Consider the following 144,179-nt stretch of genomic DNA (forward strand, 5'->3'; position numbering starts at 1 on the left):
CTTAAAGAGGAGCTGTATCAATCTTTGGAGAGAAATACAGTGGAGTAGTTGCCCAAATCAACCAATCAGCTTCTACAGTAACTATCATTTATGCAGTACAGTCTATGAAATGACAGCTAGAAGCTGATAGGTTGTTTGGGCCAGTGCCAGATTAAGGTCCACAAGGGCCTGGAGCTGAAATTTATGAAGGGCCTACTGTGTGCCACCGCAAGAGGTGTGTTCAGCACTGCGGTTGGGGGATGTAGTCAAAATACCGACGGACGGGATTCCGTCTGTTGAAATCCCAGCGTCATAATCCCAACCCGGGACTAAACATAGGCGGCTAAATCCCGAAGCCAGCCTACACATCGATGCCAGAATCCTGACATACGACATTCAGATCAAAGGCAAGTGGGGCGCCCTTAGCTGTTATCCACAGGAAGGGGGGTTTAGGGTTAGGTACCACTGGGGGGGTTAGGCACCACTGGGAGGGTTAGGCCCTACTGGTGGGGGGAGTTAGGGTTAGGCACTAAGGGGGACGTTTAGGTTTAGGCACCAAGAGGGGAGGGTTAAGGTTAGGCACTAACTGTCAGGGTGCAAAAAGGGAGGGTTAGGAAGAGAAGGAGGGAGGGTTTGTATACTTACCCGACCCCCGTCGGAAATCTGAGCATCGGGATGCCGCTGTCTGCATTTTGACAACAGGCATCACGACTGCCAGATAATCATACCCAACCCCTGCGGGTGTGACTAGTGATGTGGGGGTATAACTAGCATTGTGGGGGTGTTGTCTGCACAGGGATGTGGCCTGTCCTATATGGTGTGACTAGCCCCTACCTTTAAAAATTTCAATCTCTTTTCCCTTTTCACTTATATCAATAGTGTAAAGCGAGATTCAGCAAAGGAACAACTTCTTGTTAAAATGGCAAATGGTGATGATGTAAACCTGAAAATATCTCTATTAAAGAGCACATGGGTCACTTAGTGATGTCATGAATGTGATATCGCTATCTCTCTCTATATATAAGAATACCTTATCTTATTAATAGTTATAGGGGGGAATTCAATTCAGTGTGATGTAGAATAGCTGCGGGAGGGAGCTCCCGCAGTTATTCAATACACCGCGCTATTTGGGCGGCTAAAGGATTTCTTCTCCCACCCCCCTGGGGATGCGGGAGAAATTTGACAAAAGTGCTGGGCACGCAGCTGTTTGCCGGCTTAGCGCAGTGCTAATAGCCGTGCGCCTGCCACTTTAGTTGGAGAATGTCGGTTACAGCACCTTAACACCCAGGTTAAGTCGCGAGAACCGACATTCTCTGACTTTCCTGCTTCCCGACAAGGCACACAGCGCATTGAATTGAATAGCTGTGGGAGCTCCCTCCCGCTGCTATTCATCATCGCGCTGAATTGAATTCCCCCCATACTGAGGTGTTAGATCTAGAAACCATAGTGAGATCCAAAACAGAGTCACTTGGGGCCTGATTCTGCAGGTACTGCCCCGCTGCAAGAAACGGAAATTTGGCGTCTCAGTATTAATGAAATTGTCAAAAAAAAATAAAATAAAAAAAATAAAATAATAATAAAAAAAATATATTAAAATTGAAATCTTGTCAGTGCCTGTATACCAGTAATCATTGCTCGCAGCAGCCAGTAGGTAACAACATTGTGGGCTTGATCGATTAGCAGAAGCCAGACAGCCAGCAATACTGACACCTCAGGAGGATCAATCACCCCGCCAGGCCCCCTTCACAGAGCAGTGGGTGTGCTCACTGGGCGGACACGGCTGCTTCAGGGATTGGTGGTGTGGTGACACCTATGTGACGTCATACATACAGGCATATCTAGGATTAATGGCGCACAGGGCAAAGAAAAATGATGATGGACCTTGAAATCGATTTTATAAAATATTCTGAATTCTTATGTTGGCACTCTAAAACACACAGGAAACTTCAATTAGGGACAATATTCTGTTATCGTTAATATTTGAAATCAGTGAGATAAAAGACATATTGGTTCACAAACAAAATTAGAATAAAAAACTGTTGGAATAGCTTGTGTGTTTGGGGTTACTTGTCTCAATGATTCATACTTTTATTAAGTTTTATTTTGGCATTGCAAGTTTTTTTTTTTCACAGCTCTCTTTGCAGGACCTTCTATAGAAAGAGGAGGGGGGTAGTTTAAGGTGGGAGATGTCAGCAGGGGTCATGCTTGAAGATGGGTACGGGATCCCAGCGGTCAGAATTCCGACGCTGGTATCCTGAAAGGGTTAGGATACCGACACCTGTCGGTCTGTATCCTCCCCCTCCCTCCACAGTGCCTGAACCTGACCTCCCTGGAATTTGATGCAGTTACTATTCGCCACTGTGAGGTGGCGAATAGCAGAATCCACTTACCTGTATCAGCGTGTGCACGTCCCCCGACGAGTCCCTCCGGCGCTCAGGCTCTGGAGGCTGGTCTGTCATGTGTGCTCCCCAGCAGAGCACAAGAAAGTTTGGAAAAAGAAAAAAATTTTTTTTTTTTTTCTAATCTGTCATGTGGTCTGCAGGGAAACTTAACGCATCTGTAGGCAGAACTGCGCATGCGCTGGTTTTATAGATGTAACAGCGCATGCGCAGCACTGTTTCCAGATGCGATAAGGTAGTGTAGGCAGGGAAAAGTATCTATTTCCCGAAAAGCTGTCATCACAAAAATGACAGCTTTTCGGAATAGATACTTATGGAGAGGTGGAATGATGAATTCCACCTATAATTAGCTAGAACTCCATGAGAGTTCTAAAGATAATTATCTCCAGAGAATTTTAATGTTTAATGAATAGGCCCCTTAGAATGTTATCATCACAAATCTTAACAAAGTACATTATTCTATAGTCATGAAAATCCCACCTTACATCATGATAGGATCATTTTCTTATTATTTCAGTATATTACTCTTGCAGTAGGCTTTAGTACATTGCACTTGTGACAAATGTATTCAGTTGTTTGTTTATTTTTGATTAAATAATTTGTACTCTCGCTTAACTGGTATCCCAACTTATCAGGTTGGGTATGTGCCCAGTCTACAGTGGGTGATCACAGCAATGCATATAAAAGAACTGGGAGCAAAGCCTGGTCACTGGAATTGATTCTTGTCTGAATGGTGAGTTACCTGCCTTGCTTATTATATTACTATAATAGCCACATGATTTGCAGGTAATCCTAACATATCTCCGTCCACATACAGTATCCACTAATATTGGGGAGTCAGGTTAGTGATTTGTTGAATGTTTTGGTGAGGGAATAGAGAGTAAGCATAGAATTAGAAGGTAGTAGCCTATGTATTGTAATCTCAAGAGTAATAGAAATTGGGGTTAGGTATACAGATAATGTTTTCAAAGCTTAACACAGCTAAATACAGCTCCACTTGCATAGTATTGTTGCTATCCAATTATTTAACTTTCCATAGGATTTAACGTGGCTTTATTCTCGCAGCCCCATAGCAGGTAAAAAGTTTTGGAAATCCCTATTTTAAGGTACAAATGTCAGGACTTGGTTCAGAACCCCAGGGACACCCCACATATGATTAATTAGGCACTTGAAAGTTTTTAAGTGTCTTAATTTGTAAAATAATGACATGTTGATTATGGGGTGATATTCTGCAAAATACAGAGTAATGGGTTAAATGATGAGGGACAGGTATATGGGAGTGCTATATTGTTTTCAGGCTTACTGGTGAGAAATACAGGTGTTTTTTTAACAATCTTTTTAAAGTGTCTTAAAATGACACAAAATCAACATACATGCATTATTAAATTATTTTACAGCATTTAATTTGTGAAAAACACTTTTTTTTTAATCTGTTTTCAATGTTCTTACATTTTTAAAAAAAATCAGCCTTTTGACACATTTTTAAGAGTCCCAATTCCTTTGCTTTTGGCCACTAATATACTTCTGTACTGTTATCCAATGTTAGTTTGCACTTTTTTTGGGGTACTGCCCGACCACTTTTTTACAATTGGATTGGGCGGTAAGTGGGAGCGCGCATAGCCGCTCTAAGGGAAATTACAGCACGATAGGTATGTTAACTGAAGCCGCTGTAGACTTAGATTTACTGCGGAATATTGAATATGCCCCATTATAGAGATTTTAGATTTGTATTAATTTTCTGTTTTCTTCTATCTACATTTCCTAAATTTCTTGTTTTCTTTGTGTTTGTTGCAGATCTGAGAGATTTAACATTTTAGACATGAAACTCTTGGTTTTATCTTTGGCGATGTTGTGCCTAACAGGTAGGGGGTACACTATGCAAAATATATTTTCTGTTTTGTTTGGGTGAGGGGCTACAGTGATTATAACTTCCCATTAGCAAAACAATGCATCAACAAAAGCAGCAATAACAGTATCACATACAGTAGTGCAGCTACAGACGTCCTGCCTTTTACAGTATGCCGTATATTTATTATACAATGTAGTATACATAGACTATACAAGGACAGGGTTTCTAAAGTGTATACAGTAATTGTGTGAATATAATTTGTATGGAATATAAAAATAAATACAATATACCAATATGAACTTATAATACACAAGCAATGTCCGTATCAGTAATAACAGTGAGTACTGCTGTCATCAGACCTGTGTTCACAGTAGGTAAGTATTTGTATTTGTGTGACCTGTGTAAAGCACTCAGGCTGCATCCTCAAAACTCCTCAGTGATTTATCCATATAATTTTAATTTAAGGAGTGCATTGCTTCTGCCAGAGCTGGTTTCCCAAATGTAGGTGACCAGAGAGCATTTTCAGCAATCTGTAGCTATAGAATAACTATCAAAGAGACAGAACTTTTGCAAAAAAACATTCTTAAAGCTTGTTTGAGCAGACATGGCTCCTGTTTTGCACTGTGTTACCATTCTTTATCCCTATCATGCAGGTACACATGGCAACCACATTGCCCAGCATGATGAAACACAACCACCTTCACGACCTGGGGTGAAGGACTCGCTGAAAAGTGTCCTCCGTCATTTATTCGTGTTTGGAGCAGAGATAGTTGCAAACTTGGACTCATTAGACAAACAGTAAGATCATTGTGCACCTTTATATCACATTGTTATACACAAGTCACATGCTGACTAAACAAAAAGTCTGATAGGGCTGAAGATCTGCGATACAATACAAAAATGTCCCCTTTTAGTCTGATCATGTACATTAAAATAATATAATTAATTTGATGGTTTATGTATAGCACAACATTGATACGTTATAGTTTGATTTTTATTTTATTTGTACCACATGTATTGTATAATATGATACTTTTGTTTCTAAAACCTTTTTTAAAACCGTTAAACCTTCTCCTAATCTCCTGTTTTTCATCTGGGATCTTCTAGATAGCAGGGTGGCCGAGGAGTCAGATTCTAAAAGCCCAAAAATATCTGTATAAACGTACTTTAAAGAGCAAAGTTTACAAAAGCAATCAAAATGGTTATTTATTTACCTTTTGTGATGCAATTTATTAACTCAATGGGGGGAGGGTCCTCGGGGGAGATGCATCAATCCTTGGGCAAGATAAAGTGGAGAGAGCTTAAGTACCAGTCAATCAGCTCCTGTCACTTTATAGGCCGTTTTTCAAACATGACAGTAGCTGTTTGGTTGGTACTTTATCTCTCTCCTCTTTATCTTTCGCCAAGATTTAATAGATCTCCCTGTGGATTTATGGTAAACTCAGACCTCCTCGCATGCCCCTTACATGCTCCTAAGATGTCTTCATATGCCAACAGACCCCCCAATCCCTTCAGACCTTCCACATGACCTTTACGTGCCCATCATACCTTACCACATTCTTCTTACATGCCTATTAGACAGGTCCACATGTCCACCACATGCCCAACATACTTTGTTCACATGCCTACCAGATAACCTCATATGCTGTCTCATACCTCCCCCATTCATCTTTACAGCTGGAGCCCACAGTGGCCTCCTCCTCTGGTGTGCGGTGTGACCACCTCGTTTCGTGCAGAGGGCGTCACATGATGCTGAAGTCATCTTCTTCAGTCTAATTATCTGCATTATAACAAAGCAGAAAGTAAGTCAGATTGGGAGCGGGTGGCTGGATGGCACTCCACCCCTGCCGCCACCACCTGTTACTAGCACCCAGGGCCGCTGCTTTTGATAGACACATTTACAAGTACAAAGAGCTACAGGTTAACCACCACTCAGGGGCGTATTAAGAGAGAATGGGGCAGTGCGCACTCTCCATCCGGGGTCCCTTCCTCTCTACCCGGCAGCTGGCAGTGCACTGAGCGCAGCAGTAGACTCTGGGCAGCGTGCTGTTTTTGCCAGTGATTCGTACAGTGCTACTACTGCCAATGCAGGACTTGGAGAGGTAAGTATTGAATAAATGGGTGCACCAATTGTAGATACGCCACTGCCTCCACTATTCTATATGACTCTGGTAAATAATTCCAACTTTAAAATTAGAGATGCCAGAAGTTATTCTCACTTGTGCCACTTTCAATCTCGATCCTCCACTTCCTGTTGTCTTTCCCTCCTCATGATTACTGTTTCCTCTAATGTGGGAAATCTGTAAATGATAGTAAATATAATACAGAAATTATAAGTGCATGAAATGTTGGTATAAAAATTTACAATGAATCATTCCCATTTGATCTACTTCTGACCTGGTGAGTCTCTCCTGCTAACTTACAGTATATCTAGGTCAGAGGGATATAAGAGACCAGAGGGACTGCCTAAGTATCCTCTCCTGTGGGATTCAGACTTTCTTCCAATCTCTACAGCTTCTAAACAGTCGCTAAAAACATACCTTTTCATCAGAACCAACGGAGTATCTATAATGGGTTTGCTTTGGCTCACCTCCACTTGCCTGACAAGATACAGGGCGGGATGCATCAATGCTAAAACTGCGGTCAAACCATCAAAAATGCAGTTTTCGGGGGTCTGACAGCAATTTCCATATGCACCAAGCTCGGACTATAGATGGCGTTGCCTAATAGAAGCCTATGGGCTTATTTTTGGAGACTTCCTCGAGAGGGATACAATAGAACCCCTCCCTGGGTCCCCCGTGGCTCGTGCATGTGCTGGCCGATGGCAAATTCATATGCAATGCAGTTGCAAAAATATGCTAATGGTTCCAAAGTTCACCTGAGCATATAGACGCCCACCGCTGCCTACTTATCTACATACAAAGTTTCTTACCTGTGTAAATATTAGAGATGTGCGCCAACCCCCGTGGTTTTGGTATTGGATCTGTATGTCCTTGTATTTTGGATCTGGATCTGGTTTTGGATCTTTATCCTTGGTGTTTTTTGTTTTTGGAAAAAATATAGGACATCTATGAAACATTACCACACAGCAGTGGCAGATAGGATGGCAGTTTAATAAACTATAATAATGTCAGTAAGCAATGCCACAAATCGTGCAAAATGTAAAGAAAAGAGGTGCAAGATGGAATTGTCCCTCCCACCCACTCTTATGTGGGATATTAAAAAGGACATGCACAGTTTAACAAACCAAGCACTTTTGCCACTAGGACTGACACTTTCGTGGCTGAACTCCTTGATTTGTTTGGGCCCCCCACAAAACATTTTTTGGAAGGACTACCTTCAATTATTAAGGAGGAGGTTGATGATGAGAGTGTTGGTGGTGGAGATCGCATGTGCTGGTCCAAACTGCTGGTAGCTGATACTGGACTGCTTGTTATTACTTTACAAATTATTATAATTTTGCTAAACAATTTGCATGAACTCGCTGCAAATGACATAACAGGGAGGTGGTGCCTAGATGGTTAACATCCCTTCCTCTACTAACTTTGGCTTTGCAAATGGAACAGATGCCTTCACAACTGTTGTCAGAATTTAGATTAAAATAATTCCACACCCAAGATGTGGCTTTTCTGGCTTTCTTTTTATAATGAGCAACAACTTCTGCCACTGGTGGCTGATTTACACAAACAACATCCATATCATCAACATCCTCATTAGCGTCAGATAGGACACAAATTTCCCCCTCATCCTTTTTTTGCACTTCCTCCCACTATCATCCCCATTTTCTATTATTTCGACATCTAATACTAGCACAGCCATCATGGCGTCAGTGATCCGCTGGGTGACAGCTGTTATACTTACTTCCTCTATCAAATGACTGTTTAATAGTCGATTGTTTTTTTAAATTACTACTAGTAGTAGTCTTCTTGGCCCCTTTCTGAGATGAAGATCCACCCCCAGCAGCAGCAGGCGTAGCACTCAAAGATCCTTCTGAGGAACCATGGATAGGAGTCAGTTATTCTTATGAAATTGGATGCAGGACTACTTCTGATCACGAATGAGGATGTTGATGATGATGCAGGTGTTGGTGGTGGAGATTGCAGGCACTTGGATCCAGTTAGAAGGGAGGAGCTATGTGACACTGGAATGATTGTTAGATTTTTTTGTCCCGAAAGTTTCAGAATTTGAAATACCCTTTTCAATTTGATGAATGCACTGCAGGTGACGTAACAGGGAGGAGGTTCCTAGATGGTTACGGTCCTTTCCTCTACTCACTGTTACATGGCAACGGTTACAAATGGCTTGTCAAAGGTTGTCTGGATTTGGGTGGAAATAAGTGGATATTTTGGTCCTTTGCCCAGGCATGGCAACAATGGGATTTTTCCCACCATGGGCAACAACTGTTGCCTGAATTACAGTTTTTACACAAACATCCTCACCATCAACCATCATCCTTGTTATCGCCAACTACGTAAATATCCTCCTCATCCTCCAGATGCAATTCCGCAGAAGCATCCTCGATTTCTAAGTCAGCATGTTGACTTGTGGTGCTCATCCCCACATTTGCAGAGGGCACACAAATGGTAGAAGGATCCTCTTCAAGTACAGTATTAGAAAGGTCAGGCTCAAACATGGCCACCGCAGACACACTTGGGGCCTCATTCAGAGGCGGTCGGAGGATGCAAGCGGTCGCTCAGAAACTGGGCGGCCACTTGCATCCTGACTGCCCGCCTCTGTTGCGGTCATTAGGCTGTGCGGTCGTTAGAGGTCAACAGCTCTAACGACTGCTCCGGTGATGGTCGCGATGGTCAGAGACCATCGCGACCATCGGGGCTTACGACGAGACCCTAGGGTAGGGTCTCCCTTGTCGTAAGCCCCGGAGAGCTTCTGGCTCTGTCTGAGCTGGAAGCTCTCCACTGACATCACTAGTGATGTCAGTGGGGCCGCCCCCAAACGGTAGGCGTTCCCATGGGAACGCCTCCGTTTGGGCTGCCACCCCCCCGGCCCACCTTCCAAACGGGGCGAGCTATCAACATCGACAGCTCGCCCCCTTTGGATCGAGACCCGCTACGACCGGCGCTGTCCGTCGTAGCGGGTCTCACGCATGCGCACGCTCTGTGGGGGGCCATAGTCCCGGTCCGAGCGCATCGGCGCTAACAACCAGGTCTGAATGACCCCCTTGGACTCTCCTCGGGGATCTGTGACTTTTCGGAGACAATTGTAATTTTTTATGTACCTCTCCTACAAGCAGAATGGCTTAAATAATCTCAACTAGAACCACCAGACATAAATAAAAGCCAAGGCCTTATCCTTTCCTTGCCACTTCGTGTAGTGAATGGTATAAGGCCAATTTTTTGTTTCTCTAAAGCTGACCTAGCTTTAGATTTTTTAATCTTTTAACAGGGTAAAAGGTGATTTTACATGGCCTGACTTAAGCCATGGGGCATCGGCCTTCATAGATGACGTTGACGGCCTTGCATCGTCATCATGACTGCTGCCGGCAGCTACAAGACTGGTATGTTGATCCTGCTCTCCTGTCATGTGACTGTCCTCCATACTCACTTCTGTCTTACAGCAGTGTCACCAAGCAATTATAGCGCAGCTAACGCACACAACTACACAAAAAAAAATATTTTTAAAACTGGGGAAGAGCACCCCTGAACGAGGCAGCAGCCTCTTGATAAACAACACAGGCAGCACTCCTGCACAGCTACATTGGTTATAAGTGTGGCTAATGTGCGCACACATAGAAAAAAACACTTTTTAATTTTTTTGCACTTGGGGGGAGAGCACCCCTGTACGAGGCAGCAGCCCCTTGATGAACGACACAGGCAGCACTCCTCTGCAGCTACATTGCTAATAAGTGTGGGTAAAGCGCAGGGCCGGATTAAGGTCTGTGGGGGCCCCTGGGCAACAAATGTGTTCGGGCCCCTATCAATAAAATTTATATATATATATACACACACACACACACACACACATCGGCCTGCCTGATGTGTGTGTATGTGTATATATATATATATATATATATATATATATACATACACAGATACACATATAAACATTATTGCTTACTTCAGAGGCAGCAGGCCAGCAGCAGCAGAAGGGGTGGAGCCAAATGTCAGAAGGGGGCAGATCCTAATCGCAGGCTGCTGCATGCGGCTGCGATAAAAGGAAAAAAAATAAGTTCATTTTGGGGAAGAGACTGACCGGGTACAGTATGGGGGGGCCCCTATGTGTGGGGTCCCCTTTGATGTTATTGCATTAGATATGCCTAATGTTTGTAAACACTCCCTAACTTCTATGTGAAAGCCTGGATCTTCAGTGACGTTCCCTAGGGCCATGGGGAATGCTGGGAAGTGGGTGTAGTCTTGTGTACAGTATGTGGATAGTTTGCAAATGGCTGAATAAAGAGCATAGCAGTTGTAACCCATGCATCAGTGTCCATATGACTGCATATATATTAGGGGTGAGCGGGTTCGGATTTCTGAAATCCGAACCCCCCCGAGCCCCCCCGATCCGAGTCAGGCTCGACTTTTCCCGCCTGACTCGGATCTGAAATCGAGGCAAAACGTCATCATCCCGCCTTCCGAGTCTCGCGGGTTTTGGATCCTATATAAGGTACCCGCGTCGGCGCCATTTTCTCACTCGGCTGTGGACAGTGAAGAGGGAGGGTGGGAGTTAGGGCTGTGTAGTGTAGTGTAGTGCTGCTGTTGTCCACTACTTCAAAGTCCATAGGGGCTGGCTGTGTTGTGCTGTGCTGCTGTTGTTAATAGGGGCTGTGTCCACTACTTCAAAGTCCATAGGGGCTGGCTGGACTGTGCTGTGCAGTCAGTTCTCCATAGGGGCTGTGTCCACTCCAAAGTCCTGTGCAGTGTCCCAGTCCTAAAGGGGTGCTGTAGTGTTGTCCAGGGGGTGCTCTGTCCATCAGGGGTGCTCCCCCCAAGTGCTAAAAAAATAATATATTTTCTGTGTTTGTGAATTGTGTGCGCAGTAGCCGCACGTGCATCAACAAAGTAGTGCCAAGCGTGCGCCTGTGTCATAAGTAAAGGGCCGGCTGGCTTGACCGTTAAGGGTGCTGTAACCCCCGAAAGTACACTCCAGTCCAAACCAAAAAAAAAATTAGTTTCTGTGTTTGTGAATTGTGTGCGCAGTAGCCGCACGTGCATCAACAAAGTAGTGCCAAGCGTGCGCCTGTGTCATAAGTAAAGGGCCGGCTGGCTTGACCGTTAAGGGTGCTGTAACCCCCGAAAGTACACTCCAGTCCAAACCAAAAAAAAAATTATTTTCTGTGTTTGTGAATTGTGTGCGCAGTAGCCGCACGTGCATCAACAAAGTAGTGCCAAGCGTGCGCCTGTGTCATAAGTAAAGGGCCGGCTGGCTTGACCGTTAAGGGTGCTGTAACCCCCGAAAGTACACTCCAGTCCAAACCCCAAAAAAAATTATTTTCTGTGTTTGTGAGTTGTGTGCGCAGTAGCCGCACGTGCATCAACAAAGTAGTGCCAAGCGTGCGCCTGTGTCATAAGTAAAGGGCCGGCTGGCTTGACCGTTAAAGGGTGCTGTAACCCCCGAAAGTACACTCCAGTCCAAACCAAAAAAAAATTATTTTCTGTGTTTGTGAATTGTGTGCGCAGTAGCCGCACGTGCATCAACAAAGTAGTGCCAAGCGTGCGCCTGTGTCATAAGTAAAGGGCCGGCTGGCTTGACCGTTAAAGGGTGCTGTAACCCCCGAAAGTACACTCCAGACCAAACCAAAAAAAAATTATTTTCTGTGTTTGTGAATTGTGTTCGCAGTAGCCGCACGTGCATCAACAAAGTAGTGCCAAGCGTGCGCCTGTATCATAAGTAAAGGGCCGGCTGGCTTGACCGTTAAAGGGTGCTGTAACCCCCGAAAGTACACTCCAGTCCAAACCAAAAAAAAATTATTTTCTGTGTTTGTGAATTGTGTGCGCAGTAGCCGCACGTGCATCAACAAAGTAGTGCCAAGCGTGCGCCTGTGTCATAAGTAAAGGGCCGGCTGGCTTGACCGTTAAAGGGTGCTGTAACCCCCGAAAGTACACTCCAGTCCAAACCAAAAAAAAATTATTTTCTGTGTTTGTGAATTGTGTTCGCAGTAGCCGCACGTGCATCAACAAAGTAGTGCCAAGCGTGCGCCTGTGTCATAAGTAAAGGGCCGGCTGGCTTGACCGTTAAAGGGTGCTGTAACCCCCGAAAGTACACTCCAGTCCAAACCAAAAAAAAAATTATTTTCTGTGTTTAGCCGCACGTATATATCAAATCGATATAATATAAATGGAGGACCAAACTTTCTCCGATAAAAATAAAATAGAGAAAGATCAAGAACCACTTCCTCCTAGTGCTGAAGCTGCTGCCACTAGTCATGACATAGACGATAACATGCCATCAACGTCGTCTGCCAAGGCCGATGCCCAATGTCATAGTATAGGGCACATACAATCCCAAATGGCAAAGTTCAGGAAAATGACCTTGAAAAAGACATTTAAATCAGCTGAAGAGAAACGTAAACTTGCCAATATGCCATTTACGACACGGAGTGGCAAGGAACGGCTAAGGTCGATCCCTAGTATGTTCATGACTAGTGGTTCAGCTTCACATGACGATGGAAGCCCTCCTCCCACTAAAAAAATCAAAAGAGTTAAGCTGGCAAAAGCACAGCGAAGAACTGTGCTTTCTAAGAAGATATCACAAATCCCCAAGGAGAGTCCAAGTGTGGTGGTGGTTGCGATGCCTGACCTTCCCAGCACTGGACGGGAAGAGGTGGCTCTTTCCACCATTTGCACGCCCCCTGCAAGTGCTGAAAGGAGCACCCACAGTCCACTTGCTGATATGCAAATTGAAGATGTCACTGTTGAAGTACAACAGGATGAGGATACTGGTGTAGCTGGCGCTGAGGAGGAAGTTGGCGAGGAGGATTCTGATGGTGATGTGGTTTGTTTAAATCAGGCTCCGGGGGAGACAGTTGTTGTCCGTGGGATGAAAAAGCCCATCACGGTCATGCCTGGGCAGAAGACCAAACATTCCACCTCTTTGGTCTGGCAATATTTCTATCCAAATCCGGACAACTGTCTTGCCATATGTACCATATGTAAAGGTGAAATAAGTAGGGGTAGGGACGTCAACCACCTAGGAACATCCTCCCTTATACGGCACCTGCAGCGCGTTCATAAAAAGTTACTGTCAAGTTCAGAAACTTTGGCTAAGACCGTAAGCAGTCCAGGGACACCTAAATCCCGTTGTCCTGTTGTATCCAAGCGCCTGCAAACCACACCGTCAACTCCCTCCTCGTCAATTTCCTCCTTAGTCAGGATCGGAAGTAGTCCTGCAGGCCATGTCACTGGCATGACTGACTCTCCTATCCGGGATTCCTCTGGAGGATCCTGCATTGCTACGCCTACTGCTGCCGCTGCTGCTGTTGCTGCTGCTGGGAGTCGTTCATCATCCCAGAGAGGAAGTAGGAACACCACTACTTTTACTAAACAATTGACCCTCCAACAGTCCTTAGCGAGGAGGATGAAGTACGACAGCAGTCATCCTGAAGCAAAACGTATAACTGAGGCCTGGACTGCTATGTTGGTGTTAGACGTGCGTCCGGTATCCGCCATTAGTGCAGTGGGATTTAGACAATTGATGGAGGTAGTGTGTCCCCGGTTCCAAATCCCGTCTAGATTCCACTTCACTAGGCAGGCGATACCGAGACTGTACAGAAACGTCAGAAAGTGTCCTCAGTGTCCTGAAAAATGCCGTTGTACACAATGTCCACTTAACCACGGACATGTGGACAAGTGGAACAGGGCAGACTAAGGACTATATGACTGTGACAGCCCACTGGGTAGATGTATCACCTTACGCAGCAACAGCAGCAGCGTCACCAGTAGCAGCATCTCAGAAACGCCAGCTCGTTACAAGGCAGGCTACGCTGTGTATCACCGGTTTCAGTAAGAGGCACACCGCCGACAACCTCTTAGAGAAACTGAGGGAAATCATCGCCCAGTGGCTTACCCCACTTAGACTCTCCTGGGGATTTGTGATATCTGACAACGCCACCAATATTGTGCGGGCATTATATCTGGGCAAATTCCAGCACGTCCCATGTTTTGCTCACACAATAAACTTGGTGGTGCAGAATTTTCTGAAAAGCGACAGGGGCATGCAGGAGACGCTTTGGGTGGCCCAAAAAATTTCTGGCCACTTTCGCCATTCAGCGACTGCGTGCCGAAGACTGGAGCGCCAGCAAACACTCTTGAACCTGCCCCGCCATCACCTGAAGCAAGAGGTTGTGACGTGGTGGAACTCAACCCTCTATATGCTTCAGAGGATGGAGGAGCAGCAAAAGGCCATACACGCCTATACATCCACCTATGACATAGGCAAAGGAGGGGGTATGCACCTGACTCAAGCGCAGTGGAGAATGATTTCCGTGTTGTGCAAGGTTCTCCAGCCCTTCGAACTTGCCACACGTGAAGTCAGTTCAGACACAGCCAGCTTGAGTCAGGTCATTCCCCTCATCAGGCTTTTGCAGAAGCAGCTGGAGAAAGTGAAGGAGGAGCTAAGACGGAGCGATTCCGCTCGGCATGTGGGACTTGTGGATGAAGCCCTTCATTCGCTTTGCCAGGATTCCAGGGTGGTCAATCTGTTGAAATCAGACCACTACATTTTGGCCACCGTGCTTGATCCTAGGTTTAAAGCCTATGTGGTGTCTCTCTTTCTGGCCGACACAAGCCTGCAGAGGTGCAAAGACCTGCTGGTGAACACACTGTCAGCTGAAGCGGAACGTGACACGTCAACAGCTCCTTCTTCATTTTCTCCCGCAACTGGGGCTGCCAGGAAAAAACTTAGGTATCCTAAGCAACCCGCTGGCGGTGATGCAGGGCAGGCAGGACCAAGTTTGGACATCTGGTCCGGACTGAAGGACCTGGCAACAATTTCTGACATGTCTACTGTCACTGCATATGATACTGTCACCATTGACAGAATGGTGGAGGATTACATCGGTGACAGCATCCAAGTAGGCATGTCAGACAGTCCATACCTGTACTGGCAGGAAAAAGAGGCAATTTGGAGGCCCCTGTACAAGCTGGCTCTATTTTACCTGAGTTGCCCCCCCTCCAGTGTGTACTCCGAAAGAGTGTTTAGTGCAGCCGGGAACCTTGTCAGCGAAAGGCGTAGGAGGTTGCTTCCACAGAATGTGGAGAAGATGATGTTCATCAAAATGAATTATCAGCTCTTCCAGGGAGACCAGCCTCCAGAAGGTACAGAGGGACCTGTGGTGGTGGATTCAAGTGGGGACGAGTTAATACTTTGTGAGGATGAGGATGTACACACTGAAGAGGGTGAGGAATCGGTGGATGAGGAGGATGAGGATGACATCTTGCCTCCGTAGAGCCAGTTTGTGCAGGGACACATTAATTGCCAGCTTGTTTTGTGGGGGCCCAAATGAACCAATCATTTCAGCCACAGTTGTGTGGCAGACCCTGGCGCTGAAATGATTGATTTGTTAAAGTGTGCATGTCCTGTTTATACAACATAAGGGTGGGTGGGAGGGCCCAAGGACAATTCCATCTTGCACTTCTTTTTTTTCTTTGCATTATGTACAGTTTGGGGCCTAGTTTTTCTAACTGCCATCATGTCTGCCACTGCAGTGTCACTCCTAGATGGGTCACGTGTTTGTGCCGCCCACTCGTGTCGCTTAGCATAGTCATCCAGCTACCTCGGTGCAACCTTTTGGACATAAAAACACTATTGTGAGGTGTTCAGAATAGACTGGAAATGAGTGGAAATTAAGGTTATTGATGTTAATAATAGCATAGGAGCAGAGAAACCAACAAATTCTGTGATTTTAGCTGTTTTTATGCTTTTTTTAAAAAAAATACAGATCCAAAACACAAAACCCAGAACCCAAAACACGGAAGGGTGGTTTTGGCAAAACCAATCCAGATCCAAAACACGAAGAAAGATCCAGATCCAAAACCAAAACACGAAAAGTGGCCGGTGCACACCCCTAATATATATACACAAGCATGCAAACAAAACATGGTGTCAGAAGAAGTGTAAATGGACTCTGCTAGTGCTTAGAGTGTGAGATGATCCTGTAAAAGTCTGCAAATCTGTGATACTCTGTGTGTGAAAAACTCTGCCTTTTGCTCTTGTCACATCAAACTGTGAGTAGCAATTGAAAAGCTGTTTTCTCCAATAGGCATGCAAATGTCTGGTAACTTGTCTGAAAGATTTAAACAAAGGTTTAAAATGTACCTTTCTGCATGTGGAGCAGATAATGAGTGGATGTGGTCACATGAACAAGAAGAAAGTTGGCAAAAACTGAAACAGACCATTACAGAGCAACTGGTACTAAGATTCTTTGATCCTGCAAAAAGAATAAGAATTTAAGCAGATGCTTCTCAATTTGGCCTAGGATCTGTATTGTTACAAGAACATGCAGATACATGGTAACCTGTAATCTATACATCTAGAGCGTTGACAAGTGCTGAAATAAGATATGCTCAGATAGAAAAAGAACTTCTAGCAATCACTTATGCATGTGAGAGATTTCATCAATTTGTGTATGGTCAAGCGTTTACAGTAGAAACTGACCACAAGCCATTGGTAGCTATCATGACTAAATCGTCGCATGACTGACCCATGAGAATTCAGCGAATGCTTATAAGACTACACAAATATGATGTACAATTGCTGTACTGTCCCAGTAAATACATGTACATTGCTGACACACTTTCTCGTGCTTTGGACAAAAGTAAAGGTTCCGGAAGTCTGATGGACAAAGAGATAGAAGCATATGTGGATTTGATTGTCGCTTCTCTCTGTGTTTCTTGCAAGACCAGAACAGATTAGAAAAGAAACAGAGACAGATGACACAATGAAAGTGTTAAAAGACATCATTCTGAAAGGATGGCCAGCAGAAAAAAAATGCTTGTCCGCTGTCAATTCATGATTATTGGATGTACGCCAGTGACCTTACTGTTGTCAATGACATCATTTACAAAGGCAATAGGTTTGTCATACCTGCACGACTAAGAAAATCTATGCTGTGCAAGATACATGAAGGCCACTTAGGAGAAGAAAAATGTAAGCGGAGGGCACGTGACGTGATGTATTTGCCAAGAATGAACCAAGACATAGCACAGACAACAGCTACATGTGAGTTATGTCTTCTGTATAGACCAAAGCAACAAGTCGAGCCACTGAGTCCTCATGCAGTGCCAGAGAGACCATACCAGAAGGTAAGTCTAGATTTGTTTGATTGTAATGGGAAGACGTACATTGTCGTGACTGATTATTATTCTAATTATCCTGAGGTGAAGACACTACATACAACTACTAGTAAAGCTATAATCAATTGCATGAATTCAATCTTTGCCAGGCATGGTGTTCCTATGGAGGTGTTCACTGACAATGGTCCTCAGTTTTCCTGTGCTGAATTTAAACAATTTGCTGATGATTGGGAATTTGTCCATACTACATCAAGTCCCCACTATCCACGGTCAAATGGATTGGTGGAAAGTTCAGTAAAAACTGTAAAGAGTCTCATGAAAAAAGCACAAGAAGGTATAGAAGATTTCTACAAAAGTCTCTTAATCTACCGCAGTACACGTCTGCAGAATGGATTCTCTCCAGTACAAATGTTGATGGGAAGGAGAATTAGAGCAAATATTCCAATACATGATGAACTGCTTAAAATGCATAGTTCAACATTAGTCAGACTAAGTAAGGAACGACAACAGGTGAAACAAAAACTGTTCCATGATAGACGAGCAAAAAAGCTCTGATATTAGGCCGGTTGACCAAGTCTGTCTCAGAGACTATGAGAAAGACATTTGGATGCAGAAAGGTACTGTGCAAGCACAACTAGCTCCAAGATCTTATACTATACACACAGACCATGGAACAGAAGTAAGAAGAAATCAGGTGGATTTAAGATCTCAGCCTAACCAACATGAAGACAAAATGACTGAAGAATATCCTTCATCTGACATGTATGATAATCTGGATAACGGTGAACAAACCATGATTCAAGAAAGGTCCAACATGGTTGATGAAACACACTGTGTATGAAAAATCCAAAAGAGAAATTTGCAGACCTGAGAGACTTATTGAAACATGTTAGATGATATTCTTAACATATTACATTGTTGCACTGAAGGACACATGGCTTATCTTTAAAGAAATGATGATGTGATGTTATTGCATTAGATATGCCTAATGTTTGTAGACACTCCCTAACTTGTATGTGAAAGCCTGGATCTTCAGTGACGGTCCCTAGGACCATGGGGAATTCTGGGAAGTGGGTGTAGTCTTGTGTAAAGTATGTGGATAGTTTGCAAATGGCTGAATAATCAAGCATAGCAGTTGTAACCCATGCATCAGTGTCCATATGAATGCATATACAAGCATGCAAACAAAACAGCCCCAGGATGACCACCCCTGTCGCCCTCCCTATAATCTGGCCTTGGTAATGGGTGCACACACACTGGGGGTGAAGAGCACCCCTGATGGACAGAGCACCCCTGATGGACAGAGCTCCCCCTGGACAACACAGCAGCACCCCGTATGGACTGCAGTGACAGAGGAGCCACTGAAGCCCCCTCTTCTAACTGCAGCTCAGCTCCTAGTATAGAGTAACACAGCCCTTATGGACAACAGGCACAGCCCAGCACAGCAGCCAGCCCTAGTATATGGATGGACGAGTGGACAACAGCCAGCCAGTCCCTATGCAGTATGGACATTTAGCAGCCAGCCCCTGACAAGTGACAACAGTAGCCAGCCCCTATGCACACACAGCAACAGCACAGTGATCACTACCCCCTCCTTCCTCTTCACTCTCCACAGCCAGAATGAAAATTGCGGCGATCACGGGACCTTTTATATAATCCAAAACCCATGAGAATCCGACAGCGGGATGATGACCTTTTGCCTCGTTTTGAGATCTGAGTCAGACAGGAAAACCCGAGCCGACTCAGATCTCTGATCGCTAAGTTCGGGTGGGTTGGGATCTCTGAGATCCGAAATCACTTATCTCTAGTAAATATTGGTGACATCAAAGCACATCCAGCAGCCCTCTTGCCCTTGCTGAAGATCTGACCAGCTGCAAACCTTGCATCTCTTCTGACATGCAGAGGGCCCTTATGCTGCGTGTGCAATGGCAATGGCATATTTTATACACACCCATGAAACGGCGTTCAAACATAGACACGCCTGCGTTTTGCTGACCACCTCCCTGTTATCACATCCAAATGCTGACAGCCTCTCACTCACTTTGCGATGGACTTCTGTGTGCATCTGTAATCGCAATGTCATTGCTATGCACATGCGCAATGGCAAACAATCACTCGATCAGCGCAAAAATTGCTTCCATTTCTGAACCACGTCCCCAATCTGCATCCTACCAGTTTGTTGGTTTGTTACGCTTTGATGTTCAAGGTGCCATTAGCCTGGAGGTGAACCACTCTGGAGCCCTGCTGTTGCATCATGACATACCTGTAACCCGACATGTCCACAGGAGCCTGGTTTTGGAGGTTAAGCTTTAGGGGACAGACCCATTTGAGAAAAAGAAACTGGGACTTGTCTCCACAACCAGAGAAGAGGTCACCAAATATGTGTTGCCAGCAGAAGCCTGGGGAGGGGTTTTAAAGACTGGTCGGAGGAAGCCATAAGCTGGGAGGTGGGGAAAGGCTGCAACAGTTATACTGAGTGAGTGACAATCGGGGCTGGAGGGGGCAGAATAAACCTGGTACTTTGTGAGTGTGGGTCCTATCCATCACCCCCTGAGGTCACGTATGCGCAAAGTTGTCGGGGAGGCCGTGAGGAGTCTTCGCATTCCCAGAACTCCTACCCATAGAAAGTTTTTGGAGTTTGCTGAATATCATGTGGTCCTTTTCGGACCATTTCCAAATGGTTAACGGGCCATTTAACATTTCATGATAGGCCCCTGTGGAAGAGACAATAAGACAAATATAGTGACCGCTACATATTGCAGATGCACAAAGGCTTCTTCTACTCCTTATACCAGTGGTTCTCAAACTCAGTCCACAGGACCCCACACAGGTCACATTTCGCAAGTCACCCAGCAGGTGCACAGGTGTAATCATTACTCACTGACACATTTTAAAAGATCCACTGGTGAGCTAATTATTTCACCTGTGATTCTATGAGGAGACATTAGAAAACATGCACTGTTTGGGGTCCTGAGGACCAAGTTTGAGAACCTGTGTTTTATACCCTTCAGCAAATAATCATGGTGCTATATAAGTGCGGGATCATTCATTGCAGTCGATAGATGCCTTTACTGTACACATGTGCTCTGCAAGATTTATGTTGGTATTAGGTATAAAGGGATGGTGCATAAAGCAGGGGTGTTTCTAAAGAGGAGGGGGCCCGTGTGCAGTCTCTGTCACGGGTCCCCTCCTCTCACTCCGGTGGCCAGCAGTTCACTGAGCGGTGCATGGGCCAGCATCGCACTTATAGACTCTGGGCACTAGAGTGTGCTCAGAGTCTATAGCGCATAAGCAGGTCACCGGGAAAATGGCCACGGTGGCCATTTTCCCTGTACTGTGCATGCACAAAGCAACAGCAAAATTGGGCGCAGTGGCCATTTTCCTGCCATTTTTACAGCGCTGGCGTCGATGTGGGTCTCTGGAGTGATAAGTATAATATGGGTGCAGGATGTTTACGCCCCTGGCATAAAGATTGGCTGTTCTTCCAGTTGATGCTATCCTAGGCAATGTGAGTAAATATACCCTTACTTTGTAGTACTTACCTACTTTTTTCATATCCTCTCCGAGAGAAGCCCAGAGAGAAGATGCATCCTATTTCAGGGTGCATAGGAAAATTCAGTGATTTGTCGGTCCTTGTAGAGGGGTGGGGCTAAATTACATGTTTTTGTGCACCAATGCCTCCATACAGGCTGGCCATTTCCGTTTTTATCTCCCCCATACCTCCCACTTCACTTTGAAGTGGTCAGGATGTGGGAGATCTGGCAACTCTTCTGGGGTGTGGTGGGCCACCCAAAAAATTGAGAGCCTCGTGCAACTTCCAGGGGGAGCAGGCAAGTATGAGAATGGGTCATCTGAAGTGACAAATGCTGTCTCTAGACCTTATTTCACCCTATTCCTTTTTCAGAAGAACCAGATACAGGGCATCTGAGAGGTACTGTACTATGGCATGATTTGGAGTTAGCCCCACAGAGACTGCCTGGGTGATGTACACTTCCGCCATTTGTGTTCCACCTTGGAACTCATATCACAAATAATCAGCCAGTCTGGTGGGTGGGCAAAATGATGTAGTTATTTGTTATAGCAAGTGCCACTATGGCATAGGATACAACATTATGGGCCTGATTCTGAGTGACGTTTTTCTGAGTGGCGCAGTAGAGTGACGTCTTTCATCTGAGTTGCACTGGGCACACATCCCAGTGGTATTCGTACAAAGTTCCGGTACAGATTCAGGATCCCACACAATGAAGTGTATTAGAAATGTTTTGGGCATTCATGGGTGGTTACAGAGGGCTGGCTAATCAGATGTAGCGTAGTATGTACGTGTTATTGAAGTGACATTGGTGTGTTGCTGAAGGTGGTTGCATACAGAGACTCTGAATCGCTCACATTGGGGGCCATACTTAGATGGATGATCTGCATCTAGCATGGGGCTGGTGCAAGTCAATGGTGCAACCGATGATGGTGTCTAAAGATGCACAAAGCATAATTGCAGCATCTGTAGACACTGATAGTGGGCATCTCAGTCTTTGCACAACTGGACACATAGATGTACACAAACGAAGGGCATTGTAGTGGCATTATCATAATTCACAGGCGCAACTGCACCAAAAGATGCAAGGAATGTCGCGACTGCAGCCAAATCAGAATCAGGTCCTATGAGGAGGTAGAATCCCACCCCCTCATCACACCATGCCCCCTCAACAGACCTCATCCCCTCAACAGACCTGCCCCCATTTTGGCTGCTTCCTGAAATTTCCTGGGCTGGTTTTCCATCCCAATCTGCCCCATGCCAATTATGTGGCATTTGTATTTGGTTCTATGGTATGGCACAGCTAGAGACTTGGTTTCCTCATTTAAACAAGTAAATCAATTATCTTTTGGAATGTTATATGGCCTGAGCATGTATGTGTGTGTGTGTGTATATATATATATATATATATATATATATATATATATATATATTCATGCTTGTTTGTTGCTGTGGGTGGTGCTAACTCTATAACACTATTTAGCATACTTACCGTGTGTAGGGTTATGCTGCACAGCTTATTCTAATGGCATCTATTAAAAAGCAAAGGGTGAGCCCATTAGATTAAACATTCAGCTCTTTTATTTCAAGATTTCTCATTTCAAGTTTAACTTAATGGGGCTTTAATTTCCTATTTACCAAAGCAGCTAATGTTGTTTAATCTGCTGATATGAACAAACAAGTGGGAATATTTTGGCCCTCACCAGCATTTCAATAAATGTTATTTTTCCTATGTCTTTGACAGGTTGGAACTGAATGACAGATTGGAACTAATAGTGACCAGTGCTTATGAGTTAGGCACAGGCATTTTGATAACCCTACAGGAAACCTGTGCTGATGTGGACAAGGAAATGAATGACAAGTATCCGGTGTACAAGAATCAAGTGGTTCCCATTGTTAGGGAATTTTTCACTAATTTCAGCACAACACTTATGAAAATGAGGGAAGACCTACAACCGTATTTTGATCAGATGTCGTTAGAGATGAGAAAACAGCAGTTGATCTACTTGAAACATGTGAACTCGATTATACAAAACAAAGAAACCGGTTGGGGTACTATTATGGCTAATGTGAATGATAGGATAAAGCCATTTAAAGATAATGTGCGGAAAGAGGTGGACATGGGAAGGAAGCAAGAAGAGAGTGAATTACCAAAGCAGCAAAAAACTTATAAACTCAATCAGGAAGAAATGAATAAGTTTTGGGAGATGCTGAGGGATCTGGTTTATGAAGAGGATGGGTTGCAGAAAGTGATCACTCAACAGGAAGAACTGGATAATAAAAAAGATTAGAGACAAATTCAGAGGACAAAGGAAAGTGAGCACCTTGTCCCGTATTGTCCCCTTTGTATTTGGTGGATAATAAAGAGCATGGCTTTACTTCTCAGTTTCTCTCAATTTCTTTTCTAGTTCCTGCCATTACTTTTCTTTTTACCATCAATTATTCAAATGATTCATTCCAAACAAGAAACAATTTGCTCCATCAGTGTCTGAAAGTCTCTGAGCTAACTGAAAAAATAAAGGATTCTATAATGACAATGGTAATAGTTACAGTAGAAGTTGGTGCTTGTTCTGTAAGGTGAACTTAGTCATGAAGGGGCAAGAACAGAGCCACATTATGAATCAGCGCCGTACAACAAGGCCGGTTCTACATATACTCTAGTTACTCGGCCAAGTAGGGCACCGCATAGAGCAAGGAACCCTGCGCCGGCCTTGGCCCACGAGGTGTGTGTTTCAAAATACATAGTGCCTTCAGGTGCAGCTAACCTCGGGCAGCTATGTCACTGTGACACTGCTGCCTGCGCAGCACCACGCTGTTCTGTGAGTCACAAGGGGCGGCCAAGGCTCCTTTGGTTGGAATGGGCCGGGCGACATGACGTCATACCGCAGTGACCAAAGAGGGCTGGGGCTGGCTAGACGCCATGGGCATGAGGGCAACATATTCTGGAAAGTCAGGGGTCATGATACAAATAACACAACATGACATCTATATACAGTATTCATCTTCTAAATGAGAATGTCTGTTAGTCTGATTGTGATAAACTCAGCAACCACTAGACCAATTGTGATTGTGATGCGGCTTTTACCATTGTGATGGTAATTATCCCAGGTATTAGGCTAAGGATAATCTCGAACGGTCATCAGGGAGCTGCAGGTCGGGCTCTGCGGGGATGAGTCCCCTGCACTATTCTGAGACCTAAACCTTTAAGAAAAGCTTTTGCTGTGAGCAGTGAGGGGAGTCCAGAACCTGCAGTAAAGAGGGCAGCTGTCACCTGGGGTGACCCATTGCAAAAGGACTGGTGTACTTGGTGTTCAGAGACCTGTCATGTGCGGTGATGGGTGGAGCTCCCTGTCATCTGGGGAGGCTGCAGCGCTGTCCTCAGTGACGAGAAAACCAGGGGGCAGTCACTGAAGAGAAAGATGGATTGGTTCAGTACACGTCCCTAGAAGGTGGTCCCTGTGCAACAGGCACGGGGCTCAGTACAAGGGAGCTGATATCCAAGTGGCAGCCCACTGGGGGAGGGAGCTGGCTGCCTTGGGAGAGACAGATCTCCAACTTCCACCCAAGCGGATCTGGGTATTGCAGGTAAACATAGCTTCCTTTGCACAAATTAAGTCACAATCTAAGAGGGGTGGAATAACGTTGCTGCTGGTGGGGAAACTCTGTGTGGCTTCTGAAAGGCCGAGTACACATCAGAATGACTTGTATCCCAGCCGACCCAACGCCAGATGGAAGGATATATTTTGGTAACAGAAATCATGGGGCCCTGTACACCCATATTTTTTAGGGGCCCAACATTCCCGGATTCCTGGCAGGTACAGGTACCAGAGCCATCCCTTTTATGTCTCTCCAGCCCTAGCTCTCCTTATATCTCTGCATCCCAAGACCCCTTCTCCCCCTCCAGCTCACAAACTTACTTGCCTTATTCAGTGTCTTCTGGCTGCCTGTCGCAGTTTCTTTGCTTGGTCTTTCAGTGGTGTGGTGGGTGTGACAAATGACATCACATCTGGGGCTAGCTGCCAACTTTCAGACCAAGGAGCAAACATGAGCGAGCGGTCCTGTATATCTCTCTCTCTCTCTATATATATATACTCATATATATATATATATATGTGTGTGTGTGTAAGTAATAGTCTACATCCTACACGGCGCTCCACTTCCCCTCTCCACATTCCGTACTACTCTTCCCTTCTATTATCCACAGCCCGTAGTGCATTGCTCCTTCTCCCAACCACATCCCCCACACACTACTCCCCATCTACATTGTGCATACTGCTACCCTTCTCCCATCCAACATGCCTTACTGTGCTCTCAAATCCTTCCCCCTTGTGCTTCACTGTCCTGCCCCACTCAAAGTAACCCCACTCCACCGGTGGCTGCCCCTCACCTTGGAGTGCTCCCATTTACCTTATATAGAATGTCACTGGCTGGAAAGAGGAAGTTGCCCTGGGGTGCTGTGCTGGCTACTGGACTGCTGCTGGGTAGTACTGGTATGCTGGCTGAGTGAGCAGCATTGAGGTGGGGGCGGAGCTGCATGATGACGACTCTGTTCTCCCAGCCAGGGATTTGATGAAGATAGTTCAACTGATATTAGACTCTTCGGACCACTGGCTGAAAGTCATCAGGTGGTGTGGGGGGGAAGGGGGGGGTTCACCTGTGCTCATAATGTGTGTCATCAGCGACATCGTCCCATCTGATGTGCTGCATGTCTGGCAAGATGATGTTGCTGACGACCGGATGCAGGTGAATGCAGGATGGAAGGGTATATTGCGCGGTCGTACACCGGATCGTGCCATGTGTGCAGCCACCCAGGGACGGGAACAGGAGGGGCCTAGGGGCACAACTGTATTGGGCCCCGAGGTACTAGGGGACCCCCGGAGTGTAATCGCTGCCTGTGCTGCTGCAGTGATCAGCAGGGTACAGGCATGTACGGGGCCCCTGCTGATCAATGCAGCAAGTCAACGCAGGCAGCGGCTCGGCAGGAAGCCACTGTATTGTATTTTTTAAATAGTCCTCAACCATTCTTTGAAGGGTGACAGTATCAGATGTAGTCACGGTAGAGGTGTCATTAATTGTAGGCAATTCTGACCTGACCAGATGTCAAAAGTTAAAACTTGGTTGTGTTGACTCATCTGCATCACCAGTGGGTGTTTTGAAAGTTGAGTTTTTTCTCGGTAGATGCACTTGCTGAAGAAACTGAAGGAGAAGCCATTGCTGCATCACGTGCCACTTGAGCTGACAATTTGCTTACCAACAGCTCTTTACATCTTTTCAGATCTGTGTCCATTGGGAAGAAGGAAACCGTCTTCATCCCTTCTGGGATGAAAATCCACTAACAGCAGCAGCAGGCATGTCGCTCCAGGATTCTCAAGAAAGGCACAACATAAGACGTAAACCTTAAATCTTGCATTTGCTCTGTTCCGCTTGTCCACATATCTGTGCTGGTTAAGTGGACAGTGGGTACAATGGCAGTTTGGAGGCCACTAACTATGTTTTTTTTGGAAAGCAGTCAGGATGCCAACTGTCGGCATCCCGACAGTCTAATCCCGGCAGGGGTCTAATGACAGGCATTGAGATCCCGACGCCTATCATTTTAACTATGCGGGGAGCCCGAAGCCCGGCACCGATCGAAAGTAAGCCGGGCGCGGACAACCACGTTGGGGAGGAGGGTTAGGTTATGGCTCCCGGGGTGGACTTTTAGGGTTAAGCTCCATGAGTGTCTTGAAGCAAACCTGCTGAGAATGGCGAACTAGACACATACGGAGGGAACCAGTCAGCACACAGCGAATAACGTCAGAAAAGGTAGTCAGATATAGGAACAGCTAGTTAATTCCAAAATGCAAGGCCAGTACTGACACCATTGGAACCCCTGTACTTTCCAGCATGGACTATATACACAATAAAGGCTATAGACATTTTTATACTAACCTTTTTTCTCCTTTACAGGTATTGCATACTCTTCTTATTTTAATAATATCATTACGTTTCATTTTTAAATTTATATATCATTATTTTAATTTTGTACTTTTTCATTTAAATTTATATTTATTTTTTAAAAAAAAATTTGATTTGGTCTAATTTATAGTCTTTTACATTTCCCATCATTTATCTAGTTTTTTACAATTCCTTCATTTTTATTTAGCTCCAACACAAGCGCCCCTTTTTTATATTATTATCTTAATACTTTTGTAATTGGAGCTGCTATTTAATAACAAACCATTAGCGGTGTATTTTCCAACTTTTATATATATATCTACTATATAAAAATGAAAATTTGTCCTGTCATTCTGTCTTTCTATACAAATACACAGTTTACAAGCAAAGATCGTGAAATTTTACATACAAGCGTATTAAAACATGGCAGAGGCAACTAAAAAAATTTGAAATCGAAATTAATTACTGTTAATTTTTAAATAATTAAAAACACAATTTTTGCATAGCATTTGCCCTGTACAGGTCAGGTACGGAATTAGAAAAGGATTTAGCCCACAGTTTACAAGCCAAGATCTCTCATGGTTCTACACCTAAAACACCAAAGAAGAATAAAAGCTTTGTCCTGTTTAGTTTATTGTTAGATGCAGAATTGAACACCATTCTTCTTGGGCCATCTGCAAGGTCAATAATAAAAATATTAAAATTTTATTTTTGTTTCATTTCATAATTTGATTTTATAACATGCATTTTGCTATATACCAAGAAATTATGGAATTTTATTCTGTAGCATATAATCTAAGTTTCTGAACATCATTTACTATGGGTCTCGCATGGAGTTTACAGTACCTTTTAAATGCTGTATGAATTTATTAGGGATTGAGCGGGTTCGGTTCTCAGAGAACCGGACCCACCTGAATTTCGGGTATCCGGGGCGATCCGAGCCGAGCACGGATCTCCCTGTCTTCCCCAGATCACTCACCCGAGGCAAAACCTCGTGATGCTGCTGTCGGGTCACGAGGTTTTGTATTGAGTGGGCTTAACGCTGATTGGCTGAGAGAGCCGTCTGTCACGGCTCTCAGACAATCAGCGTTAAGCCCATTTAATATGCACACAGGAAGCAAAAGAAGATGGCACCCGCCATCTCTCGCTGCCTGACACCGCCGGCACCCCCGCTGCCGACACAGCTGGCACCTCCACTGCCAGCATCCCCTGCTGCCGACACCACAGCTGCCGAAACTGTTGGCACCCATGCAATGCTGATCCACATACTCAGGAGACCCTTAGTGACCCTCACACTGCCGGCACTCCCGCACTGAGGACACCACCAGCACCCCTGCACTTCCGACACTGTCAGCACACATGCACTGAGGACACCGCTGGCACCCCCGGTCTGCCGACACCGCTGGCACCCTGCATTGAGAACACCCTTGCACTGCCAACACAGTCAGCAAACCTGCACTGAGGACACCGCTGGCACCCCCGCACTGCCGACATCGCTAGCACCCTGCATTGAGAACACCCCTGCACTGCCGACACAGTCAGCAAACCTGCACTGAGGAGCCACTATTGATATTAAGCCAGGCTTATTATGAGTCTGAATATGGTAAAAATTGCTATCTGCATCCATCTGATTTAGAATCAGGCCCATAAAGATGGCAACTATACTGGGATGCAAAAACGCAGCTGTGCAGCAGAAATTTTTATTTATACTTGCTCATGCATGAGCTTACACAACTAGATGGTGTCAACAGTGGTGACCAAACTTTTTTGTGTACCTCCTTGGTTGCTGGACCGCACTATGGAACGCACAGAGGCTACTTCCGGTTCATTCCTTTGTCAGCCCCTGAAGGGTAAAACCAATTGATGAATCTTATACACCGTGGTGACCCTGAATGCCGGAAACAGCTGCACAAGGAACTGGAAGTAGTTGCTGTGCATTTCATTTCAGAGTGCGAATCAGCAACCAGGAAGTACAGTCATCTTAGTATCACAGCAACAGAAGCTTTTGGCCGTGTTTACACTTTACATCCAACAAATTTTGAATGCTTCTATCTCCGAAGTTTGCTTTACACCGTTACAGGTCCTACTTCCTTTGAAGACGTTAGGACCATGGATGGGGAAGTTTGTCACACTTTTCGAGAGGCCTGCCTAAGGAGAGGTTTGCTGGAGGATGGTGTGTAAACAAACATTTTTAAAATCCCGGGCAACGCCAGGTACTCCAGCTAGTATATATATGTACTTTGCCACGTTCTGATGTTCAGTACAGAACTCAGGAGCTGATTCTGATCTGGCCACTAAGAAGCATTCACTCGTAGTTGCCGATGGTTCGCATTGTGCGCATGCGTATGCATTGCAGTGCGCATGCGCAAGCCTTTGCAATAGATTGGGAAGAGTTCACTTGCTGAGCACAGACAGCCCACCTGTGTGCGTGACAGGAGAAGCCGTTTGTGGGTAGTAAAAGGGACTGGCAATGTGAAACGGGGAAGTGTAGATGTGAACGCAGGCGTGCCTCTCCTAAATAATGCCGTTTTAGAGGTGTGCATAATTAACAGGCAGCGTCATTGTACATGTCACCTGGTTGTATTTCACACTAAAGTGATCGCAGTGCTTGCGGCAGGGTATAGTCTACCTCAAGCGCTGCGATTGCATTCGATGGTGCTCGATGTACCAATGTTTTCATGCACTTCTGGGAGATGATGTGTGTTCAAGTGGTCATCTTAAGACAGGCTGGTGGGCGTCTGCATACACTAAGTGATCGCACGCCAAGACATAGTGGGCCTGCTTATGCCTTGCCGTGCGATCACCTACCTTGCTGGGCGTGGGCTGGATTTGCATACGCAGGGTACCAGCAAATGCTTCTTAGCGTCCGGGTCTGAATCGGCTCCTCGATCCCTAGGAAAAGGGCCAGATAGGATAAAGAATCCTGCTGATTACTACAAGAAAGGTTTGAGACACAGCTGCACTACTTGGACGTGATTAATTGATGTGTGTGAAAGGTATAAAGGATTCTGGGAACCAGTGGGCTGGGCATCCGAAGCTGACTATCAGGCGGGTGATAGAGAGAGCTGGTGTGGCATAGATACTGTTAGGCAGCCATCGCAGATGTACAAGTGCAATGTATAACATTTGTGGAGAGGAGTAAAGGCCATCTGACATAACTAAAAATATTCGAATGCTTGAATAAGCTTGAGAAGATATAAGCACTCTGTTTTTTATTTGGTACAGTACTAGTTAGAGCTGGTTTTTGTTGATGGTTATAATTGGTAGAGGGCAGTTGCCAATCATTATGTGTTAACCTATTAGCTGCCCTGTCGAGGCGGGGTTTAGCAGTGGTATATTAAGGCTGGGGGAGGAGTCAACTGCCTCTTTCCAGTTTGTGATCCCTGACTGATAAGTTCCCTCCATTTATTCCCTGTTTTTTGCTATACAGCTATAAATAAAGCCTTTCATTTCTTTTACTTTCCTCAGCTCTTCCTCACAGCTTTTTCTTCTGTTCTTCTAGTTCTTTATTCCCTCTCTTTCTGCCTTTTTCTTTCCCTGCAATTTCCTGTCAGGTTCTCTCTGCCCCCTTCTCATCACCTTCCCCTATGATAATGTGCTGTCCCCGCCGCAATGCCCCCCCCCTCCTCTCTGCCATCTAGTATAGGCGGCTAGACCGTTATCGGTCGCCGCTGCTTCACCTGTGGCCAGGGGTGCGTGCCTGTCTGCAGTGCGCGCCGGCCCCCGCCCCTCGTCCGGCTGCTGACTGTGCGTAAACACCCCCCCCACCCGGCGGGATGGTGCGTGGGGATTCCCCAGTAGCAGCGTGCTGGCCCCTGCCCCTCATCCACCACCTTGGCTGCCTGTGTGCGCCCGCCGCCCCCGCTGGCTCCTTCACCCTCTGGCCTTCAGGCGTGGCTGGTGAGGGGCTCGGCGGGCGTTGGAAGCGCCCCCCACCCGCTCAGTTCTCCAGCCATCAGCGGGCTGGTGCGCGGGGATCCCCCAGCGGCTAGCCCCACCCCTTCTATAACGGGCGCCATTTTAGCTGCTGGGGAGGTCCGGACCTCCTCAGACTCCCAAACAGGAGTTTTGGGATTTCTCCCGCCCCTAGCATCCTGGCTTCACTCTTGAGCCAGGATGCTGGCATGTTAAACATTTTACACCCCCCCCATGCTTAATATACATAGGCCGCATCGGCTGCAAGATAAAGCATCCCCTTATGGGGGCTCTCAGCCCAGTTGGCTAGCACCAGTGTTAACCCCTCCACCTGCTGTGGCTAGTACACATGAAGGGCCACATGCTTGGGCTTATCTGCCCGGCCCTGCCTCAAATCCGGCATTTTGTTTCGCCCCGTACTTTAGCCAGAGCTCATGCCAGCAGCCATTCGTTAATCTATTTTCAGGTTTTAGCCATCAATTCTACGCCCCTTCATTCCCGCAGGTACCTGCGCATTTCACACAGCAATACCCTGCTGCCCCGGCCATTCTCCCCCCCCGTGTATCATTAGGCTCAAATGATTAACGGCCAGCACCTAGGCCATCAGCCATTGAGTCAAACCCCCTCCCTCAAGCCCCGCCCCCTCCCCTGCCACCAACTCCAGTGCAGGCTTCACCAGCTCATCCTCCTTTAACCCCCGCCACTAAAGGCCCCACCTGAATACCCTACCATCTGTGTACCAGCAGTTTATGTGCCTAATGCAAGTGTATTAAGTCCACAGGTCTCTTCAGTTCAGCCGTGGGCGTCCGCATCGACTCCCGGGGATGTCGTCACAGAGGATTGTTTGTCATCATGTCAAAGCGCGGTGGGCATGCCGCACAATGAGGGACAAGTTTCCACTTCCAAGGATGCTATTGCGATCCCGTTGGCATCTGGATCAGGTGAGATGAGTTTTGCAGTACCTTAATTTGCTCCGCTGTCTCATTCTGATGACTCTTCCAATTTCTCTAGTTTGGGGGAGTAGCCGCGCAAGCTTAGGAAATATTTGCTTTGGAGGATACGGTCCATTGCTAGTTCCAAGATTAGAAGGAAGGGGGGAGTGGCAGCAGAGGAAGCTAGGAGGAGCTATCAAGTTTGGCTGAATACCGGCATGTATGTATTTACAGCGTGCTACATTGAGGCATGCCCAGCGAATGTTTGAACGTGTTGAAGTATTTACATTTAGTGCAGGGCATGCAAGTTTCAGCTAGGCATAACGTTTAGAAAAGGAGGATCAGCGAACGCATTCTAAGTAAGGCGGTGTCTCCAATTAAAATAGATGCGTTAGAGCGTTGGTCATCCTCTAGGGAGGAAGCAGCCTTACTATTATAAGGTTTTAAAGAGGGTTTTTTAGGTTACTGTGGGTTCATCCAGTTCTAGTTGTAGCTAAAAGTATGCACTTTGTATCATGCGGGATTTTGTGAAAGTGGCTTTGTTAGAAAAAATTGATATCGAATCGACTTTCAGGTTGCTCCCGTTACATCCTGGGTCTTTTAGGTGCATGGGTTTTTAGGTAGGCAGGCTGTTATATTTCTTGTCCTCTTTTGGAGTGTCGTAGCTCTTTATTACAATGGTGCCTCAGGCGGTGCTGGCCAGTCAGGCGTCACTCATTGTCTTGACGACTTTCTCTTGATAGGGCCGGCCTCTAGCGCTATTTGTAGTTAGCTGCTGTTTTTGGTTCAAACATTTTTTGGGATGAATGGGAGTTTCCATTGGGCACAAAAAGACAGAAGGGCCGGTTGCTAAGTTGTCTTACCTAGGTATTGAAATTGACACCAAGTTGGGTTTGTGTAGACTCACCTGTGAAAAGGTGAGGAAGATTAGCGAGTTGTTAGTGAGTTTTGTTTCATCCAACAGGATATCTTTCAAGCAACTGCGGTCACTGCTAGGTTTGCTTAAGTTTGCTTGTCGCGTTATACCCATGGTGTGGTATTTTGTCTCAGGGCGGAGCGAGCCTCCACGGGCGTCAAGAAGGCTCACCATATGATCAGCCTTTCGGCGGACATGTAGGAGCATTTTAAGGTTTGGTTTAGATTCCTGCAGGAATTTAACAGGGTTCGCATTTGGCTCACTTTGTCTGTGGCCAATCGTGAGCTTCAGTTGTTACAGACGCATCGGGGGCGTTGGGTTTTGGAGCACTTTTAGAGGGTGAATGGGGAGCGGAGACGTGGCCCGAGTTGTGGCATTCAGAGGTTTTCACTCATAACTTACTCCTGTTGGAACTGTTTCCAATTGTGGTGGCAGTTGAGCTTTGGGCTTCGAGGCCTAGCAATTGGAAAATCATATTTTGGTACAATAACTTAGTGGGTGGTTCAAGCTATTAACAGCATCAGAGGTCGGTCTGCCCCCAAGTGTTTAGACATTTAGTTTTTGTCTGTCAGTTTAGGAATATTGATTTTATGGCAAACATGTCCCGTGTGTTGAGAATGAGATTGTGGACGCGTTGTCTCGTTTCCAAGGGGTTAGCTTTTGGTCATTGGCCCCGTCAGCCAGGATTCAGCGATTGCTTTGTCCTGATTCTGTCTGGCAGATCATAAATCCAGCATTGCAGGTCTCGCTTTGGGAGCTCCAGGTACGTTGAGGTCCTATTCAGCAGCTTAGAATGAATGGCAGGTTTTTCTGGCGAAGAAGTAAGCCAGTAGGGATCTGCATGTCAGTATGCCTGAGTTTGCATGGCACGGGCATGAGAGTGGACGTTCAAAGGCTTCTATGTCTTGTGCTTTAGCTGGCATTTCCTATGTCTCACATCGGTATGGTTCGATTGATCCTACAAAATCATTTATTATTGCTAAGCGCTGAGAGGCTGGGCGAGGGGGCAGACGATTTAAGGTGATTCGCATAGGCCAATAGATGTGGGTATGTTGAGGGATTTAGTTTTGGCAGTCTCAGGAGTAGCTAAGGGCAATTTTGAAGTGGTTTTGTTCAGCTTGTCCTTTGCACTGGCGTTTTTTGGCGCTTTAAGGGTTGGGGAATTAGTAGCAGCAAACAAAAAATCAGCCAACACAAGGTTGCTAATGGGTATTGTTGTAGTTAAGGCTAATTTAATTTTGGTAAAATGCAGAAATCAAAAACGGATTAGATGGGTAAGGGGCGTTGAAATTCTGTCCACTCGCATCCGGAACCGGGCATCTGCCCGGTAGCGCTAGCTAACAGGTATAATCAGCATCGTATAAATGGGGGGGGGGCTCAATGGCTTGTTCATGAAGATCTTTCCCCCCTATCTAAGTTCCAGTTTACAAGTTTGTTCAATAGATGCCTGATAGCTTTGGAACGTGCCGATTAAAAAGTATGGCACCCATTTGTTTAGGTTTGGGGCAGCAACTTGCGCAGTAGCGTCAGGTCCTTCCACGGAGGCAATGAAGCACTTAGGTAGATGGTAGTCTTTGCCTTGCAAGCGTTATATATAAGGGGCGATAAATTGCAGAAGTAGTGGCGCTCCTGGCGAGTTTGTGCTTTGGGAATCCCAGTGCCTTATGCTACCCGCCGCTAGGGGGGATTGGAGTTCTTTTCACCTTTGCCCTCAAATAAAGAGGTTTGGTGTTGTTCACCTCCATCTGGGTCGCCCAAACAACTCAGTCCCCCCCCCCTGTTTTTGTCTGTTTGAGTTTGTATTATTATTAGGGGTGAACGTGTTCGGATTTCTGAAATCCGAACCCCCCCGATCCGAGTCCGATCCGAGTCAGGCTCGACTTTTCCCGCCTGACTCGGATCTGAAATCGAGGCAAAACGTCATCATCCCGCCTTCCGAGTCTCGCGGGTTTTGGATCCTATATAAGGTACCCGCGTCGGCGCCATTTTCTCACTCGGCTGTGGACAGTGAAGAGGGAGGGTGGGAGTTAGGGCTGTGTAGTGTAGTGTAGTGCTGCTGTTGTCCACTACTTCAAAGTCCATAGGGACTGGCTGTGTTGTGCTGTGCTGCTGTTGTTAATAGGGGCTGTGTCCACTACTTCAAAGTCCATAGGGGCTGGCTGGACTGTGTTGTGCAGTCAGTTCTCCATAGGGGCTGTGTCCACTCCAAAGTCCTGTGCAGTGTCCCAGTCCTAAAGGGGTGCTGTAGTGTTGTCCAGGGGGTGCTCTGTCCATCAGGGGTGCTCCCCCCAAGTGCTAAAAAAATAATATATTTTCTGTGTTTGTGAATTGTGTGCGCAGTAGCCGCACGTGCATCAACAAAGTAGTGCCAAGCGTGCGCCTGTGTCATAAGTAAAGGGCTGGCTGGCTTGACCGTTAAAGGGTGCTGTAACCCCCAAAGTACACTCCAGTCCAAACCAAAAAAAAAAATATTTTCTGTGTTTGTGAATTGTGTGCGCAGTAGCCGCACTTGCATCAACAAAGTAGTGCCAAGCGTGCGCCTGTGTCATAAGTAAAGGGCCGGCTGGCTTGACCGTTAAAGGGTGCTGTAACCCCCGAAAGTACACTCCAGTCCAAACCAAAAAAAAATTATTTTCTGTGTTTGTGAATTGTGTGCGCAGTAGCCGCACGTGCATCAACAAAGTAGTGCCAAGCGTGCGCCTGTGTCATAAGTAAAGGGCCGGCTGGCTTGACCGTTAAGGGTGCTGTAACCTCCGAAATTACACTCGTCCAAACCAAAAAAAAAATTATTTTCTGTGTTTGTGAATTGTGTGCGCAGTAGCCGCACGTGCATCAACAAAGTAGTGCCAAGCGTGCGCCTGTGTCATAAGTAAAGGGCCGGCTGGCTTGACCGTTAAGGGTGCTGTAACCCCCGAAAGTACACTCCAGTCCAAACCAAAAAAAAAATTATTTTCTGTGTTTGTGAATTGTGTGCGCAGTAGCCGCACGTGCATCAACAAAGTAGTGCCAAGCGTGCGCCTGTGTCATAAGTAAAGGGCCGGCTGGCTTGACGTTAAAGGGTGCTGTAACCCCCAAAGTACACTCCAGTCCAAACCAAAAAAAAAATTATTTTCTGTGTTTGTGAATTGTGTGCGCAGTAGCCGCACGTGCATCAACAAAGTAGTGCCAAGCGTGCGCCTGTGTCATAAGTAAAGGGCCGGCTGGCTTGACCGTTAAGGGTGCTGTAACCCCCGAAAGTACACTCCAGTCCAAACCAAAAAAAAAATTATTTTCTGTGTTTGTGAATTGTGTGCGCAGTAGCCGCACGTGCATCAACAAAGTAGTGCCAAGCGTGCGCCTGTGTCATAAGTAAAGGGCCGGCTGGCTTGACCGTTAAAGGGTGCTGTAACCCCCAAAGTACACTCCAGTCCAAACCAAAAAAATTTTTATTTTCTGTGTTTGTGAATTGTGTGCGCAGTAGCCGCACGTGCATCAACAAAGTAGTGCCAAGCGTGCGCCTGTGTCATAAGTAAAGGGCCGGCTGGCTTGACCGTTAAGGGTGCTGTAACCCCCGAAAGTACACTCAAACCAAAAAAAAAATTATTTTCTGTGTTTAGCCGCACGTATATATCAAATCGATATAATATAAATGGAGGACCAAACTTTCTCCGATAAAAATAAAATAGAGAAAGATCAAGAACCACTTCCTCCTAGTGCTGAAGCTGCTGCCACTAGTCATGACATAGACGATAACATGCCATCAACGTCGTCTGCCAAGGCCGATGCCCAATGTCATAGTAGAGGGCACATACAATCCCAAATGGCAAAGTTCAGGAAAATGACCTTGAAAAAGACATTTAAATCAGCTGAAGAGAAACGTAAACTTGCCAATATGCCATTTACGACACGGAGTGGCAAGGAACGGCTAAGGTCGATCCCTAGTATGTTCATGACTAGTGGTTCAGCTTCACATGACGATGGAAGCCCTCCTCCCACTAAAAAAATCAAAAGAGTTAAGCTGGCAAAAGCACAGCGAAGAACTGTGCTTTCTAAGAAGATATCACAAATCCCCAAGGAGAGTCCAAGTGTGGTGGTGGTTGCGATGCCTGACCTTCCCAGCACTGGACGGGAAGAGGTGGCTCTTTCCACCATTTGCACGCCCCCTGCAAGTGCTGAAAGGAGCACCCACAGTCCACTTGCTGATATGCAAATTGAAGATGTCACTGTTGAAGTACAACAGGATGAGGATACTGGTGTAGCTGGCGCTGAGGAGGAAGTTGGCGAGGAGGATTCTGATGGTGATGTGGTTTGTTTAAATCAGGCTCCGGGGGAGACAGTTGTTGTCCGTGGGATGAAAAAGCCCATCACGGTCATGCCTGGGCAGAAGACCAAACATTCCACCTCTTTGGTCTGGCAATATTTCTATCCAAATCCGGACAACAACTGTCTTGCCATATGTACCATATGTAAAGGTGAAATAAGTAGGGGTAGGGACGTCAACCACCTAGGAACATCCTCCCTTATACGGCACCTGCAGCGCGTTCATAAAAAGTTACTGTCAAGTTCAGAAACTTTGGCTAAGACCGTAAGCAGTCCAGGGACACCTAAATCCCGTTGTCCTGTTGTATCCAAGCGCCTGCAAACCACACTGTCAACTCCCTCCTCGTCAATTTCCTCCTTAGTCAGGATCGGAAGTAGTCCTGCAGGCCATGTCACTGGCATGACTGACTCTCCTATCCGGGATTCCTCCGGAGGATCCTGCATTGCTACGCCTACTGCTGCCGCTGCTGCTGTTGCTGCTGCTGGGAGCCGTTCATCATCCCAGAGAGGAAGTAGGAACACCACTACTTTTACTAAACAATTGACCCTCCAACAGTCCTTAGCGAGGAGGATGAAGTACGACAGCAGTCATACTGAAGCAAAACGTATAACTGAGGCCTTGACTGCTATGTTGGTGTTAGACGTGCGTCCAGTATCCGCCATTAGTGCAGTGGGATTTAGACAATTGATGGAGGTAGTGTGTCCCCGGTTTCAAATCCCATCTAGATTCCACTTCACTAGGCAGGCGATACCGAGACTGTACAGAAACGTCAGAAAAAGTGTCCTTGGTGTCCTGAAAAATGCCGTTGTACACAATGTCCACTTAACCACGGACATGTGGACAAGTGGAACAGGGCAGACTAAGGACTATATGACTGTGACAGCCCACTGGGTAGATGTATCACCTTACGCAGCAACAGCAGCAGCGTCACCAGTAGCAGCATCTCAGAAACGCCAGCTCGTTACAAGGCAGGCTACGCTGTGTATCACCGGTTTCAGTAAGAGGCACACCGCCGACAACCTCTTAGAGAAGCTGAGGGAAATCATCGCCCAGTGGCTTACCCCACTTAGACTCTCCTGGGGATTTGTGATATCTGACAACGCCACCAATATTGTGCGGGCATTACATCTGGGCAAATTCCAGCACGTCCCATGTTTTGCTCACACAATAAACTTGGTGGTGCAGAATTTTCTGAAAAGCGACAGGGGCGTGCAGGAGACCCTTTGGGTGGCCCGAAAAATTTCTGGACACTTTCGCCATTCAGCGACTGCGTGCCGAAGACTGGAGCGCCAGCAAACACTCTTGAACCTGCCCCGCTATCACCTGAAGCAAGAGGTTGTGACGCGGTGGAACTCAACCCTCTATATGCTTCAGAGGATGGAGGAGCAGCAAAAGGCCATACAAGCCTATACATCCACCTATGACATAGGCAATGACATAGGCAAAGGAGGGGGTATGCACCTGACTCAAGCGCAGTGGAGAATGATTTCCGTGTTGTGCAAGGTTCTCCAGCCCTTCGAACTTGCCACACGTGAAGTCAGTTCAGACACTGCCAGCTTGAGTCAGGTCATTCCCCTCATCAGGCTTTTGCAGAAGCAGCTGGAGAAAGTGAAGGAGGAGCTAAGACGGAGCGATTCCGCTCGGCATGTGGGACTTGTGGATGAAGCCCTTCATTCGCTTTGCCAGGATTCCAGGGTGGTCAATCTGTTGAAATCAGACCACTACATTTTGGCCACCGTGCTTGATCCTAGGTTTAAAGCCTATGTGGTGTCTCTCTTTCCGGCCGACACAACCCTGCAGAGGTGCAAAGACCTGCTGGTGAACACACTGTCAGCTGAAGCGGAACGTGACACGTCAACAGCTCCTTCTTCATTTTCTCCCGCAACTGGGGCTGCCAGGAAAAAACTTAGGTATCCTAAGCAACCCGCTGCCGGTGATGCAGGGCAGGCAGGACCAAGTTTGGACATCTGGTCCGGACTGAAGGACCTGGCAACAATTTCTGACATGTCTACTGTCACTGCATATGATACTGTCACCATTGACAGAATGGTGGAGGATTACATCGGTGACAGCATCCAAGTAGGCATGTCAGACAATCCATACCTGTACTGGCAGGAAAAAGAGGCAATTTGGAGGCCCCTGTACAAACTGGCTCTATTTTACCTGAGTTGCCCCCCCTCCAGTGTGTACTCCGAAAGAGTGTTTAGTGCAGCCGGGAACCTTGTCAGCGAAAGGCGTAGGAGGTTGCTTCCACAGAATGTGGAGATGATGTTCATCAAAATGAATTATCAGCTCTTCCAGGGAGACCAGCCTCCAGAAGGTACAGAGGGACCTGTGGTGGTGGATTCAAGTGGGGACGAGTTAATACTTTGTGAGGATGAGGATGTACACACTGAAGAGGGTGAGGAATCGGTGGATGAGGAGGATGAGGATGACATCTTGCCTCCGTAGAGCCAGTTTGTGCAGGGACACATTAATTGCCAGCTTGTTTTGTGGGGGCCCAAACGAACCAATCATTTCAGCCACAGTTGTGTGGCAGACCCTGGCGCTGAAATGATTGATTTGTTAAAGTGTGCATGTCCTGTTTATACAACATAAGGGTGGGTGGGAGGGCCCAAGGACAATTCCATCTTGCACTTCTTTTTTTTCTTTGCATTATGTACAGTTTGGGGCCTAGTTTTTCTAACTGCCATCCTGTCTGCCACTGCAGTGTCACTCCTAGATGGGTCACGTGTTTGTGCCGCCCACTCGTGTCGCTTAGCATAGTCATCCAGCTACCTCGGTGCAACCTTTTGGACATAAAAACACTATTGTGAGGTGTTCAGAATAGACTGGAAATGAGTGGAAATTAAGGTTATTGAGGTTAATAATAGCATAGGAGCAGAAAAACCTACAAATTCTGTGATTTTAGCTGTTTTTATGCTTTTTTAAAAAAAAATACAGATCCAAAACACAAAACCCAGAACCCAAAACACGGAAGGGTGGTTTTGGCAAAACCAATCCAGATCCAAAACACGAAGAAAGATCCAGATCCAAAACCAAAACACAAAACACGAAAAGTGGCCGGTGCACACCCCTAATTATTATATTATATTAATGCTTATGTTATACAAATTTTTCACATCACAGAATTGTTGAAGTTAGATTGCTGGGTGTGGATTGTTGGGCATTCTTTGATGTAACGGGCTCGCAGGCTTAACTGTGCCGCCTTACCCCCTTTTAAGGTTCATTGGATTGGCTTTAAGTGGAGTGACCTTTTGGACCTTCTTTGGCAGTCTACGAGCAAGTGGGGGACCCCTGACTGTATGGTCGTGCACTTAGGTGGTAATGACCTTGGCACGTGTAAAGGGGGTTGAACTGATAATCGCCATCAACCCTAGACAGAGTTAGGAGGAAGCAGAATGCTGCAGTGTCTAGGTTTGTGATTTGTTTAGATGGGCGTGTTATCAAGCACCCTCGTCTCCGCTATGAGGCGGCGCATTTTTATAGGCCAGATGGAATGCACCTCACCGAGCAAGGTTTTTGAGTTGTTAGTTTTTTGTCACGGATATGCTGACTTCGTTGGAATAGTTTGGAGGGGCTAGGTTTTTTCCTTTAGTGGCGTTACATGGCCATTTTGTCCATGTCATTGGCGGAAAGCAGTGCTCCTCGGCGGCTCAATTTAGCGCAGTGGAGCTTGGCTAGCATTTCCCCTTTGAGAGAATAGAGTCAGTTGCTACTTTACGGGAGAACCAGGTCTTCATCTTAAGGAGGGACCAGCACTGTGCCAGTTAAGGGGAGGTGGTACTACCCGGGATGGCTTGCTTACGGGGCGGAAAAACTCCACCCCATTTTGGTAAAGCGAACAATTATTATTATCTGTAGACCGAGGTAGCACTGCTTTTTCGCCACCATGACTAACTAATTCAATTTCTAATCCTATCTAAATAAATTTGGCTGTGACCTCTTTTTTCCAATTCTATACAGTTGTCTGTGTCTTATTTATTAGTTAAGTTAAGCTAAAGAGTGGTGTTTAAAATAATAAAACTATGGGTGACTTAAAATATTCGAATGCTTGAATAAGCTTGAGAAGATATAAGCACCCTGTTTTTTATTTGGTACAGTACTAGTTAGAGCTGGTTTTTGTTGATGGTTATAATTGGTAGAGGTCAGTTGCCAATCATTATGTGTTAACCTATTAGCTGCCCTGTCGAGGCGGGGTTTAGCAGTGGTATATTAAGGCTGGGGGAGGAGTCAACTGCCTCTTTCCAGTTTGTGATCCCACCCAGCATATTAAGAGATTGGTTTGTACCAATATTTACTTGTGGGAGACATTGGTTTATACCAATATTTATTCGATTGAGACACTGGTTTGTATCAATATTTATTTGTTGTGAGAAATTGGTTTGTACCAAAATTTATTCATTTTGAGAAATTGTTTTATACCAATATTTATTCATGTGAGACATTGGTTTGTACCAATATTTATTCGTTGCGAGAAATTGGTTTGTACCAATATTTATTCGTTGTGAGAAATTGGTTTGTACCAATATTTATTTGTTGTGAGAAATTGGTTTGTACCAATATTTATTCAGATGAGACATTGGTTTGTACCAATATTTATTCGTTGTTAGAAATTGGTTTGTACCAATATTTATTCGTTGTGAGAATTTTGTTTGTACCAATATTTATTCGTTGTGAGAAATTGGTTTGTACCAATATGTATTAGTTGGAATATATTATGTTCTCTTCCAGCAGGTGAGGCACAGCAGGCGGAAAGCAGTGCTCCTTGGGGGGTCAATTTAGCGCAGCGGAGCTTGGCTAGCATTTCCTCTTTGAGAGAGGCGAGTCGGTTGCTACTTTACGGGAGAACCAGGTCTTCATCTTAAGGAGGGACCAGCACTGTGCCAGTTAAGGGGAGGTGGTACTACCCGGGATGGCTTGCGCACGGGGCGGAAAAACTCCACCCCATTTTGGTAAAGCGAACAATTATTATGAGCTGTAGACCGAGGTAGCACTGCTTTTTCGCCACCATGACTAACTAATTCAATTTCTAATCCTATCTAAATAAATTTGGCTGTGACCTCTTTTTTCCAATTCTATACAGTTGTCTGCAGGGGCTGGCTGGCAACTTTCAGCCTGGGGGGCAAACCAGAGCAAGTGGCCCTGCTTTTCTACCGGCGAGTGCAATTTTAAAAACGGGCATGACAGTAATGTTGGGGATGTGTACCACAGTAAACTACTACATGCCTGATTTTCGAACCTATATGGTACACATCATAATTACCTTTATTTACTTCAATGACATTGAATATATTACACTATAAGGTGCTTGTTTTTCACTTTCTGACAAAAAAAAAAAAAAAAAATCTATATATATATACATTGCTTGAAGTGTGCAGGTATGAAATGGTATGTCATGCCGTCACTTCACTTCAGCACCCGTCCGGCACTGGAAGTGTCCCAGTGCCGGTCAACAAGCGGCTGCTCTCTGCTTGTTTAAATTTATCTCCGACAACGAATCAATCATGGCTCGCGGAGCAGAAGCCAATCAGGGGAGGACGGGGCTGGGATTATCACTGTCTCAGCGCCGGTCACCAAGCAGCTGCATGTTTAAATTTGGCTCCGACCGCGTGCCAATCACGGTTAACGGACCGGCAGCCAATCAGGAGCGACCATGTGGCCGCCCAATTGGCTGACAGTCCGCGAATTGTCATTTGCTCACAGCCGGCACTGAATTAAAAATACCAGTACCACCAAGGTGAAAGATTGGGGAAGGGCCCAGGGTAGGGAGTGCAGTGACCGCGTTCACCAGAGCAGAGCAGGGTGAGGTGGGCAGTGTGCTGTTGTGTGAAGTATGCTATGAGCTATGGTGTGTGGTGTGCTGTGACTGTGAGGGAATGTGTGCAGTGTTTAAAAGGACGTGGGGGCATGGAAATATCAGGGGGCTCAGGATTTGGGCCTGCCTAAGTAAAGCCCCCCTGATATCTCCATACCCCCACTTCAAAATGTCCACGCACAGATATATATACACACACACACAATCGCACACACTCACTCAACACACACAGTCACACTTAGCACACAGTCACACTTAGTCAGCACACACACACATACAATCACACTTAGGACCTCATTCAGAGCCGCTCGCAAATGCGAGTGCTCGCTTTGAATGAGGGCGGCCGCATTTTTTTTCTTCGACGGCCTCCTGGCCGCTCGCTAAGCTGTGGGTTACCACGCACAGCTTTAGCGAGTGACCAGGAGATGGTCGCGATGGTTGAGACCGTCGCGACCATCGGGGCTTGCAACGAGACCCTTGAGGTAGGGTCTCATCTGTCGCAAGCCCCAGAGAGATTTCGGTTCTAACAGAGCCGGAAGCTCTCCACTGACATCACTCATGTCAGTGGGACCGCCCCCAAACGGCAGGCATTCGCATGGGAACGCCTCCGTTTGGCCAGCCACCCCCCCCGGCCCGCCTACCAAACGGGGCGAGCTGTCGATCACCATTGACAGCTCCCCCATTTGTAGCGAGCCCCGGAGTGAGAGAATTTCTCTTTCACTTCGGTGCTTGCACACGTGCAGTGCGGCCGCTGCACGTGCACAGGGCACAACATCGACCCGCTTGCGAGCGCTCAAGCGCTTGCAGGTGGGTCTGAATGAGACCCTTAGTCAGCAAACACACAGTCACACTTAGTCAACACACACATACACACAGTCACTTAGCACACACACACACAGTCACACTTAGTCAGCACACACAGTCACACTTAGTCAGCACATACATACAGTCACACTTAGCATGCACACAGTCACACTTAGTCAGCATACACAGACACTCACACTTAGTCAGCACACACACATACAATCACACTTAGTCAGCACACACATATTTTAAATGACAAAACAACACAAAGTTTATGCCACTGTGACACCCTTCACTTACCTGGTATGGGTGTAGAAGACAGGAAGCAGGCACTCCTCATCTCTGCACTCTCTCCTCCATGGGTGTGATAAACAGCTCCTCTGTATGCTCTTCCCACTCCCCCGATAGGCCACGCCCCCTTTATCATTCTCCAGCCTCTTGGAATTGTGGGTAGGGAAACCTGGCTCCCCATTGGTCGACAGCGGCCATCTTTTTGTAGCCTGATATGGGGGCAGCCATTTTCTGTTAGCTCCTGTTACTTGAATCGTCTCTCTCTCTCTGCGCAGCAGCACGGGAGCCGTACCATCGCATCCTCTGCCTGCCTGCCACCAGTACCTGCTGGCCCTGATACACTATAATTGTACCAGCCCGGGGGGCAGATAGCACCCTGCCCCCCGACCCAGCCCGCCACTGGTTGTCTGTGTCTTATTTATTAGTTAAGTTAAGCTTAAGAGTGGTGTTTAAAATAATAAAACTATGGGTGACTTAATGGTGTAGAGTCATTCTTTGTAAGCAGATTTCTTACAAAGTGGTGTCATTCGTGGGATACTTCTGCCAGACACGTCCCCCGTGGCAGAGACAAGGCGCTGCTTTGCTGGGTCGGTGATTGAGGTTAAGAAGCCTGGAAAAATCTGTTTATTTGCATGTGGAAAAGTCATTCAAAGTGCAAATGTGTAAAGTTTATGCTGTGTCCATGTAGAGAAATAAGTGATTATACAGTGTGAATATTTGCAAGCAAAAAGCAACTGTTACATTCACTTTAGCACAAAAACAACTGTTTATGAATTTGTACAAGCAGAGAAAGGGTTATTGGAAAAAATTGTGTCCTCAGCAATCAATGGGCAGGGAAGAGGCCAGGGGCTGCCCAATAGCTGCTGTGCTGCTCCACTGAGTAATCACGGCTCAGCACAACAGCAACTGCATCTGCTGGGTAGGCAACAACCACTGGCGTTGTGACGCCAGTGGGTCATTCATACTGCAGTGTAATATTCATAAAAGTATTGTGACGCTGTAAGTCAGTGGTTTATAAACTGTTTTGAATGGCGGCACCTTAGTGCATCGGGATTGTTTTCACGGCACCCCTAAGTTAACAGTTTGTTAATGAAGTAATAAAGTGAAGTAAATTGTGCTCCCCGTCATCCTTAGGCTCAGTTATGTGGTGGTGGACAGGTTTGTGCTCCTGTTTCTGCACATATTTACATTACATTGACCATAAATAACTTGATTTGGTACTGGACCACCAACCTGAGGCACCCCTGCAAGTGCCCCGAGGCACCCCAGGGTGCCGCAGCACACAGTTTGGGAACCACTGCTGTAGGTCATTCATATCGCAGTGTAATATTCATAAAAGATTAGTGATGCTGTAGGGCATTCATACCGCAGTGTAATATTCATACAAGGATTGCAAAGCTGTAGGTCATACATACCGCAGTGTAATATTCATACAAGGACTGTGACACTGTAGGTCAGCCGTTCCCAAAAGCTTGCCGATGGTTACTGTAGTGCAGACCGCAATGAGTGCAGTCTGCACTACACATAGAAACAAGCACACCGCCGCTGCCGGCAGTGTGTTTGCTTTGTCAGCCACCCAATGAGAGTCAGATAGACTGGCTGCAGTGCCCACTGCGGGAGCTGGGCTGGAGCTCACTCATGAGCTCCATCTTCCGGCTCCCGCAGTGGGTGATGGGAGAAATGCCATGACATCTCCCATAATGCAAAGCGGGCCGGCCCGGGAGGATGGAGGAGTGGACGGAGCCGGAGTGGGGATTCAGGTAAGTGTTTTATTTTTCTATTTTTTATGTATGTGTCTTTGCACTGCTGGGGGCACTGCATCGGGGGGTGACTACTACTTGGGGCACTGCATAAGGGGGGACCACTACTGGGAGCACTACTGTGGGGGGATGACTACTACTGGGGGCACTGCATCTGGGGTGTCGAAGTCAGATAATTGGATATGATCGATTGCAATTATCTGATGATCTAGTCGTCTATGGGCTGATAAAGAGTAAATCATACGCTACTCTGCATCGGCACAATCCGATACCTACAAATGCGTATATATATATATATATATTTATACAAGGTTTAGTCAGTGTATAGGAAACAGGTTCTGTGTATGTCTGTGTCTAATAATTAAAATGCACACAGATATTGGTATGCGCAGAGGAAGACCATTGTCAGAAACCTGCATATCTTTAGCAATTGTATGCCTTTTGTTGTCTCTGTAATTTGTACCGAATATAGGCTTGTGAGCTGGGTGCAGTAGGCAGTCATTTCTCTATTTCTTTCGGTGACGGTGACTGCAGGGTTCAGGATTGAAATACTGCATACTGGGACCAGTAGCGTATGCGTATGTATTAGCTGTACTTATATATATCTTATTGCTTTTAATTCTAATTATTAAAGCTTTCCCTGTTTACATAAATAACTTTTTGTGCTTTGGAACCACACAATTGGACTGGAAAGCAATTTTTTCTTAAGCAACTTGCAGCACTAATAGCGACTAGCGACAATTAGGTATCAATAGGGGGGGACTACTACTGGGGGAACTATATAAAGGGCACTACTGGGGGCACTGCATAAGGGGACTAGTACTGGGGGCACTATATAAAAGGCACTACTGGGGGCACTGCATATGGTGGACCACAACTGGGGGCACTGCATAGAGGGGGACTACTACTGGTGGCACTGCATAGGAGGGACCACTACTGGGGGCACTGCATAGGGGGGGCTACTACTGAGGGCACTGCATAAGGGGGGACTACTACTGGGGGCACTGCATTGGGGGGGAATACTACTGGGGGCACTGCATAGGAGGGGACTACTGGGGGCACTGCATAGGGGGGGACTACTACTGGGGGCACTGCATAGAGGGATCACTACTGGGGGCCTGCATAAGGGGGACCACTACTGGGGGGACTGCAGAGGGGGGCAATTATGGGACATACTTGTGTGAGGAGGGGGCAGTGTCTAAATACTGCAGTGTGGCTTAATGGCCCTTGGCTTCATCTAATTTTTTTATGTAACCCACACTGCCTTAAAGGTTGAAGACCCCTGCTGTAGGTCATTCATACCGCAGTGTAAAATTCATACATGGATTGTGATGCTGTAGGTCATTCATACTGCAGTGTAATATTCATACAAGTATTTCATGCTGTAGGTTCTATCCCAGTACATTCCATTAAGTGGTATGACTAAGCAGTGGTGTTAGTGAACAAAGTTTAAAATAAAGTTAAAAATAAAAAATGTTGGTACAAATTGTGGTTTGTGCTGTACCCCACTTTTGTTTGTGTTTGTTGATATGGAGAACAATCAGTTGAGAGGAAAGCAGGAACCACATACTAGTGCTGGAGCTGCTGACACTAGTCATGATGATACTAGTCCATCAACGTCATCTACTAAAGCCAATGCCCAAGGGCATAGAGGGCTTAAGTCAGGGCATCTAAAATCAAAGAACCAATCTTTTACAGTGGTTAAAAAAACAACAAAAGGAAATTTTGCTTCAGAAAGACATAATATTGGCAATATGCCTTTCACCACACGAAATGGCAAGGAAAGGCTTAGGCCTTGGCCTTTATTTATGACTGGTGGTTTTGCCTCTTATGATGATGTAAGCCCTTCTCCCTGCAGAAGTTTTAAAAAAATTAAATTGTTAAGGCACAAGAACCAACTGTGTGCTCAGAAATGTTCCAAAAAAAGAGTCTAACTGGGTTGGTTGGTGCCATGTGTGAGCCTGACCTTTCGAAGAGGAGTCTCCTTCCACCATTTGTGCACCCTCTGCAAATGTGCGGATGAGCAGTACAAGTCAACATGCTGACATAGAAATCAAGGATGCTGCTGTGGAAGTGCACCAGGATGAGGAGGATATTTGTGTAGCTGATGCTTAAGGATGTTGATGATGAGGATGTTGTTTATGTAAATCAGGCACTATAGGAAACAGTTGTTGCCCATGATAAGGAAAAGCCCATGGTCATGTCTGGGCATAAGACAAAAAAATACACTTCTACTTTGTGGAATTATTTCTACCCAAATCCGAACAACAATTGTCAAGCCATCTGTAGACTTTGTAAAGCCAGAGTAAGTAGAGGTAGGGACCATAAAAATATCCTTCCTGTTACGTCATTTGCAGGGAGTTCATTAACATTTTTTGGGAAAATCAGAAAGTGGTGCTAAAAAAATAAAAACAGACAGTCCAGCATCAGTTAGCTTCCTTCCCTCAGCTACAGCTAGATCCCAGCACCAGCAATTTCCACCGCCAACACCTTCATCATCAATAACCTCACTAATGATTAGAGATGTGCGCCGACCCCCGTATTTTGGTTCTGTATGTCCTCATGTTTTGGATCTGGATTGGTTTTGCCAAAACCGCCCTTCCGTGTTTTGTTTTTTGGTTTTGGATCTGGATTTTTGCTAAAAAAAAAAAAATCATAAAAACTGCTAAAATTACATAATTTGGGCCTGCTTTTGTTCCTACAGTATTAATAACCTCTATAACAGTAATTTCCACTCGTTTCCAGTGAATTTTGGTTTTCATCCAGTTTAGGCCCAAAATTTGCACCAAGCTAGCTGGCTGACTAAGCTAATCGGCAGCAATGGGCGGCACAAACACGTGGCAGTTAAACTTCCAACATGGCACATCAGGGAACAAATGTTTTTATTATTCAAGAGAGGCCTGAGGGAGTTGGCTCATGTATGTAGTTGAAGGCAGGGACAGGAAGGGTTGATTAGTAGTAAATTTTATTTCATTTTTTGATTCCGAAGTAAATTTATGAGGGAGGGGAGGCATTTACAAAAACTGTTTTACTCATTTACATCAGTACTTGCCCCAGAAGAATCCCTGAGCCATGCCTGCTGCTGCTTCTGGGAGTGGATTTTAATTCCAGAAGGGGACCATGAAGACTACTAGTAGTGCTTTCCAAAACAATTGACTGTTAAATAATCCTTTGCAAAGATTCTACTTGAAACTTTTTCCCAACTTGTACAGGGAGATTAAAAAAAACATAGTTCATTAGTGGCCTTCAAACTGCCATTGTACCCACAGTCTACCTAACCAGCACAGATATGTGGGCAAGCGGAACAGTGCAAATGCAAGATTTCAGATTTAAGGTTTAAGTCTTATGTTGTATCTTTCTTGAGATTCCTTGAGTGCCATACCTGCTGCTGGGAGTGGATTTTCATCCCAGAAATGATGAAGACATTGTTTCCTCTTCCCAATGGACACAGATCTGAAGAGATGTAAAGAGCTGTTAATAAGCAAATTGTCAGCTCAAGTGGCACGTGATGCAGTGATGGCTTCTCTTTCAGTTTCTCCAGCAAGTGCATCTGCTGAGAAAAAAATAAACTTTCAAAACACCCACTGGTGATGCAGATAAGTCCAAGTTTTAACTTTCTTTTTTTTACATCTGGTCGGGTCAGAATTGCCTACAATTAATGAAACCTCTACCGAATGGTTGAGGACTATTTAAATTTATTTAATGATAGCATCCAAATAGGCATGTCAGACAGTCCGTTTGACTAATGGCAGGAAAAAGAGTCATTTGGAGGGTCTTGCACAAACTGGCTTTGCTTTACTTGAGCTGCCCATCCTCCAGTGTGTACTCAGAAAGAGTTTTCAGCACAGCCGAGGACCTTGTCAGTGATCAGCCTATGAGACTACTTTCCCAAAATGAGGAAAAGATGATGTTCATCAAAATGAATTATAAATTCCACGAGGAAGACCTTTACCAGCAATTAAGTAAAAAAAAATAATACAGAGGCGCCTGTAATGGTGGATTCCAGAGGGGACAAATTAATATTGTGTGAAGAAGAGGAAGATGTACACACTGATGGGGATGATGATGACGACATCTGATGGATGCACTGCAGATGACGGGACATGGTGGAGGTTTCTAGATGGTTAAGGTCCTTATCTCGATTCTCTACTAATTTTGGCTTTACAAATGGTACAGATGCCTTCACAACTGTCAGGATTTGGGTTAAAATAATTCCACACTCAAGATGTGGCTTTTCTGGTCTTATGCCCAGGCATCACCCCAGCCTATAACCCCAGTTTATATCGTTACCCTAGTCTATACAATCACCCCAGATAATACCAGCACCCAAGCCTATATTGTCATCCCATCCTGTGTTGTGTATAAATTACAGCTGCGCTCCCTGTTAGATTGGGGATTCATTGTCCACTTTAGTGGCTGTGAGCTCCATTTTAGTCCATATCACCACACCCCCTACATATCTTCTGACCTGGGCTACAGGAGGAGCAGCTGCACTCAGGAATATGGTTGCATGGAGTTGCCCCTCTGACTTGCTGACATTCAGGTAGAGGGGCCATGGGTAGGGAGTAGGGATACTATAATCAGAGACCACAGTTTTAATTGCTTTATTCCATTTTTTAAAACATATCCTCTATTTTTACCTTTTGAAAATATGTTTCTGTAAATCTCAGCTGAGGGTTTTGTGATGTCATTATGTTTAATATATTATGCACGTTATTTAGCACTTTGTTGTGGTCTTGTAGTCGGCGTGTAGACTAATCATTTATTCATGATTGAGGAAAGAAGTAAAAGTTGCATTTTTTTATTGCTAACATTGTTGCTTCACATTAAATTGTGAAGTTTCCACTTAGAGTGACAATATTCTTTACGAATACACTGCGTTTTCCACTTAGTGTCACAGTATTTTTTATGAATACACCCTTGCAGCCCCTGCCTCTGGATGGACACAACAAGCCCTGGATGGACACAGCAGCCACTGTCCCTGGATGGACACAGCAACAGCAACCCCTGGATGGACACAGTAGAGAAGGACACAGCAGACCCTGGATAGACACAGAAGCCCCTGCTCTTGATGGACACAGCAAACCCTGGATGGACACAGCAGCCCCTCTTGGATGAAGCACAGCCCTGACAGCCCGGGACTCCACAAGCAAATGGTGCCAATCACGGTGGGGGAGGAACCTTAATACAATCCAAAATCCACGAGAATCCAACACAGCGGGATGATTATTTTTTTCCTCGCTTTGAGATCCGAGTCAAGCGGGAAAATCTGAGATGGATTTGGATCTCACCTCAGATCTGCAAGTTAGGGTGGGTCCTGTTCTCTGAGAACCGGACCTGCTCATCCCTAGCTACAATCTGAGAGGGATGCAGAAAACTTAATACATAAAGTAGTGAAATAACAATAATGGGGAAAGTGTCTGTGGGTGTGGCTACTGTAAGGCAGAAGCATTATTGGCCACCACTATGAAAGCCCTCATTGGTGACTGACATTTTGTGTGGTGGTATGGTTGGAATAGGAGACTTCAAAGTTTATTTTAAAGAACCCCAGGAGCTGAGACAGGAGGGCATAGGCTCAATATACACCATGGGACAGACTCTTGAGGTTAGGACTAAAAAAAAATAAAGAAGAGGAAATAGAGTAGGAAAGTTGGACGAAATAATAACAACAAACAACAGAGAATTTTTTTTTTATTTTTAATATATCTGATTATCAAGTAAATAAGAATTAAACACATCTTTTAGAGGTCTCACAGTTGCTCCTAATAATGCACCCAAAAGAATTCAATTGTTTTTTGATGCCAGTAAGGTCATTGAAATATTACATTTGAAAGACATTATGCATAATAAGATGTAATAGGACAATGCAAAGATTAGGAACTTTGAAGCTTGTAATACTAAAAAGTAGGTTCAGGCTTAACTGACAATTTTTTTTTCTAAAAAGCACTCAGAAATTGTTTTTTTTTTTTAATGGGTGAATTAGGTGAAGAACATTTATTTAAATTTATCCAAAATGATTTAATTAAAAAAAGATTTTTAATATCTGAAAAAAAATATATTTTTTTCACACTTTGGAACATCAGATCACCAACATCGGAACTTTGGAAACATCATGACCATCATGACTTTCCTTTTCACAGTTAATCCTTAAGACTCGCATGAACTGAGATACAGGCAGCCCATTTTTTTTAAGGCTTGTGGATGATGGCTTGTGACACTTAAAAGTGTGTTTTGATTCATAGGCTTGTTGTACAAAGGAGTATCAAAACCTGTCTGTGACCTATAAATCAACACATCTAAAAATGCAATTGCCAGTTCCAGTATATCAGAAGTGAATCTGATTGGTGTGGCTAACTTATTCAGCTCATTGACCATTTCCATAAAGCAGGGTTGGGGAACCTCAGGCCTGGGGGTTGTATAAGGCCCTTGGAATCATTTGGTCTGGTCCTCTGAGTTTTTTTCAGCTAGCCTCATCTGGCTAGCAGGGTGCCTAGAATGGCACCCTGCAGCCAGAATCCATGCATCAGTGCCGCCTGGAGTGTCCTTAGGATGCTTCAGATGGTCACACCGCTGCCCTTACAACTCCCCGGTGCATCCTCAGGATGCTCCGGCATTGCTGTAATCACAGATGATTGTAGCCCTGCCCCTGTGTGATGTCAATATGAAGGACATGGCCTGCACAAGGCCCACGAATAATGTTATATATATCAAAATGGCTCTCAGCAGAAAAAATGTTCCCCACCCCTGCCATAAAGGTATCCTTCTGACCCACTCAAAAAATGCAAATATCGTCAATGTATCTGAAGTATCACAGGATACTGGGAAAAATATAAATTTCTTCATATTCTGCCAAGTACAAAGTAGCGCAAGATGGAGCTAAATATGACCCCATAGCGATCCCAGCATCTGGCATATAATGTAGAGTGAATCTCCATACCTGAAGTGGTTATTGTTCAATATCAGTCCAATCAATGTACAGAAAAATTCTATTGGTGTAATGTGGAATAACCATATATAATGAACTCATGTCCATAGTGGCCATGTATACATTGTCAGGAATATTAGTCATAGACCTAAACTGCATCTGAAACTGTGTAATGTCTCTAAATTAACTAGACATATTGATAACAACCGGCTGCAATAAACAATCCACAAATTGTGCCACAGGTTGTAGGAAGGAACGAAATTAGAATAGTACAATATGCACCAGGCACTCCTAAACCACTCCAAATAAGGGAACTATGTCTATGTGTAAAATAAATCTCTTATAATAACCCACCAGGTGCTGCTCGTAGAGACAGACGGGCTGGACCTTGGGTATAGCAAAGGCAAAAATTAAAAAGGTTACAAGCGCAAACTAGTAAATTAAAAAAAAGAGAAAATGGGGTATATTTATATATTAATTAAAATATCATATTTGATAGTCAATAAAAAGCTGTCCTATTTAGAGTACAGTGCAAGATACAGAAAGCACATTTGCACAGTGCGAAAAAAATGTTCATAAGAAGTAACGTAAAAAGTATCATAGATAGTAACAGTTATGCAGTCTGTCCCAATGCTCTCTGATAATAATGTGCATTAATGTCCACCGTTCCTTGTTGTTTCTCGCAAAGTAACAATAGATATATTTCCTGACCCACCAGCCTAAGTATTAAGGATGAAATGGCCAGGAGTATATTGCAGAGAAACGGGTTATTTGATCTCCACATCGCTACAAAATCTACATGTACCCTTTTTTATAGCAGCTCACTGCCGTGACTAACCACATCTAAGTATTACTAAATAAGCTGGCGACAAACTCCTCACGGACGTGATACTATGAGGAAACCGAGGTGGTGCCTGATCACTACATAGCCTGACGGCGGCGTTCACCCTGTGACCCACAGCCGAAACTCGGCAAATCATCGTACAGCCTAGTGCCTTTTTTGTTGCAGCGCCTTCACAGAACTAGGTGCCAGTCTCAACATGCAGCCCCACTGACCCGTTGTTACCTTGTTAGCTAAGTTTGAGTTCACTCCAACTCACTGAAGTCCCCTATGGGTGACTGCGGACGTAGTCCCAATAGGGTAACAGCTAGATCCCCTTCCGTAGATTGATCATGACATCATCAGCAGTGTCCAACGTCATTCCCTACAATCCAAGTGGGCATAGAGGGGGACTATAACCATGCCCGAAGCGTGGCGAGCGAAGCGAGCCCGCGAGGGGTTAACTTTCTTTTTTTGGTGCACTGTGTGGGCAGGAAACTACACTTCAGCCCTGAGTGCACGTCACTTCCAGATACAATAACTGAAGTGGAACTAGTCTTTACCGTCCCAATAGCACCTTGGTCAGGATCAACAGGTGTCTGTTGTTTCTGGACACTGGATATCCGTTGAGTCCGTTATTTATTGCCGATCATTACACTACAGCAGCTCTCAGCTACTTACAATTTAGACAGCTGTCTGCACTTACCGGTTAATACTTAGGTTGGTGGGTCAGGAACTATATCTACTGTTCCCTTGGGAGAAACAACAAGGAACGGTGCTTATTGATGCACATTATCATCAGAGAACATTGCGATAGACTGTTCTTTGTCTCTTTTATATATACAGTATATGCTTGTTCACCAACCAAGGGATACATTGTTTCTGCATTAGAAGCATAAAAGGATAACTGTTACTATCTATAATACTTTTTATGTTACTTTTTATGAACATTTTTTTGCACTGTGCACATGTGCTTTCTGTATCTTGTAGGGTTGTTTTGTATTTTTTGTCTTTGTGGGAAGGAACCCCTGGCAGAAATAATGGGTCTGCCTTGGGGTTTGTCCAATCGTTTGTGAATTTTTGGTAATATGTAAAAAATAGGGCTGACCGGTTGTTCAAATGTTATAAAGTGTCTAAATTGTGAGTCAATCCAGCCCATACACTCAGCCTGGTTCAACGTAGAATCTACTCTTTTTTTGATCCTACTCATAGTGGGAACCTTCTGATAGGTGTTACAGTCAGCAAGTTGAGTACGTACATCCGAATCATAATCACTAAAATCCATTACCACCACGGCTCCTCCCTTATTGGCAGGGCGTATTACATTTGATTCATTGTTCTTTAGGCTTCTGATAACTATCTCTCAATCTCAACTTCCTCCCATATTTATAACAGTCAATGGTCATATCAATTCTATTTCTTGTATAGTTAGGTACAAATGACAGACCCATTGCTAAAAGCGTTGTTTCACCTGTACTCAATGGTTAAGAAGATATACTGATAACCATATTGGTTAGCGTTTCCATCTGCCCCTTCTGTTTACAACCCCTCTGCATGTGGGATCTATTCCTCCACCTATGAGTGTGCTCAGATAGCCATCTGATGTTACCACTAAAAAAGGTTGTGATCTATTAATTGTAGTGTGTTACCCCACTAGGATGTAAATGTTCTCGTACATAAAAGTCTGATGATGAGTAAGATAAATCAAAAATGTAAGGGTGCATCTGCACTGGTTTATAAATGGTCTAGATTGTCTATTACGTCTACTGCATCACCAATTAACAATCGGTACATCGTGTGATTTTTAATTCATGGTTAACCCTGTCCTGTGTCCTGTTTTTTCCACTTGAATGCAAACTAGATCCTTTTTATATTTATCTAAAGTTGCATTCAACTTTTCCAACCACATGTCCAACTAGTCCTCACTGAGAATCAGGGTTACCTCAATTTTTAGGGCATTCAATTCTGCTCTTGTTTTAGTTACCTCACTTCCAACCTCCTCAATGACTAATAAAACCGAACCCAATGAACACTTGTTCAATACAGAACCCCATTTGAACAAAAGTTCTCCCTATTGTGGCTGACACATGGAGGAATGTGCGCTCCCGCTGCCCGGAGCATGAAAAGTGTTGCAGCAATTTAGTGAAACTTTTTATCTTTTTTTGGTTTATTTTTCATATAGCTTGGATGTTTTCTCAGATGCAAGCCATTGTTTTTTTTTATAATGGGATACTTTGATTTATACAAAGGTATTTTTAATATACTGTATGTGACTTTTTATGTTGGTGAGAGTGGTTTGACACAATTGAACTTGTTTTGCATAACATTATGTTTTTTTTATTATTGAAGTGCATTTTGATATAATAAATTACGTATTTCTTATTTCTCATTCATTTTTGTTGAACAATTCCTGTTTAAACACAGCTGACCTCGGGAGAGATGCACTATCCTCAAAAATGCAATTTTTGGAGGTTTGACCGCATTCCTCATATGCATCAAGCTCTGGAAAGCGAAACTTTCTGGAGCTTGTTCCCGATAGGCAATGCCATCTCTGGATGGCATTGCCTAAGAGAAACGTATTGGTTTATTTTCGCAGACTTCCCTGAGAGGGATCCAATAGGATCCCTCCCAAGGTCCCTCACAGCTTGCGCATATGCTGGCTGACAGCCATGCACATACAGAAGAACTGCTGGGTCATAAACTCGGAGTTCCCCACCGTGCAAAGGACAGCTCTTATTGAGAGAGCTGTCCTTTGCTTAAATCTAAATCCTTACGATGTTAATAAATGCTGCTATGCTTGATGCATCCTGACCCCATGAGTGAGTAATGGAATTTGTTCTTATATAATTACTAAGCAGATGGTTAGCTCACCGCATTTGGGGTGGAATGTAATGGGGTGCAAGTTCTTTAAAAGTGTGAGTATAGCGCTATACTTGCACTTATTTAGAACTCACCCAATGTAATAGGGTGCGAGAACAACTTGCATGATATTCGCATTCCCGTAACTCGCAATGGCTAAACTCGCATCCAGATGTTTTCCCGTGTAAAACATACAACTTGGCCAATGTAATAGAGTGCGAGTTTTAAACTTGCACAGAATTACTTAACTAAAATTCGCAAAATAATAGATCTGCTTCAGGCTAGTGTGTTAGAGAGATCCGTGCATGCTTCTGTGTGTAATAGGTAGTTAAATGTTGAAAATAATTTAAAAAAATAACTTTGGGTCTCCCCCTAAAATCACAATCAGAATTGGGCTCTGTGAGCTGGCAGTAATTGTGAAAATACATGGGAACAAAGATGTAGAGGTCCCCCGTATTTTCAACAACCAGCACCAGGCTCTGTGAGCCGGTCCTGGTTGTGGAAATACGGGGGACAAAATGAGTAGGGGTCCTCAGTATTATCCACAACGAGCTATGGTAGTCAATGGGGGAACTGCTCATTGGCTGAGAAGTGGAGGCTTGCCTCTGTCAGCTAAGTAACTTTTGTGCTTTTATGGGGGGACCCGACATCATTTTTTATTTTTAACATTTTACTAGCTTTTACACACAGAAGCATGCACAGATCTCACTGATCTGTCGAATTTCAAGGTGCGAGTTTACCTGCAGTTTAATTCACATGCCAGTGAAACTCACACCCGTAAACTCGCACCCTATTACATTTGCAAGTTTGGGGACAAACTCACACCTTCAAAATGTGTGAGAAGGTGTGAGTTTGTTCCCGCAAAAGAATTAACATCCTATTACATTCCGCCCTTGCTGTGGAGGGATTTGCCCCACCACTAACCTAAGACTTATGTTGAGATGTGTGTACTGTTTTGTGGTGGACACAGTTTATAAATAGTAGACACCAGCAGAAATAATTTAAGGTGAACTTAACTAGGAGCTTTGGTTTATTGCATTCATGATTTGCTTCCATTGAACCACACACATCTGTATGCATTAATTCCAGGGATGTCTTAGCTCTTAGCTTGCTGATTTTGGAAATGGACAACAGCTTTGCTTGCCTATTATACAGCTTTCACACAATGGTCTTTTAGTGTTGTACACAGATATTTCTGTAACCATCCCATCTAGACGTTTCTGGAAGCTGTCATTTCCAAGATGACCTAACCTTCTATGCCAGAGTTCCATAGATTGTGTGTCAGAAGCTGTCATTGCATAACACTTCTCTGTGTCAAAGACATGACATACATTTCTTGGCATCGGGTATTTTCAGTGGGGCTGTAACATGGATCACATGGTTGAATGTAGTGAACCACTCTTGTCTTCAACAGAAATTTTTTGCGGCACCTGAGTCAATATACCAACAATTTCTTCTGCGACTGTACATGGCACTTACAGCTGACTCATCTCTACTGTTACACTTCTCTTTCTATGAAACATCCACATTGTTCAGCTTTTTGTCCTCTCTTATGACATACAGTATATAACACTTGTACTTGAACTTTCTGGGCTTAGCATTTTTAGAGTGTAATGCAGTATTCTCAGCACTTAACTCAACTGATACATGTTCTTGTAACTCCAACAGCTTTGTCTTAATGATCTCTGTTGATAGTATGGCTGTATTAGCTGAAGCAATCGGGAAGCCGGCTGACATTAAACCGACAGCTGGCTTCCCGACTGTCTTATCCCGGCGAGGGATGCTGCTCATTTCCCTGACACCGGGAGACCAGCACCTGGCATCTCGATCGAAGGGATGCCGGGCGCCGCGAGCGGACAGCCACAGGGGGGGAGGATTAGGTTTAGCCTAGCCGGGGGGACTTAGGGTTAGGCAACCCCCCAGGAGGGTTAGGATTAGGCTAGGGGGAGGGAGGGTTAGGCACCAAGGGGGGGACTTAGGGTTAGGCACCCCCCCGGGGGACTTAGGTTTAGGCAGCGGGGAAGGGGGGGTTAGGCACTTACAGGGGGATTAGGGTTAGGCACTTGGGGGGGAGGTTAGGGTTAGGCACCCCTAAGGAGGGTTAGGGTTAGGGGGGTTAGATTAGGTTAGTCTATACTTACCTTACAACGATTGTGATTTCCAGTGCTGTTGGGCTCATGCTGCAGGGATCTGTTCCAGTGTCGGGCTGCCGCTGCCGGGAATCGAACAATACCGATTCCGATGCTACTACGAGGAAATCAAATTCAGACGTAAAGTTCTGCAGCATTGCCATAGTGAACTCCTAGTCATCAACTTGGACTCCTACAGATGTTAATTACTGAGATATTGGCATATTTTTAGCAATGTAGTTACTCATACTTGTGCATTCACTCAACTTCATTTTATACAATATTAATTCTTCTCATGAAACTTTTATCCTCATATACCGCCTGCAGGGCTGCATACTGTATGTCTTTTGCTGACATCTTCCCATGCATGATAGAATAAAGGTGTTGTTCAACACACAAGGCCTATGGTTTCCATGGCTCCATCTATATCATTTGGACTTGGGCCCTCATTCAGAGGCGCTCCAAAAATGCGAGCGGTTGCTCTGAATGAGGGCGGCCGCTTGGTTTTTGAAGTGCGGCCTCCTGGTCGCTAGCTAAGCTGTGGGTTACCACCCACAGCTTTAGCGACCGACCAGGTTGATGGTCGCGATGGTCCAGACCATCGCGACCATTGGGGCTTGCGACAAGACCCTAAGGTTGGGTCTCGGCAACCGCAAGCCCTAGGGAGCTTCCTGCTCTGATCGGGCAGGAAGCTCCCCACTGACATCACTGCTGATATCAGTGCAGCTGCCCACAAAATGGCAGGTGTTCCTTAAGGAACGCCTCTGTTTGTGAAACCACCCCCCCGCCACGCCTACAAAATGGGTCGAGCTGTCGATCACCATCGACAGCCGCCCCTTTTGTAGTGAGCTCCAGAGCAAGAGAATTTCTCTCTCGCTCCGGGGCTTGCGCATGCGCCGTGTGGCCGCAGCGCGTGCGCAGGGCCTAAACATTGACCCGCTTGAGAGCGGGCCTGAATGAGGTCCTTGGAATGTCACCTGGGTCAACAGTAACCTTCCACCGCTTCTCAGCTTCTTAAGCAGCATTTTCATTGCATACTTCTATGTGGCATAGTTTTCTGAGCCTTTAATCTTTGTGAAACTCCTCACGGATGCAGCTACTGTATGCATGCTGTACACTGATATATACTGCAGCTTCACTGACTGACTTCTCTAACATGTGGCATTCTTTTGCTTCTATATCGTTTAGGTACCTGGGCCCATAACCTGTTGAGATGTGTGTACTATTTTGTGATGGATACAGTTTATAAATAGTATACACCAGTGGAAATAATATAGTGCCAGGTGCAACAGGTGGATAGAACTTAACCAGGTGCTGTGCACTGCATGAGATATTGTATAGCAGTACTCACTCATACAGGCAGCGTGCATGGAAGAGGACAGGCCAGTCATGTATGTCGGCTGGTATAGCCGGTATTTAGCAGGTTTCCCACAGAGCTGAGTACTTCTCTGCCATGTACTGCTATGTTGCTCAAACACAGTAAATCCAAGATGGTGCAGCGCATCTGCATAGTACCTAGCAGCGGCCATCTTGTAAGGTACAGATGCTTAATTTTATGGAGTATCATGGAGGTAGCACAGTCGCGCACGCCATATACCAATATCATAGACTCAATTCCTACTAATACCCTTTCAGCGCTGGAGAAACCTTGCATTCCTACATTCTCTTTTATACCTATATACACTTTCTGCTGCGTATTTCTGAAACAGTGTTTGTTTTAGGACATTACTGATAATGTTTGAACTGTGCATAAAATATGACCTTCTTATCTGATTGGTTAAGTGCCAAGTAAGTTATAGGATCGCTATATATTCCTGTTGGGGACCAAGTTTAATTCACATGAAGACCTGAATCTGTTCTGAATAGTAAGTTGTCTATTCATTTGTCCGTGACCATTCTATGTGGCTAGATTAGGTCTAATAGACACCAAAACAATGACTTTCTTAAACGATTTAGGGCCTGATTTAGCAAGGATCGCAACTGCATACGCAGATAGCACTACGATCACGCAAGCAGATAGAAATCCATCGCAGATTGAGCTATGAGCATTTGGGGGAGGTGACGGGGGAGTGGTCAGAGAAGTGCAGGCATGCCTGTCCGTTGGATGCCTTTGCTGGGGCTGTATAAATTAGGCACTTACAATAACAGTATCCCACACCAGTATCCAATGAACCTATATTTTTAATTATCTCATGGTCATTGGTTCTGTATCTACATATTATTAATCATAGGAACACAATCTCCATAATTGTTAAATACAGCCCCAATGGGGTGTAGTAGGTATTACCACCGGACGCAGAGCCAGCGGTTCAAATCCCAACAGCAGCAGCCCGGCAAGGGTGAAAATCCCTATCATCCCTAAGGTAAGTATCGCTAACCTAATTCCCCCTCCTAACCCTAACCCTCCCTTAGGGGTGCCGAAGCCTAACCTCCCCCCAAGTGCCTAACCCTAATCCTCCCTCTAAGTGCCTAAACCTAACCCCCCCTTCCCCACAGCCTAAACCTAAGTCTCCCGCGGGGGGGTGCCTAACCCTAACCTCCCCCTGGGGTGCCTAACTCTAACCCCCCATTCCCCTAGCCTAAACCTAACCCTCCCAGGGGGTGCCTAACCCTAAGTCCCCCCAGGGAGCCCTAAACCTATACCCGTGGCTGCCCGCGCTCAGCGTCCGGCTTACCTTCGTTCGGTATGCCGGGCGTCAGTCTTCTGGCATCTGGTTAATGACAGGCGTCGAGTTTTCGACGCCTGGCATCAGTACCACGCCGGGATTAGAAAGTCTGGCTTCCAAACTACATCCCCCCCAATGCGGTGCTACCCTAATGCTATAAGTCAAGTACCAATGTATTCAAGAATGAAGAAAAAGAAGCATTATGCTGGGTGCACGCTGAACCAAAAAATATCTAAAAAATTATATTTTATTGATATACAGATATATATATATATATATATATATATATATATACACTATATTTTCTGAGAGATGGTGAAATATTTAAATGTTAGTGTGCAAAAAGAAAGAGCAGTGCATTAAAAGTATCTATGAAAGATTGCACAAAGGTAAGAGAAATGGCGATATAAGTAGCTAGACCAATAACAGCGGAAGAACCTTTTTCTGACATCAGGCACCATTATCTTTCTGTCTATATTGCAGGTTGGTGATCAACACTTCAGTTCAACAATGAAAGTCCTGCTCCTGCCCCTGGCACTGCTGCTCCTCACAGGTACTGTACGCTGCCTCACTGTGCATTATTATTATATAGCATTATTATTATTATATACTATAATAGTACAGGGAATCCGGGCCATTCTCCAGGATGATTCATTCATTATTCACCTAGTGTTTTTGCGCCATTGCGGTCCAGCTTAGACGCCGCACCACGGATAGCTAGTTTAATACTTTTGTATTTTGGCATGTTTTTCCCTCCGCATCTTCACATCAAGACACCATTTGTTTTGCACCACATCCGCACACAAGAAGACTTGTACTCTACTGGGGACTTAGAATTTTCATTTTTCTCTCAATTGCTTTAGTGCAAATCCGGTCCCCGGGCTCTTGCTTTTTTTTCCTCAGACCAGCATCTTTTTCCTACTACTATAGCACACACTTGCCTACTTTTGAAAAAGCATTTCAGGGAGATTGTGAAAGCAGCACCTATGAGCGCGGTGGTAAAGTGGGCGTGTACTACTACATCTGAGAGGCGTGTCATAAAATTGATTTACATCCACAAGTAAATGAGCCCCAAAGCAGTTAGTAAGATTTACTTGTTGATGAAAACACACTGATACTTTTCAGCAAATACATGTAACCATAGGGATCATTGTGCCTTATAACCAATGCAGGGAAATTATACTAATGATCCCATTTGAATGTATATATCTCTGATTTTTCTTTTATATAACAGTATCATAATGGGGATAAGGTGAAATGAGGGAAATTGCTGGACTCTTCAGGGAGACAGGGAGATTGCTGCTATTTCAGGGAGTCTCCCTGACAATGAGGGAGAGTTGGCAAGTATGCTATAGCATGCATATCCACTAGTAGTGTACAGGCTACGTATACCGCGTGCTTTGTCGCATTAGCAGTGCAAAAAAGATGCAAAGTGAGTAAATTATTGAAAAAATCATGGCGCGGCTTAGTTGCATTTTTCATGGCGCGCCAAACATGGCTATTTGTTATGATATGAGGATAGGTTATGTATATGGACACGTGTATGTATGTATATATATAATATATATATATATATATATATATATTAGGGGTGAGCGGGTTCGGATTTCTGAAATCCGAGCCCCCCCGATCCGAGTCTGATCCGAGTCAGGCTCGACTTTTCCCGCCTGACTCGGATCTGAAATCGAGGCAAAACGTCATCATCCCGCCTTCCGAGTCTCGCGGGTTTTGGATCCTATATAAGGTGCCCGCGTCGGCGCCATTTTGTCACTCGGCTGTGGACAGTGAAGAGGGAGGGTGGGAGTTAGGGCTGTGTAGTGTAGTGTAGTGTAGTGCTGCTGTTGTCCACTACTTCAAAGTCCATAGGGGCTGGCTGTGTTGTGCTGTGCTGCTGTTGTTAATAGGGGCTGTGTCCACTACTTCAAAGTCCATAGGGGCTGGCTGGACTGTGTTGTGCAGTCAGTACTCCATAGGGGCTGTGTCCACTCCAAAGTCCTGTGCAGTGTCCCAGTCCTAAAAGGGTGCTGTAGTGTTGTCCAGGGGGTGCTCTGTCCATCAGGGGTGCTCCCCCAAGTGCTAAAAAAATAATATATTTTCTGTGTTTGTGAATTGTGTGCGCAGTAGCCGCACGTGCATCAACAAAGTAGTGCCAAGCGCGCGCCTGTGTCATAAGTAAAGGGCCGGCTGGCTTGACCGTTAAAGGGTGCTGTAACCCCCGAAAGAACACTCCAGTCCAAACCAAAAAAAAAATTATTTTCTGTGTTTGTGAATTGTGTGCGCAGTAGCCGCACGTGCATCAACAAAGTAGTGCCAAGCGTGCGCCTGTGTCATAAGTAAAGGGCCGGCTGGCTTGACCGTTAAAGGGTGCTGTAACCCCCGAAAGTACACTCCAGTCCAAACCAAAAAAAAAATTATTTTCTGTGTTTGTGAATTGTGTGCGCAGTAGCCGCACGTGCATCAACAAAGTAGTGCCAAGCGTGCGCCTGTGTCATAAGTAAAGGGCCGGCTGGCTTGACCGTTAAAGGGTGCTGTAACCCCCGAAAGTACACTCCAGTCCAAACCAAAAAAAAAATTATTTTCTGTGTTTGTGAATTGTGTGCGCAGTAGCCGCACGTGCATCAACATAGTAGTGCCAAGCGTGCGCCTGTGTCATAAGTAAAGGGCCGGCTGGCTTGACCGTTAAAGGGTGCTGTAACCCCCGAAAGTACACTCCAGTCCAAACCAAAAAAAAAATTATTTTCTGTGTTTGTGAATTGTGTGCGCAGTAGCCGCACGTGCATCAACAAAGTAGTGCCAAGCGTGCGCCTGTGTCATAAGTAAAGGGCCGGCTGGCTTGACCGTTAAAGGGTGCTGTAACCCCCGAAAGTACACTCCAGTCCAAACCAAAAAAAAAATTATTTTCTGTGTTTGTGAATTGTGTGCGCAGTAGCCGCACGTGCATCAACAAAGTAGTGCCAAGCGTGCGCCTGTGTCATAAGTAAAGGGCCGGCTGGCTTGACCGTTAAAGGGTGCTGTAACCCCCGAAAGTACACTCCAGTCCAAACCAAAAAAAAAATTATTTTCTGTGTTTGTGAATTGTGTGCGCAGTAGCCGCACGTGCATCAACAAAGTAGTGCCAAGCGTGCGCCTGTGTCATAAGTAAAGGGCCGGCTGGCTTGACCGTTAAAGGGTGCTGCAACCCCCGAAAGTACACTCCAGTCCAAACCAAAAAAATAATTATTTTCTGTGTTTGTGAATTGTGTGCGCAGTAGCCGCACGTGCATCAACAAAGTAGTGCCAAGCGTGCGCCTGTGTCATAAGTAAAGGGCCGGCTGGCTTGACCGTTAAAGGGTGCTGTAACCCCCGAAAGTACACTCCAGTCCAAACCAAAAAAAAAATTATTTTCTGTGTTTGTGAATTGTGTGCGCAGTAGCCGCACGTGCATCAACAAAGTAGTGCCAAGCGTGCGCCTGTGTCATAAGTAAAGGGCCGGCTGGCTTGACCGTTAAAGGGTGCTGTAACCCCCGAAAGTACACTCCAGTCCAAACCAAAAAAAAAATTATTTTCTGTGTTTGTGAATTGTGTGCGCTGCAGCCGCACGTGCATCAACAAAGTAGTGCCAAGCGTGCGCCTGTGTCATAAGTAAAGGGCCGGCTGGCTTGACCGTTAAAGGGTGCTGTAACCCCCGAAAGTACACTCCAGTCCAAACCCCAAAAAAAATTATTTTCTGTGTTTGTGAATTGTGTACGCAGTAGCCGCACGTGCATCAACAAAGTAGTGCCAAGCGTGCGCCTGTGTCATAAGTAAAGGGCCGGCTGGCTTGACCCTTAAAGGGTGCTGTAACCCCCGAAAGTACACTCCAGTCCAAACCAAAAAAAAAATTATTTTCTGTGTTTGTGAATTGTGTGCGCAGTAGCCGCACGTGCATCAACAAAGTAGTGCCAAGCGTGCGCCTGTGTCATAAGTAAGGGGCCGGCTGGCTTGACCGTTAAAGGGTGCTGTAACCCCCGAAAGTACACTCCAAACCAAAAAAATATATATTTTCTGTGTTTGTGACTTGTGTGCACTGTGGCTGCACGTGCATCGCCAAGCGTGCGCCTGTGTCCCATAAGTAAAGAGCCGGCTGGCTCATTTCTTAAAGGGTGGTGTAACCCACAAAGTGCACTACTCTCCAGCAAAAATAAAAAAATATTTTCTGTGTTTGTGTGCGCTTTAGCCGCACGTATATTATATATCAATATAACATAAATGGAGGACCAAACTTTCTCCGATAAAAATAAAATAGGGAAAGATCAAGAACCACTTCCTCCTAGTGCTGTTGCTGCTGCTGGGAGTTGTTCATCATCCCAGAGAGGAAGTAGGAACATCACTACTTTTACTAAACAATTGACCCTCCAACAGTGCCTAGCGATGAGGATGAAGTACGACAGCAGTCATCCTGAAGCAAAACGTATAACTGAGGCCTTGACTGCTATGTTGGTGTTAGACGTGCGTCCGGTATCCGCCATTAGTGCAGTGGGATTTAGACAATTGATGGAGGTAGTGTGTCCTCGGTTCCAAATCCCGTCTAGATTCCACCTGCATCCTCAAAGCCGCAGCGACAAGCGTGCGTCTGTCTGTTAAAGGGTGGTGACACCCTCAAAGTGTGCTACACAAACAATAAAAATATTCTTCTTCTTTTTTCTGTCTTTGTGAATTGTGTGGGCTGTAGCCACACTTGCATCCTCAAAGCAGCAGCGACAAGCGTGCGTCTGTCTGTTAAAGGGTGTTGTAACTCTCAAAGTGCTCCAAAAAATAATAATTTTTTTTAATGTGTTTGTGACTTGTGTGCGATGTAGCCGCACTTGCATCCTCAAAGCAGCAGCGACAAGCGTGCGTCTGTCTGTTAAAGGGTGGTGACACCCTCAAAGTGTGCTACACAAACAATAAAAATATTCTTCTTCTTTTTTCTGTCTTTGTGAATTGTGTGGGCTGTAGCCACACTTGCATCCTCAAAGCAGCAGCGACAAGCGTGCGTCTGTCTGTTAAAGGGTGTTGTAACTCTCAAAGTGCTCCAAAAAATAATAATTTTTTTTAATGTGTTTGTGACTTGTGTGCGATGTAGCCGCACTTGCATCCTCAAAGCAGCAGCGACAAGCGTGCGTCTGTCTGTTAAAGGGTGGTGACACCCTCAAAGTGTGCTACACAAACAATAAAAATATTCTTCTTCTTTTTTCTGTCTTTGTGAATTGTGTGGGCTGTAGCCGCACCTGCATCCTTAAAGCAGCAGCGACAAGCGTGCGTCTGTCTGTTAAAGGGTGGTGACACCCTCAAAGTGTGCTACACAAAGAATAAAAATATTCTTCTTCTTTTTTCTGTCTTTGTGAATTGTGTGGGCTGTAGCCGCACTTGCATCCTCAAAGCAGCAGCGACAAGCGTGCGTCTGTCTGTTAAAGGGTGGTGTAACTCTCAAAGTGCTCCAAAAAATAAAAAACTATTTTTTTAATGTGTTTGTGACTTGTGTGCGATGTAGCCGCACTTGCATCCTTAAAGCAGCAGCGACAAGCGTGCGTCTGTCTGTTAAAGGGTGGTGACACCCTCAAAGTGTGCTACACAAACAATTAAAATATTGTTCTTTTTTTTTCGGTCTTTGTGAAATGTGTGGGCTGTAGCCGCACCTGCATCCTTAAAGCAGCAGCGACAAGCGTGCGTCTGTCTGTTAAAGGGTGGTGACACCCTCAAAGTGTGCTACACAAACAATAAAAATATTCTTCTTCTTTTTTCTGTCTTTGTGAATTGTGTGGGCTGTAGCCGCACTTGCATCCTCAAAGCAGCAGCGACAAGCGTGCGTCTGTCTGTTAAAGGGTGGTGTAACCCTCAAAGTGCACTCCACAAACAATAAAAATATTCTTTTTTTTTTCCTGTCTTTGTGAATTGTGTGGGCTGTAGCCGCACTTGCATCCTCAAAGCAGCAGCGACAAGCGTGCGTCTGTCTGTTAAAGGATTACATCGGTGACAGCATCCAAGTAGGCATGTCAGACAGTCCGTACCTGTACTGGCAGGAAAAAGAAGCAATTTGGAGGTCCCTGTACAAACTGGCTCTATTTTACCTGAGTTGCCCCCCCTCCAGTGTGTACTCCGAAAGAGTGTTTAGTGCAGCCGGGAACCTTGTCAGCGAAAGGCGTAGGAGGTTGCTTCCACAAAATGTGGAGAAGATGATGTTCATAAAATGAATTATCAACTCTTCCAGGGAGACCAGCCTCCAGAACGTACAGAGGGACCTGTGGTTCCAGCAGGGACGAATTAATACTCTGTGAGGATGAGGATGTACACACTGAAGAGGGTGAGGAATCGGTGGATGAGGAGGATGAGGATGACATCTTGCCTCCGTAGAGCCAGTTTGTGCACGGACAGATTAATTGCCAGCTTGTTTTGTGGGGGCCCAAACGAACCAATCATTTCAGCCACAGTTGTGTGGCAGACCCTGGCGCTGAAATGATTGGTTTGTTAAAGTGTGCATGTCCTGTTTATACAACATAAGGGTGGGTGGGAGGGCCCAAGGACAATTCCATCTTGCACCTCTTTTTTTTCTTTGCATTATGTACAGTTTGGGGCCTAGTTTTTCAAACTGCCATCCTGTCTGCCACTGCAGTTTCACGCCTAGATGGGTCACGTGTTTGTGCCGCCCACTCGTGTCGCTTAGCATAGTCATCCAGCTACCTCGGTGCAACCTTTTGGACATAAAAACACTATTGTGAGGTGTGAGGTGTTCAGAATAGACTGGAAATGAGTGGAAATTAAGGTTATTGAGGTTAATAATAGCATAGGAGCAGAAAAACCTACCAATTTTAGCTGTTTTTATGCTTTTTTTCAAAAAAATACAGATCCAAAACACATAACCCAGAACCCAAAACACGGAAGGGTGGTTTTGGCAAAACCAATCCAGATCCAAAACACGAAGAAAGATCCAGATCCAAAACCAAAACACGAAAAGTGGCCGATGCACACCACTAAAATATATATATATATATATATATATATTTATATATATATATATATATATCATACATCACAGTCACACAGAAATGAAGCCTAACAGGTTTGTGAAACATATAATATACTGTGGTTGCTAAAAATGCACATTGCAGAATTATAATTATTATTATTATTATTATTATTATTACTACCTGATATTTATATAGCGCTCACATATTCCGCAGCGCTTTACGGAGAATATTTGGCCATTCACAACAGTCCCTGCCCCAGTGGAGCTTACAATTTATATTCCCTGCCACATGCTCACATACACAGTGCCAGATTAATGTCCACATGGGCCTGGAGCTGAAATTTTTGATGGGCCTATTGTATGCCGCTGAAGGGGGTGTGACAAGTGCCGTAGTAGTGTGACTGGTCATGTGGGGTCAGTGCAGCGTTCTCCCTGGACGCTCCGAACAGTGCTGCATTTTCAGGTGCTGGCGGCCTCAGTACCTCTACGCAATGGCATGACGTTACACACTTAAGCTGCACGGTGCCGGCACCGTGCCGCTCAGGAGTTAGCCCTGCTATGCCGCTGACTGTGCATGTGTAGGCCGGCACTCCTGTGCAAAGTATAGTGCTATGGCGTCTGGTGCCCTCCTAATTACCTCTGCCTGTGAAGGGAGGGAACCATGTAGCAGTCGAATGGGCGGCACTCTGGATGGCTTGTATAAAACAATTAAAATCCATTTAAGTTATCAACATTTCAGAACTTGTATTCGTCCTTTCAGTAATCCTGACGAAAGAATGAAAACAAGTTCTGAAGCATTGATAACTTAAACTGAGTTTTAGTGTGTTTTATACAAGCCGTCCAGAGTGCCGCCCATTTGACTGCTATATATATATATGTTTATGTGGGTGTGTACATACATACACACCCACATACACACATAAATTGTGATGGTACAGGGGCTTGAGGCACACTTAAGGGGACTGAAGCAGGTGTGGTGTGATATGTTGACAGTGATGCAAATGTCAACATTAGGGTTAGGCTACATGGGGGAGTTAGGCACTAGGGCAAAGTTAGGGTTAGGCTACGGGGGGAGGAGGATAGGGTTAGGCACTAGGGGAGGTTACAGTTAGACTGCGGGGGGAGGAGGTTAGGGAAAGGCACTATAAGTTAGGGGTAGGCATTAGTGTTAGCGGGGGATACTCACTGGAAGACTGGAGTCGCAGAGGTCATGACCGCTGGGACCCGGAAGCCGTGCTGGAGTCACTGCAGCCATCAAGAGCAGGTCAGTGAGGACTGGGCCAATAGGGATGATATGTCGACATTCCATCACTGTCCACATGAATGTCGACACGGACAACTTCAACATTATGACCATGTTGACATTCTATCAACATGATGAATGTTTACACATCATTCCACACCTGCTTCAGTCCCCTTAAATGTGCCTGAAGCTCTTGTACCATCCCTATTTACCAACGTGTGTGTATGTATATATACATACATAGTACACACACACACACACACATTATATATATATATATATATATATATATATATACACATACATACATGCATATATAAATACAAACACATACATACACGCAAGTACGTGCATATATATATACTTGTGTGTATGTATTAGGGGTGTGCACCGGCCACTTTTCGTGTTTTGTGTTTTGGTTTTGGATCTGGATCTTTCTTCGTATTTTGGATCTGGATTGGTTTTGCCAAAACCACCCTTCCGTGTTTTGGGTTCTGGGTTTTGTGTTTTGGATCTGTATTTTTTTTTAAAAAAGCATAAAAACAACTAAAATCACAGAATTTGTAGGTTTTTCTGCTCCTATGCTATTATTAACCTCAATAACCTTAATTTCCACTCATTTTCAGTCTATTCTGAACACCTCACACCTCACAATAGTGTTTTTATGTCCAAAAGGTTGCACCGAGGTAGCTGGATGACTATGCTAAGCGACACGAGTGGGCGGCACAAACACGTGACCCATCTAGGCGTGAAACTGCAGTGGCAGACAGGATGGCAGTTTGAAAAACTAGGCCCCAAACTGTACATAATGCAAAGAAAAAAAAGAGGTGCAAGATGGAATTGTCCTTGGGCCCTCCCACCCACCCTTATGTTGTATAAACAGGACATGCACACTTTAACAAACCAATCATTTCAGCGCCAGGGTCTGCCACACAACTGTGGCTGAAATGATTGGTTCGTTTGGGCCCCCACAAAACAAGCTGGCAATTAATGTGTCCCTGCACAAACTGGCTCTACGGAGGCAAGATGTCATCCTCATCCTCCTCATCCACCGATTCCTCACCCTCTTCAGTGTGTACATCCTCATCCTCACAAAGTATTAACTCGTCCCCACTTGAATCCACCACCACAGGTCCCTCTGTACCTTCTGGAGGCTGGTCTCCCTGGAAGAGCTGATAATTCATTTTGATGAACATCATCTTCTCCACATTCTGTGGAAGCAACCTCCTACGCCTTTCGCTGACAAGGTTCCCGGCTGCACTAAACACTCTTTCGGAGTACACACTGGAGGGGGGGCAACTCAGGTAAAATAGAGCCAGTTTGTACAGGGGCCTCCAAATTGCCTCTTTTTCCTGCCAGTACAGGTATGGACTGTCTGACATGCCTACTTGGATGCTGTCACCGATGTAATCCTCCACCATTCTGTCAATGGTGACAGTATCATATGCAGTGACAGTAGACATGTCAGAAATTGTTGCCAGGTCCTTCAGTCCGGACCAGATGTCCAAACTTGGTCCTGCCTGCCCTGCATCACCGCCAGCGGGTTGCTTAGGATACCTAAGTTTTTTCCTGGCAGCCCCAGTTGCGGGAGAAAATGAAGAAGGAGCCGTTGACGTGTCACGTTCCGCTTCAGCTGACAGTGTGTTCACCAGCAGGTCTTTGCACCTCTGCAGGCTTGTGTCGGCTGGAAAGAGAGACACCACATAGGCTTTAAACCTAGGATCGAGCACGGTGGCCAAAATGTAGTGGTCTGATTTCAACAGATTGACCACCCTGGAATCCTGGCAAAGCGAATGAAGGGCTTCATCCACAAGTCCCACATGCCGAGCGGAATCGCTCCGTCTTAGCTCCTCCTTCACTTTCTCCAGCTGCTTCTGCAAAAGCCTGATGAGGGGAATGACCTGACTCAAGCTGGCAGTGTCTGAACTGACTTCACGTGTGGCAAGTTCGAAGGGCTGGAGAACCATGCACAACACGGAAATCATTCTCCACTGCGCTTGAGTCAGGTGCATACCCCCTCCTTTGCCTATGTCATAGGTGGATGTATAGGCTTGTATGGCCTTTTGCTGCTCCTCCATCCTCTGAAGCATATAGAGGGTTGAGTTCCACCGCGTCACAACCTCTTGCTTCAGGTGATGGCGGGGCAGGTTCAAGAGTGTTTGCTGGCGCTCCAGTCTTCGGCACGCAGTCGCTGAATGGCGAAAGTGGCCAGAAATTTTTCGGGCCACCCAAAGCATCTCCTGCACGCCCCTGTCGCTTTTCAGAAAATTCTGCACCACCAAGTTTATTGTGTGAGCAAAACATGGGACGTGCTGGAATTTGCCCAGATGTAATGCCCGCACAATATTGGTGGCGTTGTCAGATATCACAAATCCCCAGGAGAGTCTAAGTGGGGTAAGCCACTGGGCGATGATTTCCCTCAGTTTCTCTAAGAGGTTGTCGGCGGTGTGCCTCTTACTGAAACCGGTGATACACAGCGTAGCCTGCCTTGTAACGAGCTGGCGTTTCTGAGCTGCTACTGGTGACGCTGCTGCTGTTGCTGCGTAAGGTGATACATCTACCCAGTGGGCTGTCACAGTCATATAGTCCTTAGTCTGCCCTGTTCCACTTGTCCACATGTCCGTGGTTAAGTGGACATTGTGTACAACGGCATTTTTCAGGACACTGAGGACACTTTTTCTGACATTTCTGTACAGTCTCGGTATCGCCTGCCTAGTGAAGTGGAATCTAGACGGGATTTGGAACCGGGGACACACTACCTCCATCAATTGTCTAAATCCCACTGCACTAATGGCGGATACCGGACGCACGTCTAACACCAACATAGCAGTCAAGGCCTCAGTTATACGTTTTGCTTCAGGATGACTGCTGTCGTACTTCATCCTCCTCGCTAAGGACTGTTGGAGCGTCAATTGTTTAGTAAAAGTAGTGGTGTTCCTACTTCCTCTCTGGGATGATGAACGACTCCCAGCAGCAGCAACAGCAGCAGCGGCAGCAGTAGGCGTAGCAATGCAGGATCCTCCGGAGGAATCCCGGATAGGAGAGTCAGTCATGCCAGTGACATGGCCTGCAGGACTACTTCCGATCCTGACTAAGGAGGAAATTGACGAGGAGGGAGTTGACGGTGTGGTTTGCAGGCGCTTGGATACAACAGGACAACGGGATTTAGGTGTCCCTGGACTGCTTACGGTCTTAGCCAAAGTTTCTGAACTTGACAGTAACTTTTTATGAACGCGCTGCAGGTGCCGTATAAGGGAGGATGTTCCTAGGTGGTTGACGCCCCTACCCCTACTTATTTCACCTTTACATATGGTACATATGGCAAGACAGTTGTTGTCCGGATTTGGATAGAAATATTGCCAGACCAAAGAGGTGGAATGTTTGGTCTTCTGCCCAGGCATGACCGTGATGGGCTTTTTCATCCCACGGACAACAACTGTCTCCCCCGGAGCCTGATTTAAACAAACCACATCACCATCAGAATCCTCCTCGCCAACTTCCTCCTCAGCGCCAGCTACACCAGTATCCTCATCCTGTTGTACTTCAACAGTGACATCTTCAATTTGCATATCAGCAAGTGGACTGTGGGTGCTCCTCTCAGCACTTGCAGGGGGCGTGCAAATGGTGGAAAGAGCCACCTCTTCCCGTCCAGTGCTGGGAAGGTCAGGCATCGCAACCACCACCACACTTGGACTCTCCTTGGGGATTTGTGATATCTTCTTAGAAAGCACAGTTCTTCGCTGTGCTTTTGCCAGCTTAACTCTTTTGATTTTTTTAGTGGGAGGAGGGCTTCCATCGTCATGTGAAGCTGAACCACTAGTCATGAACATACTAGGGATCGACCTTAGCCGTTCCTTGCCACTCCGTGTCGTAAATGGCATATTGGCAAGTTTACGTTTCTCTTCAGATGATTTAAATGTTTTTTTCAAGGTCATTTTCCTGAACTTTGTCATTTGGGATTGTATGTGCCCTCTACTATGACATTGGGCATCGGCCTTGGCAGACGACGTTGATGGCATGTTATCGTCTATGTCATGACTAGTGGCAGCAGCTTCAGCACTAGGAGGAAGTGGTTCTTGATCTTTCTCTATTTTATTTTTATCGGAGAAAGTTTGGTCCTCCATTTATGTTATATCGATTTGATATATACGTGTGGCTAAACACAGAAAATATTTTTTTATTTTTGCAGGAGAGTAGTGCACTTTGTGGGTTACACCAGCCTTTAAGAAATGAGCCAACTGGCTCTTTACTTATGGGACACAGGCGCACGCTTGGCGCTGCTCCTTTGTTGATGCACGTGCGGCTACTGCGCACACAATTCACAAACACAGAAAATAATATTTTTTTTGGTTTGGACTGGAGTGTACTTTCGGGGGTTATAGCACCCTTTAACGGTCAAGCCAGCCGGCCCTTTACTTATGACACAGGCGCACGCTTGGCACTACTTTGTTGATGCACGTGCGGCTACTGCGCTCACAATTCACAAACACAGAAAATAATTTTTTTTTTGGTTTGGACTGGAGTGTACTTTCGGGGGTTACAGCACCCTTTAACGGTCAAGCCAGCCGGCCCTTTACTTATGACACAGGCGCACGCTTGGCACTACTTTGTTGATGCACGTGCGGCTACTGCGCACACAATTCACAAACACAGAAAATATATTATTTTTTTAGCACTTGGGGGGAGCACCCCTGATGGACAGAGCACCCCCTGGACAACACTACAGCACCCCTTTAGGACTGGGACACTGCACAGGACTTTGGAGTGGACACAGCCCCTATGGAGAACTGACTGCACAACACAGTCCAGCCAGCCCCTATGGACTTTGAAGTAGTGGACACAGCCCCTATTAACAACAGCAGCACAGCACAACACAGCCAGCCCCTATGGACTTTGAAGTAGTGGACAACAGCAGCACTACACTACACAACACTACACAGCCCTAACTCCCACCCTCCCTCTTCACTGTCCACAGCCGAGTGAGAAAATGGCGCCGACGCGGGTACCTTATATAGGATCCATAACCCGCGAGACTCGGAAGGCGGGATGATGACGTTTTGCCCCCCGGGCCGCAGCGTCATGCGAGTCGCGGGCAGTCTGTGTCACTGTGACACAGACTGCACCGCGTGTGTAGCGCTGACCGGACGGAGTTCGGTCAGCGCTACACGAGTGACAAACACACAGCCGCCGGCTCCGCAGCTGTGTGTTTGGTGTAAGCAGCAGCCAATGAGAGTCTGTCAGACTCTCATTAGCTGCTGCTGTGCCCACTGCAGGAGCTGCTCCTTCTTCTGGCTCCCGCAGTGGGCAATGGGAGAGGCGTCATGACATCATATGACGTCTCTCCCATAATGCCCGGGAAGGACAGACGGAGGAGCGGATGGTGACGGCGGGAGCGGGGATTCAGGTAAGTGTTTTTTTTTTTTTTACTACGTGTGTCTACTGGGGGGGAGGCTGGCACTACAAGGGGGAGACCACTACTGGGGGCACCACAAGGGGGGAACCACTACTGGAGGCACTGCAAGGGGGGGATTACTACTAATGGGGGCAATACAAGGGGGGGACTACTACTACTACACTACAAGGCACTACAAGGGGGGGGGACTACTGGTGGCACTACAAAGGGGGAACCACTACTGGACTGGGGGCACTACAAGAGGGAGGGACTACTACTGGGGGCACTACAAGAGGGAGACTACTACTGGGGGTACTACAAGGGGGAGATCACTACTGGGGACACTACAGGGGGGGGCACTACCCGGGGGGGACCACTACTGGGGATTATAACTGGGGCACTTCAAGGGGGGGACTACAACTGGAGGGACTACTACTGGGGGCACTACAAGGGGGGGGACTACTATTACAAGGGGGGACTACTACTACTAGGGGCACTACAAGGGGAGGGGACAACTACTAGGGGCACTGCATAGGGGTGAGGGGACTACCACTGGGGGCACTGCATCGAGGGACCACTGCTGGGGGCTCTATAAAAAGGGCAATACTGGGGGTACTGCATAGGGGGGAGACTACAACTGGGGCCACTATTTAATGGGCACTGCATAAGGGTTACCACTATTGGGGGCACTGCATGGGGTGTGGACTGCTACTGGGGGCACTATATAAGGAGCACTGCATAGGGGGTACCACTAATGGGGGCACTATATAAGGGGCTTACTACTGGGGGCACAAGGGGCACTGCACAGGGGGGACCACTACTGGAGGCACTGTATAAGGGGCACTGCATAGGGGGATCACTACTGGGGGCACTACTGGAGGCCTGCATAAGGGGATCCTCTCCTGGGGCACAGGGGGGCACTGCATATGGGCACCACGACGGGGCTGTTCCTAATCTTTATTTTTACTTTACATTAATCCCATATGGACCCGCCTCCTCCCTGGAACACTTGAGGGGGGGCGCGCCGTAGCACGCATGTTCTTCAGGCACCCTGGCTACACGCTACCTCTCTGCCAGGGCCGCCTGCATGCTTTTGCCCCCCAGGCTAAAAGTTGACAGCCAGCCCCTGCATGAGATAGATAGATAGACAGACATGAGATAGACGGACAGACATGATATACTGTAGATAGACAAACAGACATGATATGAATGATAGACAGACAGACATGAGATAGATAGATAGATAGATAGATAGATAGATAGATAGATAGATAGATGGATGGATAGACAGACATGAGATAGATAGACAGACATGAGACAGACAGACAGACATGAGACAGATATGAGATAGATAGATGGATGGATGGATGGATAGACAAACATGAGATAGATAGACAGACATGAGACAGACAGACATACATTAGATAGATAGATAGATAGATAGATAGATAGATAGATAGATAGATAGATAGATAGATAGATAGATAGATAGATAGACAGACATTAGTGTTGACAGGAAAAAAAAAAATACTTTTTTTTCCCTGCCTGCACTAATGTCTGTGTGGGCCTATTTTCAATGGGAGGCCTGGAGCTGTAGCTCCACCCGCCCCATTGTTAATCCGGCCCTGCACATACATACACACTAGGGTTAATTTTGTTGGGAGCCAATCAACCTACCAGTATATTTTTGGAGTGTGGGAGGAAACCCACGCAAGCACAGGGAGAATATACAAACTCCACACAGTTAGGGCCGCAGTTGGAATTGAACCCACAACCTCAGTGCTGTGAGGCAGTAATGATAACCATTACACCATCTGTGCTGTCCAGATCAGATAACCAGATCTAATCAGATTATTACAGTATAGGAAGCCTGAGGAGAAGTATTGTGGTTCTCACTTTGCAATAATACAGCTGAGAAATGCAGCATGTTCCAAAGCACTAGACAGTGTTCCATCTGGATACAGAAAATGGGAACAGCGCAGTCTTACAGTGATGCAGGTCTTGTCAATCATTAAGAGAAGGGGACTAGAGTCTTGTCAATCATTATGTAAGGGAACTAGAGTACACAAAATAACCCCAGACATTACTAACATATATATATGTGCAATAAAGAAACAAAGATTGAAAAATTGCGCTGTCAATGAGCTGCTGGTTAAAGGGAGGGTGTCAACCTCCTGGCATAAACAAAGTAGATAAAATAGAAACATGAACGGCGCTAAGGTAATAATAGACAAATATAGATGTTATGTCTATTCAACTGATTAATCTAAAGATCACCTCAATCAAAATTAGTGTGCAACAATTGGCAACATGCATATTCAAAATCAATACACTTATAAACGTAATAAATAAAAGTATGACTGTATATGGCTTGAGTTGAAAAACGCAGATAATCATTTATTGCAGCATGATTAAAACCATATATTAGATATATAGTGCAAATTAGTAAATAATTCAATCATATATAGTAGAAGAAAAATAATCAGCAAGAGAAAAAAAAAAAATTAGATAGATGCCAAAAAAATTATGATAGTTCCTGTATAGTGTTCTGGTAAAAGGTCCTAATCCAAATGGCAATCAGTAATTGTGAATACAGTCATTGGCCTCAGTAATAAAATCCGGGATAATATCCAGCTTTGGAAGTAATTACCAGCCTTAAGGTGCACACAATCACATCAGGCTGCACGAATCAGACAGCCGCAGTGTGTAAGAGTAGGAAATCACATAGTGTAACTGATGTCATGTGATTAATATTTATCATCCTACTTCTATCATTTTTTGTAATGAAACCTTAGTTGAATCAATTTCAATTATATATATTAACGGTTAACGCTTGTTCTAGATTTAATAATAAGGGGTAAATTTACTAAAGTGAGAGTTTTTAGAAGAGATATTGCCCATAGCAACCAATCAGATTCTAATTAACCTTTAACTAGCACCTTCTAGAAGATAATAGCTAGAATCTGATTGGTTGCTATGGGCCACATCTCTTCTAATACTCTCCTCTAAAAACTCTCATTTTAGTAAATGTACCCCTAATGCTGGGCATACACTATAGAATTATCTGTCAGATATCTGTCCAATCTGGCAGGTTAGAATGAAAACCTGGTAATGTATGGAAGCATATGACAATCGACTATTTGCTCACTAACACTGGAAAACAGACAAAAATGGTCGTTCAGACAAATTGGTTAAAACTTAAAACACACAAATGTAACCAATTTGAACAATTGTTTTTTTGCCCGTTTTCCAGTGTTTAAAACCATATGATCGACTGTCATTTGCTCCCATACATTGCCAGGTTTTCATTCCAACCAGCCAGATTGGACAGATATCTGACAGATAATTGTATAGTGTATGCCCAGCATAAGTATGAAAGAGATTACAGCTTGGTTGATTGAAAAATCAATTATTCCGCAGCTGCTGCTTGTTTACTTCCACATAAGGGTATTTAAAGCCACCATTTTGGACTAAGGGGATCATGCTATTGGGGAAGTTGTGGGTTCTCCATGACAAAACGCGTCTAGCACTCCACTGGCATCTATTATACTCAACATTGGAACATCATTGTGGTCTTTTACGGACCGGAACCATCCATCAGGTTCCAGCAGCACCACTCCAACTTCACACCACTGTGGGCATTATTGCCTAAGGTTAGGATGTGACTGTGCACCTTAAGGCTGGTAATTCCGTCCAAAGCTGGATATTATCCCGGATTTTATTATTGAGGCCAATTACTCTATTCACAATTACTGATTGCCGTTTGGATTAGGACCTTTTAACAGTACACTATACACAGGGCTGCTGACAGCTTTGCCGGGCCCAGGTACAAGGAGGGGGCGTGGCCAACCTGGGGGAGGTGTGGCCAGACCTCCTCCTTACAAAAGATGAAAAAATAACATCTTTGCAGCCACGAAGCGGGCGCGTGCCACACAGGGGGGCTCTCTGGTGTCTGCTCCCCACCTCCACATATAACGCCTGGAGAGAGAGAACTGACTGCTGCTGCTGCAGCCTCTCTCCCTAGCCCAGCGCACAGTGTGACAGCACCGTGTGTGTGCTGTGCTGGGGAGAAAGGCTGCTGCAGTAGCAGTCAGTTCTCTCTCTCCTTGTACGAAGTAGCGGCTGCGAGGGGCAGTCTGTAGGACCCTGGCCCCCGACGGGCCCCTCCAACAGGCCCAGGCCCATGTTAATAGTACCCGTTTCCCGACTCTCAGTGCCCCTAACTATACAGGAACTATTATAATTTTTTTGGCATCTATCTAATTTTTTATATTTCTTGCTGATTATTTTGCTTCTATTATATATGATTGAATTATTTACTCATTTGCACTATATATCTAATATATGGTTTTAATCATGCTGCAATAAATTATCTACGTTTTTCAACTCAAGCCATATACAGTCATACTTTTACTCATTGCATTTATTAGTGTATTGATTTTGAATATGCATGTTGCTAATTGATGCACACTGATTTTGATTGAGGTGATCTTTCGATAAATCAGTTGATTAGATATAACATTTATATTTGTCTATTATTACTTTAGCGCCGTTCATCTTTCTATTTGATCTACTTTAACAATATGTGGCTTAGTGGCGGGCTGAAGCTTTTTCGGTTTGGCAGTAAGTGCTCATTCCTGGCCTGTTTGTAGATTAGTTACACAGTTGGCATTTACATACATTTCTGCCACATTTGCCACCTGTATATTCATTTCTCACATATGAATGAGAGGAGTAATGAGACGCGCTACTATAATTTTGTGCATCTCTTCCAACATCGTAAGTGGCGAAAAAGGGACATGTAAACCGCCTCAACAGATGTTTAAAATTACCATAAACCCCCCGAAAATTAAGAATCCTTATTGCCAAATATTGCGGCACATATTATTCTTTTTTCATTCATATTTACCAATTTAATGTAATGCATATCAAGATCTCTTGTAGCCCACAGGAGAGGGATTGCAGATATACCTTTAGTTGATGATCGTTCATACACACTGAACGGCCATCATCTATCTGGCAGCCGTGGGTCCCACTGGCAGGGAGGTGATTCGGAGGTAGGGCCGCTCCCCCTCCCCGCGGCTGCCGGTGTGTGTACGGGTGGTCTGCAGACCGCCCGTACAGACTTGTCGATGGACAGATAATATGTCAACAGACATATCTGTCCATCAGCTGTGCAGCACAGCCAATGCGATATGTCTGTGAACGACGAGGTTCACAGACAAATCATCTGTACACACTGGCCGATGGCTAGCAGATATATTGGCCTATCAATTGATCGGTCAATGTATCAGCCAGTGTGTACCCAGCATTACATGCGAGCGACACTTAATTCAGCCCTTGAACATATGAAAACAGCAAATAATATATAGGGTGGATGTTATTATGAATCTATGGAGCCAAAATGATGTACTCATCAGACTGTATACACAGACCTGGATTAACATTCAGTAGAGCCCTACAAAATCATCCATGTAATAGTGAATATACATGAACTACTCGGATTACATGGCTACACTGCAATTAATACGCTGCATGCCTTCAAAATCAGAAAGTAGAATGTGCAATTCATGTATCTTCCTGCCAACCAGAGCATAGGCAAAAGCAGGGTGTTTTCCAGTTGCCTGGAAATCCCCTTCCCCAGCTCACACCATGGCCACACAAGCAATAGTATATATTACAATTATACTACAGCTGCATGTTTTAAAGCTTTCCACAGTATCACAAATTAAATAATTAGCCCCACCTGTGGATCTTTTAAAATACGTCAGTCAGTAATGAATACGTCTAAAGGTGGCCATACATCAGACCCCGGATTTTGCGATCCGGCGATGCGATGGGAAGTGCCGGCGTTTCCGAATGGAAATGCCGACCTCCCACCATCGATGTTCTGCGATCCGTCGCCGGATCGCAGACATTTTCCATTTTAAATGTCGGCGATTTGACGATCGCGATCATTTTTTGATCGCGATCGTCAAATCGCGAAAATCCAACATGTTGGATTTCTGCGATGACGGGTTGCCGAATCGCGGGATCGCGGCAATCCATCGCTGATGGATGGGCCCCATAAGCACCAACTAGGAGATCTGGAAAACATGCACTGTTAGGGGTTCACTGCTATAGACCATCTAATGGGTTAATTATTAATACTGTTTAACAAATATCCAGTGTATAAGGAGACCAGTGTCTACATATATGTTCATGGCGGTGCTAGGTTCTTCTGCCCGTACCTCAGACTCGCAGACTTGTTCTAATGCTCTGGAATGGTGCCCACATCTGAAATAAAAATATTTAATCTCCGGCAGGATGGCCCTACTGCCGCATCTAAAGGCTTACCATGATCACTGGTCCCGTATATGTTGGAATTATGACATACACTTTGTATAAGGCAGACTATGAGGGGTATTCAATATGGGAGCGAAAAGTCCGTGCTGGACTTTTTGCTCCACATCAGAGATTTTTCTGGGATAAAGTATTGGGCGCGCACCCGCTTTATCCCCGTATTCAATATAAAACCTCCGAAAACGGGAACCTGCGAAGTGGGATTTGCGTAAAAAAACGAAATTTACCTGGAAAAAATTGTAGGACCCCCCCAAAGTTGTAAAAACATGGGGGATCACTATGGGTACCCCCGTTTTAGCCTGCAAATGAAAGTCGGGGATTTAAATAGCTGCGGCAGGTGTTTTTTTCCCGACATTGAAGAAGTGATGCAGAAGAGCACTTAGGTTATTTTTTTCGTTTTTTTAAGTGGTCCCATCAAATTTGGGGTACATGAAAATGGGTACTAGCATATTTTGATGTCCCTAAAGTAAGTTTTTAAAAATTCTGCAATTGTGCACCTGCCGCTATAAATCTATTCTAGAAAACACCTGCCGCATACTTGCAGAATAGCCCTGAACCTATTTCCCTAGTTTTAAACAATTTTTTCCCATTTTTTTTTTCACCCCAATTTTTAAATTCATTTTTTGGGGTGTCCCTATTTTTTTTTTAAACTTTTTTTGACACAGTTATTTTTAAAATGTAATTCCCAGGGGTGCAGGCTATTTTTTTTAAGCCTGCACCCGTAAACCCCAATTCTGCACTTTTTTTCAACACCTATTCAATGGTGAAAAGTTATCCCCGTTTTTTATCAAAGACTTTTCGAACCTGCGAAAAGTCTTTGAAATTGAATACAGTGTAAAACTAAAACCTGCGATAATGACGTCATAGGTGCGATATTAACGCAAAAACAGAGTTTTCGCTCCATATTGAATTCCCCTATATGGGTCTCACTTATCAACAAGTTTTATCATTCACAACGAGTGATAAAACTTGTTGCGTATGATTGATAATGGAGCTCCAGCCAATTAGCTCCCAGCTGCCATCTGTTTGAAAAAATGACAGTTGGGAGGTGATAAGCTGGAGCACCATTTATCACACGCAACAGTTTTATCACTCGTTGTGAATGATACAACTCATTGATAAATGAGGCCCTATAGCTGGTTAAGTGCTATTTATACCCTCTTCATGGACTGACCACACTCACGCTAAAGTCAAGCATTTGGAAATTCCCTTATAGATATCTTGCATTTGCCCCTGCGGAGTCACAGAATCCATCACCAAACTGTCATCTATAGCGGTTATCTATCTGCCACCCTTTTCCAGATTCAAGCATCAAAACTGTTTTACAGTAAATAAATCTAAAAGTATACTAAGCAGTGATCATACTTTATCATTCTATAGGTTATAACCTACAATAACATGAAAGATTGCACTATTATCTGCAAAAATACCACTATAAAAAGATAAATATATAGAGAAATGGCCTCTTGTATCTTTGCGTACGCGGCAAATCGCGCCACGCATGGCACATAGTGTGCGCAACCGTGAGCGGATACGCGCACTGCATTCACTTCCGTGACTCCATAGGATTGCATGGTGCGATCGCAGTGCACGCCATAGCGTACAGTAGCATACACTGCTGCGTGTAATCGCATGACGCGATGCGTGCGCACATTTGTAGCGCTATCAGCAAAGACAAGAGGACACATCTGTACTCTCTAAACTACAGATTACAGTTGGGTGATAGTAACAGTATTAGGGGTCTATTTACTAAGCAGTGTTAGGAGACAGAGTGAAAAGTGATAAGGTACCAGCCACTCAGCTCCCAACTGTCATTTTTCAAACACAGCCTGTGAGATGGCAGTTGGGAGCTGATTGGCTGGTACTTTATCACTTTTCACTCTGTCTCCTAACACTTCTTAGTAAATAGACCCCTTAGTCACAATGGTTCAATGTGTATATAGAGCCACTACTTACACAAACCTGTCATGATATCATATCCACATACAATTACATCCCTGCACAATAAGTCATCTTACTCTCTAATACCCAGATATTCTGCACTGTTACCAATTGATCTAACTCCTGCAGGTGCACAAGGACGGTACTTATGGCAGACGGATGAACCTAGACATGAGGATTCTGGAAAGGCCATACAGAAAATGTTTCAGAGTGCAGTTGTGATTCTAAGAGATGTACAGTATAACCTGGAGCATTCAGAGATCGTAAAAGAGTAAGAGATCACTTTCCTGCATCACAGTAATTGTTACACTAATAGCAGCGCAATAAAACGGATGATCAACCCTTTCTGCTCAAAGGCGATATTAGGAGATATAACTCATTTAATCTTGCCTCAATAAAACCTCACTTACTAATACCCCTTTTACACCGGAGCTAAAACCCGGGTTTTTGAAGGGTTAACCCGGGCAGCTCCCTGGTGTAAAAGGGGAGAGGGTTGGATCGCCGGGTCAAGTGACCCGGCAATCCAACCCAGGTAACTAGCAGGGTTTAACACGGGCGTAGCCCATGAAACCCTGCTGTGAGAACAGCGCACTCCGGGTCACGATGACCTGGAGTGCGCTGCTAGCCGGCCGATTGGTCCGGCTTCAGTGGCGCTTGGAGATGACGTCATCTCCAAGCGACCACTTTCACTCTGCAAAAGCTGGGTCTATGCAGACCCGACTGCGGTGTGAGCGGCGCCGACTCGGGAATATCCCGAGTCGGCGCCGGCAAAATTCCGGGTCTGATCCGGATAGGAACTTTGGCCCTGATTCAGACCCACTCGCAAGCGGCTGTCCGCTCGCAAGTGGGTCGATGTTGTGCACTGCGCATGCGCACGATGGCGGGAGCTCCGTCGTGCGCATGCGCCAGACGCGACGAGTGAAGGACTTTCCTTCGCTCGTTGTGTCTGATCAAAGGGGGCGTGCTGTCAGTGTTGATTGACAGCACGCCCCCTTTGGTGGGCGTGCCGGGGGCGTGCCTCCCTGACGGGGGCGTTCCCAAGGGAACGCCTACCGTCAGAAGCCGGCCCACTGACATCACTAGTGATGTCAGTGGGAGTGATTTTGGCTCTGATAGAGCCAAAATCACTCCGGGCCTTGTGGTTGAAAAACTCAACCGCAGGCTCCGGCTCGCAGTGGCGATGGTCGCGATGGTCAAGACCATCGCGGCCATCAAACTGCACGCTCGTATAGGCTGTGGGTGGTGACCCACAGCTATACGAACGTCCAGGAGGACGCTCCATAATTATGGAGGGCGGCCCTCATTCAGAGCGTGCGCTCTGCTCAGAGCGTACGGCTCTGAATGAGGGCCTTTGTTCCAACTCCAGGTCAGACCCAGAATTTAGGTGGAAAAGGGGTATTAGACTGCTTAATTAATTTACACAGTAATGCTAGATTTTTCAACTTGGTCAAAAGTTCCCATGGTGATAGAATTGTGTGGCCCTTGGGATGACCACCTTTTGATTGTCATGTCGCTTCTGTAGTAACACATCTCCCTCTCTCACATACAGTATACCCCCATCATTTCTGTAATAGTATATCACCCTCATCACCTTTTTAGTAGTATAAAAAAACTATATGGGCTATATTTACGAGGCCCGGTGTGCTTTACACTGAGTGCCGCTATAAAATTTGCTGTCCAGTCTGGACCTTGGGCTGAAGGCTGCTGATGTGTTGTCCATAAAGGAGCTTAAGCTGCATTATATAAAGGGGAGGCTTCCTTCAATGGGTGCTGCAGCTGCTATGTCACTTGTCCTGTCAATTAACTGTGGCTGCTGCTGTGTTGTTGTCCTGTCCATCAGGCTAGGGCTGCATTCCATAAAGGGGTGCTGTGTTGTCCAGGGGAAGGGGGGGGGGGCTCTGCCAATTAGGGGTGCTCTTCCCCAGTGTAAAAAAAAAAAAGTGCCTATTTTCTTTTTTTTTTTTGTAGGTGTGCATTAGCAACTTAGCTGCGTTATTATTGTTCGGTGACCCGCCGCAGTTTATCGTCCACGAATTTGTGACTCTGTAGGTGGTCTGTCTGCACTTGGCAGGGGTGCTTTGTTGTCCATAAAAAGGGGTGCTGTCTGTGTTGTTCATCAAGGGACTGCTGCCTCGTTCAGAGGTGCTCTTCCCCAGTGTAAAAAAAAATAAAAGTGCTTTATCTCTTTTTTGTGTGTGTGCGTTAGCAACTTAGCTGCGCTAATATTGCTTGGTGACACTGCCGGCCTGACCGAAGTTTATCGTCCACGTATTTGTGAACTGTGGTCTGTCCACACTCGGCAGGGGTGCTTTGTTGTCCATAAAGAAGGGGTGCTGTCTGTATTGTTCATCAAGGGGCTGCTGCCTCGTCAGACCGCAGTTTGTTGATATGGAGGACAATCAAATGAGAGGAGAGCAGGAACCACATACCAGTCTTGCAGCTGCTGCCAGCAGTCATGATGACGATGCAGGGCCGTCAACGTCATCTACAAAGGCCGATGCCCAAGGGCTTAAGTCAGGGTATTTAAAATCAAACAAGCAATGTTTTACAGTGTTAAAGAAAAAAAAATAAAAGCTAAGTTCGCTGCAGAGAAACAAAAAATTGGCAATATGCCATTTACTACACGAAGTGGCAAGGAAAGGATAAGGACTTGGCCTTTATTTATGACTGGTGGTTCAGCATCTTATGATGATGTAAATGCTTCTCCCTGTAGAATTGTCAAAAAATTTAAATCGCTAAGGCACATGAACTAACTGTGTGCTTAGAAAAGTCACAGATCCCCAAATAGAGTCCAAGTGTTTCTGCAGTTGCCATGTGTGAGCTGACCTGAGAATCCTCCTTCCACCATTTGTGTGCCCTCTGCAAATGTGGGGATGAGCAGCAAAAGTCAACATGCTGACCTAGAAATTGAGGATGCTTCTGTGGAATTGCACCAGGAGTATGAGGAGGATATTTCAATAGTTTACAATTTCTGGACATTCATAAACTATAAAATTAAAAATGTCAGACAGCAATGCCCCAAACAGCACATAATGCAAAGAAAAGAGGTGCAAGATGGAATTGTCCTTGGGCCCTCCCACCTACTCTTATGTTGTATATATGAAACAGGACATTTACAGTTTAACAAACCAATCACTTCAGCGACAGGGACTGCCACTTGTGGCTGAAATTATTGGTTTGTTTGGGCTGCACAAACAAGCTGCCAATGCGCAGTGGGCATTGGTGGCAATGATTCCATATACAAACTGGCTTTACAGAATAGGTAAGATCAGATATCGTTATAATCATCCCCATCAGTGTGTACATTCTCTTCTTCACACAATATTAATTTGTCCCTGCTGGAATCCACCATTACAGGCGCCTCTGTATTTTTTGGACTTAATTGCTGTTAAAGCTCTTTGCATCTCTTCAAATTTGTGTCCATTGGAAAGAAAGACACAATGTATGACTTAAACCTAGGATCAAGTATGGTCTCCAAAATATAGTGATCTGATTCAAGAAATTGACGACCCTTGGATCCTGGCGAAGCGAATGAAGGGCTTGATCTACAAGTTCGACATGCTTAGTGGAATCACTCCGTTTCAGCTCATCCTTCAGTTTCTCCAGCTGCTTTTGCAAAAGTCTGATTAGGGGAATGACCTGACTCAAGCTGGCAGTGTCTGAACTAACTTCACTTGTGGCAAGTTCAAAGGGTTTGAGAACCTTGCACAACACGGATATTATTCTCCACTGCGCTTGACTAAGGTGCATTCCCACTCTTTCCCTATGTCGTAGTCCGTTGTGTAGCCTTGGATGGCCTTTTGCTGCTCCTCCATCCACTGAAGCATATAGAGGATAGCAACAATACTTACTGGTGCTGCAATCTTCGACATGCAGTTGCTGAATGTCGAAAATGTCCCGAAAACTTTCGGCCCACCAAGAGCATCTCCTGCACGTCCCTGTCATTTTTTAAAAAAATGTTGCACCACCAAATTAATTGTTTGAGCAAAACATGGGACATGTTTGAATTTGCCCAGATGAAATGCTCTCACAATATTGCTGGCATTGTCAGAAGTCACAAATCCTGAGGAGAGTCCAGGCATGGTAAGCCATTTTGCAATGATTTCCCTGACTTTTTCTAAGAGGTTCTCAGCGGTAAGCCTCTTAGTGAAACCAGTGATACAGAGTAGCCTGCCTCTGAATGAGCTGGCATTTGTTAGATGCTGCTGCTGCTGTTTGCACTGTTGGAGGCAATACACCTACCCAGTGGGCTGTCACAGTCATGTAATCTTTAGTTTGCATTGTCTCGCTTGTCCACATATCTGTGGTTAAGTGGACAGTGGGCAAAATGGCATTTCGGAGAACACTATTAAGGTTTTTTTTTTGTCTTAGTACAGACTGGGAATTGCTATTCTAGTGAAGTGGAATCTAGAAGGGACATTGTAGCGGGGACACAATACCTCAATTAACTGTCTATACTCACTGCACTAATGGCGAATATCAGACGCACATCTAATACCAGCATATATGTTATGGCGTCAGTGATCCGCTGTGCAACTGGGTGACTGTTGTCATACTTGCTCCACCTTGCAAAGGATTGTTTAACAGTCATTTGTTTTTATTTAACTACTACTAGTAGTCTTGCTGGTCCCCTTCTGCGATGAAGATTCACTCCCAGCAGCAGCAGCAGGAGGTGTATCGCTTTCAAGGATTCTTCTGAGGAATCAAGGATAGGGGAGGACTGAGTTAGCCTTATCAAATTGGATGCAGGACTAATTCCGATCATTATTAAGGACATTGTTGATTAAGGAGTTTGTGGTGAAGATGCCAGGTGTTTGGATCTAGCAGAGAGAAGGGAGCTAGCTGACACTGGACTGCTTATTGTTACTTTTTTCACGAAAGATTCTGAATCTTGCAAACACCTTGATGGATGTGCTGTAGATGATGTAACAGGGAGGAGGTTCCTAGATAGTAAAGGTAGTTAAGGTCCTTACCTCTACTTACTCTGGCATGACAACGGGTACAAATGGCTTGACAATTGTTGTCCGGATTTGGGTAAAAATGACTCCACAAATAAGAAGTGGATTATTTTGTTTCGTGCCCAAGCATGACAATGGGCTTTTCCTTATCATAGACAACAACTGTTTCCACTGGAGCTTGATTTAAACAAACAACATCCTCATCATCAGCATCCTCATCATCAATATCCTTATTAGTGTTAGCTACACAAATATCTTCCTCATCCTGGTGCACTTCCACAGAAGCATCCTCAATTTCTATGTCAGCATATTGACTTGTGCTGCTCATCCCCACATGTGCAGAGGATGCACAAGTGGTGGAAGGAGGCTCCTCTTTGAGTACAGTATTGGAAAGGTCAGGCTCACACATGGCACCCGCAGGCACACTTAGACTCTCCTCAGGGATTTGTGACATTTCTGAGTGCACAGTTGGTTCCTGTGCCTTTTGAAACGTCTACAGGGAGAAGGGCTTACATCATCATAAGAGGCAGAACCACAAGTCATAATTAAAGGCCAAGACCTTAGCCTTTCCTTGTGAACTTTCCCTTTGATGTTTTTTTCTTTACCACTGTAAAAGATTGGTTCTTTGATTTTAGATGCCCTGACTTAAGCCCTGTATGCCCTTGGGCATTCGCTTTAATAGATGATGTAGACGGACTAGTATTGTCATGACTGGTGGCACTTACAGCAGCTCCAGCACTAGTATGTGGTTCCAGCTCTCCTCTCAACTGATCATTCTTATCAACAAACACAAATGAAGTGGGGTACAGCACACATGCCAATTTGACCCATTTTAAATATTACACTGCAGTATCAATGGCCTACAGTGTCACAATATTATTTATGAATAAGAAAAGAATTACACACTGTGCTATCACTTACAGTGTCACAAGATTTATTTATGAATAAAAATAAATTAATAACACGCTTTGCTACCACTTACAGTGTCACAATATTTTTTATGAATAAGAAAAGAATAACACATTGCGCTACCACTTAGAGGGGTATTCAATATGGAGCAAAAAGGCCGTGCTGGACTTTTCACTCCACATCGGAGATTTTCCTGAGATAAAGTATCGGGCGCGCGCCCGCTTTATCCCCGTATTCAATTTGAAAGCTACGAAAACGGGACCCGGCGAAGTAGGATCAGCGCCAAAAAATGAAATTTACCTAGAATAAATTGTAGGACCCCCCAAAAACTGTAAAAACATGGGGGATCACTATGGGTAAATGAAAGTCAGGGTTTTAAATAGCGGCTGCAGGTGTTTTTTTCCCGACATTGAAGAAGTGATGCAGAAGAGCACTTAGGTTTTATTTTTTTTCATTTTTTTAAGTGGTCCCATCAAATTTGGGGTACATGAAAATGGGTACTAGCATATTTTTAAGTCCCTAAAGTCTTAATTTAAAAATTCTGCAAATATGCACCTGCCGCTAATAGCCTATTCTAGAAAACACCTGCTGCATACTTGCAGAATAGCCCTGAACCTATTTCCCTATTTTTAAACAATTTTTTCCCTTTTTTTTTTTTTACCCCAAATTTTCAATTATTTTTTTGGGGTGTTCCTATTTTTTTTTAAACTTTTTTTGATACAGTTTATTTTAAAATTACATTCCCAGGGATGCAGGCTATTTTTTTTAAGCCTGCACCCTTAAACCCCAATTCTGCACTTTTTTCCGCCACCTATTCAGTGGTGAAAAGTTATCCCCGTTTTTTTTCAAAGACTTTTCGAACCTGCGAAAAGTCTTTGAAATTGAATACGGTGTAAAACTAAAGCCAGACAAAATGACGTCATCGGTGCGAAATTATCGCAAAAACTGACTTTTCGCTCCAAATTGAATTGCCCTGCTAGTGTCAAAAGATTTTTTATGAATAAGAATAACATACTGTGCTACGACTTATAGTGTCACAATACGTGGATGATAAACTACGGTCAGGCTGGCAGTGTCACCGAACAATAATAGCGCAGCAATCTCATACACACAAATAAAAAACATTTTTATTTTTTGAGGAATGATAATTTTGCAAGTGGTAGCGCAGTGTTTTACTCATAACAAAATCTTGTGACACTATAATTTTAACTTTTATTTTTTTACACTGGGGAAGAGCACCCCTGGATTGACAGAGCACCCCCTGGACGACACAGCACCCCTTTATGTACTGCAGCCTTAGCGCCTTGACGGGCAGGAAAACACAGCAGCACCCCTTTGTGTACTGCAGCACCAGCTCTTTTATAGACAACACAGCAACACCCATTTATGTACTGCAGCCCCAGCCCCTTGATGGTACTACAGACCCAGCCCCTTGATGGACAGGACAACACAGCAGCCCGGCTCTATGTACTGCAGCCCCCCTTTATGTACTGCAGCCCCAGCCCCCTGATGGTACTGTAACCCCAGCCCCTTGATTGACAGGACAACAGTGACAGCAGCCCCAGCCCGACAACACTGCACCCTTGAGAAGTTGAGAACGCGTGCACAGACAGAGCAGCACAGAGCACGCCTGTTCTGTACACTCTCCATAGCAGGAGTGAAAATGGTGCCAACCATCGGGGCGTTTATAGAATCCAAAATCCGCGAGAATCCGAAAGTGGGATGATGACGTTTTTCCTCGCTTTGGATTCTGAGTTAGGTGGGGAACCCGAGCCGGACTCTGGGCCCAATTGAGACCGCTCGCTAGGATGCATTTGCACGCAGCCAGCCGATGTTTGCAATCTGCGCATGCGTACACATCAAATTGCACTTGTGTGAGCCAGTTGGAGCGATCGGGAAGCGTTCGCTCGCTGCGCATAGACAGCCCGGCTGAATGAGTGATAGGAGAAGCCGTTTGTGGGTGGTGACAGGGGCTGGCCGCTAGAAACGGGGGAGTGGAGGTGCGAACTCAGACCTGCCTGAGCATCTAAATGCCGTTTCGGAGGCGTGCATAATTAAGAGGCAGCGTTATAGTACATGTCAATTGGCTGAGTTTTACACTTAAGTCATACTTGCCGACAATCTGGCTGCTCCTTCCGGGAGGGAGCAGCCAGATCGGCAGAACAGGGGGCGTGGCCGGCAAAAGGGGGCGTGTCCAAAGGAGCTGAGGTCGGTTTGCGGGCGTGACAGGGGGCGGGGCCACGCGATTACATCATTTTAGCCCCGCCCCCGCTACACCATGTAGAAAAAAAGGCATTGCGAAGCAGGGGGCGGGGCCAAAATGACGCAAATCGCGTCAGCGGCCCCCCACTGCGGGGGTTAATCAGGTAATCGGGAGGGGGGGTCGGGGGATCGGCGGCAGGCGGGAGGCTTGCCTGCCTTTCCGGGGGGGCGGGAGCTGCACCCATTTAACGGGAGGCTCCCGCCCGAATCGGGAGGGTAGGCAACCCTGACTTAAGTGCTTGCGGTAGGGAATGGTCAACCACAAGTGCTGCGTATGCATCCGATGGTACTCGATGTTACCGATGGTTACATACACTTCCTGGAGATGACGTGCGCAAGTGGGCGTCTTAAGACAGGCTGGTGGGCATCTGCATACACAATGCGATTGCATGCTAAGACATAGTGGGCGTGCTAATGCCTTGCCGTGCGATCGCCTGCATTGCTGTTAGTTAGCTGAATTTGTAAACGCATCTAGCGAGTGGGTCTGAATTGAGCCCTCTGATATTACTATGATCCCCTATGTTGGGGTGGGTCCGGTTCTCGGAGAACTGGATCAGCTCATCTCTAATATAAACCCCAGAGATGTCACAGAGCTTTACAGGGGGCTGAAAATAAAGAGCAATCATCACCTACACAACACTCTATATAGATCTTTATGAGCGATCTCATATCCAGAAACCACTCCCCAGCATCTGCATAGACATCATGGACTATCTGTGGCAGCAGGAGCATGCAGGCATTGTCCTCTCTTCTACATCCACTTTACACTGCTTAGACAAACCTAAAAGGGAGTTACCAATGTAGCTGCACAACCGAAAGCAATACAATAATTATAAAAAGTACACAATCAAGCCTAATGGTGCAAGCAGCCAGGGGCGTCAAGAGCCGCATCGGGCCTGGGGAAGGGGGCGTGGCCTAATCACGTGAGTCATGGCCACACCCCCTTAGGATTAAAAAACCCTGAAAAATTGGGCGCTGGGGAGGGGGATGCTGTGAGTCCCTCAGTCCAGCGCAAGGTTCAGGGGGGGGGTGCGGACCCGGGCCCTCGCCTGGCCCCTCTAGTGGGCCCGGGTAATTAGTACCCACCCCCCCTCTTGCAAGTAGCTCCCAAATGGGTTAGTCTGGACAGTGACGTGTGGTGAGGTCAATGCCTGGGGAGGCACACATGTATAAAAACTCTGGAGCATGACAGGGAGTATGATATGGGAGGGAGTATGACAGGGGACGCTCTGCCCTGAGTCTGGATTACATAATATCCATATAATGAAACAAAAAAAAGGGGGAAGGTGGAGTGAAGAAACCTTCATATAATGAGTACGTGTACTATAATAAACCAGGGACCACAAATGTCTGGCTATATAATAAAAAGTGATATTAAAAATAAAAAAACAAAGACAACAGGTGTCTATAGATAAAGCATAAAATCACAAAACACTGCTTACCAATTCAACACTGCTGACTGAATAAAGTACCTCTGGTCCCGGGTAAAGTTCCCGGTGCTACACAATTAGAGTACCGCGATCAGCCCGTGACTAGCCCAGAGGCAACAATCAACATAGATTTTTGCTCGAACCTCTGAATTGAATAGCTATTTATATAGCCCCGGCACTTTACCCGGGAATACATGCCGCGTGGTACAACCTACGGCTAACTGAATCTCCCCCAAAGTTTTATGTTTGTTGGTGGAATTTCTCTTCATGTCGTCCACTGCAAAGACATTTGAGGACCTAATTCAAATTCCTTGTTTAATAATCGCTTCTCCAGAATAAGTAACAAAAGGGCCTGATTCAGCAGCATTCCCAAATGCAACTACGTACGCAGATCGGGTGATTGTTCGCCATTGCGCATGCGTATAAGCTGCACTGCGATTACATAGAAGAATCCATCACAGAGTAAGTGACAGGCTTTGAGCGTTTAGGGGAGGTGACGGGGGAGTGGTTGGACAAACGCGGGCGTGCCGTGAGCGTGCATAAATTAGCCACTGAGATTGCATACGCAGCTTGAGTACTCGCTGCGTGTGATGAGACCTGCAGTTTCTGATGTCTGGTGTAAATATTGCGTGACGGTCTATTGTGCGTCAATAGTACGGATGTATACTTATAAGTAGCACGGATATGAGAAAGCAGTAGTAGGCATCTCAATGCCGGATGACCAGTGGCAGATATTAGCATAGTTTCACAGCTGCATTCCGTACGAATTTGCAGCTTCGTACACAATTGCGATCCTTACTGAATCAGGCCCAAAGTACGGTTTGATATCTTACACTATTTAATTGTTATCTACAATAAAATTACTTTTTTTAATTAAATATATATTTTTCTGCAGATACAAAATTAAAGAGAAGCTCCAAGCAGCAAAGAAAAATGCTGATGACCTAGAGACTGTGCTTGAAGACTACTTTGACATAATCCAGAAGAAATTGGATGAAGAGCTTCAGGTGAAATTCCCAGTGTTCAAGAACAAGGTTGTACCCATTTTAGAGGACTTTGGTGACACACTAGAGGAACAGTTGGAGACATTAGTGAAGGAAGTTGTGCCGATAGGATCTCAGCTTTATGATGGAATAACTAAACAAGTGAATAGCTTCATGGACAATTTAAGAACCATAGCAGTGAAGGGTTGGGACTCGCTGATAGCTGAGATAGAGCTTGCACAAGACAAGGTGCAAGCCTAACATGGATGATGTCCAAGCAGAGTGTGAGAAGTACAACAGTAATATTAGAAATGCTAAGAGGTTGCAGATACAGGTGGAGAAACAAATGGATGAGATAGCAGAATGCTTTACATTTCATCTGGAGAACCTGAAAGAACACACACTTCCAAATGCTGAAGAGATCTGGAAAAATACAATTTGGTGAAGAAGAAGGTACCTCTCAAAAAATGAATAGAACAAGGTGGAATATGAGAGGTGAATGCATGACGTGTAATTTGGATGGCAACTTTAAATAGATACCATTGATTCATTAAATGTATTAGACACAATCATTAATTTCATTTTATCTCGCAGACTTTTATTTCTTTTCCACTATTCTCGCTACAATATTTCCATTCAATTCTCCCTTAATAAATTATATTTTGAGTAATAAAAAGGGTCTGGCAGTCGGATCAGCTGGCTGCACTTAGTGTCTACATGTTTCAGCTATTAATAGCCTCTTCTAAGGTGATGTGGAGATACTGTACAGTTAATATGCTTCTACGTATTTGTATATTTGTACTCCATGGAAATGTGGGATGTATGATTAATTACCTAACAATAGGGAGGGACTAAATTGTAATTACCCAAAAGTAAAAGATGCTAAACCTGTGCATACAAACTTAGGACCATATTCTCTATGGATGGCTATTGCGATCAGAGCCAGGGGTGCCGACAGCCGCGCCGGGCTCAGGGGAAGAAGGGGGCGTGGCCTAATTGTGGGAGGCGGGGTCACCCATTCCGCTCCTGATTGCAGCTGTGGTTACGCATTCAGATCTGCTGTGAAAATATGCTGTTTGCAATCACAAAGCTAGCATACGCCCACTACGCTTTTGCACATCCGTTATACCTTGCTGCCCTGCATATACATCATGAACATCGTGTAACATCGGTCCCTCACACACAATTACAGCAGCAGCTCGTTGCATGCAGTAAGTACTCAAGCTACGTATGCCATCGCAGTAGCTAATTTCTGCATGCCCATGGAAAGGCGTTCAAACGGACAGACACGCCTACATTTCTCCGACCACTCCGCTGTCACCACCCTCAAACCCCGACTTCCCGTCACTCACTCTGCGATAGCTTTCTATCTGTGTTCGTGATCACAGTGCGATTGTGCTAAATTGCGCACGCACACTGTGGTGTATACACATGTGCGGTATGCTCCATCGACTGATCTGCGTACGCTGTTGCAATTGCGATCCATGATGAATTAGGCCCATTGTCTTTAGTCGGTAGTCACTATTCATGTAGGAAATCCCATAGTTCAAAAGACGCCTGATTGCGTATGAATATAACCAATGTCATCATCATACAGAGGTTCAACCAAACTCATATCCCCTGTGTCCCCTTCAGCTTCCTGTGTCCCCTACAGCCTCATGCTCCTTGTGTCTCTCCAGTCTCATATGCCTGGTGGTAGCAGTGGAAGCTAGTGACACCCCATGTGTCACTCCACCTACCCCTGTGCCACTCCAGCTCCCCAATGTCTCTCCAGCTCACCATGTGTCACTCCAGATGCCCCCTGTGCCCTTAAGTTCCCCATTGTCACTCCTGCTCACCATGTGTCACTCCTGCTTCAGCCTGTGTTACTCCTGCTCCCCAATGTCATTTCATCTCCCCCCTTGTGTCACTCCAGCTCTCCCTGTGCTTCTCCAGCCCCTAATGTGTCACTCCAGCTCCCCCCTGTGTAACTCTAGTTCCCCAATGTCAATACAGCCCCCCATGTTTCACTCTAGTTCTCCAATGTCATTCCAGGCCCTCCCATGTGTCACTTCAGCTCCCCCTTGTGTCACAGAGTTAAGTGCAGGGCCCACCCAATTACACTCATAATACTTATCATGCTGGCTGCATTCTCCTTATCTGTAAGGTCTCATGCATGCCTAGGGATGGCCATTAACATGAATGGTTCTCCGCCATCGATGGCTGAGTGGGACCCAATGGTGTTTTTTATGGGACAGAGCTTAGCCCTGCCCCCAGTGGCTGATAAGCCCCATGCCCATTTCTGGGCCATGCACCCAGCAGTAGTGGCCTTCAAGGGGTGCAAGCCACAGATGTTGTTTGTGCCATCGATGGTAATCTCTGATGGCACCACCAATGACCATTCTTACTCATGCTTGGAGAACGGAACAGTCTGCAAATGTACAAGTGTATTCAACAGTAAAGTGGCAAATAGTTTGCAGACATTCCCTGGCTATCAGAATATGCTCGGCAGACAGGGAGAGATCAGATTACACACTGAAAAGAGTCCAACTGAAAGCTCAGCTATCATCCACCTGATAAGTGTTACAGCACTGAGCCTGGCCCGAAGCACTGAAAATGGGACTGGCCCAGGCAACAACTGGCACCCTGCCCCTCGGTCCAGCCCACCCCTTTTCCTAATATTGACCTCTCCCCATAGTCGGAGTATGGCATAAAGATTACTCAGGCAAGCATGCAATGTAACACAGAGTCCCCTTAATTGCACATACTGTGAATGATGTTATGTGTTTGTCAGTTTGTCAATGAGACAAGGAATGATCAGTTAAAGTGCATGGTGCTAAAACTGTTAAAAGAATACAAATAAAAATGAATTCGAGAAACTTACCAACAAAAATTTCAATAGGACTTGAAACCATTTAATGGTGTTGGCTGTCAGCTGATAAATAACTTCAAAATAAGCCACTGTAGACTATCTTGAGTATTATGGTTTATATATAATTTTTGATAGTTAAGTGAAGTATGTGTTCTCATGTAACTTCATCTTGCTTCCTCTGTAGGTGCAAATGGGATGGCGGATTATAAAAATAGATCCTATGTAAAGAATTAGGGGTCTATTCATTATCACTTAATTTTTACAAAAGCAGGTGAAAATTAACATTTTTACTTGCTTTTATAGAAATTAAGTTTTGGGACCATTCATCAAAAAGGCAATGCAGGAGATATCACAGATATCTCCTGCTTACCGTCCTCTCCCAATGTGGCCCGCTGTCCCCATACACTAGTATCACAGATATCTCCTGCTTACCGTCCTCTCCCAATGTGGCCCGCTGTCCCCATACACTAGTATCACAGATATCTCCTGCTTACCGTTCTCTCCCAATGTGCCCCACTGTCCCCATACACTAGTATCACAGATATCTCCTGCTTACCGTTCTCTCCCAATGTGCCCCACTGTCCCCATACACTAGTATCACAGATATCTCCTGCTTACCGTTCTCTCCCAATGTGCCCCACTGTCCCCATACACTAGTATCACAGATATCTCCTGCTTACCGTTCTCTCCCAATGTGGCCCGCTGTCCCCATACACTAGTATCACAGATATCTCCTGCTTACCGTTCTCTCCCAATGTGGCCCGCTGTCCCCATACACTAGTATCACAGATATCTCCTGCTTACCATTCTCTCCCAATGTGCCCCGCTGTCCCCATACACTAGTATCACAGATATCTCCTGCTTACCATTCTCTCCCAATGTGGCCCGCTGTCCCCATACACTAGTATCACAGATATCTCCTGCTTACCTTCCTCTCCCGATGTAGCCCGCTGTCCCCATACACTAGTATCACAGATATCTCCTGCTTACCGTTCTCTCCCGATGTGGCCCGCTGTCCCCATACACTAGTATCACAGATATCTCCTGCTTACCGTCCTCTCCCAATGTGGCCCGCTGTCCCCATACACTAGTATCACAGATATCTCCTGCTTACCGTTCTCTCCCAATGTGCCCCACTGTCCCCATACACTAGTATCACAGATATCTCCTGCTTACCGTTCTCTCCCAATGTGGCCCGCTGTCCCCATACACTAGTATCACAGATATCTCCTGCTTACCGTTCTCTCCCAATGTGCCCCACTGTCCCCATACACTAGTATCACAGATATCTCCTGCTTACCTATGTCTCCCAATGTGGCCCGCTGTCCCCATACACTAGTATCACAGATATCTCCTGCTTACTGTTCTCTCCCAATGTGGCCCGCTGTCCCCATACACTAGTATCACAGATATCTCCTGCTTACCGTTCTCTCCCAATGTGCCCCACTGTCCCCATACACTAGTATCACAGATATCTCCTGCTTACCGTTCTCTCCCAATGTGGCCCGCTGTCCCCATACACTAGTATCACAGATATCTCCTGCTTACCGTTCTCTCCCAATGTGGCCCGCTGTCCCCATACACTAGTATCACAGATATCGCCTGCTTACCTTCCTCTCCCAATGTAGCCCGCTGTCCCCATACACTAGTATCACAGATATCTCCTGCTTACCTATCTCTCCCCCGCTGTGACCCGCTGTCCTCATACACTAGTATCACAGATATCTCCTGCTTACCTTCCTCTACCAATGTGGCCCGCTGTCCCCATACACTAGTATCACAGATACTGGTATCTCCTGCTTACCTTCCTCTCCCAATGTGACCCGCTGTCCCCATACACTAGTATCACAGATATCTCCTGCTTACCTTTCTCACCCAATGTGGCCCGCTGTCCCCATACACTGGTATGGGGACAGAAATTCATCAAGCTCTGAAAATATTATATTTTAAGAGCTAGACTGCGGGAGCATTCGTCATCTTCAGATGATATTTTCTCCTGCACTCTGCACTTACCCTGCTCCTTCCCTATGGGAAGGAGTCCCGGGTTGCGAAGAAGGATTCCTCCGCCCCTGTCCGGTTCCTTCCACCGGACGGCATGGCTTTGTGCACTTGGGTTAACTCTGTTCACGCAGGTGCACTAGCACTGCGGAGTCGACTCGGCAGTGCTAAGTTTCACTGCTCCAAAAGGAGCAGTGAAGCTGCTTCGGGGAACTAGCTGTTTTTCGGATCAGCTGTCTCTGCGCCGGAGCAATGATGAATTGATGCTTGTCGCCAGTTAGTATGTTAATTATTGTGGTCCTATCGGACCCCGATAATTATCATAATAAATAGACCCTTTAAAGTAAACAAGCCATTAATATGTATTAAAAAAAACAATGCCTTTGCTATGTTCTTTGGAGTTTGACCCTCAATTTATTTTAAGGTTTGGTAAACAGAAACCAGTGTTTGCTATCTCTTAAACCAGCAACTCTGCAAGCTATAGCAACTTTAGAAGATAAATAAATCAGGAACATCTTTATTATTGTACCAGCTAAAGTGACCCGTTCATTGCATATTGCACAACAATTTTCCAGTGAAAGTTTGTTTTACATGTGTACATGAGGCTGGGAGAGAGGCAACAGTGCTGCGGACTGATGCCGAGATGTACGCTAATGTAATCGCACCTGCAATCTCTTACAGATCGCGTTTGCTAAAATATGCTAATGGATTTTAAAGCTTACCTGAGCATAGGGACGCCCACTGCTGCCTTCTCATATCTAACGACGTACAACTGCGTAAACTAGGGATGTGCGCCGGACCATTTTTGCCGTATTTGGATTTGGCTCAAATTCGTCGTCCGGATTTGGATTTGCCAAACTGCGGTGACTGGATTTGGATTTGGATTTTTTTACAAAAATTGACAAAAAAAGCTAAAATCACATAAATTGGGCTTTTTTTTCTTCCTAGAGTATTATTAACCTCAATAACCTTAATTTCCAGTCATTTACAGTCAATTTAGACCACCTCATAGTTTAAATTATAGTTTTCGCCATTATTGGCCAAAGGTTGCAGTGAGCTGACTGGTTACCAAGCGACAAAGCAGCGGCACAGACACCACAGCTTAAAGCACATCTATGACACATTGCTACACAGCAGTGGAGAGAAATGAAAAGTAGTGCACCCACCCAGTGGGGTACGGCCAGTAGAGTCACAGTGCTTGCTTACAAAGTGGACTATGGTCCAAGGAGTCACAGTGCACAATCTTATTTACATTCCATCACATAGTGCCCCTGATTCACATTACACCATAAAGTAGTGTCTCTTATTTATGTTACGACACACAGTAGTGCCTTTTTTACACAATGCCCACAGTAGTGCTCCTTTTACACAATGCCCACAGTAGTGACCCTTTTACACAATGCCCACAGTAGTGACCCTTTTACACAATGCCCACAGTCGTGACCCTTATACACAAAGCCCACAGTAGTAATGCCCCTTATACAATGCCCACAGTAGTAGTGCCACTTATACAATGCCGGCAGCAGTGGTGTTCCTTACACAATGCCCCCAGCAGTGGTGCCCCCTATGCAGTCTCCTTAGTAGTAGGGCCCCCTATGCAGTGCCCCCAGTAGCAGTGCCCCCATTAGCAGGCCCCCAGTAGTAGTGCCCCCATTTGCTGGCCCCCAGTAGTAGTGCCCCCATTAGCAGGCCCCAGTAGTATGCCCCCCAGTAGTAGTGCCCCCATTAGCAGGCCCCCAGTAGTATGCCCCCCAGTAGTAGTGCCCCCATTAGCAGACCCCCAGTAGTAGTGCCCCCATTAGCAGGCCCCCAGTAGTAGTATGCCCCCCAGTAGCAGTGCCCCCATTAGCATGCCCCCCAGTAGTATCACCCCATAGCAGGGCCCCAGTAGTAGTGCCCCTATTTGCATGCCTCCATTAGCAGTATGCCCCCCAGTAGCAGTGCCCCCATTAGCATGCCCCCAGTAGTAGTATGCCCCCAGTAGCAGGCCCCAGTAGTAGTGCACCCATTAGCAGGTCCCCAGTAGTAGTATGCCACCCAGTAGTAGTGCCCCCAGTAGTAGTATGCCCTCCAGTAGCAGTGCCCGCATTAACATGCCCCCAGTAGTATGCCCCCATTAGCATGCCCCCAGTAGCAGTGCCCCAATTAGCATGCCCCCAGTAGTATGCCCCCCCAGTAGCAGGACCCCAGTAGTAGTATGCCCCCAGTAGCAGGCTCCCAGTAGTAGTATGCCCCCCAGTAGTATGCCTCCAGTAGCAGGCCCCCATTAGCATGCCCCCAGTGGTAGTATGCCCCCCAGTAGTATGTCCCCAGTAGTAGTGCCCTCAGTAGCATGCCCCCAGTAGTAGTATGCCCCCCAGTAGCAGTGTCCCCAGTAGCAGGCCCCCATTAGCAGGCCCCCAGTAGTAGTGCCCCCAGTAGCAGGCCCCAGTAGTAGCGCCCCCAGTAGCAGTGCCCCCATTAGCATGCTCCCAGTAGCGCCCCCTTACAAACAAACACACAAATAAAAAAATAAGAAAAAAAAAAACTTACCTGAATCCCCGCTCCTGCCGCCATCCGCTCTGCTCTATTACGTGCGGAGGGAGCCGGGAGATGGAGGTCATGAGTGAGCTCCAACCGGCTCCCTCCGTGCAGCAGTCAATGAGAGTATGCCTGTCTCTCATTGGCTGCTATTACAAACACACTGCTGCCGCTGGTGGCTGTGTGTTTGTGTCTGTGTAGGGCAGACCGCTATCACAGCGGTCTTCCCTACACTAGAGGAGCCCTAACGTCGGATTCTCTTGTGAGAATCCGACATCAGGAGTCCGCCGTTCGGCCCCGAACGGGGATCCGAGTCAGGCGGGGAACACAGGGTTCGGGTGGACTCTGATCCCCTATGTTGGGAGCGGTTCAGATTCCACAGAATACGAACCGCTCATCTCTAGAGTAAACATCGGTAACATCGACCCAGATCGGCCAGCCATGTAGCTAGTAATTCAAGTTTGACTTGCCTCATACACTGCTGCTCTCCTGACACACAGAAGGAGATCACAAGGGCTAATTTATGCACTCCCATGAAACAGAGTTTAAATCCTGACACGCCTGCGTTTGCCTAGCCACTCCCCTTTACCTCCCCCAAACGCTGACTGCCTGTAACTGACTTTGCAAGTGAATCCTCTGTGTGAGCGTGATCACAATACATTTGCTGCGCGTGCACAGTTCAGCATTTTTGCATGCGCAATGGTAAACAATCGATCGATCTGCGCAAATATCGGCATTGCGTAAATCTCAGAATCAGACCATTAGAATACGGGTGACACTTGAAGGATTTTCACAGAAATGGGAAGTGCTGTGAAATAACGTATCCAGTACAGAAAATATATATACTTGCAGGGAATGTAATAATGGTGCAGTCGTCTATCATAAACCCGACAGCAGAATGCCGAGGACGTTATCCCAATCGAAGGTAAGTCCCAAACGTTAGGTTTGGGTGGAGATTAGGGTTAGGCACCCCTAGGGGGAAGGGTTAGGGATAGGCACCCGCAGGGAGAGGTTAGGGATTAGGGTTAGGCACTAGGGGGGGAGGTTAGGGTGGGTGTAGTAGGTATTACTGCCGGATGCATGGCCAGCGGTTCAAATCCTGACAGCGGCAGCCCGGCAAGGGTGAATATCCTGATTGTCTCTTAGGTAAGTATCGCTAACCTAATTCTACCCCCTAACCCTAACCCTCCCTTAGGGGTGTCTAACCCTAACCTCCCCCCCAAGTGCCTAAACCCTAACCCCTCCTTCCCCGCTGCTTAAACCTAAGTCCCATGGGGGGGGTGCCTAACCTCCCCCCCCGGGGGTGACTAACCCTAACCACCCCTTCCCCTAGCCTAAACCTAACCCACCCTCCCCCATGGCTGTCCGCGCTCGGCATCACTTCGATCAGGATGCTGGGCGCTGGTCTTCTGGCGTCTGGTTAATGACAAGCGTTGAGTGTTCGACGCCTGTCATTAGTACCACGCTGGTATTAGAAAGTCTGGAAGCCGGCAGTCAGCATTTAGACCGTTGGCTTCCAAACTACATCCCGGTTACGGTTAAGCACCACTAAGGGAGGGTTAGGCTAAACAGCTGCCGGCATTTCAATTCAATTCCACTTGCAGGTTTGTGGATTAAAAATTGTGTTTGAAAGTAATATCAGGAGGAGAGATTTACAGGTCTATTTATTAAGTAGTGATAACCTCTTTATCTGACTTTACTGGCTTCCTCTCACTTCTGTGAGGGAGAAGCATTGCTTGATCCCCTCCAACTCAAGTGTCACTGCATATACTCTGCCACTGACCTGAACTTTTTGCCCACAGCATTATGCTAGGTTCTGCCTACTACAATACCCTATGCACAGCCACACATTGTGAGAATTTCTTACAGAGCCTCTCAGCTAATTTAATCTGCTCCTAAATGTTCCGTTCCTGCTGGGATGGTGTCATGGACAAAGTTTTAGGGACAAATGTAATAGGATGAGAGTTTAGAAAATGTGAGAGTTTAGCAGTAAACTCTCACATTGAAAACCAAATAACCGAGTGCTAGGTAAGAATAAGAAGCAAGCATAAAATTTAAGAGACAAGTGTAAAATCAAAACGTATTAAAAACATATTGAAGACTCAATAAGTGTACTGCTATTTGGGCAATATTTGTGGGAGTAAATGAATTGCGGTCCTTCTCGGGTGCAAATGATCACACCACAGTCCGTTGAGCCAAGGCTGGCTTTAGTTGTAACTAAACACTTGTCCTGACTTACCCTCTCTTCACTGGCAATCTTCTTCTGAGCAAGGATCAACAGCAACTAAGCTGCTTTTTAACATTTTTATTCACTTCATTAGCGCGGAATACTGTTATATCATTTACTGAAACTCTCAAATTGGTGGAGTTTTATCTTCAAAATGGGAAAACATCTGGATGAGAGTTTAAATTGTGAGTTTTTTTTAGTCTAAAAACATGCGAGTTTGCATGTTCTCGGGCTCTATTACATTGGGCGAGTTTAAAAAGTGTGAGAGGTTACTGCTAAACTCTCACCCTATTACATTTGGCCCTTAGTGTACTTACTAAGGAGGGTATATGGCTCTGTGGGAACACAAGGTCACTAAAATATGGACACAAGCTACTATGTCTATAGCAGATGACGGTTTATTAGAGATGAGCGGTTCAGATTAGCCGTAATCCGAACGTGCCCAAACTCCAGGTATCTGAGGCAAACTGAGTGGCGGCTTGGATATTCCCGTCTGACTCAGATTCCACTTTGAGGCAAAATGTCATCGGTGCGGCATTGGATTCTCACAGGATTTGGATTCTATATAAGGTGCAGCGGCTGTATGCAATTCCATTGTCAGGCACGCTGCTGTATGCTGCGTTGTACTCTGCTGTATTGGCTGTGCTGTGTCCAGACTCCAGACTCGCAAGTGACTGTGCTCTGTATAGTCGTTGTGTATAAAGGGGCATGCTAGTGTATGCTGCACTGTACTCTGTTGTATTGGCTGTGCTGTGTCCAGACTCACAAGCTGTGCTCTGTATAGTCAATGTGTATAGGGGCACACTGTTGTATGCTGCGCTGTACTCTGCTGCATTGGCTGTGCTGGATCCAGACATACAAGCTGTGCTCTGCATAGTCAATGTGCATAGGGGTGCGCTGCTGTATGTTGCTGTTCTCTGTGCCTGATTCACTACGGATTGCTATTGTGATCGCAGCAGCGATTACGCACACAATTCTTCTGCGAAAATATGGTAATGAATGCAATGGCAAAGCCATCGCACAGCTAGGATAGAGACACCCACTACCTCCCATTACCGCTATCTCACATCCGCAATACCTTGCTGTCCTGCATATACATCGCTAACATCGGCCCCTTGTGCACGATTGCAGCAGGTCTGACCTTACTCAGTAATTGCTAACCTCGTCGCATGCAGTGAGTACTCAAGCTGTGTATGCTGTCGCAGTGGCATTCAAATGGACAGGCACGCCTCCGACCACTTCCCCATCACCACCCCCAAATGCTCTCGGCCTGTCACTCTGCAATGGCTTTGTTTCTGCCAGGGTTGTCTTAACAGCAGTGTGGGCCCTGGGCAAAGCAATGCACTGGGGCCCCTACCCACCCATTCACGGGAAAAAAGTGTAAATTGTCAATAATATTAAACCCTCCTGCATGCCCATCAGACCTTCCACACATGCAGAGAGACTCTGTCTGACTGGTCTGAAGCCGGCGGATGAAGTGAAACTGGGACTGAGGTGAGTACTCGTCACGGGGAGGAAGGGGTGGGGGAGGATAGATCAGAATACAGTGCACGGGTGGCCGGCTTATAAAAATATCACAAATTTACCAACTGGCTGCGGCTGCAGGGGGGTGGTTGGCGGGCCCCTACAAGCTTTCCGCCCTTGGGCAACTGCCCAACAAGCCCAATGGAAGAGATGGCCCTGGTTTCTGCATGAGTGATCCCTGTGCAATCGCAATGCCAACTTACGCACGCGCCCTGCGGTGCATGTGCAGTACGCACAATCGGCAGATATGCGTACACTGTTGCAGGTGTGATCCGTGATGAATCAGGCCCTCTGCTGTAAATTCAATTGACTGTGCTGTGTCCATCTAATTTGGCAGTTCATAAGCAGCACAACATTGTGTATTGTCACAGGGCCTGATTCAGCAAGGAACGCACGAATGCAGCCGCACGCAACCAGCCGCTGCGAGAATATGCTAATGAATGCATACGCACGGCAATCGCAGCAGAATAAGCAGATGCCCAGCACTACATAATACCACCCACTTCCCTTTACTTGCTGGCAAGACAGCGGAAACATCGGTAACATCGAGAATTATCGGACCCATATGCACAATAGTATTTACCCTGACCCTCCCTCAGACATAGCGAGACTTCCTGTGTGCAACTAGACCTCAGGCTGCGTCCGCTGCCACAAGGGATTAATTATGCACGCCCCTGAAACGCCGTCCAAACGCACAGGTACGCCTGCGTTTGCCCGACCACTCCCCTGTCACCACCCACAAATGGCACTTCCTGTCAATCACATATCCCTGGGACTGCGGACTCCCTGCATACGCATACTCCATCGCACTGGCCGGTTCACGAACGCACACTGTGATGCATATGTATGTGCAGAGCAAAACCATCGACCGATTGCGTACGTCTGCATCCGTGCGTTCCTTGGTGAATCAGGCTCACTGTCAGTTGTGAAAAAAGTAAAATATTTTAAAAGTTAGAAAATTTAACATAAACTTAAAAATTTATTATTTTAACTTTGTTTGCTCAAACTGTGTATGGTGCGCTTTACCCTAGTGCGCTTTGTTCACGTGCATATATAAGCCCTGTGACTCCACGCAGTTTGAACCGAGCTGCAAGTTCAAAAAAAGATAGATCTATAGTTTGTACTGTTTGGTGCGCTTTACCCTAATGCGCTTTGGACCTGACTCAGACCCGCTCGCTAGGATGCGTTCGCTCATAGCTGGACGATTTGTGCATTCTGCGCATGCGTACGCATTGCAATGCTCGAACCAGTGCGAGAGATCGGGAAGCGTTCGTTCCCTGCACATAGACAGCCCAGCAGAGTGAGTGACAGGAGAGGTCGTTTGTGGGTGGTGACAGGGGCTGGCCATTAACAACGGGGGAGTAGAGGTGCGAACGCAGGCGTGCCTGAGCATCTCAACACCGTTTCAGAGGCGTGCATAATTAACAGGCAGTGTCATAGTACACGTCACCTGGTTGTATTTCACACTGAAGTGATCACAGTGCTTACGGTAGGGTACAGTCAACCTCAAGCGCTGCGTTCTCTTCCGATGGTACCCGATGTACCGATGGTTGAATACACTTCCTGGAGATGACGTGCGCAAGTGGGCATCTTAAGACAGGCTGGTGGGTGTCTACATACACTAAGCGATCGCATGCCAAGACATAGTAGCCGTGCTTATGCCATGCTGTGCGATCGCCTGCCTTGCTGGGTGTGTGCCGGATTTGCATATGCTGGGTGCGAGCATACGCATGTAGCAAGCGGGTCTGAATTGTTCAAAGCCCTTTGACTGGAAATGAGTGGAAATTAGGTTAACAATACTTTAGGAACTAAAAGGGCTCAAATTATGTGATTTTTAGCTTTTTTTTGGTAAATGTTTGGAAAAAAATACAAAACCAAAACCAGTCACGGCGGTTTGCCAAAACCAAAACCGGCTGATGAATTAGAACCAAAACCAGAAAAAATGGATCGGCGCACATTTCTACTGTTTATATATTATGTGTAGATTACAAGTTGGTACATTTATGTGTATGGGCACATGGTACAGATGCCCTGATTCAGAGCCGGACGCTCTGACAGAGTGCTCGCTCTGAATCAGGGCCGTCCTTCTTAATTTTTAGAGCGGCCTCCTGGCCGCTCGTATAGCTGTGGGTGACCACCCACAGCTATAGCGAGCGGCCAGGAAGATGGTCGCGATGGTCAAGACCATCGCGACCATAGGGCTTGCGACGAGACCCTTGTGGTAGGGTCTCGTTGCCGCAAGCCCTATCAGAGCCGAAAGCACTCCCACTGACTTGTGATGTGAGTGGGGCCGGCCCCAGATGGTAGGCGTTCCCATGGGAACGCCTCTGTCTGGGCAGCCACGCCACCTGCACACCAACCAAAGGGGGTGTGCTGTCACTCACCATCAACAGCACGCCCCCTTTGGTACGAGACCCGGAGCGACGGCTTGCCCGTCGCTATCCGGGTCTCGCGCATGCGAACGACGGAGCCGGCTCCGTCAGGCGCATGCGCACTGGGCCAACATCGACCAGCTTGCGAGCGCTCAGCGCTCTTGAGCGGGTCTGAATCAGGCCCAGAATGGATAACATGACCCACTATTGTATCTTATGGTAGATGAGGTAGCACAGGCTAGTATGTGTACAGCAATATGATCAGTACATTGTGTGAGGCAACAGGCTGGTACAATCATTTTTCAATATACTGGTCCATGTCTGGGGCAAAGGCTGGCACAGTAATCTGCAGATATATGGATAGTGGGGTCTATTTACTAAGCCTTTGATGGAGATAAATTGAACGGAGATAAGGTACCAGCCAACCAGTTCCTAACTGTCATGTCACAGGCTGTGTTTGACAAATGACAGGAGCAGACTGCTGGCACTTTATCTCCATCCAAGGCTTAGTAAATAGACCCCAACGTGTTATGTTTGGAGACACAGGGATGCTGGCATATTATACAGTATATCAGGGCCGCCATCAGGGGGGGAGTCCCAGGCCCGGAGAGAACTGAAGGAGAGGGGGGCCCGGACGCAGCGGTGCTGCGCTGGAATTGATAAATACTGGGCCGCCGCCGGCATGTCAATTATGGTGCCAGCCGCGAGCTGGCCAGAGCTCGCGGGACGGCAGCCTATCAGAAGCGGCTGCTCCTGATTGGCTGCTGGTCCGCGAGCTGTGATTGGCTCGCAGCAGGCGCCATATTTGAAATGCCGTTACCGATGTAACACTGCTGCCAGCAGAGCCACCCGGGCTCACTCTGCTCTCTCTCGGCGCTGATTATAGTTGGCTGAAATTCTACAGGTACACTAGCCCTGTGCTCCCCCCCAGTCCAGCCAGCCGTCCCTTCCCTGTCCTCCCCCTTTTCAGCCATTCTTCCCAGTGCTTTCCCCCTTAGTCCATCTAACCTTCCCTGTCTCCATCCTAGTCCTGCCAGCCTTCCCTGTCCAGCCTGCCAGCCTTCTCTACACTGTGCTTCCCCCACTAGTCCTGCCAGCCCTCTATGTACCCCTCCTAGTCCTGCCAGCCTTCTATACCCCTCTCCTAGTCTGCCAGCCTTCCCTACACTGTGCTTCCCCCACTAGTCCTGCCAGCCCTCTATGTACCCCTCCTAGTCCTGCCAACCTTCTATATCCCCCTCCTAGTCCTGCCAGCCCTCTATGTACCCCTCCTAGTCCTGCCAGCCTTCTATATCCCCCTCCTAGTCCTGCCAGCCTTCCCTGTCCAGCCTACCAGCCTTCTCTACACTGTGCTTCCCCCACTAGTCCTGCCAGCCCTCTATGTACCCCTCCTAGTCCTGCCAACCTTTTATATCCCCCTCCTAGTCCTGCCAGCCCTCTATATCCCCCTCCTAGTCCTGCCAGCCCTCTATGTACCCCTCCTAGTCCTGCCAGCCCTCTATGTACCCCTCCTAGTCCTGTCAGCCCTCTATGTACCCCTCCTAGTCCTGCCAGCCCTCTATGTACCCCTCCTAGTCCTGCCAGCCCTCTCTGGCATGAAATGTGGATCCAGGATCTGACTTTTTCAATGTATTATGTGGTTCTGGCTTTTATATATATATATATATATATATATATATATATATAAAATCAGGAATCAATATTGCTTTACAGCATTTTTTTACTGGCTTTTTAAACAAATTGGTGTACCAACCCTTGGTGTAGCTCCATCCACCTCTGCCACGCCCTCCTCCCCCCCTACCCGGTGGGGGCCCTGTCTGTTTGTCAGTCCTGGGCCCCATAATTTCTGATGGCAGCCCTGCAGTATATATTGAATAGGCTTGCTACAATACATATAATGGGCCCCATTCTGAGGTGGGTTTGGATGCGGCTGAGCCTTTTGGTGGCCGCCCATCTGTGACTTTATGCAAATGGCGCTACAAAGTCTTTCCCTGGTGTACATCCGTGTGTATGAATGGAGGACTGATAGGCCCACATTTAACGTCCGTAGATGCCACCATCGGAGTAGTAAAAACTTGTACAACTCCGTGAACATCGGCACTGGGTGCCGCGCTGAATCAGGCCTAATGGGTTTGGCACAGGTTGTATCATACAAGTGTAAGTACAACATGAATGGTGAACTGGGTATATGGCACAAAATGTATAGACAGACCGTATGGCTGATATGAAGGCAAATGGCTGCCATATAATCTAGGAGGTCTGGGGATTATTATTATTATTATCATTAATTTATATGGCGCCACAAATGTTCCACAGCGCCTTACAAAGTACATAAACAAGTTATAGACAAGCGACTTACAGAACAATACAATACAGGACCAGGACATGGATAATATATATTGCTACATTAGCGACCTTAACACCCAGATAAGCAACAGAGCATAAGCAACCAAGTGTTAGGTGCCCTAGTGGTGAGTAAGAAGTAGATGAAACTAAAGTAGGGAGAAGCACAAGAGGGTAGAGGGCCCTGCTCGTAAGAGCTTACATTCTAAATGACAAATAATGCAAGGGAGTTCATGGCTGGTATAAAGATATGGGGTTAGTTGTGTAATATGTTGATCATTTCATAGACTCTATTGATACTGTATGTTGCTTTAACAGACAGACAAAACACTGCTGCCACAATACACTTGAGTCACCAGCTTTGAATGTGACACGTTGTTCTGGGCAAATACATCTATTGCATAACTCCCTGCTTAGCTCTGTCTAATGATTGCTTCTACAGTGTTTATTTTTTGTTCCCTCTCCTTCCCTGACCTCTCACCTTCTATCACATCTCCAGTTGTCTTCATGCTCTTCAATCTCCATATTGAAGTTCTCTCCATTCATGCTGCTACCACCTAATCAATTCCTTTCTCACCCTGGATACAACTAATCATCACCCGCTAACTCTAACTGGTCTCTCAAATGAACTACTGCTCTGCAACCTCTTCCTACCTGTAACCTGACCTTCCTCACTCCTACTTCTCTTCACTCCAGTCCATCCACAACACTGCTGCTCAGCTCATCGACCTCTCCAACCACTTCACAATGTGCCTCCCCTTTCCACCAGGACCTGTACTGGCTGCTCTTCCTCCACAGAGTCCAATTCAAAGTCCTCTCACACCTATACAGCCTTCGCCCAATAGGCCCCGCTGACCACTGCCTTTCTTCTCACCTGAACACCTCTTCTTACTCCCTCCTCCAGGACTTGTACTGCGCTGCTCCCTGCCATGGAACTCACTGCTTCTTTCTATCATACTCTTTATCTCTCTCCAAAGCTTCAAGCAGAGTCTCAAAACCCATTTCTTTATGAAAGCCTTCCAGGTCCCCTTTTTTCTTACCACATGGACTTATTCCTTTGTGCAGTGGCATAACAGGGCTCTATCGCATTGCAAATAAAACCAGCAAAAATACTACATGATAATAGAAATTCAGATATCTCTGTTGCATATATTTGCAAATACATGGTCAGGCATTGGGGCCGCCTCAAGGCTTCTCTGTACCTGCATCCCCAATGCTATATGATAATATCACCCACTCTGGGTCATATAATTGCATACTGTTGTGCCACATAACAACACATACATAGATATATCTAAGTTGAGAGCCAACTCACCTGAAGGTACACCAGAGACCTCCAAATAGCACTAGAGGAACCAGCGCATCCTCCCAATGCTGGTCCCATCCATGCCTCTCACAACAGCAATACAAAATAGTGGTTGCTCAAATCAACTTAATGGATTTTCACAGGTGTTAGTAAAGGGAGGGGATTACTCTAGGCTAGAAAACAATAAAAATGTCCCCTCCAGCATACTACAAACAAACCAGCAAAAATACTTGAATACTAGAATAATACATTTCAGAGATCTATGTTGCATATATTTGCAAATTCATGGTTAAACCCCTCCCTTTACAAGCACCTGTGAAAAACTAAATTGATATGATCAATCACGATTTAGTATTGCTGTAACAGGGCTCTATGCCACCCTGTGCCAGCCCTGCCCTCTAAATCTGTGAAGTCACGCCTATGGGGGCCAGGCTGCCAGCTCCAGTAAGTAGGGTATTGGCGGAGCTGGCAGCCCGGCCCCCATAGACCTGTTCTGCAGTAGCGTTATTGGATGCATGATGCCGTCCACAGGGCCCTGTACTCTGTGCATCGGCACCGCTTGCCCACCACTGCCTACTGTATGCACGTCATCCATGTCCAACTTCCCCTCCATTATAGTAGTAAGTTCTCATGAGTATTCATGTACTCATTGAGTATGCATGCTATCATGTCTTCCCCTTGGAATTATTATTGTTATTAGTGGCTCTGAACCTATCTGATAAGCCCTTTGACAGAGTTTAGAGCAGGGGTTTTGAACCTTTTTTCAGCTGAGGGCCATTCTGATAAACAGAACATTACTCGCAGGCCAGGCTTAGACCACACCCACTCCATCTGGCATCACACGGTGTGGGGCCACAATCGCCGGAGATTATAGCAATGCCTGACGCATCCTAAGGATGCTCCAGGCGGCCCTGCTGCATAGATTCTGGCTGCAGGACGCCATTCTAGGCACCCTGCTAGCCAGATGAGGCTAGCAGAAAAAAGCTCCGCGGGCCAGACCAAATGATTCCATGGACCTTACACAGCCCCCGGGCCTGAGGTTCCCCATCCCTGGTTTAGAGGCTCAACTAGCACTGACTTTTTAGTTACATTTACTGTATTTTATTAAGTATGTATTGTACTTGTCTATACATTTTATACAGCACTGCAGATATCTTGTAGCAACCTATAATTAAATAGCTAATAATATTATTTTTATTATTTTTATTATTATTATTAATAATTAAAAAAATTGAGTGTTTTACTTGTCACATTTCACATATATTAATAAAGATTACACATATTTACTAATTCTGATTTTTTTTGTATTTGTATATGGATGATACTTTGTAATAAGAAACAATAACAATACATTAACAATGACATAAAATCAACATCAGTGCTGACACAGGGCTCAACTGCACACTGTGGAACCACCAGCACTGGTAAGTGCAGCACTGACAAAAGTGCCCTGAGGACACCCCGATCGGCTGTCTGGAGCTTAATAGAACGCTCTGGGCTGCACTGCAGCAACGATCCTGGCTGCAGGGTGCTGTTCCAGGCATACAATAGATTTCAGGGAAAGGGGGAGAAAAGTGAGGGATAAGAATCACCGCATGGGTAAAAACACCACTATGATATTGGAAAAGAAATATAAGTAATCGCTATTTCCACATATTTCCATCCTCAACAAAATAATTTCTGCATAGCGGAATAGCGGTGGTGTTGTCCAGAGTAACTAACAATGGTTTCAGAGGAAAGAGAAGGTCAGAAGGACCAACAAAGACTCTATTTTGGAGCAATGTCACAGTGTTATGATGTATATGTCAACATTCAGACCATATCGACATTATAGTGTGTTGACATTTTGAATGTCGACATTTCAAACCATACCTTGATAATGATTGTGAAAACAGTGCCAGACAAAATGTATCAGGATGAGACATTGTGTTACTGTTTTATACCCACATGTTTTCTTGTACTAGCTATATCTGTGCTTGTGTAATTACTGACAACGTGTGTGACCTTTGTATAAATCGTGCCCTTCTTATCTGATTGGGTAAGTGCCCAGCAAGTGGTAGAAGCACTATATATGTCAGGTGGGGCACAAGTCCAGTTCCCATTCAAGACCTGAATCTTTACTGAATGGTAAGTTGTCTATTTATATACTAAGTGTCTGTGACCATTTTCTGTTGTTAGATGGGTGCTATCATTATATTATCATTGGAGATTTGTAAGATGCCACAATGCTCCCTAGAGCGGGACAATGGGGGGAACAGGACATACATAAAAAGGGACGTACAAGATAGACAACATAAATGCAGACATGAAAACAAAGGGTTGGGAGGGTCCTGCTCGTGAGAGCTTACATTCTAACTGGAAGAGACTACAAGAGCTCGGGGTGTCTTAGGGTGGAGAAAGCAGTGAGGGTACAGTAATGTGGGTAGTATAAGTGAGAGTAGTGTAAGCTGTAATAAAGAGTTGGGGATTCTGTAAGTGGGTAGTGGCACCGATGGAGCCCTGCAGGTGGGAGGGAGAGGTGGCTGCCAGACACATTGAGCCAGCTTAGCAATATGCAAAGTGGTACCTCGGATGTGTAACAGTGAGGGGTATATTTACTAAAGTGCGGATTTTTAGAAGTGGAGATGTTGCCTACAGCAACCAATCAGATTCTAGCTATTATCTTCTAGAAGGTGCTAGATAAATGATAAGCAGAATCTGATTGGTTGCTATGGGCAACATCTCCACTTAAAAAAACTCAGCACTTTAGTAAATGTACCCCTGAGCGTCTTACTGCAGCATTTAAGATGGGCTGAAGCTGGGAGAGAGGACTGTCAGATGGGAGGATGATGCAGTAGTCAGGGCAGTAGCTAATGAGAGAGAGAAGAAAAGAGATTTGGTAGAATGTTTGTTAAAAAAGAATGGCATATTCTGGCAATATTTCTAATGCTGGGCATACACTATAGAATTATCTGTCAGATATCTGTAGAATCTGGCTGGTTGGAATGAAAACCTGGTAATGTATGGAAGCAAATGACAATCGACCATTTGCTCACAAACACTGGAAAATAGACAAAAATGGTCATTCATACAAATTGGTTAAAACACACAAATTTAACCAATTTGAACAATTGTTTTTTGCCCGTTTTCCAGTGTTTAAAACCATATGATCGACTGTCATTTGCTCCCATACATTACCAGGTTTTCATTCCAACCAGCCAGATTGGACAGATATCTGACAGAAAATTGTATAGTGTATGCCCAGCATAAGGAATATCCCAAATCAACTTGGTGCTTAAATACAGAAGTGCTGCCATATTGAGGGGTCTATTTACTAAGCAGTGTTAGGAGACAAAGTGAAAAGAGATAAGGTACCAGCCAATCAGCTCCCAGCTGTCATTTTTTTCAAACACAGCCTGTGACATGGCAGTTAGGAGCTGATTGGCTGGTACCTTAGCTCTTTCCTAACAATGCTTAGTAAATAGACCCCTGAGACTTTTAGTTCTAATGCAGAGAAAAATGTAAATGCAGGTGCACACTCTAAGCACTAAGAATTTTGATGAATAAACTCCAACAATTAAACATGGCTTTTAAGTAAGGTATTTAGTACATGTTCGGCCAACTACCACATCACGGTGACCCTCATACAGTGGGTCTCTAAATACATTTATCTAGGAATTACCTTTAATAGAGCCCATAAATGTGTGTACTACAATGTAAAGAACCCATACCAATTATAATCACCTGGGGCAGGTGGGAGGAGTGCTAGCCCAAGAGAAGGGGTCTCACCTTCAAATGTACCTTAAATACACTTATACACAGAGGAAAAAAAGTGGGGGGTACAACAAGGCTGCACATCCTAGTCTTACACATAAGAGTAGCTACCCTTCTGAGACCTGTAGTTCTAACGCAGAAAAAAACAGAAAATGCAGGTGCACACTCTAAGCAATAAGAATTCTGATGATCCAAATATTTATAATAAACTCCAACAATTAACATGTTTTTTTTTTAAGTAAGAGAGATAATGTAAGTTTATGGGATCCCATAATCTTTTAAAAGCCATCACTCCCATAGGACATGAAGTATTTAGAAGCTATTATCATTTATAAAAACTGGGACTGTCCTGGTGAAATCTGGGACCATGAGAGCACTACATACTGTACATATGCCTATAGTGAATATAGTGAGTTGGACAACAAGTGCTAAATGTTGCCATGCAGCAATAATGTCAGATAACAAGGAGTGGGATAAATAGATGTAATGGGGGACCCATTTATCATTGATCGCTTTTGCAAAGCGATCAGGGCATTCCAGTAACGCCGCTGATCGCTTTCCAAAAAGCGATCTCTATGGCCAGAGGTATCATTCGGGACGTGCAGCGATACAGGCTCCGAAAGGAGCCCGTCTCTGCGATGTGTCCGGTGAATGTCCGACAAGCGCAAGTTGTGGTGCGCATGCGCATGTGGTGCCCATGGACTGCATATGCACATCCGCCATAGCCGGGGAGGGTTCCGCCGGCTAACAGTGCGTGGTGTAGCCCATAGGCTACAACGGCTAACGCTGTCTACAGATGGCGTTAGCTTCTGGGGCCAATATCTGGAATGCATCGCATTCCGGATATTGATAGTATACATTTGGCAGCATTGCTTCCCCCATAGAAACCTATGGGGGAGGCTGCCAGCGGCAATGGACTGATCGCAGCTGGTATCGGAGATACCTGCTGTGGTCCCTCCTTAATGCAGCCGGGGGATACTTAGTATTTGAGGTGTTTTCAGGCATTTTACCTCAGTTTGATAAATGGGCCCCATAGAGAGAAGAAAGGTACAAATTCAGTGACAAGACAATGGGGCCTATTCATCAACACTAAAATAACGTTTTTAAGGACATTTTCCTTAATTAACCTTAGTTTAGTATTCATGAACACACTTAGCACAGGAGATATCACTGATATCTCCTTGCTAAGTCCCCCTGCATTAATTTCCACGCTCTCCATACATTAGTACATGAGTATGGGGATATGGAAATTATGCTATTCATCAAATTCCGAAAATTATGTATTTTCAGAATTTGGGGCCTGATTCAGAGCCGGACGCAATTAGCGCTCGCTCGTTCAGAAAAAGGGGGTGGCTATTCAAATGAACCGTTCGCTCTTTGCGGTCTGTTGCCGCCTCCATGTCTGAACGAGCGAGCAAAACATACGCTCGTTTATTTGATAAAAATGCCCCCTGGCCGCTCGCATCATACGTCACGCTATTTATTAGATTAATCGAGTACATCGAACAGCGTATGAACTGCTCGCTATTCTTGTGGTTGGTTTTTTCAACCGCTATTTTGCGAGCAGTTCTGAGTAAAGAAAACCCAACTGACGTGGTCAATGACGCTCCAGTTTTAATTATGCACACCCATTAAATGCCCGTTTTGACCTTTAAGCACGCCTGCATTCTGATCTCCACTCCCCGTTTTCAAGCACCTTTCCCTGTTACCACCCACATACGCCTCCTCCTGTCACTCAAAATAGCAGGCACTCGCTATATAGCGAACAAACGATTTTCGGCCGCACTGACTGGTTCGCGCATGCGTACTAAAAACCGTACGCATGCGCAGATGGGCGAACATCGCTCGGAACGAGCGTACTACCGCTTACGAGCGGCTCTGAATCAGGCCCTTGATGGTGTAATTATCCGCCACTGTGAGGTGGTGTATAGTAGGTAACACTTACCTGCTTCCAGCTGGGCAGGTCCCCCGGGATCTCCCTCTGGCGCTCTGGCTCCATCTGCTATGCTGACATTGTGTTCTCCCAGCTGAACACAAAAAAGTTTAGAAAAAAAAAAACCTTTATGTTTTTTTTCTAAACAGTACTGTGTTCTGCTGGGAGAACACGTGACAGCATAGCAGACGGAGCCGGAGGCTGCTGCGCTGGCAGGTAAGTGCGGGGACGGGGAGGAGGGGGGGCAGGTGAGGGGTGGGGGGGACACAAACTTACCGCATCTGTAGGCAGTGCTGTGCATGCGCTGGTTTTACAGATGTGACAGTGCATGCGCAGCACGGATTCCAGCTGTGGTAAGTTAGAGCAGGCAGGGATAACTATCTATTTCCCAAAAAGCTGTCATCGCAAAAATGACAGCTTTCGGAATAGACAGTTATGGAGAGGAGGAATGATGAATTCCTCTGGTAATTAGGTAGAACTCCATGCGAGTTCTACCTAATTACCTCCAGAGAAACTTTAGGTATGATGAATAGGCCCCAATAACAGAGACAGGTAGAGTAAATAACTACATTGTAGATGGGTAAGAGCAATAAAGAAATAGAGGTATGAGCAGATAAACTAATAGCAGCAGGGTAACCTGTTCTGACATCAGGCACAGTTATCTTTCTGTCTATATTGCAGGTTGGTGATTAACGTTTCAGTTCAACAATGAAAGTCCTGCTCCTGCCCCTGGCACTGCTGCTCCTCACAGGTACTGTACGCTGCCTCACTGTGCATTATTATTATATAGCATTATTATTATATACTATAATAGTACAGGGAATCCGGGCCATTGTTCAGGACAATTCATAATAGAACATATCAGTAGTTATTTATCATACATCACAATCATGCAGAAATTAAGCCTAATTATATAGGTTTGGCAAACATACAGGGGTCTATTTACTAAGCAGTGTTAGGGGACAGAGTGAAAAGGGATAAGAAAGTGATAAGGTGCCAGCCAATCAGCTCCCAACTTTCATTTTTCAAACACAGCCTGTGAGATGACAGTTAGGAGCTGATTGGCTGGCACCTTATCGCTTTCTTATCACTTTTCGCTTTTTCTCCTAACACTGCTTAGTAAATAGACCCAACAGTATGCTGCGGTTACTAAACATACACTTTGCAGAATTGTAATCAGATCATTACAGTATAGGAACCCGGAGGAGAAGTATTGTGGTTCTCACATTGCATTGATGCAGCTGAGAAGTTCTGCATGCACCAAAGCACAAGACAAGGTTCCATTTACATAGAGAAAATGGAAACGGCACAGTCTCATACAGTTTTATTATAAAATAAAATGGTCCATGAGACTCACTGCTTGAGATTGATCTTTAATGGCCCAAGTTCCTTCAGTGTCCTGTTACTGCAGATCTAAATGATGCAGTTCTCATTATTCATTGAGAGACTGGCCTGAGTACTGTGCTGCTGGATATGTTATCTATTGTGCTGACCTGTCCTGGTGGCATTCCTTTGTGTGTGTGTGTGTGTGCATACACACAATGATTTTTTTGAACGATTATCGATAAACGATATAATTTATTGTTCAATCGTTGAAGAAATCGTTCACTTTCTGAGTGAAAACGATGAACGATAATTGTTCATGCGTGTTCACGTTTGTAGTTCAGTCAGACTGGCCAACTCAACCATTTTCATTAAGTTAATATGCAAAAATCGTTTGTAGTTCAAAAAATTCATTCATTACATTTAGTAAATGAATGATTTTAGTAAACGATTTTCGTTCATTTTTTCAAGGAAAAACTTAACGAAAATCGTTTACTAAAATCGTTCATTTAATAAATCGTTGTGTGTTTATGCAGCTTTATACTTGAACCACACAATGCAGCTGAGTGCTACAAGTAATACTAATGCATAAATATTTGTTGCTATTGTCGAAACTAAAATATTTAAATTTGTTAGAGTCACTAGTTACACAAAGCAGTAATGATATATACGTGGGGTTACACCTCTGCACAATAACACAGTTTGCACTCTTATAACCAGTCACTATTATCTATGTCTTACAGGTGCACAAGGAAAACATTTTTGGCAGGGGGATGAACCTAAACATGAAGACTCTGTACAGACCATACAGAAAGTATTTCAGAAAGCAGTTGCAATTGTAACAAATGTTGTGAAAAACATGGAGTATTCAGAGATCGCAAAAGAGTAAGTGATCATCCTCCAGCATCACAGTGAAAGAAAAAGAAGTCTTATTAATACAAATGCTAGACTATGTGTGTAAAATGGGGTTCAAAATGAACGGTTAAAGACCCATTGCACTAGGACTTCAAGTGTTGTAGACCAGTGATATTAGGAAGCCAGCAGATATACAGTAGTTCTGGGTGGCAGGATTCTAAGCAATCGCTCTAGCTAACAGTTACTAGATTGTCAGCTGTTGCAAACTAGAGATTTTAAAAAGTCATACAGTATGTAGTAGACCAGTGGTGCTAGAAGGTCAAGTATATTAGACCAGTATTACAGTGATTCTAGGATGTGAAGTGTAGACCATTGGTTTCAGACATTCTAGGGGGTCTAATGTTGTAGCAACCATTGTAAGTGGTTTAGTACTATAGACTAGTGGTTCTAAATAGTCATATGTTTTAGACCAGTGATTCTAGGAAGTAAAGTATTATAGACCAATGATGCAGTGGCATCACTGTGGGGGTGCGGACTGCACCTGGTGTCACCCTACGAGGGGGTGACACGTAAATGGCAGCTCCTACTCAGTGGACGGGAGCCTGGTGCTGCACTGTGATGTTATTGTGCAGTGCCCGGAACCGGATCACTGAGGAGGAGCTGGCAGTGTAGGGAGAGTCTCTGTGGGCAGATCAGCGTCTCCGAGAGTGCTGGGCATGCCTCCAGAGTGATGAAAGGGGGCTGTGTAGTGAGACCACGTCTCCTTGCACGTGAGCCACGCCCCATTTTCAGATGCGCACACTGGATGCACAAGCAGGGAGTCTATTGGTTGCACTGCGCATCTCTGACCCCAGTGATGCCATTGCTTGGGTGTCAAACAATATAAGTCACGATGACTGGTGGTTCTATACCAGTAGTTTTAGGGGGTCAAGCAATGTAAACCATAGGTTCTGTGAGGTGAAGAATTGTAGATTGATGAAACAAGATGTCTGTTGGTTCAAACCAGTGATGATAGCAAGGCAGATAATATTGACCAGTGATGATAGGAAGGCAGATAATATAGACCAGTGATGAGAGCAAGGCAGATAATATAGACAAGTGATGATTGCAAGGCAGATAATATAGACCAGTGATGAGAGCAAGGCAGATAATATAGACCAGTGATGAGAGCAAGGCAGATAATATAGACCAGTCATGAGAGCAAGGCAGATAATATAGACCAGTCATGAGAGCAAGGTAGATAATATAGACCAGTGATGAGAGCAAGGCAGATAATATAGACCAGTGATGAGAGCAAGGCAGATAATATAGACCAGTCATGAGAGCAAGGCAGATAATATAGACCAGTCATGAGAGCAAGGTAGATAATATAGACCAGTGATGAGAGCAAGGCAGATAATATGGACAAGTGATGAGAGCAAGGCAGATAATATAGACCAGTGATGAGAGCAAGGCAGATAATATAGACCAGTGATGAGAGCAAGGCAGATAATATAGACCAGTGATGATTGCAAGGCAGATAATATAGACCAGTGATGATTGCAAGGCAGATAATATAGACCAGTGATGATAGCAAGGCAGATAATATAGACCAGTGATGAGAGCAAGGCAGATAATATAGACCAGTGATGAGAGCAAGGCAGATAATATAGACCAGTCATGAGAGCAAGGCAGATAATATAGACCAGTCATGAGAGCAAGGTAGATAATATAGACCAGTGATGAGAGCAAGGCAGATAATATAGACCAGTGATGAGAGCAAGGCAGATAATATAGACCAGTCATGAGAGCAAGGCAGATAATATAGACCAGTCATGAGAGCAAGGTAGATAATATAGACCAGTGATGAGAGCAAGGCAGATAATATGGACAAGTGATGAGAGCAAGGCAGATAATATAGACCAGTGATGAGAGCAAGGCAGATAATATAGACCAGTGATGAGAGCAAGGCAGATAATATAGACCAGTGATGATTGCAAGGCAGATAATATAGACCAGTGATGATTGCAAGGCAGATAATATAGACCAGTGATGATAGCAAGGCAGATAATATAGACCAGTCATGAGAGCAAGGCAGATAATATAGACCAGTGATGATAGCAAGGCAGATAATATAGACCAGTGATGAGAGCAAGGCAGATAATATAGACCAGTGATGAGAGCAAGGCAGATAATATAGACCAGTCATGAGAGCAAGGCAGATAATATAGACCAGTGATGATAGCAAGGCAGATAATATAGACCAGTGATGAGAGCAAGGCAGATAATATAGACCAGTGATGATAGCAAGGCAGATAATATAGACCAGTGATGGTAGCAAGGCAGATAATATAGACCAGTGATGAGAGCAAGGCAGATAATATAGATCAGTGATGATAGCAAGGCAGATAATATAGACCAGTGATGATTGCAAGGCAGATAATATAGACCAGTGATGATTGCAAGGCAGATAATATAGACCAGTGATGATTGCAAGGCAGATAATATAGACCAGTGATAATTGCAAGGCAGATAATATAGACCAGTGATGAGAACAAGGCAGATAATATAGACCAGTGATGATTACAAGGCAGATAATATAGACCAGTGATGAGAGCAAGGCAGATAATATAGACCAGTCATGAGAGCAAGGCAGATAATATAGACCAGTGATGATAGCAAGGCAGATAATATAGACCAGTGATGAGAGCAAGGCAGATAATATAGACCAGTCATGAGAGCAAGGCAGATAATATAGACCAGTGATGATAGCAAGGCAGATAATATAGACCAGTGATGAGAGCAAGGCAGATAATATAGACCAGTGAGGATAGCAAGGTAGATAATATAGACCAGTGAGGATAGCAAGGCAGATAATATAGACCAGTGATGAGAGCAAGGCAGATAATATAGACCAGTGATGAGAGCAAGGCAGATAATATAGACCAGTGATTCTCAACGGTCTTGAGCTGTAAACTAGTGGTTTGAAGTTGTAAAGTATTATAGTCTCTTCTAGAGAGTTAAGTGGTTTAAGGGATTATACACAATGACCCATGCAATTTTTTTATGAATTTAAAGTGTGTACGTAATTGTGCATATATACGGGCATATAAATCAATATTATTTTACTAAAATAATGTGAAAACTGGTGTTTTCACACCCGTTTCACGTTATTTTAGTATCACTTAAATGTAATAAAGGAGTTTTGGAGCTGTTTTCATACAAAAAAACTACCCCAAGCCCTTAAATTCATTTTATTTTAGTAAGCACATTACATTTATAATGGGAAATGTGATCTGTCTTAGATTTACAATATAATAAAATTGTAAAAATAATAATAGGGAGAGCCCTGTGATAATAACGCCACCTGGAGATGGCATTATTAAGGCTTTCTCCCATTTCACCGACTCCTACTCTGCTCTGACAGGCAGAGCAGAGCAGAGCCGGCCCCTGTGATCAGCATTGTGTGTCTAAATAGACCATAGGCTGATCACTGTAAAAAAAAATATTTAAAGAAAAACACTCACCTGAACCCAGGGACCAGTGATAGGTGATCCGGTGAGCTCCTCTGTGACTCTGGTCAACTGATAACCAGGCTCCTGCTCTGTGACCCCAGTCATCTGCTCTGTGCTGAAAACTGTGATGTTGGGTGTTATCGATATGCCAATGTTTTCAAGGCTGATTTTTAAATGAGCGGAAGAGTAGTAATCTGGTTAGAGATGTGCGGGTTTGGTTTTATTTGGTTCTTATCGCCAAATTAGTGCAAGTTCGGATTAGATTGGATTCATCTTATTGGCTATCCAAAACATGTGAGAGCCAGGTAGCCAATATGATGCCGTTTATGAGAACTGAACATATCCGAGTAAAACCGAACCGCACATCTCTAATTTTTTTCAAAACCTGCAGTGGCACATTACAAACAGTGCTCCAGAGTTTTTCTCAGAGCAGAGTTAAGATTTTTACACTTGTTTGTACAATGCAGAAGTTTGCATTTCCAGTAGGAGGTCATGTGTGGCTTGTGTTTCATATAAAGCACTGTGCCTCATTTATAAAGCACACTTGATGCGTACTTGGTTCTACACTAGTGTAGCTCAATGGTCTGCAGCCAAGCTCAGCACACAGCAGCCCAGCACACGCTGCTGTGTGCTAGGCTGCAGATAGAGGATGCTGAGTAGCAGCCGCAGCCGTTTCCTATGGGGAGTGATCACACTGATCGTGCCCAACCCCGTGGCTTTGCTCTGGGCCGAGGGACTCACAGTGCCCCCCTCCCCAGCGCAGGGCCGTGACTCTTAGCGCCCCTGCATGTTAGGAGAGATGCAGTATTGAGACAAGTCAGACTTCACTCAGAAGCTGCATGTCTGCCTGATGTACATCGATGTTACCGATGTTTACACAGTTGCATGTTGTTGGACGGATATGAGAAGGCGGTTGTTGGCGTCCCTATCCCCAGGTAAGCTTTTGAAGGCATTAGCATATTTTAGCAATTGCAATCCATAAAAGATTGCCGCTGCGAATACATTCGCGTAAATCTCGGAATCAGACCCTTAATGCACACAAGTGTACTGCAAAGGCTGGAGAAGTCGGACGCATCCAAATGGATCTCTCTTCACAATCCGGACCTCTTTCCTATATGAAGATTGCATTTAGTTCTAACAGCCAGGCTCTGAAAACTTTCAGTTTTTTCAACTTAATGATAATTACTGTTTCCATACACTCATTTATGAGAACACTTGGCACATTGGGTCTATACAGTATGCACAGTACAATAACGGTTTCATAAATTAGATAATCATAAAACATGTAGAGAATACTATTTCCACCTGTTAGAGGAACCAAAGAGCACAATGAATAGGCACCTAGGCCACCAAAGGCTACAACTCAATTGGTAATGTCCAGCACAGAAGGACATATGCAGGAGCACACATCTTCTAGAGGCTAGCAACCACGTCATGGAAAATAATGGGGCTCTGTCTCACCCCAATGGGCTGTGTAAGCCAGGAGAATGAATGAGAATGGGACACTAAGAACCCTCCTCAGTCAAGATGGCATTAGTCACTGCAGGCAAGTTCAGAAAAGCTGTGGGGACATCTGCTGCTGTGAGCGCTGTTGCTTGCTAAACTAGAGATTTCTCCAATATTTCTTGCTTTTTAGGTTACATTTTTGTGAAAATTAATTCTGCCTTAAACAAGCAGTTCCCATGTGTTATAAGATCAGAGCTTGATAAATAGACCTCTATCTATGTAAGGAATACACTGTAGAACTCCCAGCTCAACAATTAAAATGTAATTTTGGGCAGCAAATTGTGACAAATAAAACAGTTCTACATTTCTGGGGCATAGCGTTCACCAGAAAATCTGGTTCCCCCAAAGGCTCCAACAGTACAAAGCTGCACTCCCGTCTTATTCTAGCACTCTACTGTTTCAGTGTCATTGTAGAGCCGTAGTGTGTATTTTTTATGTCTGGAAATTTTTATGTCCACTACAAAATTTGCAAACATTATGGACCTCATTCAGAGGCGCTTGCAAAATGCGAGCATTCGCTCTAAATGAGGGCGGCCGCTTCTAAGTTCTGAGCCAATCTCATGGCTACTCGCTAGGCTGTGGGTGACCAACCACAGCTTTAGCGAGCAGCCAGGTTGATGGTCGCGATGGTCAAGACCCTTGTGGTAGGGTCTGGTCTGCTGCAAGCCCCAGTGAGCTTTCAGCTCTATTAGAGCCGCCCCCAAACAGCAAGCATTCCATCGGGAACGCCTCCATTTTTCAAGCCACCCCCTTCCCCCCCGCCTACAAAACGGTGCGAGCTGTCGATCACCACCGACAACCGCCCCTTTTGTAGTAAGCCCTGGAGCGAGAGAATTTCTCTCTAGCTCCGGGGCTTGCGCACGCGCAGTGTGGCCACTGCACGTGCACAGGGCCTCTACATCGACCCGCTTGCGAGCGGGTATGAATGAGACCCTATGTTCCTTCTTTTCTAACAGCCTGCTTATTCTATGCACAAAAAAGTGATACACAAACATATGGCCACTTCCATTACTTCCAGTCAAGTAGGTCAGATTTTTATGTCTAATATAAACACTTATGGATAAATGTATTTATTCTGCAGATACAAACTTAAGGAAAAGCTGCAAGCAGCAAAGGACAATGCTGATCAACTGGAGACTGTTCTTGAAGACTACTTTGATGTAATCTGGAAGAAATGGGATGAAGAGCTTAAAGAGAAGTTCCCAGTGTTCAGAAACAAGGTCCTACCTATTCTGCAGGACTTTGATGACAAATTAGAAGAGCAGATGAAGACCTTAGTAGAGGAAGTTGTGCCTATAGGATCTCAGCTTTATCATGGTATAGCTAAACATCTGGATAGCTTCTTTGAAAATCTAGGAACCATAACAGAGAAGAGCCGGGACTCGCTGCGAGCTGAGGTAGACATTCTGCGTGGTAAGCTGCAGCCCTATGTGGATGATGTTCGAGCCGAGTATGAGAAGTACAGCAAGGACATGAAAGATGGATTAGACGACAAGGCTAAGGAAATGAAGGAACAGGTGGAAAAGCAGGCGCATGAGCTAAGGGAGAAAATTAAACCTTATATAGAGTCACTGAAGAAACATGCAGGTTCAAGTACTGAAGAGGCCTGGAAATATCTTGAAACATTGCTGAAGGATCTTAACTACTCTAAAGACAAATAATAAGAGAAACAAGACTTTTAACTGTCCCTGCTCAGAAATGATGACTCCATTGATTAATGTCATTTATTGATCATACTCTCTGGCCCACACTATTCTCACTACAATATTTCCATCCAATCTTCCCTTATTAAATTTTCAGTAAGAAAATTGTCTGGATCCATCTTTTATAGTACAGTTTAACTGAGCCTGTTGGGCTTCTGGGGTACATCATTGGGAGAAAGCATAAAATAGCACATGGTTGTAAAGTTTTTGCAGTTTACTTTAATTGAATGTAATGCAGGATATACAATTATAGTTGGACAGGAATTTGGAACGAACAAACGGTAAGTTTGGTTTCAAGTGTCCCCTGAAGCATTGAAAATAGCTTATATAGTACACACAAAAGACACATTTCTACATACTTTCCTAATTTCATGCATGTGTGAGTTGCCCAAATAGGCTGTATTTCCTGGTTGCTTTAATGAAAACTCCAAACCTGTGTGCATCATACCTTTCCAAATTCTAAAATAGTGTAATGAGGTGTACAAAATAATTATTTATTATCAGTTATTTATATAGCACATACATATTCCGCAACGCTTTACAGAGAATATTTGACCAATCACATCAGTCTCTGCCGCAGTGGAGCTTACAATCTAAATTCCCTGCAAAATGTGCGGACACACACATTAGGGATATTTTTTTTCAGAAACCAACTAGCCTACCAGTATATTTTTTGATTGTAAGAGGAAACCTACGCAAACATGGGGAAAAATACCGGCTGCCCTGAGATAGGGCCTTTGGTGGGAATTGAACCCAAGACCTCAGTACTTTGAATCAGTAATGGTAAACACTACACCATCCACTGGAGTCATACTGGAGATGTACTCAGCATTTCGGTGCACACAATGCCAGTGGCCAGAATCCCGACGATGAGTATTGGGGTTAGAGGGAGGCTTAGGTTTAGGGCTAGGCACAAGGGGAGGGTTAGGTTGTAGGAGGGGAGGGATAGGGTTAGGCTGCTGGGGGGGATTTGGGCGGGAAGGTTAGGGTTAGGCTGTGGGTGGGATAGGGATAGGGGAAGGGTTAGAATACTTGCCTGCATGCATCGGTATTTCCACCATCAGGATTCCGCTGCCAGAGTTTATCAGCGCCAGGATCGCGTACTCAACCCATATACTGCACAGTATTGATCACTTATCACACATTTGAGAACCCTAGTAGTGGTGCAAAATATTGACACTGTGAAACCAACCTGTAATAACAGAACATCCTTAAAAGTATTAAGTACTGTATTAGGTTTTTTACCTTTTCCTAGTTTTTGTCTATTGAGTACATTCCAGCAAACAAGTATTAATTTTTATGACACAAAAAACAAAACAGTGCTTCCAGATATGACAGTTGGCCAATTGCAGCATAAATGAAAGGATTAAACATTTTGTAAATATATCCACCATCAAACAGACCTACCACATCAACTTCAATGCTAAATATGCTGTTATAGTATGTGAACCACAGCGTGTAAATTTTCAGTTTGTTGCAAAATGTATCAAAACAGAGCCTCACCTTTCATATCAGCCTCATCATTGTTGATGTGAATGTCCATTAAATATAAACCGATAAAATGCAGCATCTATGATATGTTCTGTGCAGTTGTTAACATATTTCAGCAATTACAATCCCTTGCTTACATTGATAAATAGCATATGGTTAAAGGTTATTTTGTGACGTCCGATGTGTGTTTATAATTGAGTATAAGCAGTGATTACAACTTATTATTGGTCAAAGTTCCGGATTTATAGGTATAGATAGCTCCACTTATGGGACTACAAATCCTAGCAATTAGTGTGAATCAAGCAAATTTATTTCTCATGAATTTACTGATCACCTCTATTACGGAAATACAAGCTCACTATCTCCTTTAGCTGTGTGATGTATTTGATGTTTCCAAGTTACTCACAAGTAACACTGCTCAAGGTTTAATAGGCTGCTGTTATGGGGTTGGGTATGAAATCCCAGCGATTGGGACGCCGCTGGTCAGAATACCGACAGCGGCATCCCGACAGTCAGAATCCCGACTCCCATAAGGACATAAGGTAAGTGGAACCCTTACCCCTACCCCTAGCCATCCCTCCTCAGTGCCTAACCCTAATCTCCCTCCCTAGTGCCTAAACCTAACCTCCCCCTCCCCACACCCTAAACCTAACACTCCCCCCCAGTGCCTAAACCTAACCTCCTCCTCCCCACACCCTACACCTAACACTCCCTCCCCGGTGCCTAAACCTAACCTCCCCCTCTAGTGTCTAACCTAACTTCCCCTCCCTCCACCCTAATTCTAACCCTCCCCCCATATGCCTAAACCATCCCCTAATGTCTAACACTAACCCTGTACCCTAACCTTCCCCCTAATGCCCCATACTTTCCTTTGGGATGCCAGTGGTCAGGATTCTGGTGTCGAGATCCTAACGCTGTCGGGATTTCAGCACTGATATTTTGACCATCAGCATCCCACACATCGGGATGCTGACTACATCCCCTGTTATGGATGCTGACAGTGCCAATATCAAAACTATTTAGGCTCATTCCTGACACGTTTCATCGCTGTTCTGCAATTTCATCAGGGGGATTATTTCAAGCCAATCCACTTCTTTTAAAGGAAAGTTGCTCTAAAAAGGAGCCTAATTATTCAGAGTGCACATGGGTTCAGTTACTTGTTATAAAGCTACATTAATAAGGCATTTCAAAGAGATAAAATTAAATATATATACAGTATAGTATATTCTAGGAACAGAGAAAGGGGGCACACAATTGTAAAGTGTGTAAAATCATTATGACATAAAAGCATTAAATGACGTACATGAAAAGTTAAAAACAATCAGCATTGGACTAGCCTGGTGCAGTTGCCAATCTCCAAGGAGCGCCGCTCCCGGCAGGACCGCTCTTCAGTAACTCTATCTATATCGGTCAGCCATGACATTAGAACCACTAATAAGTGAAGTGAACAACATTGATTATCTTGTTTCAATGTCACCTGTTGAGGGGTGGGATATATTCAGTTGAGGGGCTGCAGCGCATTCTAAAATTCAGATAGTGGAGCCACACCAACTGCCCTTTCAAATGCTGACAAACATCGCTGGCCAGGACCCACTGGCAGTTGGTGTGGACCCCGATTTTGAATTTTGGACTGTACTGCAGCCTCACCTCTGGAGCCTCCACTGGATATATTAGACTGTCCGTTCTTGACGTTAATGTGTTGGAATCAGGAAAAATGATCACTAGTAAATATCTGTGCGGCTTTGAGAATGGGCAAAAGTATGATAGCTAGATAACTGGGTCCAAGCATATGCAAAATGTCAGGTCTTGTGCAGTGTTCCCAGTATGCAGTGGTTAGTACCTACCAAAGTACTTCAAGGAAGGACAAGAGGTGAACTGGCGACAGGGTCGTGGGCATCCAAGGCTCATTGATGCACATGGAAAAAGAAGGGGGTATAGCTACTCATAAGGACACTGATAGCTAATTGTCCTGGTGCTTGGTAGGCAATATAATACAATTTAGATTATAAGTATTTGAACAGCCACCGGTGCTAGACTGTATGTCAGTTGCTGTTCTGACAAACAAAACAAAACAATGAAACCTATATATAAAAGAAAGTCTGTGCTGGGGATTATAATAAGAAATGTACATTCATGAAAAAATTACAATTGAAAAATAAAAATGTGCTTGCTTGATCTCAGTAAGAAAAGTCTGATTATTGAGATCAAGCAAACACATTTTTTATTCTTCATTTGTTATTTTTTCATGAATATAGAATATACATTTCTTATTATAAGCACCAGCACAGTGCTTATTTTATACAGTAGATAGGTTTCATTGATGTGCGTGTGGGGAGTGAAGGTTAGCCCTTCTGATCCAATCCTACAGAAAAGCTACTGTAGCACAAATTGGTGAAAACGTTAATGCTGGCTATTATAGAAAGTGTCAGAACACACAGGGCATCGCAGTTCACTGCGTAAGGGACTGTATAGCCGCAGGCTGGTTAGAGTCCCCAGACTGACCCCTGTTCACAAAAAAAGGGGTATGAGTGGAGTCCGCACCAGTCACTCAGTATGAACATGTGATTGAATCTAAGTTGAATTATGGATACCAACATACAGGTCTTAACTGAAATAAATTGAAGTAAGACTAATACTGTGGCTGGAGGTGCTACCAGAAAATTTGTGGGGATCACAATTTAAATGTTATTCAGAGAAGCAAAAGAACAAATATGTCTTACTGGTGCACTCATTGGTAATAGTAAATGAAAATCATAAAACATGATGAAAAAAACAAGAAAAATTATTATATATTTGATTCTCTGCATAACATTTAAATTGTGACCCCTGTTCACCACTGAAAATGCAATGGGCACATGAGTGTCAAAGCTGGACCATGGAGCAATGGAAGAAGGTGACCTTCACTGATGAATCTCTTTTTCTTTTACATCATGGGGGCGACCGGGCGCACGTGCGTCGTTAACCTGCGGAAAAGATGGCACAGGAGAAGAAGAAACAGCATAATGTATTCCCCCAGCACTCAGAATGAAATCAGCAATAAGATTTGAAAAACTACATGATGGTAGATAATTCAGAGATCTCTGTTGCATATATTTGCAAAAATATGGCTAAAGCTGCTCATCCACTAGCAGACCTCAAAACGACTGCACGATTACGACATTGTAATCGTGCAGTCGTTTGTCAGTCTGTGATGTGCCTACACTGAGCGAGCGGTCATTCAGTGTAGGCACATCAATCATCTGCAAACATGCTGAACCTGCCGTTATCATCAGCTTGTCCAGCATGTTTGCCCGATGATAGATGTCTAAACAACCAGCGGGAGTGCGCATCGCTGGTCGTTTTAGACATATTTGAAACAATCTGCAAACGATTTTCGAACGATTATTGAACGATTATCGAATGATTGAACAATAACGATATTGTTAGCGTTCAATCGCTCAATTTAATCGCCTAGTGAATGGGCACCTTATGCCTCCAGGCTACGTCATAGCTTCTCTGATACTGGAGGTCCCTAATACTTGGTCAAAGTCTGGGGTGCAGAACCCAAAAAAGCCGGCAAAGGCCAACCACCCCAGGGAAGCACACCAGTGAAGATATAATTTGAATGTAATAAAGTGCTAAAGAGTGCTACCCCAGAGCAGCTATGAGAAGAAGGCAAGCCAGCGGAGGCAGTGTGATGCTCTGGGCAATGTTCTGCTGGGAAACCTTGGGTCTTGCCATTCATGTGGATGTTACTTTGACACGTTCTTACCTACCTAAATATTGTTACAGACTAAGGGCCTGATTCAGCAAGGATCACTATTCTGCTGCTACGCACGATACGCAATTGCTAATATCAGCGGTGAAATGCAAATGTTTGCAATCGCATTGCGATCACAGCTTAACATAAAGATGCCCACTTCCCCTTACATCCATATACTTGGGCAACATAGCAAAATAATCGGTAACCCATACGCACAGTTAAGGCAGGTCAGATCTCACTCAGGAATTGCTAACTTCAGCATATGCTATGAGGCCTTAGGCTGCTTATGGCCACGAAGTGGATAATTTATGCACACCCCTGCAATGGCGTTGCAACACGCTGGCACGCCTGCTTTCGCCCGATCACCCTCCCCTTCACCACCCACAAATGGCACGTCCTGTCAATCACTGTGCTCTGGGTCTGTGTACCACCTGTAATCGCAGTTCGGATCACAAATGCTAGTTCTGGCACTGCGATGTATATGTGGTACCCCAGATTCTGGGTACCTATCTGTGCTGGGGTGCCCATGTAAATATATATACATTTATTGTAAAATATTTTATGTTATGTAAATTTCCATTAACAGTGAACTATTACTCCCCCTGTGTGTTACCCCAACAATTCCCAGCAGTCACTGCAGCTTCTAAAGGGGTCAGGAGCAGGTCACATGACCAGTGCATCACAAGTAGCAGTTGGTCAGGGCAGAGCTGAGGTAACTGTCTAGAAGGGAAGAGCTGTGAGGAGGCGCTGAGGACGGCCACTCTGGAGTGCTGAGAGGAGGGTGAGAGGGGTCTATCCCACACATCTCTAGGACTAGCCAGTCATTTTGGGCAGTGATTGAAGCAGACTCAGCGAAAAGTGACTCCCCCATGTCATCACTGCGGGGAAGAGGTGTGCTCCTACCCTGTGAGGGGTTTGAAGCTACATATTCAGGTTGTCACTGAGGTGCAGCCTAAAGGGACTCATTGTGGAGCAGTGTATGGGCTGAGGACAGCAGACAGAGGTCTCCCTTACTTATCACAGCCTCACACACAGCCTGCGCCTCACTATACCCAAGTAAGAAGTATTTGTCTCTAATGAACTCAGAGAGAGAATCTATTTAAAAGCTTCAATATTAAACTCGCACATTAGTAGCAATTACGCAGAGAGAGATAGCCGTAATAGACTGTAAGCCTAGTTGCCAAGCTACTAGAAAGTGGGCAAAAAGGAGAAAGGAAAAAGACTAATATACTTATATAGATATCTATATAGTTATTACTATTCTTAATGCAACTATGCTAAGGGTACTGTAACTCAAGATAAAAATAACAAAGACTTAAGCTGGCCACACATCTAAAGATTATCTGTCCAACCAGCCAACTAGTTGATTGGTTGGAATGAAAATCTGGTAAGGTATGAAAGCAAATGACAATCAGCAATTTGCTCCCAAACGCCGGAAAATGGACAAATAATTTAGATCAAATATTTAACAAACTTGTCTGACGACCATTTTCATCTGTTTTCTTGCATTTAGGAGCAAATTGCTGATCATCAGTTACTCCCATACATTACCAGATTTTCATTCCAACCAATCAACAAGTTGCCTGTTTGGATGTAAGTTGGTCTAGTGTGTGGCCAGCTTTAGTTTAAATCTCCTGAGGACCCAATAGCCCCTGTACATCCTTGTACATAGTATTGCAGAAAACCTTAACTGTCCATGGACCTTAAGCGGAGTTTTAAAGATGCATCAACATTTAAAGGGGAAACATCTCAAACAGATTTTAGACTTTAATGAAACTATTGCCGCCAAACGCTTGGATGCGTTATGACAAATTCCTGGGCTTTTAAGTAACCTAAGAAAAGTGCACCAACGATGGCCTGTCCTATTTTTTGAAACAGGGAATAGGGAGAACTGAGTTGCACTCATTAAACCTTTTATAATATCGGAGAATATATACTTAAGATATAAAATAAGATACAATACTGTAGTTATGACTGAAAGTTTACACTGATTTATAAAAGCAGGTTAAAATATGTAATAATTGTATATGGTAAATATCTGTAATAGGTACAGAGGTTAATTGTTGATACAAAAGAAAATAGACAAATATATATTGTGAAGATGTATTACTATTAGGGGTGTGCACCGGCCACTTTTCGTGTTTTGGTTTTGGATCTGGATCTTTCTTCGTGTTTTGGATCTGGATTGGTTTTGCCAAAACCACCCTTCCGTGTTTTGGGTTCTGGGTTTTGTGTTTTGGATCTGTATTTTTTTGAAAAAAAGCATAAAAACAGCTAAAATCACAGAATTTGTAGGTTTTTCTGCTCCTATGCTATTATTAACCTCAATAACCTTAATTTCCACTCATTTCCAGTCTATTCTGAATACCTCACACCTCACAATAGTGTTTTTATGTCCAAAAGGTTGCACCGAGGTAGCTGGATGACTATGCTAAGCGACACGAGTGGGCGGCACAAACACGTGACCCATCTAGGCGTGAAACTGCAGTGGCAGACAGGATGGCATTGAAAAACTAGGCCCCAAACTGTACATAATGCAAAGAAAAAAAAGAGGTGCAAGATGGAATTGTCCTTGGGCCCTCCCACCCACCCTTATGTTGTATAAACAGGACATGCACCCTTTAACAAACCAATCATTTCAGCGCCAGGGTCTGCCACACAACTGTGGCTGAAATGATTGGTTCGTTTGGGCCCCCACAAAACAAGCTGGCAATTAATCTGTCCGTGCACAAACTGGCTCTACGGAGGCAAGATGTCATCCTCATCCTCCTCATCCACCGATTCCTCACCCTCTTCAGTGTGTACATCCTCATCCTCACAGAGTATTATTTCGTCCCTGCTGGAACCACAGGTCCCTCTGTACGTTCTGGAGGCTGGTCTCCCTGGAAGAGTTGATAATTCATTTTATGAACATCATCTTCTCCACATTTTGTGGAAGGAACCTCCTACGCCTTTCGCTGACAAGGTTCCCGGCTACACTAAACACTCTTTCGGAGTACACACTGGAGGGGGGGCAACTCAGGTAAAATAGAGCCAGTTTGTACAGGGACCTCCAAATTGCTTCTTTTTCCTGCCAGTACAGGTACGGACTGTCTGACATGCCTACTTGGATGCTGTCACCGATGTAATCCTTTAACAGACAGACGCACGCTTGTCGCTGCTGCTTTGAGGATTCAAGTGCGGCTACAGCCCACACAATTCACAAAGACAGAAAAAAAAAAAGAATATTTTTATTGTTTGTGGAGCACACTTTGAGGGTTACACCACCCTTTAACAGACAGACGCACGCTTGTCGCTGCTGCTTTGAGGATGCAGGTGCGGCTACATCCCACACAATTCACAAAGACAGAAAAAAGAAGAATATTTTTATTGTTTGTGTAGCACACTTTGAGGGTGTCACCACCCTTTAACAGACAGACGCACGCTTGTCGCTGCTGCTTTGAGGATGCAAGTGCGGCTACATCGCACACAAGTCACAAACACATTAAAACAATAGTTTTTTATTTTTTGGAGCACTTTGAGAGTTACACTACCCTTTAACAGACAGACGCACGCTTGTCGCTGCTGCTTTAAGGATGCAAGTGCGGCTACAGCCCACACATTTCACAAAGACCGAAAAAAAAAGAACAATATTTTAATTGTTTGTGTAGAACACTTTGAGGGTGTCACCACCCTTTAACAGACAGATGCACGCTTGTCGCTGCTGCTTTAAGGATGCTGGTGCGGCTACAGCCCACACAATTCACAAAGACAGAAAAAAGAAGAAGAATATTTTTATTGTTTGTGTAGCACACTTTGAGGGTGTCACCACCCTTTAACAGACAGACGCACGCTTGTTGCTGCTGCTTTGAGGATGCAAGTGCGGCTACATCGCACACAAGTCACAAACACATTAAAAAAATAGTTTTTTATTTTTTGGAGCACTTTGAGAGTTACACCACCCTTTAACAGACAGACGCACGCTTGTCGCTGCTGCTTTAAGGATGCAGGTGCGGCTACAGCCCACACATTTCACAAAGACCGAAAAAAAAAGAACAATATTTTAATTGTTTGTGTAGCACACTGTGAGGGTGTCACCACCCTTTAACAGACAGACGCACGCTTGTCGCTGCTGCTTTAAGGATGCAGGTGCGGCTACAGCCCACACAATTCACAAAGACAGAAAAAAGAAGAATATTTTTATTGTTTGTGTAGCACACTTTGAGGGTGTCACCACCCTTTAACAGACAGATGCACGCTTGTCGCTGCTGCTTTGAGGATGCAAGTGTGGCTACATCGCACACAAGTCACAAACACATTAAAAAATGTTTTTTGATTTTTTGGAGCACTTTGAGAGTTACAACACCCTTTAACAGACAGACGCACGCTTGTCGCTGCTGCTTTGAGGATGCAAGTGCGGCTACAGCCCTCACAATTCACAAAGACAGAAAAAAAAAGAACAATATTTTAATTGTTTGTGTAGAACACTTTGAGGGTGTCACCACCCTTTAACAGACAGACGCACGCTTGTCGCTGCTGCTTTAAGGATGCAGGTGCGGCTACAGCCCACACATTTCACAAAGACCGAAAAAAAAAGAACAATATTTTAATTGTTTGTGTAGAACACTTTGAGGGTGTCACCACCCTTTAACAGACAGACGCACGCTTGTCGCTGCTGCTTTAAGGATGCAGGTGCGGCTACAGCCCACACAATTCACAAAGACAGAAAAAAGAAGAAGAATATTTTTATTGTTTGTGTAGCACACTTTGAGGGTGTCACCACCCTATAACAGACATACGCACGCTTGTCGCTGCTGCTTTGAGGATGCAGGTGGAATCTAGACGGGATTTGGAACCGAGGACACACTACCTCCATCAATTGTCTAAATCCCACTGCACTAATGTCGGATACCGGACGCACGTCTAACACCAACATAGCAGTCAAGGCCTCAGTTATACGTTTTGCTTCAGGATGACTGCTGTCGTACTTCATCCTCATCGCTAGGCACTGTTGGAGGGTCAATTGTTTAGTAAAAGTAGTGATGTTCCTACTTCCTCTCTGGGATGATGAACAACTCCCAGCAGCAGCAACAGCACTAGGAGGAAGTGGTTCTTGATCTTTCCCTATTTTATTTTTATCGGAGAAAGTTTGGTCCTCCATTTATGTTATATTGATATATAATATACGTGCGGCTAAAGCGCACACAAACACAGAAAATATTTTTTTATTTTTGCTGGAGAGTAGTGCACTTTGTGGGTTACACCACCCTTTAAGAAATGAGCCAGCCGGCCCTTTACTTATGGGACACAGGCGCACGCTTGGCGCTGCTCCTTTGTTGATGCACGTGCAGCCACAGTGCACACAAGTCACAAACACAGAAAATATATATTTTTTTGGTTTGGAGTGTACTTTGGGGGTTACAGAACCCTTTAACGGTCAAGCCAGCCGGCCCTTTACTTATGACACAGGCGCATGCTTGGCACTACTTTGTTGATGCACGTGCGGCTACTGCGCACACAATTCACAAACACAGAAAATAATTTTTTTTTTGGTTTGGACTGGAGTGTACTTTCGGGGGTTACAGCACCCTTTAACGGTCAAGCCAGCCGGCCCTTTACTTATGACACAGGCGCACACTTCGCACTACTTTGTTGATGCACGTGCGGCTACTGCGCACACAATTCACAAACACAGAAAATAATTTTTTTTTTGGTTTGGACTGGAGTGTACTTTGGGGGTTACAGCACCCTTTAACGGTCAAGCCAGCCGGCCCTTTACTTATGACACAGGCGCATGCTTGGCACTACTTTGTTGATGCACGTGCGGCTACTGCGCACACAATTCACAAACACAGAAAATAATTTTTTTTTGGGTTTGGACTGGACTGTTCTTTCGGGGGTTACAGCACCCTTTAACGGTCAAGCCAGCTTGCCCTTTACTTATGACACAGGCGCACGCTTGGCACTACTTTGTTGATGCACGTGCGGCTACTGCGCACACAATTCACAAACACAGAAAATAATTTATTTTTTGGTTTGGACTGGAGTGTACTTTCGGGGGTTACAGCACCCTTTAACGGTCAAGCCAGCCGGCCCTTTACTTATGACACAGGCGCACGCTTGGCACTACTTTGTTGATGCACGTGCGGCTACAGCGCACACAATTCACAAACACAGAAAATAATTTTTTTTGGGGTTTGGACTGGAGTGTACTTTCGGGGGTTACAGCACCCTTTAACGGTCAAGCCAGCTTGCCCTTTACTTATGACACAGGCGCACGCTTGGCACTACTTTGTTGATGCACGTGCGGCTACTGCGCACACAATTCACAAACACAGAAAATAATTTATTTTTTGGTTTGGACTGGACTGTACTTTCGGGGGTTACAGCACCCTTTAACGGTCAAGCCAGCCGGCCCTTTACTTATGACACAGGCGCACGCTTGGCACTACTTTGTTGATGCACGTGCGGCTACTGCGCACACAATTCACAAACACAGAAAATAATTTTTTTTTTGGTTTGGACTGGAGTGTACTTTCGGGGGTTACAGCACCCTTTAACGGTCAAGCCAGCCGGCCCTTTACTTATGACACAGGCGCACGCTTGGCACTACTTTGTTGATGCACGTGCGGCTACAGCGCACACAATTCACAAACACAGAAAATAATTTTTTTTTTGGTTTGGACTGGAGTGTACTTTCGGGGGTTACAGCACCCTTTAACGGTCAAGCCAGCCGGCCCTTTACTTATGATGACACAGGCGCACGCTTGGCACTACTTTGTTGATGCACGTGCGGCTACTGCGCACACAATTCACAAACACAGAAAATAATTTTTTTTTTGGTTTGGACTGGAGTGTACTTTGGGGGTTACAGCACCCTTTAATGGTCAAGCCAGCCGGCCCTTTACTTATGACACAGGCGCACGCTTGGCACTACTTTGTTGATGCACGTGCGGCTACTGCGCACACAATTCACAAACACAGAAAATAATTTTTTTTTTGGTTTGGACTGGAGTGTACTTTCGGGGGTTACAGAACCCTTAACGGTCAAGCCAGCCGGCCCTTTACTTATGACACAGGCGCACGCTTGGCACTACTTTGTTGATGCACGTGCGGCTACTGCGCACACAATTCACAAACACAGAAAATAATTTTTTTTTTGGTTTGGACTGGAGTGTACTTTCGGGGGTTACAGCACCCTTAACGGTCAAGCCAGCCGGCCCTTTACTTATGACACAGGCGCACGCTTGGCACTACTTTGTTGATGCATGTGCGGCTACTGCGCACACAATTCACAAACACAGAAAATAATTTTTTTTTGGTTTGGATTGGAGTGTACTTTCGGGGGTTACAGCACCCTTTAACGGTCAAGCCAGCCGGCCCTTTACTTATGACACAGGCGCACGCTTGGCACTACTTTGTTGATGCACGTGCGGCTACTGCGCACACAATTCACAAACACAGAAAATATATTATTTTTTTAGCACTTGGGGGGAGCACCCCTGATGGACAGAGCACCCCCTGGACAACACTACAGCACCCCTTTAGGACTGGGACACTGCACAGGACTTTGGAGTGGACACAGCCCCTATGGAGAACTGACTGCACAACACAGTCCAGCCAGCCCCTATGGACTTTGAAGTAGTGGACACAGCCCCTATTAACAACAGCAGCACAGCACAACACAGCCAGCCCCTATGGACTTTGAAGTAGTGGACAACAGCAGCACTACACTACACTACACAGCCCTAACTCCCACCCTCCCTCTTCACTGTCCACAGCCGAGTGAGAAAATGGCGCCGACACGGGTACCTTATATAGGATCCAAAACCCGCGAGACTCGGAAGGCGGGATGATGACGTTTTGCCTCGATTTCAGATCCGAGTCAGGCGGGAAAAGTCGAGCCTGATTCGGATCGGACTCGGATCGGGGGGGCTCGGGGGGGTTCGGATTTCAGAAATCCGAATCCGCTCACCCCTAATTACTATTAATGTTTATAACCGAAGTTGACATGTTATAGAAAACTCTTCTGTGAACAAGTGTTTCAGCCGTGACTTGCCTGAGTGACTCTTTTCCAGTTAAATAAAACCAACTTTTCCTATAATACTTGTTTGATTGTGGTTGGGAAAGAAACATCCTCACCTCTCTGTTGAAGTATCTAAATAAAGTTAGGAAGTCTATTTGAAGAGCTAAAGAGAAAGTCCCACCTCAGTCCAGAAAGGTATGTGTGTACTAGAATGTTACTACATTTCTGATTGCCGGGTATTACATATACGCATGCGCATTGCGAATTAATCGACCGATTGCATGCGTATTAGCAACTGCGCTCCTTGATGAATTAGGCCCCAAGTACACCCATTTATGGCAATGGTATTCCCTAAAGGCAGTGGCCTCATTCAGCAGATTAATGTGCCCTGCCACACTGCAAAGGTTCTTCAGTAATGTCTTGAGGAACATGACAAAGAGTTCAATGTGTTGACTTGTTATGTTAACAAGTCCGAGCCATGGAGGCCTTATCTCGCAACTTACAGGACTTAAAGGATCTGGTGCTAATGTCTTGATGCCAGATACTAAAGGACACCTTCAGAGGTCTTGTGGAGTCCATGCCTTGACGGGTCAGATTTGTTTTGGTGGCACGAAAGGGACCTACACAATATTTGGCAGGTGGTTTTAATGTCATGGCTGTTCGGTGACGGATCAGTGCAGGACTACATCAACTATCATAAGAAGACCAGCTGCATTGTCAGGGGGTTAAAGTCCCGTCCGGTGACTCGGATTCACAAGAGCCAAGTGTAAATGTCACACACAGATTGTGTGGCACATGGAACGCACAGGGACGCCCAGCGTATAGGGACAGCTAGCCAGCAGCAATAAGGACAATCAGGCTATAGTGTGAGTTACACTTGTGCACAATATTGCTGTTTTTAAAAAAACAAATCTGCATACTCTAACCCTGCTAACTATTTGGTCCGCAGTCCGCACTGATTTTATTGACTTTCTTGATTCCAATGAGACATAATTATGGGAATGAATATCCTGAATATAAGCCTATAATTATGTGACTAAATTGCATATGGAAACAGCACTGATTTCTATTCTAATGAGACATGAATACGTGGATCAAACACTCTGAATATAAACTCATGTGTGTGATTTAATTACACACAGTAACAGGTGCTGTTGTGACTATCTTTTCAACAAACTTCAAGTTGCAACATCTTATCCCAAATGCAATTCTAGGTATTGTTTTTATTTGATCACTGGATGATACATTGGGCCTGATTCAGAGCCACTCGCGAGCGGCTGTCCGCTCGCAAGTGGGTCGATGTTATGGACTGAGCATGCGCACGATGGAGGGAGCTCCGTCGTGCGCATGCGCCAGACGCGACGAGCGAAGGAAAGTCCTTCGCTCGTTGTGTCCGATCAAAGGGGGCGTGCTGTCAATGTTGATTGACAGCACGCCCCCTTTGGTGGGCGTGCCGGGGGCGTGGCTCCCTGACGGGGGCGTTCCCACGGGAACGCCTCCCGTCAAAAGCCGGCCCACTGACATCACTAGTGATGTCAGTGGGAGTGATTTTGGCTCTGATAGAGCCAAAATCACTCCGGAGCTTGCGGTTGAAAACCTCAACCGCAGGCTCCGGCTCGCAATTTCGATGGTCGCGATGGTCTCGACCATCGCGGCCATCACAATGCACGCTCGTATAGCCTGTGGGTGGTGACCCACAGCTATACGAGCGTCCAGGAGGACGCTCCATGAAAATGGAGCCCGGCCCTCATTCAGAGCGTGCGCTCTGCTCAGAGCGTACGGCTCTGAATGAGGGCCCTTGTTTTTAACCATTATATTCCAAATGGTCAGTATATATCACAAATGACTGTGACTGGACATTCTTTTTTGAAAAATAGAGATTATCACTATTAAGCATCAGAAAAAAGATTTTTTATTATATTTTATGTATTATGTGTTTGTTTTTACTGTGTTGATTAAAATATGTGTTTTTTCTAACAACAGTATTGGATAGATTTGTATATTTCATTACAAACTATTTATGTCCCAGATCCAAGTGCTCTAAGCGCCGATTATTTTGTGAGTTTTTTTTGTGTTCGGTGTATACCAGAATGAAGGCGGGGAGGGCGGGGAGCATGACACCAGGACTGAACTAGACTGTTTCTTGTTTTGAATTTTATAAGTTTTAAATACATTTTTAAAAATGATCAATTCTAAGCAAGATCATCTAGATCAGAGGTTCTCAAACTCGGTCCTTTCTCAGGACCCCACACAATTCACGTTTCCAGGTCACCCAGCAGGTAAACAGGTGTATTCATTACTCACTGACATATTTTAAAAAATCCACTGGTGTAGTTAATTATTTCACTTGTGATTCTGTGAGGAGACCTGGAAAACATGCACTGTTTGGGGTCCTGAGCACCGAGTTTGAGAACCTGTGATCTAGATTAATTGTCAGTTCAAAAATACTAAAGGGCAGCAGGTGCTACCCTTATGCTCGATCAACACAGTTAGTTAAACAAAAGGTAACACAGCAGCTTACAGTATGTGAGCTTTTTTAACTAAGGTTTAAGACCTAACTTTTAACTAGATCTGAGTGGGTACAGTTCTCAGAGAACCAAACCCACCCGAATTTACCAGATCCGAGTCGGATCCGAGTCAGGACTTGGATCTCCCTGAATATTCCGTCCTCCAACACAAGGGAAAACATCATCTAGTGTCAGATTTTCATGGGCTTTGGATTCGGGTGGCATTTTCAAAGTCCTATTGAAATCAATGGGCTGACCGCTGATTGGCTGAGAATGCAGTAAGTGGATCGCTGCATTGTCATCCATCATGGGGCTGCTGCTGCGCTAACACAGGCCAGGCATGAGAGGCACTGAGAGAGCGCTGTGGGCCTGATTAAGACCCGCTCACAAGCGCTTGAGCGCTCGCAAGCGGGTCGATGGTGGGCTCTGCACATGCGCAGCGGCCGCACTGCGCGTGCGAAAGCCCCGGAGCGAGAGAGAAATACTCTCACTCCTGGACTCACTATGTTGAGCGACAGCTCGCCCCATTTTGTAGGCGTGGCGGGGGAAAGGCTTCACAAATGGAGGCGTTCCCAAGCGAATGCCATGCCATTTGTAGGCGGCCCCACTGACATCACCAGTGATGTCAGTGGGAGAGCTTCCGGCTCTATTAGAGCCGGAAGGTCTCTGGGGCTTGCGGCCACGAGACCCTGCCACAAAGGTCTCGTCACAAGCCCCGATGGTCGCGATGGTCTTGACCATCATCCTGGCCACTCGCAATAGCTGTGGATGGTCACCCACAGCTATGTGAGCGGCCAGGAGGCAGCACAAAGAAAAAAACAAAACGCCCTGATTCAGAGCGAATGCTCTTTCAGAGCGTCCGGTTCTGAATCAGGCCATGTGTACACTGCAGTAGTCAGACCATCATCATCCTCACAGACACCACCAGGGACATTTACCATCGGGAGAACCTTCCTGCCTGCAATCACAGTAAGTGCACTATTGATGTGTCCAACCCTCTCTGTATCCACTATCTGACCTGAACTGCATCCAACCTGCACTATATCTGACACACACTGTATCTGACCTGCACTGTAACCTACACTGTATCTGACACACTGTATCTGACCTGCACTGCATCCAACCCGCACTGTAACCTGCACTGTATCCAACCCACACTGTATCTGACCCACACTCCAACCTGAACTGTAGCTAGCACTGTATCTGACCCACACTGTAACTGACCTGCACTGCATCCTGCACTGTATCTGACACACACTGTATCTGGCACACACTGTATCAAACCCGCACTGTATCCTACCCACACTGTATCTGACCCACACTCCAACCTGAACTGTAACCAGCACTTTATCTGACCCACACTGTAACCGACCTGCACTGTATCTGATCCACATTGTAACCTGCACTGTATCCAACCTGCACTGTATCCAATCCGCACTGCATCCAACCCGCACTGTAACCATCACTGTATCTGACCCACACTGTAACCAGCACTGTATCCGACCTGCAATACATCCAACCCGCACTGTATTTGACCTGCACTGTATCCGACTCACACTGTGTGTCCCACACTGTAACCCACTCATTATTTAACTTTGTGTCCCAAAGTATTCCGCACTGTACGCCAAAGGTAGGGAACGCTGTTTTTATGGTTGGGGAGATTTTGGGGAGCTGCTCAACAAAAAGGCTGATTGATCAGGGCTTTACATGGACACAGAGCGCCAGTCATCAGTGGCCCAGGGCTTCCAGGAGGGATGTACAGATTGGGCACTGAGAATAGGCATGTGTTTCGGGCATGTGCACTTGTGTAGGGGGCATCTACGTCTGCTGTTGCTATTTTACACATGATTTAGGTTTTTTTTTTCTTTGCTGTTTATTTACTACTACTTTTGAGCAATGATTGATATTCCACACACGATTCCTAGTAATGTCCTGGGTTGGATTGTTTTCTATTGAAAGTACTTGTGAGTTGGTTCAATTGGTCATTGAACCAATTACTAATTTGCAAAACATTTTTAAACAGAAATGCCTGCCGTGTATTTGTGCCGCTGCTCTGTCGCTTAGTGTCTTCTATGTTGGTGAACAATATTGTGAGCTGTGAGGTGGTGAAAATTGACTGGAAATGACTGTTATTCAAGTTAATAATAGTTTAAGAGCAAAAATAGGCCCAAATTGTGTGATTTTAGATGTTTTTATCATTTTTGGGAATAAAATACAGATCCAAAACCAAAATCCATGAGGTCGGTTTTGGCAAAATCAAAACCTGACGGCAAATTAGAACCAACACCAACACACGGAGGTCGGCACACATCTCTACTTTTAACTTAGGCTTTTTAATACCTAACTGGTATGAAATGTCGGCATTCTGAATGATTATGAAAACAGTGCCAGACAAAAAGTATCAGGATGAGACATTGTGTTACTGTTTTATACCCACATGTTTTCTTGTACTAGCTATATCTGTGCTTGTGTAATTACTGACAACGTGTCTGACCTTTGTATAAATCGTGCCCTTCTTATCTGATTGGGTAAGTGCCCAGCAAGTGGTAGAAGCACTATATATGTCAGGTGGGGCACAAGTCCAGTTCCCATTCAAGACCTGAATCTTTACTGAATGGTAAGTTGTCTATTTATATACTGTGTGTCTGTGACCATTTTCTGTTGTTAGATGGGTGCTATCATTATATTATCATTGGAGATTTGTAAGATGCCACAATGCTCCCTAGAGCGGGACAATGGGGGGAAACAGGACATACATAAAAAAGGGACGTACAAGACAGACAACATAAATGCAGACATGAAAACATAGAGTAAGGAGGGTCCTGCTCATGAGAGCTTACATTCTAACTGGAAGAGACTACAAGAGCTCATGTGTCTTAGGGTGGAGAAAGCTGCGAGGGTACAGTAATGTGGGTAGTATAAGTGAGAGTAGTGTAAGCTGTAATAAAGAGATGGGTTTACAGGGAGTATTTAAAGATATGATGGATGCAACCTTCTTCTTACTGGCTTCCCACATTGCCATCTTGCCCCCCTCCAGTCTGTTCTCAAGGCTGCAGCTAGACTTATCTTCCTCTCCTGCCATTCCACTTCTGCTGCTCGCCTCAGCCAAAACCTGCACTGGCTCCCATTCCCCTACAGAATACTCTTCAAACTCCTCACATTCACATACAAGGCCCTCTCTAACTCTACCACTTCCTACATCTCCAACCTCATCTCCTTACATACTCCCT

General features: G+C 45.3%; 2 protein-coding genes and 1 pseudogene across 2 annotated transcripts; all 3 read left to right on the plus strand.

Annotated features, from left to right (window-relative positions):
• Nucleotides 1-3,019: 3,019 nt before the first annotated feature.
• LOC148513735 (uncharacterized) lies at nt 3,020-23,294 on the plus strand. Its single transcript, XM_088481430.1, has 4 exons — nt 3,020-3,111; nt 4,173-4,240; nt 4,881-5,025; nt 22,748-23,294. Exons 2-4 carry the CDS (start codon nt 4,198-4,200, stop codon nt 23,292-23,294), a joined length of 735 nt encoding a protein of 244 aa, XP_088337556.1. The 5' UTR covers nt 3,020-3,111; nt 4,173-4,197.
• An 8,429-nt stretch (nt 23,295-31,723) lies between these two features.
• On the plus strand, nt 31,724-93,941 carry LOC148513736 (uncharacterized; annotated as a pseudogene).
• Nucleotides 93,942-117,031: 23,090 nt separating this feature from the next.
• Nucleotides 117,032-125,162, plus strand: LOC148513737 (uncharacterized). The gene is made up of 3 exons (XM_088481395.1): nt 117,032-117,074; nt 118,390-118,531; nt 124,583-125,162. The coding sequence occupies exons 1-3, from the start codon at nt 117,032-117,034 to the stop codon at nt 125,160-125,162; spliced, it is 765 nt and encodes a 254-aa protein (XP_088337521.1).
• Nucleotides 125,163-144,179: the final 19,017 nt, after the last annotated feature.

Source organism: Taudactylus pleione, unplaced genomic scaffold (genome assembly GCF_031769625.1).
Source record: "Taudactylus pleione unplaced genomic scaffold, aTauple2 ptg000270l, whole genome shotgun sequence".
Classification (NCBI taxonomy): domain Eukaryota; kingdom Metazoa; phylum Chordata; class Amphibia; order Anura; family Myobatrachidae; genus Taudactylus; species Taudactylus pleione.

Excerpts from the sequence above, each read along its gene's own strand:
- LOC148513735 (XM_088481430.1), top strand. The coding sequence starts at position 4,198 with ATGAAACTCTTGGTTTTATCTTTGGCGATGTTGTGCCTAACAG. Across the intron at positions 4,241-4,880 it reads GGCGATGTTGTGCCTAACAG|GTACACATGGCAACCACATT; the intron begins GTAGGGGGTACA and ends CCTATCATGCAG. Across the intron at positions 5,026-22,747 it reads TTGGACTCATTAGACAAACA|GTTGGAACTGAATGACAGAT; the intron begins GTAAGATCATTG and ends TGTCTTTGACAG.
- LOC148513737 (XM_088481395.1), top strand. The coding sequence starts at position 117,032 with ATGAAAGTCCTGCTCCTGCCCCTGGCACTGCTGCTCCTCACAG. Across the intron at positions 117,075-118,389 it reads GGCACTGCTGCTCCTCACAG|GTGCACAAGGAAAACATTTT; the intron begins GTACTGTACGCT and ends TATGTCTTACAG. Across the intron at positions 118,532-124,582 it reads TATTCAGAGATCGCAAAAGA|ATACAAACTTAAGGAAAAGC; the intron begins GTAAGTGATCAT and ends TTTATTCTGCAG.